This window comes from Blennius ocellaris (assembly GCF_963422515.1).
Source record: "Blennius ocellaris genome assembly, chromosome: 12".
Classification (NCBI taxonomy): Eukaryota; Metazoa; Chordata; class Actinopteri; order Blenniiformes; family Blenniidae; genus Blennius; species Blennius ocellaris.
Window position 1 is genome coordinate 16725369 of NC_137661.1, and position 144179 is coordinate 16869547.

Sequence of the window (144179 nt, forward strand, 5' to 3'; positions counted from 1 at the left end):
TATATTTGTTTGAATCTGAATGGAGTAGAGGATTAAAGCGGGGAGCAAACAAAAAAACAACAAACTTGCACATTCCTTTAGTTTATTAGCAATACTGAAGACGGGGTTGAATGAGAGGGGGGGAAATAATCTAATGACTTCTTCAGCTTTGTAGCGGGGCTGAAAAAGCCTTATCTGCTCTATTCAGCGCTGGTCTCTCCTGGGAAGCGAGGATCACTGTGCTGTGGGACTGTCAGGTTCTGCCAATAGCCGTAATGGGCCCTAATTCCACATTAATGCAGTCTAAATGAAGTGTCACAGGAAGATTGATCTGCTGAGGGCGTTGCCTTGATGAAGGTTGTTCTGGTGACTGGGCGCCTCAGTGGACACCTGGTTACTCACTGCAGCGCCCCTGGGGCCTCATCTGAAGCCGCCACAGCAACCTGTCACATACAAATGTGTGTGAGCATGCATTAAAAAAGTATTAATGTGAAACATTTAAAAAAAACAAACCTGTAACTGAGTAAAAATGAGGCAGTCATTTCTTGAGTTCTTGAGTAAATACTCACAGATGGAAGGGATGTGGCTACGCTGTCTCTCGTGTTTTGAAGATCGTCTAATATTGCTCGGCTCCTTTTCACGAAGGTACATTTTTCGTCGTGTTCTGTTGTCTGACAGGTGCATAGGCCGGATAATGCTGCCAGTGGGAGACTTTGCGGGGAGCTTAAACACAACCGGTCCTCCTACTGTACATATCTAAAACCCCATTTTACTCCTTTCCATTAATAATTCTTGTCCATAGAAATGGATTTTTACTCACTGTCAACTTTAAACTGCTACTTTCCCTGTATGCAGAGCATTAGACTAATCATGCCGTAATTCTAGTTTCGCTATGCTTGTCAAAAATATATATTTATCTTGGAAGCCACTTTTCACAGATCAATTTCTCTTTTTTTTTAAAATCCTGAACATATACATAGGTCCAAGTAAAGTCTAATGATGACTGCAGTCCTTACATATTTCAATTGACATATTTTTTCATCTCCAAATTATATTAGTGAAGGATCTAAATATTCTTGTCAATAGCTATTACTATTAACAATACCTTGATGGATAATGCATAAACACCCATAGGTCTTTGAATACACACATTGATCACTGGACCTACATTGCAACTACATAAAATAAGTGCAATAATATTCAACCATCCTTCCTATCCGGTGCTTTGTCACTTTGCTTTGTTTCTACTTCATTACTTCACTTCAATTCAAAAGATGTAAAAACAGTCAATGACATACAAAAATAATAACCTGAATAGCCCAGCAGTATGAGAGGATACATAATTTTCCTCTGAATTAATTTTATTTCATTATATTTGTGTGTATTTGTGCCTGTGTGCGTGTGCGTGTGTGTGTGACAAATTTTGATTATAACTAACCTTTAATGATTTAAAGTGTGTATTTAAATAAGGTCTAAAGGCCCATTTGATGTTGAAATCACATTGCTGCTTTGGCGCTATTTAGTTACGAGGCTTACAGTACTTGACATACTTCACATAAATTGCTCCTTCCACAGTTAATTGAAATGGCATTTCATACTGTATAGTTAAAGTCGGAGAGAAGCACTGCTGTATGTGCGAGGGACAGCAAGGAAATATCTACATACTTTATATGTATACCTTCCACATCGGAGGCGACGGGGTTCTGGATGAGCTTCCCAGGTGACCCAGGGGACTGCAGCAAGTGTGTCAGTGTCAGTTTGATTAACTCTAATACCGGGGCTTTTTGGCACATGTGGTCAGGTTAATGAAACTCAGTGAGAAGGCACTTTTTTCCGGGTTCCCTCCCTGCCAGGAAGCTGTGGGTGATGGGATGAGGTTCAGCAGCTCGCTCAATCTCTCCCTCTGCAGCCCCCCCACTCCACCAACGGGACGGTCTGATACCCTCTTTAAGGCGCTCGAGCAGTTTAGATGTTACTCTTGCTCTGCTCCGTATCCCTCCTGACTCTCCCACGCCCTGCCCAATTTCAGCCATCCAGTTTATTTGAAAGTGAGGAGACACTTTATGGGGATGTGTTTGTTAAAAGGATCTCTTCATCTCTTCAATTGTTTCTACTTTTCCACGTGAATCAAAGAAACCGAAAAAAAACTTTCAACTACAACTGCACACCTCTGAAAGAAGTGAACCCGGGAAACTGTGGCACGAGATTGCCCACCGCTAAAAAGCTTTCCTTAAACACACAAAATTCAGTTAAGGTTTCTTGTGGGATTGCCAAGGTTATCGTGACACTCCAAACCCTCAAAGTATTTCTACTTGCTCTCTTTTTCTTCGCTGACACAGAAGTAGGGCACACCGAAGAATGAGCAACACAATTGGGAGGCATCCTGTCGCTTTAAGAGGGGGACCCATCTAATCTCTCCATATCCACTCAGGCCCTGGATTTATATATTTCCTGCAATCTCGATACTCAAAGCCGTCTTGATTTTGAGGGAGTGTGTGTCTGTTTGTGAGAGAGGAAGTGTAGGACTGGCAAGAGGTACTATTGGGGGGGTTGTGGTTTGTTTGTGCTGTCCTTTAGAAAAAGAGCTTACGGGTTCAGCAGAAGAAACGCGGGGAGCTAATGTGAAGATTTAGGACTTTCTCCGAGGCTTGGCCTCGTCTAAGCTGTGTTTGCTTGAGCCGTTTGTGGGGTCCTGCTCACACTAAACCCAGATTAATATTCCCCCCATATCCAACCAGCCCAGACACCAGCTCCTGGTGCCGCTGCCCCCCCCCCTCCCTTTCCCTGCCTTTTCTGGCCGTGATCGTCTCCCTTCCCTAATCCAAGTCCGCTGCCTCTCATCTTGCTCTTTATCTCGTCTAAGTAAGCACCTTTCTCATGGCTTCTTTCCATGAGGGGGGAAGCAGCGGGAGGAGCGTAAATATGTTTTGCCCCATCCCTCCTCATTGCTCACTGACCTCTGTGAGGCGTTATTATCAGAGTGACTGCTAAGCCCCAAGATTGCTTTTAGCCAGGTTCACCAGGGAAGAGTAAGGCTGGCTTTAATAGCGCCGTATTGGTTTACATGCCACCCAATGAACACGGCAAGCATGGCTACTCTTTGTATTAAGTAACTATATCAATCTCTAACAACACAAATGTAATCAAATAAGTAAAAGACCAACATAAAATCGGTTGAATATTACTATTCTGCCACGTGTTTGGAACTCATGTAAATATCTCATCATAGAAATAGTGGTGCGTGATTTAAAAGATAATATAGATAATGTTTGAGGATAATTTCCAAAGTTCTGGTTGAGAAACTTTTCAGTCTCTTCTCAGACATGACATTTCTAAACTTCACAAACTTAGTGGTATCTAAGGGTTTTTTTTAGATGTCACTTTGAATGTTCCTGTTTTTTTTCTAATTACATCTAAAATCGTCAATTGCTCGATCCACAAACAAACTTTTCATGTTTGCTTTCGAGGCAGAATTTTAACATTTCAGTACAAAATAATTAAGAGGGATTCCTGCTGCACCTCACCATTGTGGGGCCTGTGCAGCCTCTCACATTGCCACCAAAAACCTCTTCTTCCTTTTTTCCCTCATTCTTTTTTCTTTGTCATTGTTGTCTCTCTTTTTCTCCTGGTTCCCTTTCTCCCATCTGGATCAAGATTGTGAAAGAATAACAAATGCGTTTGAGCCGAGAGAAAAGGGGAAGAATTTGGCGTGCTGAACAGGCAAGCTAAACCCATTACCTAAGTGTCCTTTATCTCCCCCTATGCTTTTGTTGTTTAATCAGCTTTGTATCTCTCCAAATCCTGGATTGAGATAACAAACAAATGGATGAGCTCAATGTGCAGAGTAAGAAAGCCGTTTCCCTGGCACCTCCGGTACCATAGACTATCCCCTTGCTGCACAGTGGTCAGCGGAGAAAACGCGACTCGATCACATTTAATTGATTGTCGGAATGAACTAAACTCAAGTCCCCCCCCCCTCCAAAAAAATACCAGCTGCAACTCCTTCCCTCTTTAAGAATAGAAGCAAGGTTGTGCGTGGAGTGAAGCTTGAGCACACAGATTTGAAATCTTCAGCCACAATTTCTCTGCTTCTTCTACATAAGAAAAGAAGGATTCTAGATTAACTCTGGCATTCAAAGCCAGGAAGAGTTGAAGACTCACTGAATACATTAAGGACTTTGCCGCCAGTATGACTGCACAATAGCCACAGTTGTTATCAAACCTACGTGAGTGCTGACGTGATACATGATATCAACCTGTTTCTTCCATACAGTCCTCAACATGGAGACATAAAGGTCAAAGTAAACCTGAAAACTGATACTCCCGTATCTTATGATAACGTTGGTGATGAATGGGTTTTAGATTTATTAATTGGACAGAACAAATGAATGTAATGTACACATTGGAGATTTAAAAAGTCCTTTGACTCAAATCGTCCAGGTTGGGGGGTATGTGTGTGGTGGTGTTTCTGGGAGCAGCGCTGATTCTAAAACTCTCACACCTGCAGGGAGGAAGGATCTGTGATACCGCTCCTTCACGCACTTTGAGCGAAGCAGTCGGTCGTTGAAGGAGCGTCCCAGTGCAGTCATGGTATCTTTCATTGGGTGAGAGACATTATTCATAAGAGAAGACAGCAAAGCCATCATTCTCCTCTCTCCCACCTCATTGAGGATCATCCCAGGACCGAGCTGGCCTTCTGGGTGATCTTGTTCAGTCTCTTTCTCTCCACAGTGGAGATCCTGCTTCCCTGGCAGAAAATGACTCATGCCATCGCAGAATCATAAAAGGAGACCCTGCACTCCAAAAGTCTTCTGAGCAGGAAGCATCTGCTCTGACCCTTCTTGTAAAGTGTGGTGGTGTTACATATCCAGTCTAGTTAATTGTTCAGGTAAACACTCAGGGACCTGTAGGATATTCCGATCTCAATGTCTATTCCCTGGATGTTCACCAGTGTTGGAGGAGTGATTTTTCCACTACCGGCTCTTTGGTGTTGCCGTGCATTGATCCGTAGGTGGCTCTGCGTTAGTTCTCAATGCGTCAAAGAGTCATCAGATAACTTCCGCAGGTAAAAAGTGGGTGTGTTGTGTGCAAAGTCTGCAGTGTAGATGATGAAGAACAAGGCCAGGACTGTTCTCTTTCATTTATTGAATTTTTTAAAATTTTTTTTATTTTACTATTGATTGGATTTAGTCTGTCATTTTTCCCGAAACTGTTTCTTTGGAAACCTGCCACTCAGTGTGAAAGCAGTTAAGTAGCTACAGAGACGTGGTCGCTTACACACTCTTTTAAAAATACTCTGCAGAATTGATCTGAAAATCAGCGAGGCAGTTCTATTTTTTTAGTACTGTGTCATGTTTTCTCGTGGTTCTACAACAGTCTGATCCACAGAGGCCAATTTAAAATACCAGTTTATTTAAAATTGGCAGGAATGAGCTCCTTTGTATTTTTCTGGACGTTAAACTTTCATCACAGGGGCTGGATTGGACCGTCTGGTTTTATTCTGTGGGACTTATGTTTGATACCTCCTGACCTCAGTTTTATATTTCATGTTGAAATTGAGCCAACGCCTCTCAAAAGGGGCACCTTTTATGTTTTGAGACCTTCATATTGACACCTACACTCGTCTTTGAAGGAGACAAGAAAACATCCACTGAAAACAATTGTGTTGAAGACCAGTGAAAGTGATAAGAGTGGAAGCAGGCGAACCCAATGTGCATCTCGCAGTTGAATTCCCCCAGGGTAGAGGAGCTCATCGCCCCTTCTTGTTCCTCCCATCAGCTACACACACCCGGGCTACGCGTAGACTGAAACATACATACACAGAGTCTGGGAATGCTGAGGAAAATAGCCCTCATTTATTATTGCCACACTCCCTCGACTCGTCCCCTCGGTTCAGCGGGTGCACCGCCAAAGCACGTCTTCCACCGCCAATGTCACACAATTACCTCTTAACTGCTCAAACAAATAGAGCGACCATGTCAGGGACTGACATCAAATCAAAACTGTCACAGGTGATTGAGTCTAGTCATCAAGACAGCCCGCCCGCTACCTGTCAGGAGAGAGAGAGAGAGAGAGAGAGAAGGCCGAATGTGATAGCTGCCTTATAATAGACCCTAATAATGTATAAACACCCCCTCTCTCTTTTTTTGCTCGACTCATATTAAAGTTGGGCACAGAGTGCGCAATGCCCTCCTTTTCAGCCGCTCTGCTCTCTCTTGGGACTCAGGATGGAGAGAGAGAAAAAAAGGGTTGTGAATGGAGTAATGATAGGGAAAATGATAGCGGCGAGATTGAAATTTCCATCCTCTCTGAACCATACCGGCTCTGCTCCTGAAAAGACATTGGCTGCTAATGGGGTTAGATCACACGCATGAGAGTTTGAGGGCTGAGTGATGTTAGCTGTTGATACTCTAGACACAGATGCCCCCAAAAAAGACAACATTTTGAAAGGGAACTCTCCTTTGGGGTTTGGGAAAAGAGCGATAGCTCACAGAGCCCAGATTCATCCAAAATGTTTGGGCAAAACTTGCCGGCAGATCCAGACAACCACTGATGTTTTTATGATGCAGAGGACAGAGATAAGCAAATTGTGCATCGAAGAGACTGAAGGCACCAGAGAAATAAAGGTCGTGAGCAAACGGTTGAACAAGAGCAAGCCAAGGGGACATTAGGGACATGATGATGTTGTCAGTGTCTGATGTAAATTGGAGAATGACACAGTCAACAGACATGGCTGGCTGCTCGCTGCTGGAACACGCCGGGGCCGTGACACTGATAAATGGAATATTTCAAAGGACTTAATCAGAGGAAATGGGGTTTGGACTGCAGGTGACACAAGTCCCGCTTCAGCGCTCACAAAAAGAAAACTGATTGCCTGCCTTCAAGCCCCCACCATCTCTCTCTTTCTCTGCATCTGTCTGTCTCCCGGTTGCCTGACTGAGTCTCACTGTTTCTCCTGTCCTCACCCGCCTTCATCACTTCAACAGATAGATAGATAGATAGATAGATAGATAGATAGATAGATAGATAGATAGATAGATAGATAGATAGATAGATAGATAGATAGATAGATAGATAGATAGATAGATAGATAGATAGATAGATAGGAGGAGAATTTCAGTGTCCAGCAGTTCACATAATAATAAGAATAATAATAATAATAATAATAATAATAATAATAATAATAATAATAATAATAATAATAATAATAATAATAATAATAATAATAATAATAATAATAATAATAATTTCAGGTCCTACTCTGTCTTGGCCCATAGCAAATATAGTTGCTCACTGGCACATCTTAATCAGTGGGGAAGAAAAGGCTTTATGGATCTACTGCAAGGAGAAAGTGACAGCAGTGATGGAGATCAAGACTGAGGATACCAGTTGTGTTACTGTGTGACAGGTCAATCTGTCTGAAGACAAGAAAAGTACCAAATTATCTGTATCAGTTGTTGACATTTCTTTTTTATGCTGTTAAGAATCATTTTCAAGTAATGAAACAGTCGCTGTTGTACATGCAGTCTTTCTGTGTTTTTTGCAAACCTTACATGTCACAGCTGAAGAACATGTACATAAGGATGCTGTTTGTAGACTTTAAGTCGGCCTTTAATACGGTCATTCTGCAGAAACTGATAGTGAAACGAGCTTCAAGTTCCTTGGTGTGCACATCTCTGTTGACCTCACCGAGACCGACAACATCTCCCACAAGGTTGGGAATGCAGGCTCACGTCCCTCAACCCCTGCTGGTGAACTTCTAGAGGAGCACCACTGAGAGCTTCCTGACCTACTGCTGCACAGTGTGGTTCACCTGCTGCAAACTGAAACGAAACTGAAAACGAAAACAAACCCACCTCAAGCACAGCTTCTGCAGAGTTTAGGAGATGTAGACATGCAGTTTAAGGTACAGAGGCATTGAACAGCAAAATAATTACTGCAGTGATATTAAACTGACAAAGACCCCCTGAGTCCAGTGCGAGATCCATTCCATAATGTTCCACCCTCTGGGACCATTCTGTTTTGGACAAAAATTGAACACCAATCCATCCCAGTAACATATTAAAGCCTGAGCCACTGATCCCTAAAGCCATGCTAAAGACTGATCATATGGCAAAGTCAACACAAAGCCACATAAATTGTGTAATACTGACATCTACTTTGTGTGTACACTGCTAACACGGCACAATAACATTATGTCCTGACACACTGTGATTTGTTTGTCTCACTGTGCCGCAGGTTACCACAAAGATGCATAGAAATAGTGATGGATTTTGCAGCTTATGACCTAGGGAGAGGTGAAAGCGTGCTGGCTGCAGCAGGAGGAGGGGAGCAAGAGGAGCACAGCAGCAGGTGTGCAGCTGATAGGGAGATTTCATGAGGAGAGCTGACTTCAATATCTTATTTTTCAGCAAATTTAAATGTCTATATAAGGGAACAGCATGTACTGAACACATCACACAAGACGATTGTCCCTTTTAAAACCGACATTCAGCAAACAGACACACGCATGCCGACACTCACACACATAAAGAACAAAGTGAAAACAAACTAGAACCCATCTCCTCTCTTCTGTTTCCAAGTTGTGGCCTGCACCACCAGAAGGTGCCTGCAACAATGAGATCAGTGATTTGGTGCCTCAAGTCCAGTCGTCCCACGACGTCTATGAATCATGGCAAGGGGCCGCTGCCCTGTCACAGTGGCTACAGATCAATGATAATTACCACCTTGACATGAGTACGCTTATTACTGAACAGGATCAGGGACAGGGGCCCGAGCTGAGGTTGCCGTAGGGCCCGATCGATAGTCCTCAAATAATGGCTCTCTGGGGCCTTAGATTGGACTTTGCCACTAAACAAGCCATTACAGCTGCACGCATGACAGCTTAGGTCTAGATATGCGTCCTAACTCTCCTTCTCCTGAAGGCTTTTCTCTCAGAGCCTTTCTATGGCTCCCACATGCCTCAGTACTCAATCTTGTCATGGACTCTTATGGGCAAGTGAGACACATGCCTCTGGCTTTGAGACGTGTTAACCAGAAGTGAGTGATTAGAGGAAGCAAGCTGCAACAGCACAATGTGCTCCTGTGCAACACACTGGAGAAAGTGGGCCTTGCAATGTGACCTGATGATTTCCTACGAGTGTCGAGATCAAACACTGCTGCAGCGGTATGTACACAAGAGCATACCCACACACGCACACAAACAAAACACGTACAGGAGCAAGCACATCACTGCGTATAAGTGGTGCTGATCCGTCTATGGCAGCCCTCATCTTCTTTTCTCTTTGATTTTTACCATTTCCCTCCTCCAGATCCCTTGTTTTTTTCCCCTCTCCTTTTTTAATCCGGTCATACCTGTAATCGGGCTCTGCGACAGGAAACTTCAGAGAATCAATTAGTCCTCCCCTCATCCGGGAGCCAAGACGATTCCTCTCGACTTGAGCCGCAAACTCCTTCTATCAGGAGTCATTCTGCCTGCCTAACACCCAGACTCCTCTCTCCTGAGCCCGGATAGGTTTGACTCTAAGCCTCTAAAACGTTGACAACCCAAAGCGCCTTTCTCTCGGCAAGCACCAACCGCCTGCCTCACCCCGGCCCCTTCTCCTCTTTCTAACTGCCATTGCTACTAAATAAAGAAGGATTTGTTTTTTTCTGCATAGCACAGCTGTGATAATAATACTGCTTTATAGAATTTTGTCCACAAATAAACAGTCTAGTTTTGAACAAATTCCAATTGAATCCACAAGTTTAATAAGAGTTGATATTGGAGAGGAGAAGCTGGTGACTCCAGGCCTTCTTTAGTCCTGTAAGCGTCAGCCACTAAAAGGGGCAGCTCTGTGGACAACGTTGTTTCTCAATGCTAATTGCTTGGCACACAAGAAAACGCAAACCTGGGGACTCTTCTGCCGGCTACGGCAGGCCCTTGAGTGGAGTCTGGAACAAACAGAACATTGAGGGGTCAGATTTAATACCCCCGCCCCCGCCTTTTGTATTCAGATTAAAGACTAAGGAGGATTTGCAGGAGCCTGGAGTCTCTTGTTAAAAGGCTGTGTTCTCCACTTAACCTGCAATTTACCTGTCACTTAAACCCACTGCAGTGATCATCCACACCTTTGGCACTGAAAGGGGCGGTTATTTCTCAGTTTTTTCCACAACTCTGAAAAGAAAGACAGTCTGTTCACTTGAGCCAGTGAAAGTGGTGGAATAAATTCCCTGACAGATGCTGATCAAAGCAGTGGCAGGGTGTTACACACACACACACACACACACACACACACACACACACACACACACACACACACACACACACACACACACACACACACACACACACACACACACACACACACACACACACACACACACACACACATACACACACACACACACACACACACACACACACACACACACACACACACACACACACATACAAACACAAACATGTGCACACACACACAACAAAATAAATCCACACGCTACCTGCCTGCTTCTAGGAAACTAGAAATCTTCACGAGTTCGACTCTTCTGATGAGGTTGGACTCGATGTGTTGCTCTGGAGTGGCATGAAAGCGATGCCTGCAGGATACAGAACTGAAACACACCGTGAAGCCACTTGATTTGTATCACCAACCTTTCTTATATGGTGAAAATTCCTGCCACAGAAACATGACCTTCATTCATCCCCCCTCCCTCCATAACCCCTTTACTGAGGCCAAGCAGTGATTCATCTTTCCCCCCCAAAGTAAGTCAGCGGAGTGAATGAGACGGCCGTCATCGCTTTGCCCCCGTCCTCATCCATTTCATCCCCTCTTGTGGTTTGTCTTGCCCTCCACTGGACGGCCATAACACCATTCTAAATCTTCCCTCTCAAAAGTACTTGCAAGGTCCACGGTGGCAATAAAGTGGCCCATTCGTTTTCACAGCATGGCCAAAAGGAGTAATGGGAGAAATGGTGAGACATTATCAGTCACTCACTGGCTGCCAAAGCTCTTTGAGTCACTCCTGCCCTCTTTTTCCAACAAGCATGTGCAGATGCCCACAAAAACAGCTGCATAGCTCTTGATGGAGCTTTACACAAGTCTTTGATATGTCCCTTAATCTCCACTAAACTATCCCACTGGTTTTAACACCCTTACGCATTACCCTATGTCTTATAACTTAAGAGTTTATCGTTATGCACTAAATTTAGACGTCCTTACTTAAGACTTAAGGCGGCTTGGAAGATGTGTGCATACAGCATGAAAAATTATAAACCTTGGAAAAATAACAATGGGAAAGGGACATTTTCATTGTTTTAGGACTCTGTACCTTTTGCCATGAAGCCATAGCAGATTAACACAGTTTTTGGAAAAGACAATCATCTGGATGGAAGAGATCATTTTCCTTTTTTTAAATTTTTTTTTATTTCAGTTTGAACACTCATATCAAAACAAAGAAAAGAACATTTCTTTGGATAAGTCCAATCTCATAATCCAGGCCCCAAAACAAAAAGTGACTTATCTGTTAAAACTTTCTTCTTTCATTGAAGGGGTTCACTGTGTGCTTCATTTTGTAGAACATTCACAATTTCCTCTCCTTTTCCCTCATCTCTTTTCTCCTCTTCTCAACACAAACCCGTTTTCTCCCTCATGCCCTCGAGAACTGCCTTCTTTATTCCGGAATAACCCACCTGTCCGCCTACACATCAAACCCATCCCCGGTGGGCTTCTGAGTTAAATTCCAAACTTAAAACCCATTACAGAGCTATCAGCCCACTCATAATACTGTCTAATGACCTCATTTCCCTAAGTGTCAGCCCCGTCAGTCACCGGAGGCCCTGTCAGCTCGGCTGCCCGTGTCCAAGGGTCCTGACTGCACTGAGGCGCCACCGTCGCTGCCGCCGCCGCACGCACCTCAGCTCAGCCTGTCCTCATCAAAAACAGGATAGAGCACTCAATCTCTAAAAAATATGTCAGGGCAAAGTGACTGGGGACACAGGGGGTAAGAGACTTTGGAATGAAAGTGCCGGGTATTTCATTTACCATAGCCACTCTATTAGTCAGAGTGGCACAGTCAATCAGGGCCCTATTTTGATTCAAGGGGAGTCAGGGGAGGGAATTGGGACACGGCAAAATGGCTGACGGTCATGGTATGGCTATTCCAGCTCACCCAAAATCTGTTTGAAGAGTTGGTGTGCGTATAAAATGGATTATTACCATATGGATCTGAAGCGTTGTCACCTGTCCTTGTTAGCCGAAGAGCGAGCACTGAGCATGTACGGGAGGGAAAGTGACGTGCTGGGGGGGGGGCACGGTTGAGCTGAAGCTGAAGGGGGTCGTGTGTGTGTGTGTGTGTGTGTGTGTGTGTGTGTGTGTGTGTGTGTGTGTGTGTGTGTGTGTGTGTGTGTGTGTGGTGTCTGCAAAGTGTGTCCTGGTCGAGTCGTGTTCCACACTGTGAAATGATTTGGTAAATATGGAAAGGGGCCCCTAGGCCACACGGGGCTGGCCTCTCTTTAGGAGTGGATAATTGACTCCTTTTCCTCCTTGATAATTCATTGCTTGCATATGCCAGCTAATACATCAGCTGAAAACTGCCCTGGCCCTCATCTCCCTTGACACACAGAGAGAGAGAGAGAGAGAGAGAGAGAGAGAGAGAGAGAGAGAGAGAGAGAGAGAGAGAGAGAGAGAGAGAGAGAGAGAGAGAGAGAGAAATGAGTGACTGTGGAGAGCCCGAGCATAAAAATGGGGATGACAAATGGGAGCACTTCTAGATCTATGAATGAATTATGTCTTCTAAATACCTTGAGAAGAGGCAACTGTCAGCTGGCGTCTATACTAATCTGGGACAAAATATGACCAACTCCGTATTACAAAGGAGGGAGCAGGGCTGCTAGAGAATGAGGCGAGAAATGAACGCGCAATCAGGCCATTAAAAAGTGGTGTCTGATTCAGCTTTGGTGGACATTTGCACATTTATCATGAGATGGAAATATCCTCCCCCTTTTGTCATTTTAATACGGCCCCTTCCATTCAAATAGATTAGGATTATTCCAACAGGACAGCGATATCATTTGTTTTACAATAGCAGAGTCAGCACTCACAACAGTCATTAGGAATTAGATGGAGCCGGCTGCTGTTTAGAAGGACACTTAGCAAACGGAAAAGAGGGATAAAATTAATGGCACCTCACTTCAAGAGGTGGGATATTAAATGCCTGCTCTACCCAACAAGAGAGGTGGGATGGAAAGACAAATGGCTTACGCAAAAATGCAGGAGCAAACCACTTATCAGCCGTGTATAAAAAAGTTCCGCCTGTACCAGACACATCGGGTCATTCACCCGGTGATGATTACATTCACACGGGGGTCAATCACAATGTAACCTTGCTATTGTTCTTTCGTTTGGGTATCTGGGAACGCAGCGTATTACCTGTGGGAAATGCATTTTTCAAGCAGCGGTGAGGAGACATCCTGGCTGCTGTTCAGGGCCTTGGGAGGATCACTGCATCCCTCTGAAACGCAGTGAGCTGCGGGCAGGGGGGGGGTGTTCTGGGTCGGAGGAGGCCCAAGGACGAACCAGCAGTGATGGCAACTTTCGAAACACCATTCGAGGTTGTGATGGCTTCATAGCAGACGTACTGACGTTGTGATAAAATGTTGCTCATCCCATGACATAAAAACAAGAATTGAGATTTAAAGATGACAGTTTTTCCAAGTACATTACATGAATATGTACATTAAAAGTTTGGTCATAAAAACATACATTTAATAACGTATTAATGTTGTAAATACAATGTATACAGTTTTATGAATTTAGAACTAATATAAGGAATGCAACATTTTCTTGTATTATTTTTTTCTATAACATTTTTATGTTATAGTTTATGTTATCTGATTGCAGAATATCTCGTTCTCCTTATTTAACTTAATTACTGATCATTAAATTACAATCAGTCCATTTGCATTTTAATTTATACAGTATCCAAGTCTTTTTGAGTGAGGCACTTTTCAGGGCTTGATGATTTGGTTACAGACCTTTTCACCTGAGGTTTTGCCCACTTAAATTAAGTGCAAGAACCCAACAAAGATAGTTTCTTTCATGATTTCTCCTGCTTATTTAAATCACTTATGTTGTATTGCAAAGCGAGAACAAATACTGACCTGTATTTTTTTTTAACCTGACCATGCGATACAGTTACATTAGACTCCAGACACGCACTCTTATTTTAAATTTTACGTTTAGTTTATTCATCAAGTGCGTTGTAAACATGCATAATCAAATCTTACTCGTAACATAAAGATGATACATATTCAAATAAAACTAAGCACAGTCCCGTCTCTTACCTCCGCTTCAACACAGCCGTCGTCAGATATACAGTGCAAAATACAATACTGCCCTCTAACGTCAAAACGTGTTGTTGCAACAATAATACTATTACTGATAGTAAACTCTTGAACGCACCTGTCAGTGTTTTAACACAGGTTGTGTATTTAGCTTACAAACAGTGATCACAACAGTAGACACAATACAACTTTAACCTCTACAACCAGTATGACACCTTAAATGAGGGGCTGCTATTGAATGAGTCTTAAATTAATAACACAATTCGTTCAGTAAACCTTTTTTTTTTGTGTATCCTACAATTTTATCTCCACAAGGTGGTGTTAATATACTCACTTTTAATGAGGCAGTTCTCCTTAACAGACCCGCTCAACCGAATGGGCCTGATAAGGAGGAGCAACAACGCAGCCGTCAGCTGACTGGTCGTGACGATCATCACTCTTGTTCACATACTCGGCTTTACATACACGTACACCGGCTCGTTCATTAATGTAAAGAATGTCAGGCAAAACACTAAATGTATTTCGTCTACATCAAAACGTTTTTACACATGACCAATGAACATGCTTCATGTGGTCTCACTCTCACATGCACACACGCACAAAGCTTTACACACAGTTTTACAACAACACAGTACAGAATCTTGTGACCCAACAATTTCACAGTCAGGCACACGGCAGTGTGAAAGAAAAAGCTGTCTTTAACTATGAGAACATTCAAATCTGAACATTAATTTCTGTTGAGACAAGCATCAGATGGAAATAATGTGAACATGTCATTATAGGTCATCAGAGATAGTCTTGTGTTGATGCGTGACACCTCCTTTTAATAAAGTTCTACTTAAGTGAAATAATCCAAAATACAAGAAAATGTATGTTTCTGGTGTAACTCGGCCACAGCAACCTGTTTGCAGGCTGGCACCGTACGACGTGACCCCCACCAAGGCACGTTTCAGAGCAACGTGACCGCCACGCTACTTCTGTTGTGATGATTCAGGGTGTCAAGACGTGTCATCCACCGCCTCACAGGACCGACCTGCCGTACTTGTGAGTCACTCGATAACCGCACAACACGCTCGCTGCCAAATCATACGGCTTGATCACACACACACACACACACACACACACACACACACACACACACACACACACACACACACACACACACACACACACACACACACACACACACACACACACACACACACACACACACACACACACACAATAATAATAGGTGGCAGCTGTTGTGTTATCTCTTCCAGGGGTTGAGCTGTGTGAGGGGATCACAGTGTGTGTCTTGCTGTGTTTGTGGACAGCAGATGTATGGTGATGAGTAAACAGCGCTCCCGCCTTTGCTGGCAGCTGTTGGGTCAGATGCCAAGTGATGGGCAACATTGTACGGAAGGAGCTGTTTGCACTGCCGCCGCTGGTGCTTCTCAGATAACAAACGAATTATCTTTGCAACATGTACATTCTTCTTTACAAGTGTAACCAGCATGAAGCTGTCAACGTGTTTGATACCTCTTAGCTTTTGTTCCTGCAGTACAAGGTTTTTTTTTGTTGCTTTTTTGTGTACACAAGCAAAATTATTTTTGTTTCTACATATATAAACACTCAGAAATCACAGTGTTTACTTACAAAACTGACATGCGGCCTTCCATATATGTATTGACATATTTAAAAATGAAAAAAACAACAAAAAAAAACTGTTATTGAATTGTTGTCACTCACTGCAACCGATGACATCAGTTAAAAAGGCAATAACAGTCATTTTGATCTGAGTGAAAATAGTTGCTTTTTAAATTTCCCCAAAAACGACTTCCATGACTCACATGAATCTGGGTGCACAAACTCAACATTCTTATCAGAAATTAACGTGAAGAGTACTAATCACAGTCAATCAGTAAGATATGATTATAGGACAATTTGAATTAACAACACCTAGACATACACTTGATTTTAGGTTACTATCTCCTTTTCTGGTTTTGTTTGAAGAAAACATATATATGCAGAAATTTACCGAGCATCATTGTGTCACTGAATCGTGATCCCAACACAGGTCACAGTCACAATATCACCTACTGCAACTGGTGTGAGACACTGAAAATAAAACAATAACAGCTATGTTAGTGCATATGTTGAAAGCTCATGCTGAAATGTACACACAAATGCAGAAATTTGGCATTATAAACTAAACCTGTTTCTCCAAGTTTAAAGAGACAGACACTAACCACTGTCAATCCTCCCCTAACTCTTCCAGCTCACATCATTTGTGTCACACCAAGTAGTCTTTAAATATTGGAAAAGTCTGTGCTCATCAAATGATTAAATATAAAATAATTGACAAATCTTGATATATAGTCTGCAACCTTGTTGCTTTGCTTGTTTTATCATTTTATTTTATCTGTATTAAACTTATATCATTATAAATAGTGTGTTGAATAGAATAAGTAATAACGTTTTCCCCTTTATTATTGATTTGTGTAATGATTTCATTGAAAGAATTAAAACAAACACAAAAAACCCCCGCATTATCCTTATAAAAGCTGACCACCAGACTGACCCTCTTCCTGCGACTCCTGCCAACACTGAATTATCTTATCAGCTCTTTTCCTTCTGTTTGTGACAAGCTCATGTGTTTATGTGAACAGAGGAATAAACAAGATATTATTCTGAAAGGTTTTTGCACAAATGTTGGTAGAAAGTCTGATCAAAGTCGATGCTACATTGTGAGCATGCTCTGGTCAGAGGTCAGACTGGGTTTATCTTCAGGGATGCTCATTTCAGATATCTCTGATACGTACAGTCCATTCTGGCAGGGCAAGGTGGCGGAGGCGGAGGCGGCGGAGGCGGAGGCGGCGGAGGCGGAGGCGGCGGCGGCGGCGGAGGCGGCGTCCCCTTGGCTGGAGTTAGACTTCTGAGAAGTGCTCGGGGAGTTCGTGGGGCTGAGCTGAACGGCCGTCGTTTCCTGAAGCGTATGTTCACTCGTCTCCATCTCGAAAGCCGCCGTCCCCATCCGCATCAGCCCCCACTTCTCGCCTCCTTTGGCCTTGTTCGCCATGTTGGCTGGGTGTCTCCTGCTGACCACGCAACATGCCATGAAGAAAGACAATGCGACCAACAGGAGGAGAGGTCCGATGACGATGGGAGGGTTACCCGTGGGGATCAAGGTGCCGAAGGCGAAAGCTCCCACCAGGGTGATGTTGATGCCGGCGAGCATGATGCAGAGCCCGCAGGCGCAGCACAGGGCGGGAGAGGGAAGGCTTTGGTGCCGGAGGGCACGCTGCTCGGGGGTCTTTTTGGGAGCACATGCTCGGGAGGTTTTCTCAGGTAGCACCATGTCTGATCAGACTAATGATTGATCACTTCAGGGAGAGAGATGGTAATGCAGAACCAAAAGAAGAGACAGAAAAAGTGAGATCTTTTAGAAAATGAGCAGGATTTCTTAAGATTCTGGTTGTTGTTTTTTTCTTCAGAGAATTGTCTGTCAATGGTTTTGGAATAATGATGAACTTACTAACATAGGTGTTAAAACAAATATTAATTTTTCATGACTCGAAGATGAAATTGAGATGATTATTACAGTTCTGCAGCTACATACTGTCGTCTTTTGAAATGTTCTTTATTTGTTTTCTTACACCTGGCTCACAGTAACTGTATTTCTGATTTGTTGTCTGCTTTTCTAACAGATTCATATCTATCTACCTATCTATCTATCTATCTATCTATCTATCTATCTATCTATCTATCTATCTATCTATCTATCTATCTATCTATCTATCTATCTATCTATCTATCTATCTATCTATCTATCTATCTATCTATCTATCTATCTATCTATCTATCTATCTATCTATCTATCTATCTATCTACCTGAACTGAACACTTCACAAGTTTCGTACTCAAACTGGTTTTGAACAGTACGCTACAGATTTCAATTTAGTAGATTACTACTACTACAAAACGTCAGTGATTGTCCTCCCCACTGAACACGCAAGAAAAGAAAACCAAGAGGAAAAAAACAAAACAAAACAAAACTTTGAACATTTTTGTCATAAATCTTTGGTCTCACTTACCTGAATCAGAGCCATAACTTCATTGTTTCACGGCGGGTGTCTTCCCTCCGTTCATCGCAGCGCAACATGAGCAGCAGACCGGAGCGGTCCTTCCTGCGGGTGGACGGAGTGAGCCTCTGCTGCGCTGCCACCTCATGACCACTGGGGGCGCACACACAGCATCCAATCATACCACATCTATGAGATGATTGAGTTTTACTTGTGTGTCCTGAATAAATCAAGTATGATTACAGTGTTGTTATCATTTAAACAAGGTTTGAACAGCTTGTAGTTTCGTTGAGCATTATTTTATTTGTTTATATTTTGCCTGTCACTTACCAGTTTCCACATACTGTGTATCGACAAGATTTCTCTTCTGATTTCCCAAATCCAGGATTTGGTGTACAGTATCTTGGATTTTAAATCCTAGATACACCAACAAGGACACAGCATATGTCAGAGGGTTTTTCACACCCGCCTACTCTCCCTCTCCTATCTACAGCCTTCGCGCTACACAAAAGCAAAGTTTCTGAATGAAAACCCCTCAATTCAAACACATTTCCTCGAATGTAATAGACATATTATGAAAAGCAAATAGCTATCTAATGGACGATATTAGCAAAAAACAAAGAATGATAATTTATTTGAAATTATATAACAGATTATGTAGAGATAATGTCATTTGTTTAAATTATTTTGCCCATGAAAATATGTTATGGACGTGAGAGCTGAGAGCTTTATGCATAAGACCCCGTAAAAGCTTCAGCAAATTTTCAGCGAGACATCATAGTTGCTACCATAATTGGAGCTCTTTTGAAACCATTACAAGGTAATGGAAAGGGTGTGGGCTGGGGAGGGGGTCGCAAGCAGTTGTTCCCTAATGTGTGAGCATTCACTGTCAACCAGCCTATGTAGACTCTCAGCCTAACAGGAATGGGGTGTCCATGGCAACAATGTGAAATAAGGGGTCATTTCAGAAGGAAGTGCATGAAGTCAAGTAAAAGTAGGGGCTATAAAATTAAGAATTTGACATTATGAATCTTATTTAAAAACACCAGAATAACCGACTGAATCTGATAAATGTATCTTAAAGCACAACATTCTGTAAGTTATATCCCAAAACTTGACAAAGAGAAAAGAAAAAACAAAGGAGATTTAAAAACATTTTTATTTTACTTTGTGTAGAGAAAAAAACATTTTCTTTAGCTGTTTTGACGAGTGTTCAGCTGGTAGAAGACATAACTTAACTTCATCTGCAAAGCTCAAGGTGAAGTTTGTTTGATACGAGTACTTTCCCAAGGATACGACTAATCAAACACCAATGTGAGTCACTTGTTCACACAAAACACAGAAGGCAGGAAGGACATTGTGCTGGTCCTTCAGGCTTTGGAGTCACCTGACTCGGGTTCAGGTCCTTTCGGGAATTGGGTATTTCTCTTTGTGTGTCTGAGGACGAGTTTGGATTTGGCCTCACATGGTTGGTTAAAGGCGGTGGCCTCTGCTGTGATCTCTGGTCGTTAAGGATGTTTCTTGTTCAAGGAAGGAGGCAGAATTTTATATGGAAGATCTGAAAACATATATCTCACATCTTTAAAGAGTCTGCTCTCTTTCTCAAAATGCTTGATTTCAACAACACATGTAAGAGTAAAAAAATAAATGAAAAATAAATGTCAATTGTCCTTCTGTGTCATGCTGGCCCATCTATCACGTCCATTCAAATACAACAAGGCCACTTATCTTTCACTTACATTACAATAGTGAGGTCGACTTGTGTCATTATGGCAGGGAAATCCCATTTCAATAGTGATCATGTACATTTTAACACGCCGGATTTAAAAATGTGTCTTACACAGGGCTGCACTAGATGTGTGTGTGGTTTTAAATGTCTCCCTCCTTCAATACACATTTGAATTAATGTGTCAACATGGAGCTCATGGAGAACCTGATAACATGCTGATCATTACACAATGTAGGATCTGGTAAAAACCATACAGGACTGTAGCTTTACAGCTGATGTGCAGATGTATTTGCTCCTTGAACTCATTTATTTGATATCTATTCTGAAATGCTGTAAATCTGCAGTCCCTGAAGCTGGTAACTCTCCACCCATCTATTAATTTTCTTTCCTTTCATGTGGTTGCGATGGCAGTACAGCAAGCAGAGAAGCCCAAACATCTCTGTCCCCCAAAACTTCCTCCAGCTCTTCTTGGGGGGGGGGGGGGGGGGGACCCCAAACCACTCCCAGAAGAAGCCAGAGACACAATCTCTTCAGCGAGTCCTCCCGTGCCTGGTAGACCTCCAAAGGGAGGCGACCAAGAACCACCACAACTGGCTCCTCCCAGTGTGGAGAAGCATCTCTCCCAGATGGCTGAGCTCCTCACTCCATTACGAAGAGTGACGCCTCCACCCTGTGGAGAAAATTCAGTTTGGCCACTTGTATCCGTGATGTCATTCTTACAGTATGACCCAAAGTTCATGATCATAGGAGAGGGTGGAGATGTAGACTGACCATCTCAGCTCCCTCTGCACCACAACAGTTTGTCACAGACAGCGACTACATTACTGCAGACGCCTGTCCCAATCTGTCTCTTCTCATCACTAATGAATAACACCCAGAGATACTTGAACTCCTCCACCTGGAGAAGGGGGAGGAGTCCCCCACCGGTTGTGTATTCACTTTGACGATCTATTGTACTTTGAAAGCGTTTTTTAAAATTTAGTTTTAGCATTTTGAAAAGCAATTACCTTTTTACATCTTATTTTGATTTTGGAAAGCATTTGCCGCCTTCAATACCTTTACATGTTTGATGTTACATTCAGAGTTTGTGTGTAGTTTGAGCATCACAGCTTTCTGTAGTATATGTGTTGGTTATACCAACATATGTTCCGTTAGTAGGGATGTTCTAAATGCCGGATTTTCATTTGCACCTGTTTCAAAGTAATTCCAGCTTATCTGGTGGAATGTGACGATAGATATGATTCAGTGGCATAACCTGGATTTCTATGCCTGAGAACATGTTTAAACTAATGACAAAACATTATATAAATTCTCCCAGTCACCAAGATACACTACAGATCATGTATATTAAAATATTTCAAGAGATCAGGAAAATGTACATTAGAAAGAGAGCAGAAAGTAAATGAGTACACATTTCTTGAAGTATCAAAAATCAACACAAAAACATCAAAAATGGCATCACAGCATCATATTGTCAGTAAATGAAAACTTCTGTGAAGGTACAACACCACCATTTGAAAGTGTGTGTCAGTTAGTTTGTTCAACAAAACACTCATGCAAATGTCCTTGAAATGTGTCAATGACAAACAAATGTTTTGTCTTGAATGTTTCAATGTCAATGTCTTTTCACGGGGCTCAGATAATGTCTTAATGTAAACTCTTTTGTCCATGTGGGTTTATTCAATTGCATATCTTCTCTGTCATCGCTTTCTGCAGGGAAAAGAAGAGAGACATGATATTTAGCACGAGGCGGCAACATGACATGCTGGTGCATTATCAATATTCGGAACAGTATTTACTCAAATGAAAATAAAGCTATTGCTCCTCCACAAATAACAAAAAGAACTGCACTGTGTAGCACAGATGTAAAAACAAGAAATTCTGTTAATAGGGTTGACTTTCGCAGTGGTGCGTTCACAAAATCGTCCCCGTTTCACTTTGCGAGGCAAATGAAACATGCTTTGTGATGATGATGATGACTGAGGTCTTTTATTAATGCTTGGAGCAACGTTTTCCATCTGCTCCTACTTGATGGAGGTCCTTTTGTTGGAAAATTGCGACAACTATACAAATTCTCTCATTAGGCTTGCTGCTTCAATAGAAATTATTTTTATCAATGCACGCTTATTTTATATTGGGAAACTGAAGGGGAGAGTGTGATGTTAAATCCATTCCTAGTGTTATATGAACATTATATTATCTTAAAGAAAGCAAAAGTCACGTAATGTTCTCTCAATGTACGGTGTGACAAAAACATCTATTCAGCTTGCTTTGTATGTGCACGAACATGAAAAAAAAAAAAAAAACTCTCAGTAGAAGTAGAAGTCCATTGAAGATGCACGCAGCAAGCCAACAGATTATTTGCTACACTGACAGTTGTGAGAGTGACGCCGACAGCCGTCCCATGAGCAAGACTCCTTCCCATTCCTTGTTTATTCACGCGTGCTCAATTCACAACCATATATCTGAGGTGGCGTTGACGTCTCACCAGGGGCTCCAGCTCGGAGTGATCAATGAGGCTGAACTCTGAGATGAAGTAGTAGTAGTGCTTGTAGCAGGTATTGATGTGGGCCTCTGCCCCCATACTGCAGACGCTGTCAAAGTGATGGATGTAAACATGGACAAACACCCTGAAGAGGCGGCTCAGGATCTTCTTGCACACCTGCTGGAAGTTCTTGGGGAAAGGTACGCCTGAATTGAAAGGGGGGGAAAAAAACAACAAAAAACTAAACTGGATTGGACCCAAGATAAAGCACAGATATTCTCTAGATTTGAGAACCAATATTTCACTGATGCAGCAATTCTATACAAATAATGGAGTTTCTCTTGGAAACTGCAGTCAGAGAATGTAAGTCCAAATTTAACTTCCTTTTGGAGTCGTTTTGATAAATTTGAACATAAAATGAAGACACTTCTAATTTTAACTTAAACGAATAGCACATATAATTATAAGTTATTTTGCAACTAACTTTGATTTCTTACTATCTTAAATAGTTTTAAAGACCCTTTGAATGAGAGCCTGGTACACAAAAGTAATTTACACTTGAGCAAACTTTTTGAGTTCTCACCTCATATGACCTGCAGATCTCACAAATACAAAAGTGAAAGTGAAAATCTCTCCAAAAAAAACCCCATTGAAAACATTCAGAATTGTTTTTGGAGTGGTATAAACAAGGTCTGGTATGAGTGTCATGGCATCAGTAATGAGCTCATTTCGTCTAAATGGTTGAACAATGATGCTGTGATAAAACCACACCACTGGCACCTATTGAGTTTCCTCTAAATGTCAGCCTGATTGTCTAATTAACCTCTGACTGAACTTAATCCTCACATTGGAGAGCCTCATGGAGCCTCCGAAGCAGCACAACACTACTCAGGCAACCCTCGCTCGTGTGATAGGTTACACGCTCAGTAACAGCCAGACAGATTCATTTGTAGACTCCTCACACACACACCTACTCTGGTGGGAAAGATGTCCTCGTTATTGATGAGCGACTCTATCCAGTCCATCATCAGGTTCATGTATTTGAGGGCAGGCAGCTTGGTGGGCCTCTTGTAGTCGTCGCCGTCCTGCCACCTGTACTCGTACCTCAGTCCTCCAGACATGATGGGACACGTGCGCTCCGTGCAGTACTCGCTCACTGTTCCATAGATCAGGTTGATCCTGTTAAAGAAATCCACCACATGGACCGCAATCCAGTCGTTGAGGTTCTCTCCCTCGGGCAACTGAACCACTTTCCTGAGGTCCAAGCCAGACTTGAGTGAGGCCTGAGCCTTTTTGTAGAGTTCAAAACGCTGCGTGCCAGGCTCGAAGCGCTTCCTCGGTCTGAAAGTTTTGTCTTTGCTGAACACTTGTCCAAGACACAACGCCATTGACTCAGCCGTTTCCCCCGTGATAAGGGGAGACTACGCACTCCAGAATGATAATTAGACTTGAGAGCGGTAAAGTGGGAACCTTCCTTTGAGAGCGATCAAGGCTGTTTTTAGCTCCGAAAAATCAGGTCAGGGAGGGTCAGGGATCAGTCATGAAAAGACTGCCGTGAGCTCTTGTTTTCAGTTTGTTTGATGCCTCTGTGAATGAGAAGAAACAGGAGTTTTCTGGTTATTTTTCCTGGTTAATCCCCTTTAATATTGGGTTACTTTGGCCCAAATTATAAAGGATATCTTTACAACACCACAAACGCTATTGTCAGATTGTTTACAAAAGGGCTTTGACAAAACTTAATTAGTAATAAAAAACCACAAAGCCAGATGTTGAAAAACTGTGTCATTACGGTGACTCAAATAAATGTAGCTTTTTACTGTGCACTATCGTTGTGTAATACAATTCAAAGTGATTTCTGTAACTCTTATGAATGACTCATGATGCCCTCAAACAAATGACAAATGCGTCCTCATGGCCTTCACAGCACTGTGTCCAAACAACTGGATCACGAGATTTTTTAGTAGCAACCATCAATAAAAATAGCAGCAGCTTCATGCAGCTGGCGTGAACATCAGGCCACGACAGAAAATGAACGGCATGCTGTGGCGCATTGAGGTTAAACCGTCCTAAAGAGCACTGCAGGAGAAAATGTCCTCTGTGAAAATGTGTTTGTGACCAGAGACTTGCAGCGGCATCATGTGACATAAAAACATTTAATCAGATGTGACAGCTTATGGAAAACTGATTGCCAGCTACTTTACCATATATTGTATACAAAATACAATTAATATGGTGATTTATGATGATAATTCTTCACTATGAGCATGACCTCATGTCATGTGAGGTTGCTAATGTTGTAATAATTTAAAAAAAACAAAAAAAACATAACTGAATATGAACGATAGGATTAGAAGTCCACAACTATTGAAGTATAGGTTTGTTGCATATTCCCAGACTTCAAAAGAATTCAATTCATTTCAGTGTTTTGTTGTTTTGGTTGCAGAAAGGATGATTGCATATGTTGCCTCCTCACATTTAATGGTCCAGTCACATTCAAGTGACAGTGGTTGCAACATGATACTATATCCGCATTTGTGTCTCCCGTTCCGTTTTGAACTGCAGCTCTCATCATTTCCCGTCGCTGCTTCTTTGACTCTCATGCGACTTGCATTTGCAGAAGTGTCTGTGTCTATGTGATCATCGTCACTCAAATATAAGACAAAAACACAGGTATGATTATTCTGTGAACTTCTACTGGTGCTCTCACTCTTCCAGAAGTCAGCCTACGGATTTTACCCATGTCCTTTTTTTTTTTTTTACTTGATGGAGTTCTACTTAGTGTTAATTTAATTGGAAAAATATAGGAGTGCTTTTATTCCTTCCTTCAGCTTCAGCAGTGCGCCTGATCAGTGAGAAACTGAATACGTGGTCACGAGACAGCTATTGTACATGTGCGTGTCCATAACAAAAGGGCTTCAGAGGGAAGCTCACTGTTATAGTTTTGTATTTGTTCTTCGGCTCATTGACGCACTGAAACTTGGAAATCATTTGGCCCAAAAGACACGATTTAATGATTTTTTTTTTTTTTAGAAAACAATGTGACAGCAAGTGGAATCCTGTGACTTTGACTGACTCCCTTGTGCCTCCCTGCATGCCTGAACAGAGCCAGATTGAAGCATGTCTGGTCAAGTACCGACACTGACAGACCCACAAAGTATAGTTTACACATTTGACAACAACAAAAAAGTCCAAGCAGTGAGTGAGACAAAAAAAAAAACGAGCTCATAAAAAGATAAGGGGGTTGGGGATAAACAAGCTGGGGACAGTACCCAGAAACAAAGGAGGAGTCTTCAAGAGATCATTCACAGAAAGAGATTACAGAATGGAAAAAAGCTTTCTGCACTGTACCCTTCTGAAATCCTGCAGCGGTGCGTCTGGAATGTGGTGGGGAGTTGTGGGACGTTTTAGGGAAGAACCGGTGACGACCAGCCGCCTCAACTTTAGACCCTGTGGAGGTCGACTCCAGATCCAGCTGCTCTGCCGAGAACGAAACTTAACTGAGAGAAGAGACTTCACGAAGCTGCAGTGAAAAGAGAAAAAAAAAAGTTATTTGGCTTCTCTTCCTGTGGATGATGTCACATCCTGACTTTGTCTGTGCTCGACACTGTGCGTGTGTGTGTGTGTGTGTGTGTGTGTGTGTGTGTGTGTGTGTGTGTGTGTGTGTGTGTGTGTGTGTGTGTGTGTGTGTGTGTGTGTGTGTGTGTGTGTGTGTGTGTGTGGGCGGTCTATGAATTGTAAGAGAAGAAGGGTTGTGTGGAAAAAGAAAAAGACCTTACTCAAGCTTGACTATACCCTCCCTCTTTTCCATTTTTCTCCTTCTTTCCAGACTCTGTAGCCCAGCCCTCTGGTGAAGGTCTTCATAAAAACAACCTCTTTTCTTGAGTCTCATATACAGTATATATATATATGAGAGAGAGAGAGAGAGAGAGAGAGAGAGAGAGAGAGAGAGAGAGAGAGAGAGAGAGAGAGAGAGAGAGAGAGAGAGAGAGAGAGAGAGAGAGAGAGAGAGAGGAATGATCCCACAAATATTTCGGGATGTGTGGCAGGCAGCCCACAAAGCACTTTTTTTTTTTTTCTGTGAAGACACAAAACATATCATTTAAATTCTTGGCCTTTTAAATATATTGTTACTGAGTTTAAAACATACCATTTAAAAGAAATATGGCTTCTTGTCTGGATGTCCACTCACAACATTTTCAGTCAAATCATGAAGAAATGCCTGTTTGAAACTATTGGATACCTTGTGGCCTCTTATCAGGAGAGCCCTGAATGGTTCCTTTGTTTTGATGTGAACGGGCCCACTGAGGTGACCCAGCTTCCTCTGTACTGGACAATAACAGCCAACCTGCCACAAGAACGCGTCCAGACCTTTTTGTAAAATGAATCCGATCAAGTAACAGAGTGGATAAAAACAGTGAATTCCTCAAGTGTCAAGTTGCCGTGGTTTGGTATCTGCTGAAGAATCACTCAAGCCGACCTTGGTAATGGAATTCTTAAAATAAACCATGACTGATATATATTAGCTATTTGACTTCTTCTAAAGGAAAAGCTAAACAGAAAGTGCATGACAAATATCGAATTTGCAGTAACACCATACATCCACTAGAAGTCACCCTGACTATTGGAAACCTGTATGACACGCTGTAGTCGGGGTGATGTTGAATTCAAAACAGAGATCAAATTTTTGATTGTGGCTTCAGTGAGTTTTGTTTCATTCATTCAAATACAGACAAGAGAGTGTCAGAAGAGTTTATAAGATTGTACTTCATTTTGACTTTATATGCCAGCAGCACATCTAAGAACATGTGTGTCACAGGCAATAAAAGATGGAGAGGTAAACTGTCTTAATAAACAATAGGCTGATGCGACCTATTAGGTTAACAGGTCAGTAATATGACTTGATATAAAGAGAGCATTCTTGAGACGGACAGTCTCGCCAAAGTAAATATGCACACAGACTATATGTTTTCAAAATAAAAACATATAAATACTTACAAATAAATTTAAAGTGACTGAGGAAAGATAGAAAACTGTACTGTGGTCAGAAATTAAATAACAGTGTGTCCTATAGACCAAAGAATAAATAAAGCATAGACAGCATCTGGTTAACTCTCTGATGCAGGAATTATGAAAGCCATGATCAAGATTCTTATTTTTCTGAGGTGTTTCTTTTCTTGTCAGGGCATTAAAAAAAAGCTTTTTCCCCCTCCCAAATAATTATTTGTTCACTTAGTAAGAGAAGCATTTACTCCAGTGGACTATGTGCACAAGAGCTTTCAACATATAACATTGTGAACTTACTGTAAAAATGTATAGCTGTTTTACAGTTTCATTGTAAATATAAAAAAAAACACTTGTTTCTGTTTATGTGTTTGAAAACATTTCAACTATTTTTTTTAGATATTTCAACACTGGATATTTGTTTAGATCTACAACGTTGAGGCCTGAAAAAGAAACCAATGTCATCCATTCCTGTGAGTCCCACACATAAATGGCTCAAACCACCTCCAACAAGAGACACATTGTGAGTTTCCACAATTCTTTAAGGATGCAGGACTGGCATTTCCACTTTTCCAGTTTTCATTGAGAAATACTGACATTTTAGTATCTGAGTTGCTGAACACTTCTATGTTCATGACACCTATGCTGCTTGAAAGTGTGAAAAACACATACAATGTATATTTTGAATGAATATCTTACAGAAGAATACCAGTCATACAAACTAAAACGGTCACAAGAAGCATTGAAGAGATGACACGACTTCTGTTAAATTATATACTGGTTGATGCATAATGTCTACTTTAGTGGACATCTCGTTAATTGCAATTTTCTAAATAGATTTTTTTGTTACTTTTACCTCTGGGGGTTCTTCAAGGTTAGAAGGATTGACATGGAATGCCAGCAGTGTTCGGCAGGGGTGCTGTTGTTTCTCGGCAAACTTGGATTCAGAGTAAATATGCTTGCAGTTACACCAACTGTCCACTGAAATCACCACAATGGAATAGGGCAGCAGAGAGCACTCTAGAGGCTGAGCTGCAGTTCCACCATAGAAAGTATTGCATTTAAGAGAAAATTACTTTTTAGGAGCTGTCTGATATTCACCAGAGTCAGAAATGGAATTGTGCAGCCAAGTTTCTGCCAGAAACTTATACATCTGAAAAGCCAACGTCAATGAGTCAAGATCTTCACCAATAATTAATGTTTGGGACATGAGAAAACAACAACAACAAAAACTCCAGAAAAGAAAAAAAAACCTGGATTGTTTAGCAGAATCAAAGAAGAATAGAACATTCATCTCCCAAAACTTCAGCAACTGGCCTTTTCACTTCACAAAAATTAACTGTCGCTAAAATGTTCAAATATCTTCCTCACAAGAGGTTATAAACAATGTAAATATTAGACAATTGCTTGAATGTAAATACTGTAATCAACTTTTAACTAGCCAGATGTTTACAGTTGAAACAAGCTTGTTAGTTTCATTGACTGTCTGAGTTAAACATAATAGTTATTATTGTTGTTTGGTCAAAATTACATCTCGTTGTAGGTACATTTGATCTAAAAGAAATTGTACTGCTGATTTATATGTTATGTAAATAGAACATTTGAAGAAATGATGCAAGTTTCCCAAAATTTGTGATTTAGAATTTTCAAGTAATTCATGATGGGGCTGATGTGTAATGTGTCGTTCTTGATAAGACAGTTTTTCAGCACATCAAGGTTAATTTTAAAGACTTCACGTTTTAACGATTCAGTCATTATCAAACTTTGTTCAACTCCATCAATAACATCATAGGTAATGGATTTGTTAACCCACAAGGTAAATGAATAATTGAAAAATCAATTTCTATGTGACGATTAACGTTACAAATGCAGGGGCATTCCAAAGCTTTCGATGGCGGCATGCACAGTAAACAATGGGTGAATCACTGAGGAACACATGCAAGACAGATATTTTTCTTCTGCTGCCCTTTGCCCCAGTTTTTCTTTGAATTGGATTGTCATCACGCAGAAATGTGACACGGTCGGAAGTTGAAGCAGTTAGGCTTTTATTTTCATGTTGTCAATCAGGATGCCATCCATCACCAAAACAAGATCAGATTACCCAGAGGCAGGCCCTTTTTTCTCCTCAGACCCCTCTAATTCCACTCAAGTGACCTGTCTTCACTCTTAACAACACAAAAAGTGTCAAAAGTAGAACTTCTATATTTAATAACAACTTTTTAAAAGTGTTTATGATGAATGTAGTTTGATTTAAGATGTGATATTATTATTATTATTATTATTATTATTATTATTATTATTAACAATAATAATAGTAGTAGTAGTAGTGGTAGTAGTAGGGGTAGTGTGCCTTGTTTCATTTGAGCTGCTATCTTCATATTTTAAATAAGCTCAGAAAGATAACTCTCAATCTTTGAAGCCGATATTCCAAGAAGCCATTAAATCCTGAATCCTAAAAAAAAAATGCCACCAAAGCAACTGAACCATCAACACAGTTTCTTCATGGTATCTTTAACTGAATAAAAAGGAAGACTTTGGTACATTTTCTACACTGATGCACGAGAAGGCTTCTTCTTATATCAGTTTGAGTAAATGTGAAACAATAAAACACAGAACAAATGTATGCATATTGAAAAGGAGTTATGTATGACAAAATAATCTTTTTTGACATTCAGACCAATGTTTGTTTTGAGCAATTTCTTAGTTGTTTTTTTTTCTTTCTTTCTTTCTGTTATGTGAGAGAAGAGATAGCTACTGCACATAAGTCACACGGCGGCTTTAGAGTAAGTGCTCCCTGGTTAAAAAGTTCACCATAATGCCTCAGGTACAAAGAGAGCCTTGTAATTAAAGCAACACATAGAAGTGAAGTTCTTCACAAGTAGATAATTTATGACCCCCGAACAAAGCAGGTGTGAGAAACATAGGGCTACAGGCTCATTGCAGATTTCCAATTGTCTTAAGAGTTTCGCCTTTAACGCTAAAATATCTGTCCGGTGCGGAGCCTCACAGGCAGACTTTTTTCTTTTCTTCAGATTCAAAGTGTACTACCTCAACTGTCAAACACATACCAAACCTTTGGTGTCTGAATGTAAAACATGCTGATGTTTGACAGACGTGTACAAACAGAGCCTTGCCTTTTCAAAACATCTTCTATTGAACATAAACCCTCCTGTGTAAATTGTTATACGTTTTTGGTGGTGAACCAGTCAGGTTGATATGTAAACGTTGAAGCAAAATAAGGAGTTTATGTTGGTTGATCAAATGTGAGTTTCCCTACTATACCATTAAGTATACGCATCATATTTGTTTTAGTGTCACAATTTCTGTTAAATATCATCTTTTCTAACAAAACACATCTGTTGCCACCTTATTTACATCTTCGGGTCCTGCTATAATATGTGATAGTGTCCAACAAAAAGTAATCTATTGAGAGAGATTTAATCAACTGAACATTAGAATAGAAGCTCTATGGTTTGTTTTTTTTGTTTACCGTGTGATCCTGCTTACTGCCGTAAACAATTTTCAGGGTTAGAAGTGTGACTTTGAAAATATAATTACTTCAATGTCAAACATATCAATAAAGACAATAGAGTAAAGGAGATTTGTCACTTCAGGTCATTTATTTCAAGCAACATTAGACTTAGACAGACACTGAAAACCCAAAGCATTCTTAAGATTAATTCCATAATCCTGTGAAGTAACACTCATTTTAATAAGAATACCGCCGAATTCAGAACTATATTATAAAAAAAACAACTAAAGAAGCAAACTTGAGTTTCTTTAGAAGACAAACACGTACATAAAAGATTTGATAGATTAAAACGTGTGTTGCTTTTTTCTTTATGTGGAGCCTTTATCTTCCTTCTGATATGAAACTCGGTCAGCGAAATACTCATATTCATGGCAGAAAAGAAACAAACAGGACACAGTCGCTTGATTTCGTCCATATTAGGTGCCTGAGTCCCGGTAGTGTTGGAGATGGCTCCACCTTCACGCGCTGCATCATCGGGCTGGGTCTGGAGGAAGATTTAAGAACAGAGGAAGAGGAAGCGGCGCCGACTTCACGCGAACGTCGGTCCTCGCTCTGCGCGCCAGGTTTTCACCGACTTCGCGACGTCCACACCGGCCAAAGTGAGTATGTTGTGTCACCGCGTCTATCCCTTTCTCTCTCCCCCCCAACAAGTCAGACATTTGGACGCCGATGCGATCAACCTTCCGGTGACTTTTCAGGTGTGGTTGTCTGAGGGTGAGGGTGGGGGCGGCTCCGGGAGCGCGTGCCAATTTTACGTAACGTTATGTTGAAGTTGTAAATGTTAAAGTGTTCATTAATCATTTATTCTCCCTGACGCTCTTGTATTTTACACTGCAGCATTTTTTTTTAATTTCTATTTTAAAGGCGATTTAACTAAAGTTATACGTTACTCAACTCATATCCGGTGTTGTAACGACTACGAAACGTGTGTTTTTCCATTTTCTTTAAAAAAAAAAAAATTTTTAATTTCCTGCCAGTTCTGTTTGTTTATTGGGCTGAGTGATCAGGTGCGTCTGTGCTGCAGATCGCTTGCTGGTGTCACTCTGAAAGGCGGATGGAAATGTTGCAGAATGTGGAAAACGCACTCGGTTTGTAAAAGAGCGGATCCCAGAAGGCGTGAGAGCAAAAACCTGATGATCAGCAGAGGAGCGGGCCTGTCAAACTTTATAACGGTCTGTAAAACTGTTAGTGTGGACTGTGAGTCAGAGAAGAGTCCCGGAAGCAGGGAGACAAAATGTCCTCCTGAGGGCAGCGGCTGAATTACATGTGGATGTATAATTGTTGAAATACATCAGCACAAAGGACTCTTCTAAAATGGCTCACTCCTCTTATATTATTTTTTTTTAACTCTGCATTTAGTTGTACTATCCACAGCACAAACTTGATTTAATTCCCCTTTATATCAATTTTCAAACACTTTTCTCAGTGATATGAGTATATACAAAGAACCTTGGGGCAATCTGTCTTGTAAACGTGTTTTTTTTGTACAAAGCAGAACTTTTCTCTGATCAACTTGGTGGTTTTTGATTTTTAGAATGACGGACTTTGTTTACATGTCGTGTGGGCTTATACACAAAGATGGCAGCATACTTGAAATAATGCTGAAGTATTCTAACATATTACTTGAATACAGCAATGAGTATTTGTATTAAAATACTTGCTTTGTATTGATCGGATAATTATTTTTTTGCACTAGTTCAGTTTTTCCTTCGTCGTACTGCTCTTATTGTATTACTTTTCCTGTGTCCGGTATGATGCTGCTACCAACCAACCTTATGCACACAGCTCTCAATATTGATCTATTCAAGAGTAAATATCAAGACAAGTTTAAAAAAAAAATAAAAATAAACAATGGGAAGATATCAAAACAAATATTGGAGTTGATGTAGAGAAAAAAAAGATGAACATAGGCATGAACGTACCATTGGCCCAAAATCCCAACTTCAGAATTGACCCATACAAAACGACTTTGATTTGTACACTGAAGATGCATGTGAACTTTTCAGCTTTTCCCCCACATTGTGTTCCTCTTCACAAAATGATTTGGACGGGTTTAACGGTTTTATTTTACAATGTAGAAACACTTTGTGCAATCGCAGAGTTGCCACAATGTCAGTTTTGGCAAGGTCATAGATTTGTCTGTTCCAAAAAAACATTACATTACAAACGTTACATTTTTCCATATGGAATGGACAACAAATGCCATCTAATCTGTATTTAATTCAAACACAATGTGCATAACTCCATACAAAGCAAACGATTGGAATACTTCATGTCCATTTTGACCACAGTCATTAATTATTGATGGTGTCAGTTTAAGAAAAAGAAAAAAAAAAGCAGAAGTAATGCCTTTATTTGTTAATGATTACCCAAACCATGCTGTTCCTCTTTGAAGGTGCACTATATGGAGTGGGACTTTCACTATTTTCATTAAGTCTATTTCGAGAACAAGCCATCTTCTATACCAGCAGTTGCCAAACTTTTCCTATCGGACAATTTTTAAAGAAATACTACCATTTTCCCGCCTTCCCACCTGGCCTCATTTTTGCACTCCAACTTTGTCACTGCACTACTTTTGAATAAAGGTTTGACACACTAACTGCAAATTTAATAGTGAAACAAGCCCAACCAAGTAAAAAAATGAATTCAAATCACAACAGTGACATTATTGAAAGTGTATCATGTCTTTAGTTTTACATTGTAACTTTTCAAGTTTCAACATTTAATGAATCCAAGATATGTTTAGAACACTTGCGAACAGGAGCCTTTTAAAGCAGTCAGTTATGGTCAGAGCCAATCTCCTCGCACGGATAGAAAGAGGGATTTCATGAAGTTGAGTGTAGTGATCATGTTGGGCGTGGCATTCTCGAGCTGCACCCCCACCAGGGGGCTGGCCTCCCACTTTGGAAACCACTGTCCTTCACTCTCCGGAAGACCACTTTCTGTCCTGCTTTAACCGGGTCAGGGCCGGTGGCACACTGAAGCTGATCCCAGCTGGATACATGTTGGCAGCTCAGCAGTGCAACATGTGCCTGCATGCAGGCTTGTTTTTGAACTGTAACCGACAAAAGCAATGTTGCACTTGGAAAGAACGTTCAGACAAATGGGCCTCGACTTCACCCAACTTGGAGACGAAACGTCATCTTGGAAAAAGCTGCGTTGACAAACATCAGCTGAAAATATTGCATGGATGACTTGCTTAAGCTCTTTGCATCATCATGTCGGACTCCCCGACTGTCGCTATATAAAACATTGGTTTTATTTGATCACGTCCTTCTGTTATAGTTTTACTTCAATATGTATTCTCATTGTCGTGTCCAGAATTCTACTGACTTGTGAGACACCTTGATAACCATAGGAAATTATTGTCTCCATCATTATAATGAGCAGTTTAGGTCTTAAAGTACAAGACATGAAATATTGTAGTTGTTGTTGTGCACATTGTGTTTCTTTGTCTCATGATTTGGGTTGATATCATAACGTATGACTCATGAATAAGTGGGGATATTTAAATTCTAATGATAGATTCAGAGTTTATGGAACATTTCCACCTATTCATCTTTTATTTGTTGAATAAACATGATTCTTTTGTAGAAGTTGATTTTTCCCTCAATGGTTTTTAATCTTGGGATGAGAATCAGAGAAATAAAAGGTGGATTGTGGCCTTTCTGACGTGCATCATGTAATAACACTGCCTTGTGTAATAACTTATGTATTGCAACAGTTATTACAAAATGTGGGTGTTCCACTTTTCTTTTTTTTTCAAAGAAGAAAATGTAATAATTTTGAGACGAGACATGGTTCTATGTTTAACAATGAGAAACAATCATTCAGATTTGGTTGTACTAGAATTATGAACGAGTTGAACGTTTATGTCAGACACGTGGGCACAAATTAGATTATTCACACAATTATATAAAAACACACAAAGCAAAATATATAACAAGCCAAAAATAAGTACTTAAATAAATAATACGTAACCAACACAGTCGGACGAAGCCTCAACTTATTTATTGATTTTCTACCTCAACAATCAATCATTTTATATAAACTTACGTCATTTTAACCTGCATTTTGTAAAAAACAAACAAACGCTGCAATACGTAACAAGTCATCGCAAAATGTGAGAATTCCGAGAATTCTATTACAAAATGTGGTGTTATTACATGAGATGAAAATGTACCGCATTACATAATGCACTACAATTACAGTACTTTATTTTTTAGTGAATAACGTTTCTAACCTGGAACTGAAGCTGGAGGCAGCCTTGATCAGGACCTCTTACTTTGAAGGTTTGAACAAAAAAAGGACTTTATTATTGAAAAATGTGTGGGGGGGGGCTTTTATTTTGAAAGCCAGCTAAACCCTAATGCAGCTCGTGGCCTTAAATGCACCACCCAACCGTAACCCTACTTGTTCTGGTTTCCAGATATAAGGATGTAGTATAGTGGGGGTGGAGTTTAGATAAAGCAGCACAAGGCACTTGCCTGGGATTGGTCCTGCAACCCTCACCCGAGGGCGGGGTCGAAAGTGGGCGGGACTTAACTAATATCAGTTCAATTGAACAAACTTTGTCACGACACCGAAATGACATTCTGTCAGTTTTATTGGATGTTATCTTTGGATTAAACGTATAAAAACATGGTAGATTATGTCAGTTCTGGTTAAGTTACAACAATTACAACCTGGACCAAGTTTAAATCTACAAAGAACAAGTTGAGTTCTTTTAAAAAGGCATTTCCATCAACCTATAACACTCATTGACATTGATTAGATAGAATAGTGGTGTTATGAAGCCAGTATTCTATTTGGCACAGATGATTTCAGGATACGCTATTTGAGAGAAGTATGTTCTCCAGCTGAAAATACAAGATGGCCACCAGTTTTCAAGATGGCCGCCTTGTTAAATGCAAAAACAGGTTGTTGAAGTTGAATGAATGGAAATGTATTAACGGTCCAAACATCAATATAAATGTACGAGTGGAAGAACTCCATAGTCAATAACGTTCCAAGATGGTGGTGTGATGGAAAATTATTATATTATATTATATGATATGGAATCCCGCTAAAGTGTTTGTATTTTTGTCTGTGACCCCAGCTTCATAATTGTTTTGTGCGTCTCCGTCTTGGTGTCCAGTAAACTGACCGCAGATTGAACCAGAGCAGATCGATCAGATTGACCTGTGACGTCTGTGTCTGTTGACGCTTCAATAAATATTCCTGACAGAAGAATTCTGTTTCACAAGTTTATTGTAAGACTAGTGGCAGGAAGAAATACACAACGGTTAAGGTTCTTCATCTCTGGAACTTTCTGGGTCTCCTCGACTGTTGACTTCTTCTTCTCTCCTTCCCCCTTGTTTTTGAGGAACCGCCTCCACAAGCCTCTTTTCTTGTTTTTCTTGGCCTTGATTTCCTCCTCCAAGACCTTCTTGGCCTCCTCAAGCCCGGTTTTCTCACACTGGAGGGACTCCTTCTCACTCTGGAGGGACTCCTTCTCACACTGGAGGGACTCCTTCTCACACTGGAGGGACTCCTCATGCTGGAGGGATTCCTTCTCTTCATAAAAGGTCTGCTTCTCACGCTGGAGTGACTCCTTCTCACGCTGGAGTGACTCCTTCTCACGCTGGAGTGACTCCTTCTCACGCTGGAGTGACTCCTTCTCATGCTGGAGGGACTCCTTCTCTTCATAAAGGGTCTGCTTCTCACTCTGGAGGGTCTCTTTCTCACGCTGGAGGGTCTCTTTCTCATGCTGGAGGGACTCCTTCTCATGCTGGCGGGACTCCTTCTCACGCTTGCGGGACTCCTTGTCTGCATAAATGGTCTGCTTCTCACTCTGGAGGGACTCCTTCTCATGCTGGAGGGATTCATTCTCTTCATAAAGGATCTGCTTCTCACTCTGGAGGGACTCCTTCTCACACTGGAGGGACTCCTTCTCATGCTGGAGGGACTCCTTCTCTTCATAAAGGGTCTGCTTCTCACGCTGGAGGGTCGCCTTCTCACGCTGGAGGGACTCCTTCTCACGCTGGCGGGACTCCTTCTCACGCTGGAGGGACTCCTTGTCTGCATAAATGGTCTGCTTCTCACTCTGGAGGTACTCCTTCTGTGCATAAAGGGTATCCTGCTCACACTGGAGGCTCCTTTTCTCAGAAAGGAGGGTCTCCATCTCAGCATGGAGGTTCTTCTTCTCAGAAAGGAGGGACTCCTTCTCACCGTGGAGGTTCTTGTTCTCAGAAAGGAGGGACTCCTTCTCACCGTGGAGGTTCTTGTTCTCAGAAAGGAGGGACTCCTTCTCAGCATGAAGGTCCTTGTTCTTAGAATAGAGTTTCTCGTACATAGAAATGAGGGTCTCCTTCTCACACTGTAGGGTCTCCGTCTCTGCATATAGGGACTCCTTCTCACACTGGAGGGACTCCTTCTCATGCTGGAGGGACTCCTTCTCTTCATAAAGGGTCTGCTTCTCACTCTGGAGGGTCTCTTTCTCACGCTGGAGGGTCTCTTTCTCATGCTGGAGGGACTCCTTCTCATGCTGGCGGGACTCCTTCTCACGCTTGCGGGACTCCTTGTCTGCATAAATGGTCTGCTTCTCACTCTGGAGGGACTCCTTCTCATGCTGGAGGGATTCATTCTCTTCATAAAGGATCTGCTTCTCACTCTGGAGGGACTCCTTCTCACACTGGAGGGACTCCTTCTCATGCTGGAGGGACTCCTTGTCTTCATAAAGGGTCTGCTTCTCACACTGGAGGGTCGCCTTCTCACGCTGGAGGGACTCCTTCTCACGCTGGCGGGACTCCTTCTCACGCTGGAGGGACTCCTTGTCTGCATAAATGGTCTGCTTCTCACTCTGGAGGTACTCCTTCTGTGCATAAAGGGTATCCTGCTCACACTGGAGGCTCCTTTTCTCAGAAAGGAGGGTCTCCATCTCAGCATGGAGGTTCTTCTTCTCAGAAAGGAGGGACTCCTTCTCACCGTGGAGGTTCTTGTTCTCAGAAAGGAGGGACTCCTTCTCACCGTGGAGGTTCTTGTTCTCAGAAAGGAGGGACTCCTTCTCAGCATGAAGGTCCTTGTTCTTAGAATAGAGTTTCTCGTACATAGAAATGAGGGTCTCCTTCTCACACTGGAGGGACTCCTTCTCATGCTGGAGGGACTCCTTCTCTTCATAAAGGGTCTGCTTCTCACTCTGGAGGGTCTCCTTCTCATGCTGGAGGGACTCCTTCTCTTCATAAAGGGTCTGCTTCTCACACTGGAGGGTCGCCTTCTCACGCTGGAGGGACTCCTTCTCACGCTGGCGGGACTCCTTCTCACGCTTGCGGGACTCCTTGTCTGCATAAATGGTCTGCTTCTCACTCTGGAGGTACTCCTTCTCATATTGGAGGGACTCCTTCTCACGCTGGAGGGACTCCTTCTCATGCTCTAGGGAGTCCTTCTCTTCATAAAAAGTCTGCTTCTCACTCTGGAGGGACTCCTTTTCACACTGGAGGGTCTCTTTCTCATGCTGGAGGGACTCCTGCTCTTCATAAAGGGTCTGCTTCTCACACTGGAGGGACTCCTTCTCTTCATAAAGGGTCTGCTTCTCACACTGGAGGGACTCCTTCTGTGCATAAAGGGTATCCTGCTCACACTGGAGGCTCCTTTTCTCAGAAAGGAGGGTCTCCATCTCAGCATGGAGGTTCTTGTTCTCAGAAAGGAGGGACTCCTTCTCACCGTGGAGGTTCTTGTTCTCAGAAAGGAGGGACTCCTTCTCAGCATGACGGTTCTTGTTCTCAGAAAGGAGGGACTCCTTCTCAGCATGAAGGTCCTTGTTCTCAGAATAGAGTTTCTCGTACATAGAAATGAGGGTCTCCTTCTCACACTGTAGGGTCTCCGTCTCTGCATAAAGGGACTCCTTCTCACACTGGAGGGACTCCTTCTCATGCTGGAGGGACTCCTTCTCTTCATAAAGGGTCTGCTTCTCACACTGGAGGGCCGCCTTCTCACGCTGGAGGGACTCCTTCTCACGCTTGCGGGACTCCTTGTCTGCATAAATGGTCTGCTTCTCACTCTGGAGGTACTCCTTCTCATGTTGGAGGGACTCCTTCTCACGCTGGAGGGACTCCTTCTCACGCTGGCGGGACTCCTTCTCACGCTTGCGGGACTCCTTGTCTGCATAAATGGTCTGCTTCTCACTCTGGAGGTACTCCTTCTCATATTGGAGGGACTCCTTCTCACGCTGGAGGGACTCCTTCTCTTCATAAAGGGTCTGCTTCTCACACTGGAGGGACTCCTTCTGTGCATAAAGGGTATCCTGCTCACACTGGAGGCTCCTTTTCTCAGAAAGGAGGGTCTCCATCTCAGCATGGAGGTTCTTGTTCTCAGAAAGGAGGGACTCCTTCTCACCGTGGAGGTTCTTGTTCTCAGAAAGGAGGGACTCCTTCTCAGCATGACGGTTTTTGTTCTCAGAAAGGAGGGACTCCTTCTCAGCATGAAGGTTCTTGTTTTTAGAATAGAGTTTCTCGAACATAGAAATGAGGGTCTCCTTCTCACACTGTAGGGTCTCCGTCTCTGCATAAAGGGACTCCTTCTCACACTGGAGGGACTCCTTCTCACTCTGGAGGGTATCCTTATCACACTGGAGGGACTCCTTCTGTGCATAAAGGGTATCCTGCTCACACTGGAGGCTCGTTTTCTCAGAAAGGAGGGTCTCCATCTCAGCATGGAGGTTCTTGTTCTCAGAAAGGATGGACTCCTTCTCACCATGGAGGTTCTTGTTCTCAGAATAGAGTTTCTTGAACTTAGACACGAGGGTCTCCTTGTCACCTTGGAGATCCTTGTTCTGAGAAAGGAGGGTCTCCTTCTCACCATGGAGGTTCTTGTTCTCAGAAAGGAGGGACTCTTTCTCAGACTTGAGGTCCTTGTTCTTTGAATAGAGCTTCTTGAACTTAGACTTGAGGGTCGCCTTCTCACACTGGAGGGACTCCTTCTCACTCTGGAGGGTATCCTTCTCACACTGGAGGGACTCCTTCTGTGCATAAAGGGTATCCTGCTCACACTGGAGGCTCCTTTTCTCAGAAAGGAGGGTCTCCATCTCAGCATGGAGGTTCTTGTTCTCAGAAAGGAGGGTCTCCTTCTCACCATTGAGGTTCTTGTTCTCAGAAAGGAGGGTCTCCTTCTCACCATTGAGGTTCTTGTTCTCAGAAAGGAGGGTCTCCTTGTCACCATGGAGGTTCTTATTCTTAGAAAGGAGGGTCTCCTTCTCAGACTTGAGGTCCTTGTTCTCAGAATAGAGTTTCTTGAACTTGGACATGAGGGTCTCCTTGTCACCATGGAGGTCCTTGTTCTGAGAAAGGAGGGTCTCCTTCTCACCATGGAGGTCCTTGTTCTCAGAAAGGAGGGACTCCTTCTCAGCATGAAGGTCCTTGTTCTTCGAACACAGTTTCTTGAACTTAGAAATGAGGGTCTTCTTGTCACACTGGAGGATCTTCTCATCCATCAGCCTCTTTTTCCACTCCACTTCCTGCTGGAGCTTCTTCTGCAGAGCTCTGAGCTCTTCTTCTTGGAGGTCCGGACTTTTTGTACAACACTGTTTTTTGGAGGTTTTCTCATTTTCCCTCTCAGACTCTTGAGGTCCCTGGCCGTCTGAGGTTGCCCTGGTCTTCCGTCTCTCCTCCTCCAACTGTCGCTCCATCCTCTGGAGATCCTCCTCATGACTTCTGCCTTTGAGTTGTTGCATCTCCTTCTCATTCCTCTGGTCCTCCTCCAGTTTGGAAATCTTCCTCTCTGGCTTCCGCTGAACTGGGAGTGCCTCTCTGAGCTCATCGATAAAATGGCGCCTCTCCATGTCCTTTGGAGGATGGCGAGGCTGAGTACCCTGGTGAACGCCCTGGCGAGATCCTCCTTTGTGTTCAGGGTGGTGCTTTTGAGACATTTCAAAAAAAAGACAAAAAATGAAAAATGTGGTCGCTACTAAGTAATAACTGAGAACTGCTACTGTGTCACCAGGAGCTGCGTCAGAGCAATTTAACAGTTGAGATGTTCGTGTTGAAAAGCAACATAAAAAGAAGCCAATCCGACGTGTTCCGCTGATACAAAGCTGCACTTTAGTGCAACGATCTCTCTGAGTGTGTGACAGTGTGTGTCTCTGTTTATAGCTCTTCACATCAAAGGCACAAATTTCTGCTATTATCCATTGACCTTTGATCTTCATCAACCTTAGCCATTGGATGAAAGCCAAGCCAAGTGACATCATAGCCCAACCAAGCCACGCCCATTAATCACATGCTCGAATTTAGCCACGCCCACCAAATTGAAGCCACACCCCCAATACAGAACAGAGAAAGGTCACTCTCTTTCTTATTGACCTTGTTTTGCTCCGCCCACTTTCAATTCACTGTTCTTCCTTATTTCGTCTTAGTATTTCTGGTTACTGACTAATTACACAGCGCAGCTTCAATACTGCGGAAGGTTTGAATCTCATATGAAATCCTTTCAAACTTGTTCTTCTTCATCGCAACCATGAGCTTTACACAGCGAGAAGGGTGGACGACTCTGCTCTCACTCATCAACGGTGCTGAGGCGTCGCACAATTATTACAATCCTGGGAAAGCGCCGTTTAAAAAAAAAAAAAAAAGTATTATTCCGTTTCTTCTTCCGCCGCTTTTACGGACCCCTACTAGTCCCGCACCGTTTGGCGTACATACACAATGATATATCGAAACGTGCGCAATTATTGGGATCGGTGCGGATCTATTCAGATTTTGGATATCGCAAATGGTTTCCGAACAAAACGTAAAGAACTGTGAAAATTTCTCTCATAGACTTGAATGGGATTCCAGAAAAAAATTCACACAAAATCACACTTTTTCCACGCCACATCACGTCGTTTCAGCTAAAGACTCCAACGATTTTTCTAAAGTTTCACCAATTTTAAACTGTGAGCCTTCAAATGTCATCAAGTTTTTCCTCCTTTTTCTAGTTTTGTATGGGTGTGTATTGGAGAGCTTAGAGTGAGGAGATTTTGGTTAGAGTGAGAGAAACTGCCGTTTTACAAAAAAAAAAACGTTTTTATCTCGTCGCCACGGCCACATTTCTTCGTCTTTCTCAACATATTATACATCAAAATGTAGCTACAGGCCTTGTGCTTCTCACGAGGGGACACTTTTGTCTCAGAGAGACACGGTTCTTCCTCCAGGGGACTTAATTGACAGGGAGCGCAGGGTTTTCTGTAACCCGCTCCTATGTATTTTGGGGAGACGTTTTCTCCCCAAATCCCAAAAGTTCAGCCATTTCTTTCAAGTCCTTACGGGGAGACGGAACCTCGTGAGGACACGAAAACCACACCGTACGTCCTTCAACTTCTCCCGACGCCGCCGGTGAAGGAATTTTTCACCCAAGTGTCACGGTTCTTCAACTATAAGCAGTTGTTCGGGACCTGCGTTTGTGCTTTTTTGCTCATGTGGGTGACTCAGCAAACTCCATTTCACACAAGCTGCACCTAATCAGGCTGACATCACAGACTGAAGCAGCCAATCTACCTGGCAACACACACGGCTCCTCTGATTGGCTGGACCAGTAACATGATGGTTGACCACACAGTGCTCACACACATACAGTATCTTAGGCAGCATACTTTTCAATGCATTTTAATGCTGATGCTAATGCCTTAGCATCAACACTTGTTAGCATGCCAAGTAGCATGCTAAAAAGGTTGTTCAATTGAGCTGAAATTTGGAGGGTGGCCTCATGGGGGCGCTGCGATCACGGCGGACTAGCTAATTAGCCGCCGCGCTAAGCTAGTTGGCTTAGCATGTCAGAATGTGACGTAACTCCAGATTCCAGGTCAGCCACACCTGGGAGGTAACCTCTGCGCTTTTCAGGCAATTCGCAGGTGTTGGCATCGCATGCTAACAAGTTTGTTCAATTGAGCTGAAATTTGGAGGGTGGCCTCGTGGTGGCACTGCGATCGAGAATCACTAGCTAATGACATGGTTTCCATGTACTTTCGACCCCACCGCGGCCTCGCTCGGCAGCAGGGGGTGGCAGGTGGCAGGCACAATAAAATTTCCGCGGGAATTTTCTAGTTGCTATTAATGTTGGATGAATGTCGGGTCAGGAAGTAGTTGAAAATAAGATGGTTTCAAGGAGCCTATGCAGATCTTTGTAAGGAAATGCAGGTGAGTGACACTGAAATGGTAAACTAGAACCACAGTGAGTATTTCGACCTATACCGTGAGCGATGACTGGAGTGTTGCCTCAAAGTGAGTGCTTAGTCATGTGACTCTGTGCATTCCTCCATTGAGCTAGGATTCCATCTGGGGTAGTCTCAGGCCACCGCAGAGAGGCAGGATCAATACCTTTTTAGTCTGGGACCACCCCAGGCAAGCCCTGAAATAACTAAATTTTTTGATAAGGCCACCAGAGCTGGTCCGGGACTAATAAGTCCTATCTGCTCTGTTTGCGCTGTGATTTACTCTCAATTCCGAGAAGAGATTTCCTCGACATGTTCAAACCAAGTTTTCACTCACTCAGAGCAAGCAAACCACAGATCATTTTCTTGTTAATGTATTTTTAAGAGAAGCACATCTTATCACTTGATTGTTTTCACCAGGAGTGATGATGAAGAATATGCTTGGATGCACTTGGAACAGCTTCTTCTATATGATGATTAAGCATTTTCATCAGGTCCTTGTTTTTGTTTTCCACATTCGCAGTTGGTGATCTATAATCGTTGGTTGACAGTGTAAACATGAGCTGTTATTAACGATTGTGAAGTGAACCAAAACGCCTCAAGGTCATACTGTCCAGGTGAATCCTTGACCGTGATGTAAACAGAACGCTGTGACGGTTAGCACTTTATCTCCACATTGTGTTATCGCTCCATCGGCTTCTCCCGTCCACACTTTTTGAAGGGCTCAAATGTAAGGTGAGAGCAGAGCAGGCAACCACGGAGTATAAGTTTCACCCCATACAAAAGGACATTGGCTCTTTTTCAAGCCAGATTTATGAGAGAAGGGATCTCCTGCAGGCTGAGCTGGGTGTGTTTATGTTTCAGTCGTATGTGACACAATTAACCACCGGCTTCTCCCGATGATCACTTGGCGGCGTCGCAAGATGGAGGAAAATGTTGCTCACTCATTTTTCCCTTGCTAAACTTTCCCCGTCCTTCTATTTAAGGGGTCCTTGTCGAGACACTGTTTCTGCTTTCGCGATTCAGTTCACTGATGCACAAAGCGATAACTGACATTTTATGGCCCTGACATTTGCCGTCCCCCATTTGCTCTGGATGTGCTGAGGAGTATTGTGACGATGACCGCCACTGATAAACGGGGTAACTGCTGCTCATTTAGGTTTGACTGCAGTTGATTGTGTGCCCCCCCCCCCTTCTGACTTTGCAAGAATAAAATACAAGTTTGATTCCAGACTAGCTCTGGAATCAAATGTAGGATCATTGCGCACAGGTTATTGACCACTTTTGAGAGCAAAAAATAGCTGGATATTATTTAACGTAGGTATCAAGTAACAAAATATTTTGTACATCATATATTATCATAGTGATGTGCAGAATACATATCGCAGAAGGCTGGCTGAACCATGCTACTCTGCCTGTTCATTCTGAACATTTTAAATATGACAGAAAAGTGAGATTAATTTATATATAGATTATTCCTGATCGTTAGAATATGCTAGGAGGTTGACTGCGTTTCTGCAATAACCAGGTTGAAAGCGTCTCCATCGGTGGGTGGAGAAGTTGCCCTACTTGACGTTCAACATTTTATTGGTAGAATGAATGTCACTGAAGGTGATTTGTTGACAGTTTTCTGTTTCAAAGTAGTGTCAAGTTGTCCACTGGCATCAACCAATGACATTCTGTGGTGTTGAAAGCAAATATTTTCTGTGTTTTCTTTTGCTCCAGGCGTGGCTATTCAAAGTGAGCAACATAAACTAACGTGGAAGTGTCTTTGTGTCACAAGATGGATCTTGGGGCAAATGAAGGCATTGAATGTCAATGGGCAACCTGTGCACCCTTATTAATAATAATAGACATGCAGACACTGTAGTTATAAGCTGTTCACAATGTGTCGAGGTAGATGAACTAGATTGACCTTTCACCACCTTTTAAAAGGAAGCCCAATAAATTGTTTGGTGCTAAGGTGACAACAATTGAATCATTTTGATCGCTTTTATATTGGCTCGTTCGCATCTTCTCAGATTTCCCCAAAAATATTTGGCAGCAATTCCACTTTCCACCTAGTAATTGTTTTGAACGGCAATCTTTTTTTTTTTTTTTTTTTTTAATGTGGCAGAAAGCATGACTGTATAAAAACAATCTTCAAATTACTCAACATGATAAACTGACTGACCTCATTGTCCATCTCAGTCATAGAAAGGGCCTTATCAGAGAATCTGGGTTTGCATTTCGCAACAGTTTCAAGCGTAAAAAAGTAAGCGAGGTGGACGTTGTTGTCACAGTAGTGTTTAGTTCGACTTGTCAGACATTTAGAGTGTCATTCCAGTCATGTTTATGTCTTGCATGATCAACCCGTCGGCCTGGTCACTGTGACACCAGCTGAACCATCAAGTCTGGAGCTGCGCAGGTGTGAGATTCTGATGGTGCACAATAAATCACTGAGGAGGAGCTGGGATTGTTTGAGCACCAAGTGACCGCTAAGAAAGTCGCTAGTGTTGATAAAACAACTGTAACAACATTCTGGCCCATATTGATCTGCTCATCATGCTATTTTGGCAATAGTCATCAGCTTAAATTGAGTTGCTTTTGCTCATTTGACTTGTGATTATGCAACTTTGTTTTGTTTAATTTAGTTGTTCTGCTACAATGTTAAGGAGAGATTTATTTTTTATTTTTTTTTATTCATTATTCATTTGAATGACTCTTCAGTTATGTTTTCTGAGCCGTCGGGAGTCTAGCTAGCTTGTGTTGTATATCAACACAATGGAAAGGGTAATGATGGCCAAACATACCTTTTAACACAGCGGCATTGACTACATCAATTTTGTTTTTGTCATTTCTCATTATGTGACCGTAGGATGACGATTATTGCCATTGAAATGTCCTAAGTTATGTTAGCTGCACCTGCTGAGCCGCAGCTTTTTTTGCCTTCAGTCTGCGTGAAAGTTTTCTCATTTGTAACGACGCGCCACAGTATTGTTGTCTGTGGAAAGTTCCAGAAATCTGAGTCGTGGGGGGGGGGTGGTCGTCATCTGCACAGGAGGGACGGGTGTGAAGAGAATGACACTAATGTTGGTCGGTCAGCCTTGTCTGAGTAGTTGAAAGTCAGAGGTTGGGGTGACGACCCCCCCCCCCCCCATCTGCCACACACACAATGATGGGAAGGTGATGTAAACACAGTTCAGAAGCAGGTTCAGCAGCATCCCTATGCTGAAAGAGAAGTTACTATAACTCCTGTGTTATGTTTCTGAAGTTTTTTGGGGTTTTTTTAAATTAATGAATTGTCCCATTGGTATTGTGCTGTTTGATATTTATTTTTATAAAGCCAAACATCTGCCACACTAACCAAATTGCAGTCGCTGCTCCAATTCACCAAAAGATGACTTTTTAAAATTAAGATTTGAATAAAAGGAGCAGATGTTAAGTTAATCCTCAAGTATTTGCTCTGGAATGTTGATGTTTGGTTATAGATATTTCACAGCAGTCGTTTATGCTAAGGATTTTATCTGTTTAACTGACTCGAACAAGACACACCTTGTACACACACAGTAACATACTCTTCATGTTACTGGACTCTGGTTTGTTGGCCTAATAAATTGTTAAATTGCCAGGATGCTTCGTTTCTGCATGCGTCAATCATCCTGTCCCACAAACAAACAAAAGTCAACGGCAAAGAGAAACTGGGCATATTGGCAGAAAAGTTCATTTCCGAAAATGTAGCCACATAGAATATTGCTCTATGATAAAAGTGTGATGAAAAGAGGATACGGCTTATGCACATGCGCTCTTCATATTTTGTTTGTGTTTTTAAATGACACAGCAGCCAAGTGATTTATGCGACCGAGTTGTAACTAGTGTAGAATGAAACCTTTATTTTATGGCTCATCTTATCTTGAGCGTATCTGCTGTTATCTTGAAACACTAATTTTCCATGTCAGACATCTCTGGGCTTACGAGGCCCAAGCCTACGGTGACGACTGCACCTCCAAGTTACTTTAAGAGCATACTACTGTGAGTTTTTCTTTGTTAAGCTTGGCATCTTGCAGGCTTGACTGGAATGTGTCTAGTTGCTTTAGCCGCTCAAGGCTTCATAATTCATAAAGCAATTAAGCAAATGTAATGTTAGAACCTGACATGCTGTCAGCATCGACAGTATATTGCGGCCATTATGTTTCTTTATTTTATAACCTTACAGCACAGGAAGATGACGAAATATGTCGAATAGTCACGTTGAACTCTTGGTTACTCGAAACACTCAATCACACCCCATTAGTGTGGACTTTGCAAAGCGTGTCCTGATATTTGTTCAGTGACAAGGACTTGGCAGTGAAGTCCGCCTCATAACGTCTGTGTGCGACATGCTGGGAGAAATTCTGGGAGACTTGTGCTGACTGCTGTAATAATGGCTGTGCAGAGGTTTTTGCATAAACGCTTTACACTCATTTATACTTTTTACTGGCAATGTCTTCGCTTTGAGCAATTGTCATGAAATAATCATTCACTATCGCGCTGTATCAGTGATAATGGTTTAATGGATGTGGACAATGGACAATTCAGACTTTAGCAAAGCCAGGATAAGGTCAGTTTTGAGGATTATCACTTCTTAAGCCCGGCACACACTTCAGGATTTTTAAAATCTTCACAAAATACCGATCGCACAAGATCTTCCTCTTCTGATCTGATGATGCTCAGTGTGACTACGGAGCTCACCACACAATAACCGATTGTTCCGCAGAGTATCAGGCTCTGCCCCATATACTTCTGTAAATCTATATAGGTCTATGTCGGGGGTCGGCAACTCGCGGTTCCGGAGCTGAATTTCGTTCCTCTGCTGCGGCTCCTGGTGCCTCGGTCCCACTGCAGCACATCCCGGAGCGGGACGGTACAGTGAGGCAAAGCGCATCAAGACCCTACTGTGTTGCGCGGTCCCACTACAGAGAGTGCGGTAAAATGTAGGCGGGATTGTGAACGACGCGGGCATGTAATGTCATTACACAACAATAGTGGTGCAGCGAATGTGGAAGCTGCGGCCACGGCTCACGGCAGCTGCTTCCGCAGCTTCCGCAGTCGTCCAAAGCCATGAACTTCCTTTTATCTGTGACACAGCGGAAAACTTTCTCAATCCGAGTCAGGGTTGTCGGTGCGGCTCCCAGTGTGTTGTGTTCAGTGGCAAACGAGTGCAAATGGCTCTTTGAGTGTTGTCGACCCCTTGTCTCTGTTCTTCACACTCAATATTCCAAATCTCGCGTAGTCAAACGTGACTTCAGTTCCATGAGATCGGGTCTAAAATCGGCACGATTATCCTGTAATGTGTCCCGGCCTTTACACATCGCTTGCAACTGTGGGTTGAGTTGAATACCTTTGTAAACCACCATGATAAGCATTCTATTCCACATCCTTCTGCCTTCAGTGTTTGCATTGGTTTTTCAGCAGGGCGAAACAAGATGACGGTCATATCTGAAATGTCTCTGTCAGCAGCTGTACTTGTGGATGCTGTATTTTCTGGTGCGGTTTGTTTTGGTATTTGTGGAGGAGGGGCTGATCGCACTGGAGTGCCGCCATTATTCACACACTCCCCTGGGGGAAGGGGGACAGAGCAACAGGAAAAACCAGCTGTGTCCGATAGTGTTGTAGCAATACTGTTCAGATTACGGGCTTTCACATAATTGGCTTTGAGTTGAGCTCTTATCTTTCACAGACGGCATCATAGATGGCGCTGAGGTTCTACTGAACTTTCCAGCTTCCTCTGTTTAATTTGCACGAGCCGGTTCCATTTTTGTTAATTTTGTATTGATCTTCCAAAATGAAGGCTGGATTGAAGATCAATTAGAGACAAATGATTAATGGTTAACATCAACTTGCTTTCACGATTCACTATGTGCAGTTTTGAGCCGATCATAGCTGTTGGTTACACTCGTAAATTTAATTCATAGCATTGAAGCTACGACCTCCATGCAGAGGCAGATTTGCAAATGTATAGAGTGCCATCTGATTAGGGTTTGTTTTTTGTTGTTGTTTTTGTTTTGTTTTTGTTCCACCTCTGACAGTGTCTGGGTGTGGCAACCTGATCAGGAAAAGTGATTCCCTTTGAGTGAAACCTCTTCACAACCAGCCTCAGAATATTTTTTTAGAGCATTATCTTATGAGTCAGATCTCCTTTGCAGCAATCAGTTGTTTGACTTCCGCAAGCTTCACTTGTCAAACTAAGAATAAAGTGTTGTAGCCACTTGTGCTGGAGTGTACGACAAGGCAAGTCGATGTACACTTTCATGGGAAAATGATTTTGGTAAGTTATGTTGATGCAGGAATTATTACCAAAAATTGGCTGTCGAGCCTGAAACACACATGCAGAAACTCGCAGATTGACCTCACAGATGCATTTTAATCTTTGCATTGATTATCCCACAAAACCCCCCCCCCAAAAAAAGGAATGAGAGCTGGCTTTGCATTGTGGGTGTTGGCTGGGGGTGAGGGCCAGCAAAGGCATAACAATGGCCCCCTTCATGATAACAGAGTGGCCTGCTCCCTGTGAATAATATCATCATCCCACCCCCGGGTTCAGACTTGCAGGGTGACTGCAGAGTCTTATATCTATGTGTGTTTCGATGAGTGAAAGGTGTGACGTTAGAAAATGGGAGGGCGGGAGAAACTGTTGCTTGTTGGAGTGTGGGAGGCGGCGACGAGGCCACTTTCAAGGTCCTGTTAGTTTAAATAGTTGAGATTTCTGTCTGAATGTTACGCTCTGTCTGACGCTCGCGTATAAACGGCGCGCTCTCTCTCTCTCTCTCCCTCTTGCTCTCTGGCGCAGGCTCTTTCCTTCCCTTTGCTTCTGTAAGCTTGTTATTCATCCGCTGTGTGAGTCAGGGAGGGTGGGGATTTGGAAGACTGCTGTACCAGTCACACACAAGTCAGTTTACTCTCTCATTCCCTAACTCCATCTCTCCCTCCCTCTCTCTCTCTCTCCCCCTCTCTCTCTCTCTCTCTCTCTCTTGCTGCTTCTCTCTTCTTTTTCTTGTTACCCACTTGCTCTTGTAGTCCACGAAGAAGTTTTACCTTGCTGTGAAAGAGAAACCCACTTCAGCTTTTGATGATTTAAGCGGAAAGTTCTTCATCTTGATAAGGTAAGTTGTCCTGAGTTGCTTCGATGGCGAACTAACCTGAGTGGAGTCTGTCCACGTGTTGGAACAGTTCGGGGTCATTTTAAACGTCTCCCCTCAGGAAAGTTTCCATACTCTTGGTGCTTGGAGATTTTGGGCTGTTTTGTTGTAAGACATGGTTTTAAAATGCACTTTCTTTAACAAATAGGGGACATGGCTGCTCCACTGTGTGTGTCTGTGTGTGAGTGTGTGTGTTTTATTTTTTAAACCTTTTTCGCCTATGGTTTGTTCATCATTAACTCCTAACTTGTTGGTGTGAGCTCCATTTTTTCCATCTCTATGATTCATTGACGTGACTCTTGGAAGGACATGTTCCCCCTCCTTTTTTACTGGTTCTCTGATTAGTACACATAAACCAGCCACCGAGTTATCAAGGTCACAAAGTACAACACAAACCCCCCCCCCCCAAAAAAAAAAAAAAACGTACGCTACATATTTTGAGAGATTTAAAAATAAAATAAATAAAAATATGTTAAGACTTTGAAAAAAAATAAATCACTTTGTTCAATTTAACTGAATCTTGCAGTGAAGCTCTGAATTAGAATTTTCATGCAAGAGAACAGACTTTCTCAGATTTACTAGTCGCATGTTTCAGCTCGGTTGCAGCGCTCTGTTTCGAGGAACTGGAACCCCTTCTCACAATCATGAGGAAGTTGCTGTCCTCCTGAGGAATTACTGCCGCTGCTGCTGATGAAGCAGACCTATGACGGCGTGCACCAGCATTAGGTTGTTGTATACCACTGGCCTGGAATCTCAGATATCTCATCGGGGTTTAATTGGCGAGCGATTAGAAACGGTTGGGTGATGTCATTTTGCTGGGAGTTCATTTACAACTCGATGCAATAAACGGTACAATGGTGTCAGAGCCGTGAGCTGCAGTGAACGCTCCTCCACTGTGGTTTCACTGAGCTGGGACTGAAGGGCCTTTTTCTCTGCACTTCCTTTTCTTCATGTGGGTCTGAGGATGCACAAATATTCCTTCTTTTTTTTTTTTTTTTCAGTTAATGTTGTCTTGATCACAAGACCTTCCTCCTGACTTGCACAGTCGGCATTGGATGAAAAAAAAAAAGAAAAAAGACTGAAGGATCACATGAGATATGGTCATACACTTAAAAATACATACAAAAAGCTATTTTGTTTCTGCATATCTAAATTTCATACACCAACTTCTTTGTAATTGATCATTCAAAAAGTAAGATATCAGCTTCTGTTGTGTGCACAACAGGAGTCGTTTGGTTGCAGCAAGCCTATATCATGTGCTCAAAACGACACAAAAGTTTTTTTTGAGAGTGTGATACAAAACTGGCTTAACTGGTTTTAGAATGGCTTTGAATTGCCACAAATTTTTTTATTAAGATTTAAGCTGGATGTGGCCTTAACCGCTCCTATTACAATTGATGTTTCCTTCTCATGCCTTTTATCGAGATGTCACCGCTCTCACTTGACCAGATCATGAGTTCATCAAAGTAACTGTTCAGTATTTTTCCTCAGAACAAGACTCTTCTCAACAGACATGATGGCACTCTTGTTGAAATGTGAAGTGCCTGACCAAATACGTCATCGTCGAATCAAAAACAACCACAGCTTTTTGTGTAAGAGTTTTCTGAAATGCCATGTATCTGATCTGTTGAACAATGCCACAATTGCATTTCTGAGCGTCCCCTCTGAGGCCTGGAAGTAAGCAGCACTTCGGTTGTGCCGGAAGGGAGCTTGTTAAGTGTTCAGCTGTTACAAATTGGTCTGGAAAGCTGGACCCGCATCACCTCATGATATGCGTGCGTTAGACACTGCCTCCTGGTTAACTACTGAAAAGTCTGAGGAAAGAAAACTGCAGGCGGCGTCTACTGAAGGAAGAGGAATGTCCTGATAGTGAGATATAATCAGTTTGCACTGGAGGCCTGCTGCCTTTCGGAATCTAGTTAAATACAATGAACACATGTTGGCCTCTCTTTCTTTGGAGATCACGACGTAAATTGTCAGATTGTTTGCAAATCCCAACAGAGATTGGCAAAAGTCCTTTTGGTGACAATCCACCATCGAATGCTGCTTAAAGACGTGATTGTCTTTAATTATACCATGCAAGTAAAATAAGTGTTTACTCAGTGAGTCGGTTTGGGATTAATATACCATATCTGATGTCTGTTTTCATAACTTGTTGAAATTGGATAATCAGACACTTTGTACTGGATTGATTTTTCCTCTGAGCAGCACCTGCGTGAACTCTCCTCTGTGACCTTCATTCCACAAGCAGAAGTCGTAAGCTCTTAATTATATAGGCTAAAGGAGTGTTGTGCTTCAGGCCCCCAGGCAGTAAAAAACCCGCAGCATTAAAGCTTGTACATCAAACAATGGCTCCTGCTGGGTCCAGTGTGGTGGGAACAGGCCGCGCCCTGTGTGTCCTTTACTCCATGAATACACTTTGCCGTTTACACTTGATATGAGCCTTTGTTAATGGAAAATACACAGGTTTGTGAAACTATAGCAACATTCTTGTGCGCAGGATGTTTTTTGAGACGTTTTGTAACGCGTTTACCTTATTTGTAGCTAAACTGATGCATTCAGTTTTACAATAACGTTCGTTGCACAATAAGAGACAGAAATGCCTCTGTTTCATTCACTTCAAATCGTCGTGTTTCTGCAGGATTATTGTTAAATTAAGTGACCAGAAAAATTGCTTTTATGTCTTCTTTCTGGGTTTATTCCTGGAGAGCAGTTTAAGTATTGTCTTGGCGTCTGACGTGGCTCCTGCACATAAACAGAGTGACTGTTATGAGGGATGCCCTCCCAGTTCCCTGTAGCACCTCCTCTCTCATATCAGGCCATGTCTGATGAGCGGTTCAAGCTGGGGCAAGGCATCCTGGGAGTGCTTGTTTGGTAAAGGAAGAGTTGTGCTCTCCTCATAATTGCATTTTCAGTCCTGCTGAGTAAGGAAATGTCACAACATGCTTCTCCGCAAAGCCATTTATTGGATGTTGGATAAGTGACCTGAAAGTTGCGTTCGTCAAGTTCAAAGACATGTGATATGTATTTTGTTGTTGTTGTTTGTTCTCACCAATTGCCCCCCCCCCCCCCCCCCCCCCCCCCCCACACTGAATAATTAGCTGTCTGTATCGCCAAGAAAAATATAAAGTTTGTTCTCTAGAAGTAAACCTCGACGTGAGATGGGTTTACTTCAAGCTCTCAACACTATTTAAGGAAAAAAAACAAAAAACAATTTGTAACAACTGGTCAAATCCTGTTTTCGGCGGTTTAGGTACTCTCATGTGGAAGTGTCATTTCTATGCAGTAAAAGCGATGCAACTAACATCGAGTGTGTGTTGGGGGTTTTCTTCTTCGCAGAGCATCGGGTCAAAACAATACACAATAGCCAGTATGCTTCAAGAGATTCGAGAGATTGGCTCACATGCCATGGATATCTATGACTACCTCCTCGCGGGAATTGGTAAGTAATTTGCACCGAGCAAATTTTAAAGGTTCTGTTTAAAAACAACAAATTAATTGATTAATTTTTTTTTTTTTAAACATTTCCTTAATATCATTCTAGATCCACGGCTGAAAGTTTATCCACTGATGCAAAGTCCTGTTCCCATGTCGTTAATATTGCTGTGCTACCTGTTCTTCGTGCTGTACCTTGGACCTCGAATCATGGCCAACCGCAAGCCCTTCCAGCTCAAAGAAGCCATGATTGTCTACAACTTCCTGCTAGTTGCACTGTCAATATTCATTGTGTATGAAGTAAGAATCTGTGCATCATAACCATTTTCAAAACGACGAGAATAATTTAAAGGGGCGGTGACGAGCTCAATCTTTCAATGACTTTCAGTTCCTCATGTCGGGATGGTTAACGACGTACACATGGAGATGTGATCCGGTTGATACCTCCGACAGCCCTGAGGCACTGAGAGTATGTACTTCCTTCTCTGAGAGAAGTACTCAATTAATATTTCATGATCCTGGACACCGTTTATGGATTGGCTAGGCGTTAACACAAGCATGTTCTCATTGCTAGATGGTGCAAGTCGCTTGGCTCTTCTGGTTTTCTAAGATCATTGAGCTGATGGACACAGTAAGTAAAATTCACGTTGCTCACTTCTCTGATGCGTTCATGGTCCACTTTGATCAACCTTGCTTAGTTTCCACTACTTAATACCCCCCCCCCCCCACTTTTTTTTTTTCTTTCAGATCTTCTTTGTGCTGAGGAAGAAAGAGGGCCAGATTACCTTCCTTCACATCTTCCACCACTCCTTCATGCCCTGGACGTGGTGGTGGGGTGTTTGCTACGCCCCTGGCGAGTACACATTAACAAAATACTGATGTGGAAATGATTAATGAGTTGAAAGTTCGGCTGATTACTTTATCTTGCATACTGGGTTTTGTACACATTGAGCCTGTACAATCAGCCAGTGTCCTTCATTTCTTTTATCCTTTGGTGTCATTAGAGAGCCTTTAAAAAAAAAAAAAAAGGTTGTGTAGGCTGCATGCGACGTGCTGAATTCTGTTTGGTCATGCGTAAATGATTAACTGCAAGTGTTTTATTAACCTGTCACCTTTAAACCATATAATTTATCGCAAGTTCTTTTTTTTTCCCCTGGGGAGTAGGTCTAAGAAGTTTTCCATTCTTTCTACAGGTGGAATGGGCTCTTTCCATGCTATGGTGAACTCTACAGTCCACATCATCATGTACTTCTACTACGGCCTTGCTGCTGCCGGACCTCGTTTCCAGAAGTTTTTGTGGTGGAAGAAATACATGACGGCAATTCAGTTGGTAGGTATACCCCAGGCTGTTTGCATATTCCAGATCCTTTATATTCGTGGTGCACTTGGCTGACTTGTGGCGTCTTTCCAACAGGTTCAGTTCGTCCTGGTTTCTCTCCACGTCACCCAGTATTACTTCATGGACAGCTGTGACTACCAGTTCCCCTTGGTCATCCACCTGGTTTGGGTGTACGGGACCTTCTTTTTCGTGCTCTTCTCCAACTTCTGGATCCAGGCGTACGTGAAGGGCAAGCGGTTACCAAAGCAAGACGTCAGGCGTCATCAGAACGGCACAACTGCGCACGCCAACGGCAAACGCCACGAAATTGGCGAGGACGTCCACCACGGAGCTGGCAACGGCGTCCACCACGGAGCGACCAATGTCTCCACTCACCACGAGAACGGCAGCGCTCACACGAGCAAAATGAAAAAAGCCTAGGACCCCGGGAAGGAAATGCCCAAGAAGTATGACCCCCCCCGTGAACCTGTTAAAACTACTACGGATTCCAAAGATAATTTTGGCTGTTTCTTTTCCCGTTTTAAGTTTCACGTGTACAACATGGAAGAACAATGTGGTCAATGATTTCCACAGCTGGGGTCGCTTATTTGGTTGGTTTGTTTCTTTACACTGGGGAACCATCTATTGAGCACAATATATGAAGAGAAGATGTTTTGACCGAAACATTATCTTCACTGATGTTGCAAACCACCCCCTTATTTCAGTATCACCTTGGTGGCCTTTCACGGCACTTTCCCTCGCCACCCACTTGTCACCACATTGTCCTCCCAGCACCCCACTGTGGACAGATGACTGTACAGTATCAAACTTGAATACACATTTTGTAAATAGTTTTACAGCAAACAAAATGACGACTAATTGCGTTGGTCTGCTTTAGACTTTCTAAATTTTGTTACTTTGTGTATTTAAAATTAAAATGGCAATAAATTCAAATTGTAATTGTTTTAAGCTTTGTCAGTATTTTCTGTTTCTCGCCGAGTTAGCCATGACTGAATGCGTTACTTGCGTCGTCCGTCGCGTTCGGACTCGCATATTTCGCTGCTTTGCAACAAAGAAGAAAAGCAATTGCATTGTTTGCTTCTGCCCCTCGTCTTGACTATTCCAACTATGCGCAGCAAGTGGGAGGTACAACAAGCGATCCATTCTGCTTTGTTTGAAAGATTCCTGGCACGAGCCACAGAGGGAGCATCCTGCACACCGTCTGTGCACACGCCCAACAATCGGTTGCTTCATCAGCCGCAAATTGTCATATTTGTAATAGTTTTCAACAAATTAAAACATCCAGCCTACGTTAACAGTTGTACACGTATTGCTTTTTTCTTTAATCTGGTACAAAAAAATGCATTTTAATCATTGAATAAGCTGCCATTTAAAGCAGTTTAAACCATTGAGTGTTGTGAATAACAAGTTTAAAAGAACTCTGGAATGATTCAGACGAGGGGGAAGTAGCATAAACAAAAACATTTTTTTTTAAGTATTCACTCCTTTACTGTGGGATTGATTTGTGCAATCTGTTTGCGAAAAGTAAACATTTTCCAACTCCGAAATGTCCCTCAGTCTGGTTTTCTGTTGAATTCACCTTCAGAGTGCAAGTCACAACAGGAGGGATTCTATGATCCCTTCAAACACTGCATCAGCATTTTTGGTTGTGTAATAGTCGTCAACCACCTCGGTGTTCAAGTACAAACTAGTGGTGTTGAAACGGTTGTGTAAAAGAGGCTGTACTGACAGTTGAGCAGTAAAAACACACACAGTTCTCATTGCAAGTTTAATTTCAGGCTAGAACTACACATCATGAGCAGTCGATTAAAATACATCCAGTATGAAAACATTCCTTAGGCATTCATTCCGTGTGCGTCAAATTGCTAAAGATCTACTACATACAGTGCTTTGAGTCATTCTCTTTTTCTCATTGCTTTAAGGTTGTAGGGCTGAATCCAGCTCCCACTTTAAAGGTATACTCCATTATGGGGGGGGGGGGGGGGATAAATAAAAAATGACCTGAATATTGTGACATGAATTTCAAGCTATGGAGTTTCTACACCTAAGAGTGAACGCTGCACGCTCTTCTGATAGTCCTTTAGTTTTCATGCGTATCCAGATTGTCTGCGGCTGAATAGTCGGATCACTTCTCTCTAGTGAATGCAGACCTCAGGTGTGATTCAGTTCGCCCCAGGTTTGCTTGCATTCGCCTGAACGGGTGGCCGCACCGACGAGAAGTGCTGGAGGAGGAGCCGTGATGAGGGTTACAGGGATGGCATAATGGAACATATGTATCCTAAGTGATATTTTCAAGGATGTAAAAGATGAGCTCCAGCACAATGGGCTCGTCGCCTCTTTTGCGCCCCCTGCTGTGGATGACTGGGATCAGCACACTATCCAGTGCATTGAGGTATTGAGCAGGGAGGTGCTGCCCATTGCTCCCAGCCACAAATCCCACCTGAAATTGCAAAACAAATCAGAAATTAAGTTCAGCAGATTCCTAAAGAGACGATAGACTTGGCTAACGTGGTATGTGAGTCACACATCAAACTTTATTGCTCGATAAAAGTCAAGCCGCTAAATCTACATAAATAATTCCCAAATAGTATTTTTATATATATTTTTTTCCATGTTATTAAATGTTGCATCTCTTACATGCATTGGATTTTGGTTGAAAGTCCTGATTTTTTTTGGAAGTGTATGCAAGACAATGTTCCACAGCAATGGCGGACACTCCATGTTTTGTAGGGGTCAACAAATAATACATCGGTGATGGGACACTTTTTTTTTTAGAGTTAGGCTGAGTATGTATCAGACATCAAACAGTTTTCTGACCTCTTGAGTGTCGAAAGTGACGCGCAGCCCCAGTTTGGCCATCCCATCCTCCTTCAGCAGTTTAAGATGTGGACACAGTGCCAAGCAAAAGGCCCGGGCCATTCGCTCTGTGAGCCGATCGTGCTCAGCGGAGTCAGTCGCTCCTCCTTTGGGTTGATCCCCCCTCTGAAGGAAGAACACCTGCATACAATGTTAACGTGAATGCAATGAGAAGGCGGCTGTTTGTGTAAATCAATATTAATATGCAGGAGTGGAAGTAACAAATTGCAAACACTATTATCATTATTATTACTATGTATTATAATTGAGTATAATTTTTCTGTTACTTGTATTTTTATGACAATTTTTTTTAATGAAAGTCAAATGAAGTGCCTTTCACACCTATTAAGTCGTTTTTAAAACTAAACATTGCTACAGCTTTAATCAACATTCAAATCTTTTTTTCTTTATCCAATAAGATTATTCTGCTTTTTATCATTTTTTTCCCATTATTGTGTCGTCATTATATGTACCATAGATATTTCAGGTGAATGCAATAAAATATCTACTCTTTACAATGCAATTAAGTCGAGCTAAACAGAAACAAATACCTTGTCTTTTCCCTAGATTATTTCTAATAACAATATTTTACTTTTAGTTGAGTACATTGCAGGAAATGAAACAGGTCTTAAGGTTGAGTACATGCGTTCAGTACTATTCAACTTCTGATTATATGTACCTCCGTCCAACGGATGATCTTCCCATTTTCTTTGTATTCAGACTTCTGAAACATCTTTGTACTGCTAATAGATTCCATGGATTTTCCATCGATTGGGCTTATGACGCTGGAGAACACAAGCAATGTTTAGATGAATTTATATATGTTAGTGCAAAACATAGGTCAGAGAAGGAGGTTTAGATAAACCAAAGCCTGCATTCTTTCTAATGAGGACAATAATTATTTATCGTTTTAATGTTATTTTCAGGTCACTCATCTCTAACGTTGTCTGAATTCCTTTTTCGGATTTTGAAATAGCTTTTCTGTCGGCCTGAGTACAAAGGCCTCGTGAACCTGAGACAGGTGCACACACACACCCCTTATTCACAGTGCATTTCTCCTCCATCCACTGCACACAAACAAGCTCCTGGCTCTCTGATTGGTCAAGTCGTCCACAGGTGACGGTGTAGTCTTTCATCTCCCGTAGCGACCGGCGGAGCTCCGCCATGGTTTCCACGGTGATCTGCACCATTAACCCATCTGTGGAGAGGGGACAGCAATACAGGAGAAACACACAAACGGACAACAATGGGGAGGGGAGGGGAGGGGGGGGGGGGGGACACTCACTCACACACTCACATGCATGAACGTGAACACACTGCTCGACAAACAGTCTGTTAAAATGTACACAGACACACACGTACAAAGATCAACAGGATCTAAATAAAGCAGGTTTGAAATGGGAGTGCTCTACTTGCAAAGTATGAACAGTAGAATTTTTCCTGATACCAGGAGGGTCAAAGCAAAGACCAACTTCGCTTCCGTTGAGAGTAGAAATCCTACCTTCTACAATGCTGGACTTAGCCAAGTATCCTGCAGACGCTTTCAGTGCACTACTGAATATGAAAAAACATGATCCAGTAACTGTATCAAAGAAAGAAAAAGAAGAAAACATGTTGGTATGGTGAAGCAGTTTCAACAGTACAGAAATCAATGCACAGTGCCACCATGTGTTGTATAACTGAAAGTGTACCTCGCTTTGCTTTTTACTACATTTGACTATTTTGGTCATTTGCATTCTTGCTTCCTGTAAATTGACCTCAAATGTTGTGTTGACTTCTTTTCAATGTGTAATGTTGAGTGTTGTGCTTAATCCAAATAAGCTTGTTAATTTACACTTATTCATTTTCTAACTTGACATGATTGGAGTCAATTGTGTCATGACGAACAAACCTGTAACCTCCTTTATAAAATTTTACAGGTCTTTCCCGGGACTACCATGATTATGATCTATTATCTGTCAGATGTGCGGACAATCATTTTGAAATCTAATCCCATACCTATATTGCACCTCTTGATTGTTTAAGTAGGGCCTGTGGTTGATATATCATGCCTGTGAGGTTATCATCACTAGTGGCTGGTAAAATCTGGATTTGCTTCTTCTTCTTTTCATTATTTATAGCAATTATGTCAAACACTGGAACAGCATGAGTACATGCAGGTCTCTGCTGATTTGTAGGACTGATAGCTTTCCTTGACACATTGTTGTCTTGTTTCAAAAACCAAAGCTGAAGCTTTTCAACTATACAAGGTGCTCATTTTCCATCAAGTGCATCTTCGTGCTCAATATTTTTGTCCCGAGGCGTTTCAGCATGTTGACTAGCGATCAAACTGCCAAAGCCGGAAGGACATCCTGCTTAGATACCTGACCCAAAACCACCTGGATTTTATACCAAATTTGGCTGCAATTATGCAGAAAAAAAACTTTTTTTTTTTGTTTGATTTGACTCAGAATCTATTTCTAAAGTATACAAAATCAAAACGTAATTTAAAAATGAACCAATATAATCTTGAAAGTAGTAAATACTGTCAGTGCGTTCATGAATGTTGTGATATCATCACTTCAAATACGAACTGTGTTATCCGGCAGTCTCTTGCAGTATCCAGTGTCGTTACCTTTGCGTGGTTGATTGTGAATGCTGATGGCTTGGGTCTGATACTGGCCATCGTCTGCTTGCACACATATGAGGTGAGAGTCCGCAGTCTCATTGAAACACGCTCCGACAGCCAGCACATGCTCATTGGACTTAGTCAGAGCCTTCATTAGCTAAAGTGGGCAGAAAAAAGAGGGATGACACTTGGAAAAATACCTATACCTGAGCAGCAACCCTGTGGAGATTATCTTCACCTCATTATACCCAGTGGACGGTATCTTTATTAAGGTCTTCTGAGCCTCTAGATCCACAGTGAGTCCCGGCACCGCTGGAAGACTGTAACGGTAATTCCTAAAGTCCTGAAGCAAAAAAAGAAAAAATAAGATGGTGGAATAATCGAAGAATCTACTACAGGGAGGTTGTTTAAAAGTTAATGCATCCAACTTTTTTTTTTTTAGTGCTGATATGCAACAAGAAAGTGGTTACAAAATACCATACTCACCACTAACAGTCTCATTATAGTGTGACCTATTTCCCCAAACAAGGGCTTTCTAAAGCGTACACTGTACAGAGGACACGGATAAACTGGAGAAACAGAAGAAACGTGGGAAACTAAAGAATGAAGCAGAGCCTTTCGATCTACAAGATTTGCTAGGAATGCCTGGCTTACATCTGTATTCCGCCCCGAGTCGCAGCATGAGACGCAGGGGAAAAGCTTTAGCCCAAGCCACCTCTGCTCTGTGCACCAGCAGGCCGAAGAGGTAAGGCTGATTGGGCAGAGGTAGACCTTGGAGGGATTGGAGGGTGGCACGGACGTACAGGAAGCCCGCATGCTCCTCACTGCCTAAGAAACTACTGCCAAACAAGGACAGTGAGAGGTGTTTCACAACCTTCCCTGTAGAAACACAGACGCAACGCTTAAGATCAGAAAAATAAATAAATAAACAGTAGCCTGAGAGTAAGCGAAGAAAGAGAATAAATAAAACACAAGTTGATGTGTGTGTGTGTGTGTGTGTGTGTGTGTGTGTGTGTGTGTGTGTGTGTGTGTGTGTGTGTGTGTGTGTGTGTGTGTGTGTGTGTGTGTGTGTGTGTGTGTGTGTGTGTGTGTGTGACCCTGACCTGTGAGACTGTCTCTGTACAGCTGGATGAAGTGACGGAAAATGTCCTTGGGGAAACTCTTTTCTTCGGGGAGGCACTGCAGCAGTACTACCACCTCCACCTGGCCCACGGCATGCATTCCCTTTGTCGTCACGCACCAGCACTTCCTGTTGACATCTAGAACACAGCATAAATACAACCTCAGGGTAAGTGTAGGGATAATCTTTGAAAGAGAAAAAATTATTGTTAAACAAGGATAAGCACTTGAGGGGAAATATGACAAGTAATAAGTATGAACATAACGCAAATGGTGTTTTCACCCCAGTTTACAGAGGGATCAACCACTTTATGTGTCATCGTAATAGATAAAAGAAGATACACACAGTTGACCATTTTCACCATTGCCAGTAGGTTAGCATTGAGCACAAACACCAAAGGTTTGGGCCTGCCACTCTCCAACTCTTGAATAAGTAGTATCTCAGAGGGCTGCTCCTCCACAGTGTAGTCTGACAGAAAAGAAAAGAAACGTATAGTTGCAAGGTGTTAGATTACATCATGTCCTGCAAATTGAATTTTGAGTCCTTGTTTCCTTTGAGATTTCTTAATCTGAGGTTACTAACTTACGGAAGCAAACTTTTACAGAAATGTGGTGAAGCATGAGTCATGAAGCACAATTCACATTAGTTTCAGTGATACTAACGTTTTTCTATCTATAACTGGCAATTTTTTTTTCTTTTTACAGATTTCAAAATCCAGGCTCTGTAATTTCACTCTGGCTTGTTCTGCCCTATTTTGTGAAAAAAAACAAAAAAAAAATCCTATCTTCGTCAGGAAAACCCCTCCTTTGTGATTGATGCTCTCCATCTTTCACACTCGATTCAAATGAGTCTTACCTCCTTTGACTCCTGTGGAAGTCAGGATGGGGGGCAGACCATCCAAGGGAATGAGGTTAGAAGAGTTGCTCACTAAAGATGTGGTTCCCCAACCGTAAGGTCCGCAGGCCTCCTGAAGGTGGACGGAGGCAGAGAAGTGAGACCGCATATGTGACAGACCTATTCTCTGCAGTCTATCTGCTGTAGTTCAACCTACACTCGTCGTCCCATGTGGCCTCAAGCTTCTCCTGATCTGCGGGGATCCAATGGGACTTTTACCAGGTCCGGCCAGCCCACGCCTCGTCAGCGGTGAGAGCGTGGGTCCCCTAACTGGAGTAGTTGGAGCGGATTCTGATTGCTTACTGGGGATAATTTCATCTGCAAACCACACCCTCCGCTTTCCTCTTGGAGGCGTCCCTGCAGAACAAAGGTGAGAATTACACAGGCGTGTTTTTATTTTTATTCCCCCCCTGCTCCCACAAAAATGTATGATGTTTGACAACGACAAAAATAATTGCTCACGTTTTATGAGGGTTGAATGACAGGAAACACAAACCCGTCCCTCCTTTCCATCCAGATGTGTAAGTCTGATCTTCAGATTGGAGCAAAGTGCACAAAAAACCTGACAACACACACCACATGCACGTGCAGACACCACAGATGAGCATGAGCACGCACACATTTCGCACATCAACTATCAGTTCACTACTGGAATCTCAATCCAGTGACGACGCTGCAAATGTTCATTGCTTCTCTCACCTTGCCACAAGCACGGCAGTGGTGCCTCCTCTTGGTGAATGTAAACTTGACCCCACATTTCATGCAGACCTGCGCCTCAGCATCAGGGATCCACTGTGGAGCGATTTCTCCAAGGACGGTGCCCCGATCCTTGGAGAGAATACCGACAGGGTTGGCCTGGGACTCGTTGTCAGGAACCACGGGAGTGACGACGCTCTCCCCCACTGCTCCTTCTCCACACGTGGTGGACACATCTTCGTTAGATCGGGTCACCTGAAGCTGGCCCTGGTGCTCTCTGGGCCCTTTGCTGCACGTCTCCTCGCAGCCGCAGGAATGTTCTTGCTGCTCGCTTTCCTCCAACTCCTTCTCCTCAACCACGGAGTCCTCCTTCGACGGGAGATCCTGGGGCTTCTTGTCTTCCGCCGCCTCCTCCTCCTCCTCGGGCCATGCCGCCTCTGCGGGGCTCAGCACCAGGGGGCTGGGGGACTCCTTCTCGCCCCATGTGGAGATGGCAGTCACAGTACAGCTGCCTTCCTCCAACTCGGAGTGAGAGGCTGTTTTGGCAGGGTGCTTTGATGGTTTCTGCTCGAACGGTCCAAAAGGGCCTCTGAGTGTTGCATCTGAAGCAGCTTTCGAAGGCGATTCTGGTTGGATTTGACCACAGCCCAGACCCGACACGTCCCCATCTTTGAGCACGAGGAGGCAGGGCCTGTTCAGCCAGTGCTGCTTGGTGTCCTGATCAGATGGTTTGTCTCCTTCATCTGTTAAGGAGCGTGAGGATAACATCGACATTGAAACAGACTTAATGCTTTAACCTCTCTTCAACATCACTACACACATTTACACACAAAAAAATGTGATGCATTAGTGGATCATTAATAATGAGCCATTAGGTGGAAAAGCTGTGTTCACATGTGCTAAGTGGCCATTAAAGACAATGTGCTAATCTATCTCCACATCGTTAATATTCTAATAGGTTTCAATCATTGCTAAAGGAAACACCAGCCATTTGTGCTTGAGCTTAGCACAGAACACACCACCGCTACAAACTGTGCTTCCTTTTCACAAAATATTGATGAACAGCCAAGGGGAGCAAAAGATTGATGACCACATGACTACTGGCTCCACAGAGAACAGTTCAACAGTCGTTCTGTGTTTAATTGGGCCTGTGTATAGAGTGCATATGTGCCTTGAGGATACACAGAAGCTGCTGGTGTTCTGATCTCAACCTTGGATAATAATTTGCATTGACTTGTTTATATGTATTTCATAATAATTATGTCGACAAAAAAAAAAGTTGTACAGTTGCGTTGTGAAAGTAACCCCTGGTGTATGTCGTACAATGTGCTCGAATATAGCTTTTTGTTTTCTTTGACATTTAAAGCAAAGTTACAGAACGAAGAAACAAAAGCAAAATAGATATTTTGCGTGCGTGTGCGCGCGTGTTTGTGTCCGGCCATTATTCTCGCCTGTCATCGCTTCTTCTTAGTGCTGCCAGCTCCAAGATTGACAGCAAGTGCAAAAACAGTTGCATGCACAGTTCGTGTTCGTGTTTCATTGAGACACAGTGATTCGTGTATTGGTGATCCACGTACATGGTGGGAAATATACATGAATCACATACACTGTATGGTTCAGTGCACTTCAAAAAAGGAGAAAAAAAAGAGAAATATATATATAAATATATTATATGAGTGAAAACAACGGCGCTATTTCCACCCCGGGGTAAACTGCAGTGCAGCTCATCTGGAAGAAGAAAAAATTAAAAAAACAAACCCCAAAAAAGCCAAATGCGGGTAGTTGCCAGCGCTGCGGGTAAAAGAGTGAAGATTCCTCCAAAGAGCTTGCGGCTCTGCACCGACGCTGCTCACCGCGCGCCCGTTTCCCGGGACAGTGACGCAGTCAACACACGTGCAAATGTTTAATTCGCTCGCAGGTCTCGAGGCCGGCGGCAATGCGACACTCAGCCCGCATCCCGTTACATCAGACCAGCAGCAGCCGGGGCACCTCTCGCCGGGGTGATGCTCATTCGGGTTTCGGAGGCGTCTCGGGACAGCGCACAGCCCGTGCGCCTCCGGTTCTTCACACGGGAATGTGCGCCACACTTTCACACGAGCGCGCGCGCGCACAGACGGACACACATACATGCATACATACATAGATAGATACACACACACACACGTTTCAGGTGATGCCGTCGATGCGCGCGGCCAAACTCTGTCTCAGCGTTTTTCTGTGACCAACAGACAGCATCATCTTCAACACACCGGCGATGAATGGGAGAGAGAGACAGAGACAAGCATCCCCACCCGGCTGAGAATAAACCGATGTCTTACCCTCCGTTATTGCTCCCAAAAGGCTTTCGTTCTCATCATCCCGCGCAGAAAAGAACTTCAGCATTTTATCCCGTTACATCTGACAGCCGAGGAAGGCGGAATCACGGCAGCGGTGCCTTTTCCTCACAAGCGGAGGATGCGATGATTTCGCCTTTCTCCCCTTCTCCTGTGCGATCTCCCTCCTCCCCTGTGTCTCTCTGCAGCGCTTTGAAGAAACTCAGGAGGTGTGCAGAAATGTCCCTCCCCAGTTTTGCCGTCCGTCCACAGCCCGCAGGACGGCTCACAAGCCAAGACATCAACAGCTATGACGCCAGAGATTAAAATTCTGCTTTATGAATAACCAGTAGGGGAAAGCTCATGCTGTGGCCACGCTGTATCTGTAAAGCTGCTGCTGGAATAAGACAGAACTCCCTTTACTTTACTTGGGATTGGGGAAACTGTCAATGACCACAGCACCATGTGCAAAATGTTAATTGCCTTTATTTTGTTGTCATAAACAAACGAATGTCTTAAGACTTGCTCACATGACCATGACCGTGGTCCTGATAACTGACAATGCAGTGACTTTATTTTGCTTTTTACCAGAAGGGAGGTCATAAGCCAGTCCAACTTGAATCACTGTAAAATAGAAAAGTCTCTGGCATGTTTGTTGGATAGCGTTTGATATGTCTGAGAAATCTGATCGAAGACAGGGAGAGGTTTCTGGCTCCATTGCAGTTCAGTCCGAATGCACATGAAACGCATGTGTGTCAGTTTGCTTCATTCTTTGACGCTTCATCAAAGTTCTCCACCAGATCTACAAGACAACACAAAGCCGTGTTATTACAACAGGTAAAACACCACCTAATACTGTTACATTAGAAAAGTATATGTCTGCTCAATGACATTAATTTTAAACACTATATACAGTACATATACAAGGTAGTAAAGCAACTGTTGAGGTTCTAAAGTAAAGGTCTATTACCTGGAACGTCATCGTCCTCTTCCTCGATATCCTCTGTCTTTGGAACCTTGCTGTCCAGAACTGACAAGGAAAACACAACGCAATGTTTTCAATAGATTAATTGAAACCAAACATGTAATGGTTGCCCCCCCCCCCCCCCAACACAAAGGGAAAATGAAAGCACAAAACCAGACCGGTGTTGTTCCGAGACAATAAGCGTTGTAGTTTCAGGCAGTGATAGCAGATTTTATACTGACTTGAAATCATTGAGGGTCGATGAATCTAGATTATTATATTTGAACAGACAAATGCCAGCACATTGTCAAAACAGCAAAGGGAAGATTTTAGAGTTTGCATCGTCTCCTCCAGGCTCGCGCCTGGTTTATTTAATGAAATCGTGTCATGCTATTTTAACTTATATGAATGGACAAAGGAACAGTACATGTTGTACCTGGTAAACATAGTAGTGCTCAACTTATATTAAAATTTGTTTCTATTAAAAAAAGGAGGAACAAAAAAAAGAGATGATATTTACTGCATGGTAGATAACAACAGATACTAATAAAAATGAGAATGTTTGTTGGCCCGTCAACAAATAGAAGCAGAACACTTCATTACTGGGGTTTTTAACTGATGATGCCATAACAGATGGTCTGTGTTATATTCCACAGTAAAGTCTCTTTATAAATGCCAATAAATTAGCAGATTTGCTTTCTGCCACCATCATTTTCTTTTTCCATCCTCACTGACAAATCATTTCCCCTCGACCAGATAGTTTTCACTTTGGGGGAAAGAAAATATACAAGAGCTTATAAAACAGTTTATAATAAATCGGGAAAAAAAGTGGTTTTCAAAATAAAATGTATGTATTGTTGTGGTCGTATCAAGCGATGAAGAGAGATCATAACTCAGGGAGGGACGATGCAGCCTTATACCTCTATATATACATAAAATTCTGTGTGCAAAGTGATTTTAGCAACTCACAAAAGGAGACTCGTACAAAGTACAGAATATGTAGTCTGATCATTTTGTGATTGAAAATGAGTATTTAGTTTGTAGTTTATCAATTTGTGTCCAAGAGCACAGCACAGACTGCTCAGAATTTTAAAAAAAATTCTATAACAATTAAATACTAAACCTCCAACCTTCCACCTTTACACGAGTGGAGACGGGTCAGTCACCCACCTTGCCGGGGGAACTGCTCGGCCAGTTTGCGCAGGCTGGAGAGGCCGTCGGCTCCCAACTGACTGAAGATGCCAGGGAGCATCTCTGTGAGCTGCTTCGTCTCAGCGTGGCCCGTGATGGCGAAAGTGTTGGCGGACAGAGAGGCCTGAACTTTGGGGTTGTTGAAGTGAATTACAGTCCCATCATCTTTGATCATGTTCACCTGCAGAGAAAAGAAAAGAAAAAAATTAATCTGTTTTTAAAGATACTGGTTCAGAGGCCACAATGATTCATTAAAAATATAACAAAACCTGAAGGCAATCAAACCACACAGCAATGCATTGCTTTAACATGAAGATAAATCAACAGCTTGTCCATCTACCTCCTCAATTCCAGCAATATTATTGACGGCTAACTTCTTTAGAGAACTCTGGAGTTTTTTGTCGTCAGCTGTTGCAGTTCTGTGCACCACCTTCTTCTTTCTGCGTGCTGAGCCCTGAAATCAGACCGAGACTTGTTTAAAACCAGCCGAGTTTTATTATGACAGTACACATCAGTGGATCTACCCACCCCCCCACCCCCCACCACAATATAGTGATTTTTTTTTTTTTTATAATTAACTTCAGCAGTGAATCCTCCATATATTTAAAATGTGCTGCAAACACTTAAATATAGTTTTTAATCTTTTTGTTTCTTTTCTAATTCAAAGTCATTAAAAAAAAATCTCTCAAAATGTGAGAATATTTGATCAAAAAACGTTTTTATTTTTTAACCAAATGCCACAATCTTGACGTTTCATAAATGTTTGAAATGCTTCAGTTTATATGTAATGAGTGAAAATGTAAATTATGTTAAAAAAAATTTATTTAGATGCACCTATAATAATATAAGAAAAAAAATCAACTCCATTGAACATGACGATAAACGTATTTACCAATCACCTCAGGTGTAATGGTAAGCACTTTGTACTTTGAATCCTGCAAGCTCAGTTCCGATCTCTGGAAAGTTTACAGGTTCAAATCCCACAACAGGCAGGTTACCACTGTGACCCCTGAGCTAGGCCCAGCAGCCCCCGGGGCGCTGCACTGCGGCAGCTCACCGCACCTGGTATGTATAATAAAGGTTAACTATGAACAAGATGGGTTGAATGCAGAGAAGGAATTTGCTCAAGGGAATTGATAAACAATGCTTTATTTCTATCTTTCTGTTGAGGTTTGGAGTCTTTGTGACACGTTGGACTACCTACAACTTCAAATTCCAACTGCTTTCCACTTTACCACTGCACAATGACTTCATATGGGTTCGGTTGGATTATTTTCTTGCGAAAACCACAAATGGTGTATTAAAAATGGACATGTTAAGTCAATTCTGGTTCAGTAATATCAATGTACTAATTAAAATAGCAGCAAGAAGGAGGTTGCAGCAAGATATTTGATTCAAATTTGTTTTGGGACGCCTCCTACACAAACGGGAAAATGCATAATCATGCTCAAGTGGTAAAACGCTCTCCATTAGTAAAGTATCTGCATCATTCTGACTCCATGCCATTCACACAGCTTGTTCGTGGCACAAAAAACAAGTGAACAGGGTCGGAAGTCTGGGTCACTTCAGCCACTGCTCTGTGTTGGTGAAGCAGTCAAATCTTGTCTGACTTCATGTAAAATCACAATGTGGCGTTTGCCTCAGTGTCTTCTCATGTTTGACGCGCGTCCTCACCAGACGCACTTTGCGAAGCTGGCATCTTGCGCCAGTTGAGTCATATCCACCATCGACAAATATATCATGACAAACCTCGACATTCAACACTTGAATGCAAAGTAAAACAGGTACAAGATGGCAGCAAAATAATCCCCTCACCAAGTGAAAGTTTTCAATTGTAATGTTAAAATAAATGATTGATGTAACAACTGCTTCCTCTACTGAAGCAAATGTTGCATTGATGTGTTTTGCATAATATTTGGCAAACTGGCCATTCGGGCTCATGAGAGTCAAACTTGAGAACTTGTTTGCACAAGACATTCCAGAGCTCCACACCTGTCTGGCTCACACTGAGGCCAAGTGGCTTTCTCATGATAATCTCAATAAAAATGACTGAACATGGCGATGTCCTGAGAACATATGGAGGAGCTTTTTTTCTCTCCATAATCACAGACGAGACAGCGGATGTCACCTTCAAGAAACAGGCGTCTGTGTATGTTTCCATGTTGTGATGAAAGCATACGTTTTTTATTTGAGAATCGTTCAACAGGAAATTTTACATTACAGTTTAGGGGGGGAAACAAGAGTCTACTGTACATTATGTTTGCGTATATATATATATATATATATATATATATATATTTCTCTCTTTATATATATATATATATATATATATATATATATATATATAAAACAACAACAATAAAAAAATAAAAAAAACAAGATATGGCAAGTATAGACTTACCTTCCCTCCTATCCGCACTTGGGCTTGAAGTTTGGCCAATTTTTCTTGATTCATGTTTTCACCTACGAGAGAAAACATGCTGATGACGTCCCAAAAACAGAGCATGTCGATCATAAATAAACCCACATGCAACTGTCATGCATCAGTGACAACATCATCCCCGTCACTCCACTTGGGCAGCTGTTGTTAGACACAATTAAAAGCAAAGTATCGACATGAACGTCGGACGCAGTCGATGCAACAATGCATCAGACGAGCTCCAACTTGTGGAAGTCCAGCCTCTTGTCTGCAGGTATAAAAACAACACAAGGCCCCGAAAACAAACACACACACCGAGTCTCCGCCGAGCTCAGGCCGGCAGCTCGACCGTGACCGCACAGCCGGAGCACGCGGGCCGCAGACTGTGCGCACGGAGCCGCAACGACAGAGCCGCAGGACCCCCCCTCACTAACCTGCGGAGATTTCCCTCAAACATGCGGCGCCCCCAGAAGAAGCGGCTGAGCAGGAAGCGATGACGTCAAGCATCAGATGCGCCGCATTTCTTCTTCGTTTGACAGAGAGGACGTGAGGCTTGTGCTGCCACCCAGAGGGCGTCTCCGGAACTACACAAACAAACGTCCCTGCGCCGAGCGGCTGGATTTCTCTCCGGTCTGGAGACGCTGGGATCGAATTTGGCCGGGGTTGTTTGAAATGTTTAAAAAAAATAGTGAATTTTTAAAAGTTAAAAATGAGCATGCTTTCCTCGAAGAGATTAACAAAAAAAAATGTATTGGTTAGTCAATGCTTGGCGACCTAATGAATAAACTTTAATGGGCTTGGATTTCAGCATATTATGTCCTCAATATATGTGCTGAGTGGAGACTTCCTGTTAGCACAAATCATCTTGACAACCACAAATATATTTTTTGTAATGTTCTTTTTTTATTTCCCATTTTGATTTCAATTAAACCCACTTATTCATAACAAACACGCCAAAATGATTTTAAGAGGAAAGGAGGATTGCATGGCACAGAAGCATTGATGCAAACAAACTTAACAGTCACATCCAAAGCAACCTTCTAAGAACGTTGTGGTCCACCGAGGACCAGCTTTGTGAGCATATGCTTTATTTTGATTGCATGGAAATTCAGATTCATACCTACTCCATATTGATGACTACGGTCACAATGTGGTCACACTGCATGTATTTACAACAGAAAACGAAGATGTCTGCAATACCAATTACACAGATCCTTTCCAGATTACCTCTGGACATGTTGAAGCTTTGCTGACTCACATTATTCTGCATGCACTGCTGCAGATATCTAGTTACCCTGATGCCACATTAACAATATAGAATACATAGAAAGGTCATATCCTATTCCAAATAAACACAATTATACATGTGTATGTACTACAAATGAGGACTTAATTCAGTACATTAGCATCCACAGCACTTTACAAAGTCACATGTGTGTCACATGTAATCACATGCAGCGCAGGCTTGTTCTGCTGATGCTGTAATGGCATAAGAATCAAATACATTCACTGAGTATCAAATCACAGATTAGAGCTGCCGTGTGGAAACTTCATCAGTGCAACAGAGACATTTTGAATTAAAAAAAAAAAGCAGAATGAAAAAGTCAGACAGTAATCTATGACTGTAATAACTTTGAGTGCTGTGACAACTTTTGACTTATTTTGTTTACAGCTGCTAATGTGTGAAGCAGAGCTGAGGGTTTAGAAGAGTTAACCCCACATTTTACAATATATCAAAACACTGGCTGCTCATGATGAGCATTTAGCAAAGGTGGCATGCAGGTAAACACACTTTTCGGCTTGTGTAATTTTCCTGTTGATTTCTCTTCCATAGTAGCTTTTAGAGACCATTTTGTCCCATATCAAACTTACTGAACCGGCATTTAGGTGATGTATTTAATAGCAGTGTCTGGCAGAGGCAATCTGGCGAGGTAGTGGCATTCAGATGTACCAGCACCGGAGTGGCTGGTATCCACTGAGCTGTGGAGCATACTTCTCTGCCAGCGGTGAAGATTATGAGACTTTGAGCCCCAGCAGCAGTAAAACAAGGCGAAGATTTTCCTCAGCACAGCCTTCCTCAGCAGGATGTAGACCCAGGGATCGAGGATCTGGTTCCATGTGGCCATACGAATCACTGTCAGCAGACTGGAGGATGCAGACTCCTCTTTGGCTTTGGTGCTCAAGATGATGATTTGGATCTGTTGTTGTGGGTACACAATGGTGCAAAGACAAAAAGACAAAAAAATTGTAAAAGTGGTTGGATTTACAATTTTCGTTAATCGTTCAATGCATATCTTTATGAGACATAAAACAATAAATAATGAAGAAATGGTTCAAGTCATAGAGATAAGTTACCAAACAATCTATTTTAATCTTATTCTATCAGTCTATTAAATGGCCGAGCTGCAAAATGTCACATTTTGATTTTTTGATTCATGTTTATTGCAAATACAGGTGCATCTGCACAACATAGCACCATGGAAAACAGTTCAAATGTACGTATGTTTCTGATTCTTTGACTCGACACGGACTTATGTTCATTCACTGACTCAAAATCTGTTTGTGTGTACTATTGTACAAAACATTGCACAATCAAAGCGATAAACAGTCTGTGGAACTACTGAGGTGTTATAAAAACTGGTTTGCTTCAGATCATCCGCATTAAGGGATATAGCCTCACTCATCTTCCTCCTGCCCACCAATTCTCCAAAGATTCAAGTGAGTTGGCCAACCAGTGAAGACGATGGTCAACAAACTAGCTATGAGGAGTTTTGGCACATTGGACAGTTATGAAACCCTGTCGGAAATGCAGCATTTCTATACAGCTTGTGAGCACATACTGTAAAAAGCACAAAGTGCTCCGTAATCTCCTGGTAGACACTGTGTTGATTGTGGACTTGATAAATACAACAGAAGGTGGCACTATATCTAAAATTGTCAAAATGTGGAAATGTCACACTGGACTTAGAGAAGCTTGGATTTGGATGCCTGTCCACACTTTCTTCACAAGCTATAAGGCACTGACTCCTTATTCTAAATATGACTATTTTTGAAGCAAATCTGGACACAGAAAGGTATATACATCAAAAAATCCTTTTATCTTCAATCATATTCCTTTTTTTTTTTTTTTTTTAATATCACACATGATGAAAACCTGGCAGGACTTATGACAAAATTGCATTTTGCAATCAACAAATGATATACCGTGCAGGATGAAAGCAATATTTTTAAGTATTATTTACCAAAACACACTGTAAACTGAAGCAATGTCTTGTGGCAGCACAGGTGTGTTAGACTACACTTCTTACGCTTGGTAATTCTTTATATGGAAAACTCACGGTGCCCTAAGATGAAGCCACAGTGTGTAAGAGTTTACCAGTAATGGGCCCCAGCAGATGCAGGACACCAGCATGATGGCCAGGAGCTGGCAGATCATCTCCAGGTGGTAGGCGGTACCCCGGCAGTGATGCTTACGGCGCAGTCTGGCTTGCAGCAGAGCAAAGCTAGTAAGAGTGTTGCAAACAATAGAGAGCAGCAGTGCCAATAAGCCCAGCAGAGAGAAGATCAACGGCAGGAGCACATCGAGCCAGTCTTTGGGATGATCCATGTGGAAGAAGCACCAGCTCCTGGAGCGTTGGATCTTATAGGGTCTCCACAGTAGGACAGGGAGCACGGCCACCAGGCCAGCAAGCAACCAGGTGAGCCCCAGCAGCCTTTTCATGTGGTGGGAAGCCAACACTGTGGTGTGGAAAATGGGCCTGGTCACTCCGATGCAGCGCTCCACTGCCATGACACCTCCAAGGAACAAAGGGCTGAGGCCAAAAAACACCATGCATACACCGAAGGTGGTGCACACGATGCGGTGAGGATCGAAAGACTCCCATTTCTTTTGAAAGCTGTAGACAAATAGCACCAGGGAGCCAGTGATGAGGTGACCAAGCAGGTCTGTGATGACCAGGCTGCTGGCAAACAGCAGGAAGGAAGCTTTAGACTTGATCCGGATCCGGTTGTAGGATCTCACCAGGATGAAAAGAGCAAGACTGTTGGAGAAAATGCCCACGGTCATCGAGACGACAGACGCAGTGACAGACTGACTGCAGGTGGTGTTCGATGGTCGACCACCTGACCTGCAGCTCGTCTCTGAGCTCCCATTGGTTGACATGGCTGGCAACAAATCTGCAGGAGAGCATAGACAGATGATGTACGATTCATTGGAAACAAATGCTAAATTGAAATAATTTATTTTAATGCAATGTTGTTTTGTTTAATAAATTGCAAGGACATCAATCGGATGTATATATATGTATATGTAATTGTTGCTCTCTTGCTTAAAACTAAACAATAACTACGTGTCCAAACATAAATTCCACCCAAGCCTCCCCTCCGTAGACTATAGTGCAGGCTTTAGTCTTACCTAGAAAAGAAACGTAGGTCTAGCTTGTGTTCCCAAAAAGAAAATAAGTAGACAAAGTCAAAATGGCACTACAACGTGCTTCAAAAGAGCATCCATAGAACAAAGAAGAGAAAACTAAACGAATAATCAAACAAACGCAGCAACAATCCCTTTTTCTGTCACAGGCTTTGACTCAAACCTTGAATAATTTCTCCTGCTGCAATCAATGAATTTAAATATTTGAACTAATACTGAGAAAAATTGACAACTGTGTCAGTAAAAATCCAATCAAACAAGTCAAAACTAAGGGTAAGAAACTGTAACACCGAAGTGCAATGAAGGCTGTGATATTAATGACTCAATGAATTCAACACTATGAGAAACCGCTTCTATTCACTGTAGTGAGTGTGGATTCGATGCTCACCTCAGCTTCGGTCTTTTCTCCGGTAACTCGCCATAAGTCACCAGCCGCCAAACTCGCCGCCTATTGTCACAACCAATAAAAGAAAGTGACGTCCAGACAGCCCGGCGGTAAATGCCGTTGGACGTCTCCTCAATGCTTGGTCCGAGCCATCAGCACGCGCCAGTGCTTGGTGAGAGCGCACGGACGCGAGATGCGCGCTGCTCAGCCAGAAGAGAGGACGTGCGACTACGCAAACACACACACACACACACACACACACACACACACACACACACACACACACACACACACACACACACACACACACACACACACACACACACACACACACACCCTCTCTCTCTCTCTCTCTCTCAACAGTCCAGCGTGTGTCCTGTGTGCGTGTGCGTGTGCGTGTGCGTCTCACGCGCCAAGATTAGTGATTGCCAATGAAATGTCCGAAGCGATGCACATCATTTAGTAATACTTCTACAATCCAAGCACAATACTTATTAGTTAATACTCTATCAGAAGTAATGTGCAGACTCTCGCTCTCTCTCTCTCTCTCTCTCTCTCTCTCTCTCTCTCTCTCTCTCTCTCTCTCTCTCTCTCTCTCTCTCTCTCTCTCTCTCTCTCTTAATGCAACATGAAACCTCACATGTTCCATGTTTGTATGTTGTTTTGATCAGACTCAAATTGAGATTTTGCAACAGGAACAAGCTGGTTGGCAGATAATTTAATTTGTGACAATTAATTATAGAAATAAACACACGGAGAGTAAAACTTGGTTGAGTTATTATACATGTTTTCACAACTGTAAGTATATCAGTTAAAGCAATGAGACCTATATGATGGCCCAGCACGTATCAAAAAATAAAATCTGCTCTGCAGAACAAGAACGAGTAAGTTGTAATTGTCTTTTTTTTTTACATAGTGGTTTATTATTTGTTTTTCCCCCTTCAAAAGTCTCAGTGGACTATACATGATAAGGTTATTCATTCATTTGTTTGGATGATCCATTTGGGAGTCTGAAGAAGTCGCTGTCACTCATATACTCAATATTCATTTCACACAGATGTTGTTGTTGCCAGACTGGCAGCTGTAATGGGGTTTTTGAAACAAACATCATTTATTGGAGAGAGCTGACATTTGCATGCTCGTGCAGGAAAAATGTATGAAAAAAAACAAACGTGAAAAACAAACTTTGTTTCAACCAGACATCCTTAAGTACTGTTTTGTCTAAAGTTATTGGAAAGGAATTAACAATTCATTATCCAAACTAGGGGGGCTATAATTTGTGTGTCAACAAGTATTACTTTTTGCAAAAATGTCAATTTTGAAATAGACACTCACCATTTGTCATTGTTTTGACATCAAAGGGATTTTTTTTTAAAGAGAAATAAAATGATTAACTTGACTGTACTATGCATGTGAATTGCATGTATTTTTATTGTTATTTTAATCAAGTCACGTTCTTCAAACTGTCACAAGACAGTAATCATTTCTAGGATAGACCCTTGTGAGAAAACAGTCTCAAATAATTGAGACACTCTGGGGTTATAGACTCGATACTATAAAGTGAGTGTTTTGGTTCCAAATACCTTTTAAAATATGTTACTTTACAGTCAAGCTCTATACTGAGTAATAATCAACAGTAATCAGTAAATATTTACCTTTTGTGAATGATAGCTTTGTCTTCCAACAATGATTTATGTTAAATGCTTGACTAACACAACTTCCAAATGTCATTTGCTTCACTGTTGATTTGATTTTTATATAAAAGTGTTAAACACAGAATGAAAAGAGACAGCAGCTCTGACACAGTTTTCACCTAAAACAAAAGCTACAATTAATACCCTAATCTCTCAGTCTATAATTGTAACTGGGTTACTAATTGCATAATAGTATTATGCAATTAGTAACAATAAATATCAATGAAATAAATTGTTAGCAAGTCTTAAACATGACATTTTTGGATGGGATACAGGAATAAATAAAATAAATAAATAATTAAAAAATAAATAAATAATTAAAAAATAAATAAACAAACAAACAAATAAATAAATAAATAAATAAATAAATAAACAAATAAATAAATAAATAAACATCATTCCACAATTTTGACATATTTTTATTATATCACAATCAAGAAACTAATTTGAACATATTCTATGATCAATCTATTCAATGAGATTTATGTAAATGTGATTTTTTTTTCACAAAGAAACTGTCTTCTGGTGTCAAAGTAGCCTTTTCCCCTCTCCTGTCATCTTGTGTAAATGCAAGTTTAATTCCCTTCCAGCCATGTATAACAGTTATTGGAGTGCTACTGTTCTTTAAGTCAGTCATTCAATATTTGTTGACACAGTTTGATGTTATACTATGCTTTAAGAAATCCTGACTTATTTCCACCCCTCCTTCCAAAGGTTCATTTCGTCTCCAGTTCATTTCGTCTCCAGTTCCCTGTAGGACAGACGTTCTGTCAAATGTTCTCTTCAGTCTGCTGCATTTTGTCACCAATTACAGTTTGATAGAAAGACAAGAGACAGAAAAACTAGTCATACTGAGTCAGCATGTGGAATTTGGAAGAAAAACCACCTACCAACCTGCATTTGTATAGATTATATGTTAAAATACAGCCAAATAGAATAGTGATTGCTTTAGATACAATATTTTTTTCTTCAAAAATATGATCACAAACCTACTTACATGCAACCAGACACATTAAATTGACTTACATTTGAACAGAATTATGACCTTATTTAGAATAATGAGAAATAATTAATTTGTTGATTGGGTTTATCAACAAACTATAAAATCTAAAATAAATAAATAAGAAAAATGGAAATAAGCGATAAGAAATAGGAAAAAAAATATTCACTAACAAACTCTGGCTGATGATATAAAACTTAAAAGCTCTCAGAACAAGATGTTTAGCTTGTTTGTTATCCCTAAAGATGTGTGTGATTGACACACACATCTAGCTGTCATCTATTTGTTAACCTGGAAAACACTTCTAGACAAGTCCCATGGAAAAAGTATCAATGTGTGAATTGCAATCCCTCAGAAACATGATGACATAAAACATTTGCATTAATAGAAACAGACATTCACGAGTACAACAATATGAGGTTTTCAAAGTGTGGGGTGGGTTCCTCTTGGGGGTCAGAGAGCTTCAGGGGATCCAGACATTCGACTTTTCACTTTTGGGAGCACTTAAGGTAAGTGTTCATTTGTTTTACTTTGAAAAAAAAAAAAAAAAAAAGGTCAAATGAACTGAAGTACAATAAATTCAAACAATAAACAAAGACTGGTGTTAAAAACATGAACGAGTCTGACTTTCAACATAAAGTGGCTCCTTGGTATAAGACAAAGCATGTATGTTGTGCTCATAATATATAAGATTATATAAGGTTTTTAGTACATTTGAAAATACTTGAGTAATTTCTTGACAGCAATGCTTTAACTTGTAAGTATAATTTTAGTGGCAGCAACAGTAATTTAGCCTGATTTTTATTACTTTTGTCATGTCGAGCCTTTTCATACTTGGTGTAACACAAAGCATGTACGTTGAGTTCATATTATATCGCAAATATATTTTGTATATGGAAAACTAATTTAACATGAAAAAAGATACAAAGCACAAGGTAATGATCTGTGCTGGAGATGATCTGGTAACTCCATGTTAAAACACAGCAGCTATAGAGAAGGAGAAGAGGATGAAAGAAAAAGGTTGTTTTTTTTCCATTTCTATTCACAATTTTTTTTTTTTTTCATTTCACAATTTCCTTACTGTTGTCTGTTCTCATTGTGAATACAGATTGCCACTTCATTTTGAGGTGGTGATGAAAGCCTTATTCATTGCGATCTGATGAGGCCTAATTGTCACCAATTATCCTCCAGGGTGACTCTTCATGCTGTCATTTCAGATGACATTGCACCTTCAAGTGTGGTGTCATACTCAGCATCGACAAGCAGCGGAAGCAGTGGAGAGTCCGGACACAATACGAGGTGAGCACAGGCATGGGAGCACAATCACATTCTTTTGTTCGCTCCATCAAATGGGGCTGCTCTAATAGGCTGACTGCCTTGGTGGAGTTCAGATGGGGTAAGGAAGATGGAGTATTTTGAGCGAAATGGGAAAAAAAACCCATAATGCAGGCTTTTCGCCCGCAGCACTGTTGCTTGGTTCCGTCTAATCACAAACACCCCACCCCACCCCCCAGTCAAGATTCACAGGTAACAAACGTACTGTCTCTGCCCACTCATCCTCCATCTCTCATCATCTGTTCTCCCTGACTGTCACCCGTATCTGCCAGCCTGACCAAAAACACTCCCCCGATTTGAAAATTGTTAATTAAATTGTTCAATTGGCTAAGTTGCAAAATGTACCAAAGCTGGCAACTGATAAAAAAAAAAACCCCAAAAACCCCAAAAAGGTAAGGTAACAACCAATAAGTGCCACTGGAATCAAGTGATGGTTTGTGAAGCTTTACGTCTCAGTCAAGAGGGAAATTGGAGGAAGCAAATTTGTTACCGAATGTGATTCACACTCCTGACCTTTACAAAGACCAAAGGTTTGGATGGAGATGGCAGACGGTCATTAGCGATCAGTCAGCTCGTGATTGGGCGAGAAGAAGATTTATAGAAAGTACATCTGATTTCTGTTTTGGATATGCTGGAAAAAAAAGTTTAGAACAAAAGGATCACAAACAAAAAGGACTATTTATTCTTTAACCTCAGGAAGTCAGAAAATTAAGATTTGATCCAGTACTTGTAATATTTGTTGAGCTGTTTCCACAGGTAGGCAATTACAAATAACAAATACTGACATTAATTCAATTCAACTTTCCCATTATTGCAAATAACTATTACCGGTAGTGTAAAGTAGTTGCATTGTATGTTTTTTTTTCTCATATATAAGTCTGATTGAGACCATGCAATCTTTGGTATTTCAAATATCTTAAACCACTCATTTTTAAATGTATTCTTTTAATCGATAACTATTGCATATCTTGAATTACGGAAGCGTATTGCATTCACTTGAACAAAAAAACTGACTGTTTTTCTGAATTGAATTGAATCTCATAATTCTGAGGGTTTTTTTCAGAAAAACATAAATTCAGAAAGACACAATGAGAAAATGATGTCATTAATTCAGAACAAACAAAGTCAATTTTTATTTTGTTCATGTGAATGCAATATTGAATATAGAGGGAAACTATTCAGCCTCTCAGTAACGTTTAATTTTTCGGGGGGTTAGAAGTCACTACAAAGACAATATAAAGTTTTTGCTCAAAAATACTTTATTCCCCAGTTCTTCCATGTTAAACTGCCAAGTGATCGCAAACCACTGAGGAGAATAACTCTTTTCCTGTGAGGTTCTTCAACACTGAGCCTTCAGTCACATTCACAGAGAACATATTGACCCTGTGACAAAAACAAACACGCTGATCCAGCTCAACTTATAAGTTGCAATAAGTGGGGAGAAGCATGGGGAACAGTCTCCTGCCTCAGACTCCAGAGAGTTGAAGGAACATATTGTCACTTTCTTTGACGTACCAACGAGGGGAAAAGACATCCTGACAGTGCTGCGGTTATTGTGGACCTGAACGAGACGTGAAGAAAAAGCAGCTCTTTACTACAGAAGAGTAAAGCCTTTTATTTTTTCACTCCAATGGAAAAAAAAAAATTACTAGGTTTGAGGTGAAACTACGACAATGACTTATTCTTTTGCATTTCTCAGCTTTGCAAGACAGTAATGGACTGATGTCCACAATTCATCTGATAAATGCAAACATCTTTTTTTGATTCCGTACCATAAAATGCACCTATCTGTGTTAAAGTGTGCTTTTCTGTTGTCAAAGATTTATTCACAATATTACTGTATATTTTAAAGTTCCAGTACTGCAGCATTTCCCTTTACGTATACATCCAACTGTGAATGTGCAATATATAAAATAGTACACAATGGGTAATGCATTAGCTTTTTGATCTTTCAGGTGTGCCAATTGTTGAAAAATACTGACAAATTTAGATATTTAATTCCTGAGAGATATATTATCCTTGCTGTAGCTAATTTTTTATTAACTCAAGCAGGTTCCTCAAAACTCCACCTAATAAACAGTACGAGGCAGACTTTGTTTGCACACCAACTTTTCACATAGAAATATTTGCATTGTGAGACTTTTCAAATCCAATTGTGACCAAATGTTTGCAACGCAATATATTAGAAACACACAACAGCACCACAACCACAAGGAACAGACAGAGCTACATATTTTTGAACGTAGTGGCAGGGAGGTGATGAAACCCTTGATGGGAATCAGGTGTGCTGCCTCAGCTCTGCCCATAAAGGAGGAGCCGCCCAGAGACACGTAGAAGAGCCTGAGAGAGGCAGTAGACTCGGAGAGTGTGGCTTGTGTTTGTTTTCACTTTAATTTAATTTAAAAAATGATGGTTTTGGAAAGCCCTGACTCCCTGTTTGTGTAGGTGAACCCAGCGGTGCCACATGGGGTTTTTTCTAATGCACGATATGGCTTGAATTGACTTTCCAACAATGTCTTACAAACTCTATTACATACTGCAGGTCAGGCTTAGTAAAAATTGGATGCAAGGAGCCAAAGACATGTTCTTACCAGCAGGCACAGCAACAAGTGTGAAAAAACACTTACAGTCCCTACAGTACAAATTCTAGATATTCTCCCGTATCACCATGTATTCGGTTTCATTCTGACTTTAGAAATGTATCTCATGCAATCTTCTCTTTATCTCTTTTCTAATGATTCACATGTCTCGTCCAAACTTGGTGTCAAATAATATTTGCCCAAAACATAATGGGGTATGGGCAGAACTTGTTCATTTTGCCCCACATGTAGTTGCTGCTTGACCCACATCTTCAAAAGATTTGAACTCAACAACCACATAAAAAAACAAAATCTGAATCTATTATTTATTAAAAATGTAACATACATTTTCCACATTTAAATCTGGTAAGCATAACCAGAAAAAAAAAGAATGGATACCAAACCTGAGCAAAGCAAAACAAGCAGGATGCATACAAATAAGTCTACAATAAATAAAGAGATGAGAAGATAGAGAAACATCCATGTTTAATTTGGTATTCTGTCTTTTGTTTTTTCAATCAGTACTGCAGCAATCAGAAAATCTTTCGTAAATATTACATATGAATAAACTGCTGCACAGCCATTTAATGTTTCACTTTTTCATTTTTCACACCAGGGATGCTATTGAAGACAGACTTGTCTGTTATTTAAAAGCTCTTGGCAGTAGAAGAGAACATGCTGACAACAAGTGAGACCACCAGATGTCAGTGCAAACTCAGTGAAGCTCCCTGCTTTTACGATGCGGGTTACAATGTTCTGTAATGTTCACTACTTGTCCAGCACTGAAAGTGCAAAGACACGGTTGTAATGCAAGGGATTATTAGGGTCAGAGCACTGACAAAACACTGCACTGACTTCCAGTGAGTCAAAGGACATATTTTAAACTTTTACTGCTGGTCTACAAAGTGCTGAATAGTCTCAAACCATATTACATTCAAGATTAATTAAAATGAAGCAGAAGCAGTTTCTACGCTTCTCAATTGTCGGACAAATTTAAATGATTTTAATACAATGCTAATTTTAGTCACTTTAATTTCTCACGATTCTAAATGCATTCTTATGAGCTTCATTCTGATTCTTTACTATTTATTATACTGTTTTTGATTGTGTTTTGGCTTCATATGTGCTTTTATTTTCTTAATAGCTTTTTATATTTCTATGATTTGAATGTAATGTTGTGTGTTACTTTGCCTATGTGAGGCACCTTGAATTCCCTTGTTTATGAACAGTGCCATACAAATATACTTACCTTGCCTTGCCGAGGTTCAATCTGGTAAAAACAAAAAGAAAACAACAAAACAACTGCACCAAAGTAAAACAAAACAAGTAAGACCTTAATCACAGGGCAGTTTATTCTGGATTGTCATTTAGATGATTTCCATGAAAGTCATTATATTTAGTAATCATTAATGCAGCTCACAGATGTCAAACAAAGAACAATTATGACACGTACACAATCTTATGTCTGTCACATAATTTTCAGATGTGGTCTTTTTTCCAATATAGCACTTGATTATAAGCCATTTTTCACACATTTGCAAAAAAAAAAATAACAATAAAATGTTTGCCCCAGACCCTATTCTGAATCACTACATGGCTATTTAGTTTGGTCTTTCATGTTTTTTTTAAATGCGCATTAATCATAAATGTCTTTCATCTAGGCTAATCTCTAGGAATTTACAAATTATTGGCATTGACAATCTTAAATGACCCCATCCTTATGGCTGCTTTCGTATGACAACATGTTAGCCATTTATCTTAACTATCTATTTGTCTTTTAGGCGCCAAACAATAATCGCAAAAACAGTACTGTGCAAAAGTTTGAAGAAGGTCTGAAAAAAAAAAGCTGCAAAATGGCTTTAAGAACATAATCATAGTAATTATTTTGGAGTTAATAAAGGCAAACAAAATAGGACTCAACTATATGATTGGGACAATGTTCTGTCCATTAAAAAGACATAAATTCTTCCAAAGTACACCTGTTTTGGGAGAAACAATGTAGGTTGCTTTAAACATCTTGGTGAATTAACAACAGTTGCATGAAGGTTGATTCTGCCTCGTCAAATAACCTCAGATAACCTCCATTATGTCACGGTGACACACAGGGCTCTGTGACGGTCACACCTCCACCTACAGGTCTCCTCGGTTTGTTTTTTTTAATGCTAAAGATATTTAGCAGTGAACATACTGTAGAATGAGGGTAATTTTTCTCTGCAGCATCATGTATTTTAGAGGTGATTAAACAGTTCCCATATGCATTATGAATAAGCCATTCACACATTAATGTTGCCTTTCAAGTATGACTATAATTACTTTGGGCAAAATCTATCATGTATGTTGTACAATGTAAGCATGGAGACAGTCTAATGTAATAATCCTTAAAGTCTCAATACTAAAAAGACGATTGCTTCGAGGAGTAAACCAGAAACTAAGCAGAAAGACGGTAATTATTGAAACAAGTGTTCTCTTTTTGTTCCATCTGTGCCAGCACAAGTTGTTCTACGCTTTGTAAAGAATGCTTAAACCTCCACGGCTTTGATTCCAGTGTAAAATTCATCCCATTAGAGTCGCACTTCCAAAACATTGTTGAGGCTTTGTGCTGCTCTTACACCATGGTCCCATTCTGCCAAGCAGCTTAGATGGTCGGCTCACAGCCCCAAGCTGCCCGTCGCCACCGAATGCTGTTTCGCGTGTTCACACTGGCCAGAGAGGGAACTGGCACACCTGACACTGTCCACACATATATTCTACACTTCTAGGATTTCACCATCGATTGACTTTCAGGATGCACCAAGGGTATATGATCTGTTGATGCCGATGGCAGTGGGCTTCCAATCGGGCTGGTAAAAGTGAACGTTGTGAGTTCTGGCCCAATTTGCAAACACCCTCTTCTCCGTGATGAAGCGGTGGTGGCTTCCTCGTCGGTTTCTCTCGTGGGAGAGGTACATGGAGCACTCGTCAGGTCCCGAGGGCTCGTAGTAATGATATGGCACAGTGCGGTGGGAGGAAGATCTACATAGGAGGAGCATGAAAGGGCATGAAAGTCAGAGTGTAGATGTCAGAAGGGAAGCAGAGAGGGAGCAGGGATGATGATGCAGGGGTACGGGGGGGGGGAGTGAGGTGCGGTAGGACATAAAGAGACGGGGGAACAAAGAAAAAAGCTGAAAGATCAGAAGAATCTGTGTTCAAAGTTGTGTTCATTATGCGCCTTTTCATTCCTCTAATAGTCGCAGTTCCACCAAGCTCACAGATAAAGCCTGGTGTGACAAATAAGAGTCACTTCAATCTGCCATCAATATTTCAAAATGTCCTTTGTGTTCTTCAATCTTAATGTGAGAACAATATTAAAACAAAACATCTACTGATCCTGGCTTTTACATTGCCACATATCTTCAACCTACCCGAATGGCATGTACGCAATGCTTTATTGTTACCACAAGTTGAAGATGCCATTGTATGCATCAGGAAATATTAAATTACAATGTAGAAATACAACAGAGGACAAGTGATGTTGTTGCGTGCCCTATTTTGTCCACTCCATCTCAATTGAATGTGCTAAATTGAACCAAATAAACTATCAGTGTTAAATATGCAAATGTGACTTTTAATATAAGGAAGAAACAGAATGTGAAAGTACCTGCAGAAATCCGGGGGCACCATGCCATACACGTTGGTCCTGTCACACAGCTCCAGGGCTACTGCCATGGTGAACCAGCCGGTACTCAACCAGGAGTTGGAACCTTTCCTGGAATACAAGAGTGCATCACCATTTGTAGCAAATCCTGACTCACGGAGCACAAATACACTGAGAGATGCTCCATGAGCATTGCTGAAAGATCATGTTAAAGGTGTAAATATTCATTTTTAGATGTTACCGTATCGGTCAGATCCAGTTACAAGAACACTGAGACAATAAATGCAAGAACTGCAGAAAGAAGTTAGAATGCAACATGAAACCTCATATTTTTTTTAGATAGATTTAACAGCCCAGAAAAGTAGAACAATTTCTGTCTCTCGCTATGGTTACACGACAGCTAAAATTATTGAACACTTATTCAACAACATCCTTTTATCAAGTGGTGGATACATTGTCCACATGCAAATAACATATTAATGTGTGTCACGAGAATCAAAGAAATATCTTATCGGTTTGGCTCGTCTACTTCAGTCTACCACAGAGTATAGTTAACCTGTACCACTAGTTCAAAGGATCAAATACTATCTTTCCGAATAATTTTAACTGGCATATGTTTAAAAATCAATAGAAAAATAATATGACCTTGATTAAAGGCAACTGAGTCATAATAAAATACACTTGCTTTAATTGAACACTTGTTTGCTCTGGATGACAGTGTTAAGTGCCTTGAAGCTGTTGTTGCTTAAATGAAACTATATTGTTTCATTTAAAATACAATATTTCTTGTTAGTTTTTCCTGCTGATTAGTGACTTTTAAGTGTCTGTGTGTGTGAATATAAGTGTGTGTGTGATTGTCGGTCTCTCTGTGTGTATGTTCTGTAATGTACTGATGATCTGTCCAGGGTGTCTCCTGCCTTCACCCATAGTCAGTAGTCAGCACAATGGACCATAGGCATTTCCAGAAATGGATAAACGGATAGATCCTACAGTCAATAAAATAATATCCTACATAAGAATTGGGATGGGGGCTTAAAGCAGAACAGTTAAAAAAAAGTAGGGTTTTTTTGTGAGGAGAGCATATCCTCCACCACTTTTTAATATCCTCATTTAAAACAATGTAAGCCAATGTTATGTTGAGAAAGATACATTTTTCTCTGTGACCATGACCTCCACCCACTTCCAATCATTACATCTCCAAAATGCAAAAGCTCACATATGATGATTTATCAAGGTACTTCTATTGTATACAGGAGGTTTTTCGCGATTTGCAACAGCAAACTTGGGGAATGTATCAAGTCTCATACAGTCCTTCCAGAAAAAGGGAAAAGCTAATACAACCATGACTGTTCGGAACAGGAATTTAAACACCCAAGGCTTTTCACAAAGTTGTCCAATCTGAGTAATGAATTTGTGCCTTGCAGCAAATTTCACCAGAAAGTGATTAAACCAGTTGACTAACGAGCTCATCGAGCATGTTAGTGACTTTCTTGTTTTTAATTTCTGTTGATGTTTCATTGATAGCTTTCAAAGATAATCCCGGTTTAGTGAATGTTTACCTATCAATCCCCGTTTCATTTTTGAATAATTCATCCAACTTCAGCATCTTGAGTCTTGTAATTGTGTAGACTTTGAATTTGGGAAGGAGCTGCTTCAACAGCCTGAGGTTGTTGTAAACATGGCCTTTTCCATCTCGTCTCATGGCGATGCTTGGTCCCCAGAAGATGAACACTGTTTCCTGGCTGGCGTTGATTAGCTCCTGACGGCTACGCAGCACTCTCTGCAGACTGGAGTGAGCTACGACCCGCACGCTGGTTCGCCGCCCGACATCGAGCTGATACTTCACACTCGGAGCGTCGTTCATTCGGAGAATACACTCAGAGTGGTCGATTTCTTCACCCCTCTTGCTCCCAATCAGCTGGCCCGAACTGGTCACAAGGGCACATGTTCCACAGTGCATTTTCAGCGGCTGTGAAAAAGAAAAAAGAAGGATGAAATAAATTATTCCAATTTGTCTGAGACTCTAGTATGCTTCAGCTATGGGGATCAGATGAAACCTCTTGCCTCCAGACAGCAGTTAGAGACTGACAAACCATCTCAAAGTAACACAGTTACATGAAGGAAAAAGTGTCACATTATTATCAAACACAAGATAATTGTGACTGTCTTTAAAACCATTTAAAGCCAATCATTTCGGTAGTTATTAACAGTGTGGTCTGGCACATAGTGGTGAAGCAAACAACTGTAACTGCAACATGAAGCCATCAAGGTCTTTCTTTTTCCTGTGCCTTTTTTACAGCTTCATCTTAATTTAGTCTGCCAAGTCGGCAGAAAACGCTCCATGTTGGACATGAAACATCTCTGGTATTGCAGCTGAAAGTGTGGTTTTGATTTTATTCATTTAAATTTCTTATTTGCTATATACAAACAGGTTAATTGTTTTTGTCAAAAACACAGACAAATGAATGTTCATATACTGACCTAATTACAATATAATTATGTGGTAGGCAACCAAATAGGTCCTGACTAAAACGTGTCCAATTATATAATTTCACTGCTCCTCATAACAGTTGACAACTGAGCAGTGGTTATTTTCCACAATACTATCATGTTGCTTCTACTTTTATTCCAAAACAGCTAAGGAATAGGTTATTTTGATAACATGATAAAAAAAAAAAAAAAGAATTATATGAATTGACCAGGAAATGTCTGAATTACAAAAGGCAGTGCACTTCGAGGAAATAGATGTGTGATGAAAATAATTTTATTAGTCATCGTATTGATTTGAATTGTAAGGGCCACGCGTGTCTTCGATGTTGTGTCCTGCCAGATGTTCAAAGCGGAAAAAGTCGAATGGACTGAATGATTTGACAGCATAAACCCAGAGACCCTTCACATGAATTATTCCCAACCTTAAGAGGGAGCTACATTTGTATTCTGAACTGTGCTCTGAGCTTCACACCCCATCAGGTTCTGAGGTGGATGTGTGTGTGTGCGTGCGTGCGCGTGTGTGCGTGCGTGCGTGCGTGCTTGCTTGCGTGAGTGTCTGTGTGTGTGCGTGTGTGTGTGTGTGTACATCCAGGTAATCTTAAGAGCACCACAGGCTATTGTGGCTCCCACAGTTATATTTATTATATACTCCCACGATGTCTGTGACCCCACATTGAATGATTGCCTCATGTGCACTGGCGCATTTGTCTCTGTTGAGGTGAATGTGAATGTGGTAACTGGGGACGTCCTTAAGTCACTGTGTGTGGTCGAACATTGCTTCAGCTATGTACTGCAGTCATGTTCCTGTAGAAGGAATTTGTACCCGTCTTGAACTGTGTCTCAATCCATGGCCTGTAGGTTGCTGAGAAATAGAAACATATAGCTCCACATGCTTCTGCAAATTGAGAAACAATGAGTCCCCTTATAATAAGTCCTGTTCGGCTGTGCAATAGCTTTGAGAAGACTCCCACTCCTCAATAACAGGTAGGTTGGAACTAATGACACTTCCAAGCACAGATATGCCCTTGAGTGTGTCGTCCCCTCAGCACTACCCAACCATTTACTCTCAAGCAACTTTCAGTCATTTCCAAAGTCCTGGAATGTGTTAAACTGGTAAAGGCAATTGAAGGTTGCAGGGCTTGTATCATAGGTTTAAGTGCCAGTGAGATGATAAAAGTGTCCCTGACAGTTATAGTGAAGCCCCAGCTCAAGCACCCTGAGCATCTGACAGCTTGGTGTTGCTGGGAAATAGGTACTTATAGAGCCTGTATCACAGTGAGAGGGCCTTTCAAAATCAGATGAAGGATTTCACAAGCTTGACAGCCGCAGTTACAACCCTAAGCTACCGAATGAACAAACATAATGGATTTCCCTAACAATCGGCCACCAACACTTGCTGATTCACACACAATCCTCAGCTAACTCTTCATCTCACAGACAGTGGATTGTCTACTACAATCAATAATGCATAGACTTGTAAGCAATACACCCTGGATGCGAGGCTATTGCGTGAAGTCCGATAAGGAAGTCGAATGGGATGCAAAGAGCAGCTAAGCCAAAGGCAGAAGAGGAAAACATTTGTAAATGTGGTTCTGATTCCTGTCCTTGTCAATTTCCGCCCACTCGTTGACTCCAGACTCATCAGTATGATCCCGATTATACACTTTCCACTGAGATGTAAGATCATAATTGCTTTCAGAGCAAAGCCCCATCAGTCAGCCTCTAAAGCTGCACAAAAGCATCTATTGTGCGCCCAACCTCGTGCTTAAAAACCCACCCAGTTAGAAAAAAAAAAGAAAAACAGCACATACTTAAAAGAGAAAGTTTTCACATGGTTGTGCTATTTGGAGGTCACAAGGGAGCCATGAAAGACAAAATAATAGGGCTCATATTTTCCTCAGTGACTATATTTTAAACGATTCATATAAAAAGAATGAGTATCTTATAACAGAAAGCCCACTGTACGATACTTAAATAGAGTTGTTATGATCCCTCTACCCACTACCCTGAAAAGGATCGAAGCAGTATAGAAGTGTATGGATGACACCTCTAAAATGACATTGAATTAGATTCATTGCGTCACAAAAAACCTGTCATTATGTTCACAATTTATAGTTTCATTTTTTAGAAGAAATACTAAAAAAAAAACAAAATCAACATCACATAAAGCACAATGCGGTTAAATATGGAAAACATGACACATAATTAAATAATTGAGGATGACTTTTACATAAGGTCATGTCCATAATTTCATGAGAAGTTAGTCTGTTACCAAGGGAATGATTCCACCCATGGACACTAAAACATATTTGTTCAAGCTTTCTCCACGAATTCCCCCAGTTTATAAATAGCTCTAACATGTTTGATTCGCTAGTCTTTATCAAATACAAAAATCACAAGAGTCAAGTCAGAAACTATGTACTTGACATTAAAAAAAAAAAAAAAAAAAAAAAAAGTTAAATAATTCAGATTTTGTGAGGACTATTTCAGTGATACAAAATGATTTAGATGTTGATGGTTATTTGAGTGTCTTTGTGAAATGTTGACAATCAGGCTAATGGCCCATCCTAGACAATTGGCATCTCTTCTGTGGTGTGAGGTGTTTAGTGATTGGTTTTGCTTTCTCTCATCAGAGACTAATTAATTCAAATGAAACCCCTTTGACAGTTCCAAGAGACTCGTCATTAAATTCCTGCCAATGACACATATACTATTCACAAATTTAAACTGGCTCTGCTCTCAATTTCAAGACAGAAAATCAAGGCGCCTGTTTGCTCCTGATCCAGTCAGAGAGTCTGTCTGGAGGCTGAGCGAAAAGCTTCATAACACCAACATGTTGGCGATGTGGTGCTGATGGCTTCCATTTGCCTTTTTGCCCTTCACCTCATACAGACAGGATAATGTGGATCAATAAAGAAGAAAAATGGTTTTTAATGTGCATTAGTAGTTTAAAAAAAGACTACAAAATAGCTGATGAGCACTTTGAGCACGACAGCAGATAACACTGCGTGTTTTGCCATAAGTGCTTCCTGACTTAAAGTAGGATTAAGATTTCCCACATCCATCGGATTCATCCATTAAGTAATCTCAGAAAAAGCCATTCATTATTTATTTGCTCATGTCATCTGTGAGGATGAGCTGTATCTGTGTAGTATATAACACTCTTAAGATGAATGGAGAAGAGGAGTCAGCGTAGGTAGAATCTTTTTTTTTTTTTTTTTTTTGTACTTTATAATGACACCTTTTTCTTCAAGGCTGGCTGCATTAAAGGCTGTCAAAACACTGTAAGGTATCACCCATAATAAGTAGGTACATCATAAAGTTGCAGAGGCACACAGTCCACGTTCATGCTTTCACACAGGCTTTGTGATTACAGCCTATAAAGGCCAGTGTAGATCGATTCTTCTGACAGTTCTTCAAAGGTCAACAGCTCTTTAAATTGAGTCGGCCAAACATCAGCGAAGGAGACACGTGTGTGTCCGTGTGTGTGTGTGTGTGTGTGTGTGTGTGTGTGTGTGTGTGTGTGTGTGTGTGTGTGTGTGTGTCTGCATTTGTCAGAAACTGTCGATCTATAATTATTAAAACTTATCAAAAGAATGAAATACATACGAGATGCAAAATATCCCACAAGAAGCTGCAAGCACTGCAGAGAACCGGCAGACAGGAAAACATCACACGCCGAGACACCAACTCCCCAAAGTACAGCACATAAATCTTTAACCCTAACTTCAAGGTCTGACTTTTCAATATTATGGATTCGTGGATTTCAGTGCGGCTGTAACAGCGATCAAATCAAAAGAGGAAAAATGCCAATCTTATACCATTTAACCTCAGCCACACGAGCAGCAAGTTCTTGGTGATTGAATGTGTGCTGGGTGTTTTTCCACCGACTGGTTGAAAAATAAACGAGCAGACACGTCACAGACCACCACCCACCTCAGTGAAACCACTGTGTGCGCAAACACGATGTGCATGTAAGTTAATATAGACCATAAAAAAAGGTCCAGCAGGCACAATAAATACGAGCTCTCCTCACATTATCAAGCATCTCTGACTCTGATGACTGCATACAATTTAAACAGCATGCCTGGGCATTTGCATTGAGATGTCTCTATGAGTGTGTGTGTGTGTGTGTGTGTGTGTGTGTGTGTGTGTGTGTGTGTGCACTTGTGTCAAAGCCGAGCTTCCCTACAGCAGCAGCAGACCTCACATGACCCTGCAGGGGAACTGCACAGACGAATCCACCCACTCCAAAGATCCTACTGCAGGTCTGCCCTAGTTAGTCAATCCCAGGCTCTGACGAGGGTTAAGCAGCAGCAGCAGCAGCAGTGCTGAAGCCTCTCATGGGAGAGGGGGGCAGATTGACACGGAGAAGTATAAAAATGCTGCAGTGTGAATGCATCATGGATCAGGGGACGGTGGGTAATAAAGAGCCAGCAACATTTAAAAAAAAAAAGACTGCAAACGCTACCTCACATTGCGCTTTATTGGGCCTATATAATTCTGTAGATAATTTTTTTTTAATGAGCTTTAAATGACCTGATCACAATTACAGAACTATGGAAGAATCCCTGAGAGTATCATTTCAAAGCTCTTTCTAAACTAACTCTCATCTCATTGATTATAAATTACTGAAAGGTGACCCAACACTTGTCTTCCTTTCCACTCAAGAAACACATCATACTTTCTTCTCTGCTTTATATTCTATCTATCTATCCATCTATCTATCTATCTATCTATCTATCTATCTATCTATCTATCTATCTATCTATCTATCTATCTATCTATCTATCTATCTATCTATCTATCTATCTATCTATCTATCTATCTATCTATCTATCTATCTATCTATCTATCTATCTATCTATCTGAATCAGTGACAGACATCTGCATTACTGTATAGCCAAGGCACTGGTGGAACGTTCACAACCAAAGAATAACAGTGGACTACATCTTAAGAAGCCACTCAAGTAGACATGCATGCTGTTTTAAGTGCTTTGCTCATGAATATTTCACAGTAAGCATATTAATTATAAATTAAGAAACTGAAAACTATAGAATGTGTTTCAACTCGCCCTCCCGGAGCACAATTTTTATGTAAATGCTCCACAGATTTTTATGACACAATAACACGCTATAATAAATAAAGCTTTATTAATTTCTATTTGTTGTTGTTCTTATGCTTTTTATAATTGCCACAACATTTCAGTAAATATCTTAAAGCAAGTAACTTTAAAAACATTGGTGTGGTTTCGAAAATATCTAAAGCTAGATATATGCTCAAATATGAAGACAGGAAAAGATATAATATGCAGCACAGATTCGCAGAAAGTTCTTTTTAAAACTATGTAGCCATTTTCAGGTCATACCTGTGCTTTACATATACATACTAGTCTCTTCGTTTCTCCTCGCAGAACACAGAGTAGGTACACTTAAAAAAAAAAAAAATCACTGCAACCAATGTTCCCTTTATGGTCCAGCTTCTCTGTGTCTGATACACACATTCAAGCAATGAAACGTGTCCAAGTGCTGTGAGGAAAATGAGATCATCCACATTTCCTTTGACTGGGGAGGTGAGATCGCTATTAAAGGACAGCCACCCATGCAAGTTGTATCCATTCAGACATGTATGAAAAAGATTGAAGTCTTTCATGATCTTTTAAAGTATCCCCTTCCACCATTTGGTATCACCCAAACAGGGCTGTCATGTCAATGTTCTTTGGCTACCCTCTGTCTCCTATAAAATTACATCAAGTCACCACCCACTGCTTTTCAAAGGCCAGCATGAATGTGTTATTTCTGGACAAATGCACCGAGATCCACTCTTTGTGAAGATTAACCTGATCTCTCATCACAAACACAGCCAAGCTGAACATGCTGTTTAGTGAATAGTCTCCCCTTGTACCCATGTGAACGCTAAACCCTTTATTTCTTAAATCAGCAGAAATTGAGGCGACTGCATTCTGCACATGGCGTATGTTTACCTTAAGATCCACAACACCCGTGTACCCATCCAGATTTGTTGCTGGGAGTGTCTGTGGTATGTCTGGTCCTTTTGTCGCTGGAACAGGAGCATCCGAATGGTGCGAGGACACTGAGGATGAGGACGATGATGATAATGCGAACAATGACTTGTCGCCAGTGCTGCTGTTGTACACCACCATAAAGCCGGTAACCATGGTAACGACGATGATGCCACCAACCCCTTGGCACTGGAGAGAGACACATCAGCCCGGGGAAAGACAAAGACAAAACAACATCAAGTGAGAGCAGCACATAAAAAAGTCAATTGTTGGGAGTACGAGCTGTATGTGAGAGCTTTATCGTTGGGCAATATAAACAGATAAATAAATACAAATTTAAATGCTGCTAAATGAAATGTCAAAACAAACAGAAAAATATATATATATACATTTATTTATGGATGGATATGTGTGTGTGTGTGTATACATATACATACATATCTAATATATATATCAGATTGTTAACTCACTTCAGAGCAGCACAAGCACTACAGGTCCACACAAAGAAACATTACTGTCACATTTCCAGCGGCTCTCGGTCTTAATTACCACTCTCATCTTCATCTCCACTCAACCTGGTTTCAGGCGCGCAGCAGCTTTTCTTCCTACCGGCACCGAGCGACGGGACTCTTCAGCATGCAACACTTCAGCGGCGGCATCACTGGCATCAGCGCTCCACTGTAGAAAACGAAGCTCCACTACTCTCTTCTCATGCTCTCCTCCTCTACGTGGACGCCCTCGTTCAACCCCGCACTCCTCATGGTCCTAAAATACTTGTTTTCAAGCTCACTATAGTTTCAGAGTTCACTGGAGGTTCAGAGGAGTTTAACATTATCAGTTGCTGCGATTGTGCACATTACTTTGTGATTGCAGATCTTCAAAAAGTAACCAAGATACTTTACTCATATAGGCTGATTATTAATAAGGATTCAATTGAAAAGTAGGCCTTGTCCTTATTTGCTACATTTATTATGTCTGCCCTAATATTGGTGGAAGCAGCGAGATAAACTATATAAATGCAAACAGCATGCAGGAGCCATTTACACATGTTGCTGGCGGGACACATGGTGGCAGTATTTGGGCAAAGGTTGCATATATTAAGGTGGAGAGGTCACAGGAGGAGCTACCCCAGCACAGGTAAGGGGGTAGCAAAAGGTTCTCACCATCCCAGTAGACAGAACAGGAACAAACCAGCAGATAAATAGGAAAAGGATACAACTTTCTCTAGGAAAACCCAGTATGTTCAATATTTGCTTTCAAACAAATAAATATCAACTGGAAAATTGTCATTAAACAATAATATAACCCAAACAGAGAGACGTAATCTTCCTGAATCTTGAGGCCGTCCAGGTGTGGGGTGGTGTGAGGGTCTAGCTGGCTCCCCCGCTGAGCTCTGCTCTTTGCCTGATATCTTATATTGGGGCCTGGGGCCCCGTGTCCCTTCTGTTGTTCCTCTATATGACTCACGGTGAAAATTGTGACTTTTCATCAAAAGGTGTGGCCCCCTGAACTTGAAGGTCTGTTAGACACACATGTCCTGCAGTGAGCTGCAGACCTCCATTGGTGCCCTGCTGAGAAATCTGACACAGGGTCATTTACATAATTGCAGCTTTACTTCTAAATTGGTGTTGAACAAGCTGGAGAGGTCGCTCCACTATACTCAATAGTCAGCTCCTCTGGCAGGCAGCGTGCCACACCAGTCCTGTCATCATAACTCTTGCTGATGTGTCATGCAGAGATGTGTAGCTTCTATGCATCAACTTCATTCTCTCACTCCTTTTCTTGGGATTTCCATGGCTTAAAGACTCACAACTCCCACATTAACTGGTCCACCAGCAGCATCAAGTCCTGGAGCACACCCTGCAGTAAAAATTGTTTCCTTCCAAGTACGTAATCAGCTGGATTCCTCCGAGAGGATCTGGATCTTCCTGACGTTCCCCAAGTGGCCCGGGTATACTGGGATTTGAAAAATTTGTTTTGTAAAGCTCAATGATTTGGAAGCTCATGTTACATCTCTTCCTCTTCATTGCACTTATGACTGTGCTGTTGAGTTATTCCCTGATTAGACACCTACTCATTTTCTCCGTTTTCGAATTGTGACAAAGGGCCAAGGTTTTCACTATGTTAGACCTACATGATGTTTACCATTTGGTCAGGACAAGTGAGGGGGACGAGTGGAAAACCGCCTTCAACACTGGGTGATGCCTTTTGGCTAACCAATGCACGAGGAGTTTTCCAGTCCTTGAACGACGTCCTCTGAGACATGCACAAGGTTTTTGTGTTTGTTTGCCTGGACACCTGGGCTTCTTATCTTTTCTCCTGACTTTGCCACCAACTCCCTCCATGTCAGGTGAGCAGACTCCGGAGCCTTAAGCTTTATGTAAAAGGACAAGTAATGTGAGTTTCACATCTCTCGGTCACCTTCCTGGGCTACGTGGTTGTCAAAGTTCAGGTGGAGATGGACTCTGAGACGGTTAGTGCATTAAGAGATTGGCCCACACCCTCGTCCTGGTTAGAACTGCAATGTTTTTTTGGAGTTTGCTCATTTTTTCACGGAAGTTTATCTGTAGCTGTTCCTGTTCATGCTCTCACTCCCACACAAGTCCACTTTGGATGGACCCCTCAGGCTGACACTGTCTTCTACCGACTCAAACAACTTCTGTCACTCCTATTCTGGTGGTGCTGAACTCCGGTTGGCAGTTCATCATTGAGGTGGATGACTTTAATGTGGAGACTGGTGCCATCCTCTCCCAGTATAGTGCCAAAGAAAAGCACATTTATTCCTGTGCTTAACATTAATAATTGAAAACATTGAGTGCCTAAGTGTGTTAAAACATTCACAATAGTCATCCTAACCCTAAGCCTTCCTGGCTTGTTATTGCAAATATAAAACAACAATAACACAACTGACAATTCAGCGCTTCATGTTATAGAGAAGTCGCCATGCAAGTATATTGGCTTTTGGTATATCCTACAATTTCAGATAATGAAATACTAAAATATGTCTTCTGGAATAACTATGACCATTTTATTAAAGAACAAAAAATTACACTGTGTGTGTGTGTATTGATGCATCCAGCATAGGAACAGATGCTAACAATCCACTATTGAATGACTCAATGGACTTTGAATTGGTTAACATGTTGTGTAAAAAAAACTTTTAAGACACTTTTCAGGTTGAACAGCGGTTACTATTTTGATCCAGTTTGTAAAATTCACAGTTTCTTGACAACTTATCTTATTTTCTATACGACTTGCATGTGGTAGCGCCATATGGGTAAGTAACTGGCAGCATAATTGTGATCACCAAATTATCTTTATCACATATGAGCAGATCCCAATAAAGCACCACGACATTCTGAATTCAGAGGATTAGTTGCTATACCAGTGTTTTTTGATTAGCGGTGTCCCCAAGGCCGTCAATGTATCTCAGAACACAGCTGTGGGGAACAAACACTGAGAGGGAAGAAGCAAAGGTCTGTGGAACATAAACTTTTTTAATTAACTCAAACTTCCTATCCAGTGAGGCACCAACACACAAAATAATCTGCTGTGTTTGCTCCTATTTGCTGTGCCAGAATCAATTTATTCTCATGTTTTATTTTCCCCAAATGCAAGAGTACCTGCTTCTGGGTGTTATTCTAGTAGCTGAACATAGTCAAAAGAAACAAGGATATGTCCCTTCCCATCTAAGAGAGTTGTTTATTGAAAGTGATGCTATTAAAGAACAAGCTGTTGAGCCTAAAATTCAGTTTATGGAATAAAGGATTTAGGTAATGAAATCGCAGTACGGCCTCAAGTCTTCAGGATTTTTCAGCAGAACAGATTTGATTTGATTTTTTATTTCATCTATTCAAAAAGTCAAAGTGATGTACATAATCAGCCACAACATCATGACTCCCTGTCTAATATCGGGCATAACAAATACACATCAATTGTCAAGACAAAATATTCACTCGCTGCTTAATATATACAATAACACGAGCAGGTGCTATAGAAAACCGATAAATGAAGTGAGTGACTTCACGAGTCACGGTGTGAGGACTGATTGGGCTTATCTTCATATTTCTGTTTGGAAGCATGTGACACAAAGCCAATATGGAAAACATAATCAATGTCAGTGTAATGACGATATTAATCATTAGTGCATGCATATAGAAAGCAATATCATTTTTTTTGTTTTCTTCTTTTTCGATAGATATGTAGATTTTTAGATTAGAACTGAGGCCGAACATCAGAAGATCTTAATTTTAGGAGGACTTCAGGAATTTTAAGAGAGTTTTCAAAGGAATGCTCGGTTACATATACAACAAAGAGTGAAATGTATCCTTCGCATGTCACCGAGCCTCATGGAGCAGTGGGCGGATACTTTGCAGTGCCCAGAGTGTAGCGCAGGGGTCAAGGGTCTTGCTCAGGGACCCTCAATCTACGACCAACCTGCAAGCCTCCAATCACAAGCTTACTTCTCTAAACTCCAGGTCATCAGTGCAGCAAATTATATTTTTGCTCTATATCAGATCATATCAGCTCTCCATGCTGTATTCTGAGGCCGAGCAGATAAAAAGATTTAAATTCTCATAGCAAAATGTCTTTCCATAGAGACAAATCATTGAATCTCCAGCCAGCTTTGCAACCGATCACAGATGTCATTTCCTGTTACGCATTGTGCTCGTATTCTCAGATTTGTCGTGTTCATCCATTGACTGAAAAAACAGCTGACAGTCCGCTTCTGTGTTCTTTTTCTCTTTGGTCATTTGTCCAGTGATCCATCTATTATGGAACCATTCTCGTGTCAGCAGTGCCTATAACTGCTGCAGCTGTCATGACAACATAACCATCTTCCGCTGCTTCCCATTTGTAAATATGACAATAAAAACAACAACAACAACAACAACAACTGTTACTGCTAAAGGATTTTTGAAGAAGTGAAAGGAATGACCCTTTATTTCATGAAGTGTGAAAAAAGGTTGCAAACCAAAATGTCCCTAAATGTCCCAGCATCTGTTAGGTTGCTTGATTACATAATAGGCCGGCTGTTATTCTCTATCAGTCAGTGAAAAAGATCGACGCAAATGATAACTCTAAAAAAAAAATCCCTTTTTGAGAGACGCACAACTGGCTGACAGACGGAAATCTGTTGATGTTCTTCAACCTCAATAGGATTTTATAGTCATTAAGCATTAATGTGTGAAGTGTTTTGGGGGGATAGTAAATAAGAAGAAAAACACTATTGGACAATTTATTTGTTTGACTTGATTTTATGATTACTTAATGCTCAACTGAAGACAGCACACAGAAAACATTCAACTCAGTACAAATGCCCACAACAACAGGCCCCATGTTTTTGGGAGAGCTATAAAAATCTATGGTCCATCTGGCTGTGGAATCAATCTATTTATAGCGTCAGACTCTCACGTCATCAGACATCAGTAAACAAAAGACCCAAGATATTACAAATTCCATGGAAAACAATGAGGATGAAATACACTCACTGTTGTTTTGCTGACTTTCGCATTGATACCCACAATGTGGCTCTTTGTTTTAGGTTGTTCAAATCTATGAAAGCTTGAAAACTCTTTTCCTCGACGGGTGTCACCAAAAGTGAAATTGTGGTAAATTTATGACACTTAATAACGTGATTGTGATTCTCCCAGAGCGCCCCCTAGCACCAGTATATAATCTGTCTCAGTGAAGTCGATCCCTTCTTAATGACCAGCCTATGGCAACCTGAGCTCTGGCATTAATAAAGTATTTCTATTCTATTCTATTCAGTCACAGAGTTCTACAACAGATATCACTTTCTCAACGCCAGTGGTTAAAACAAATGACCTGCCACACATTCCTACTCCAATATCGACATATCATATCATTTATCACTAACAATGATGATGTTGCCAACCTTTACTTACATTTTAGGCGACATTCAGGACAGATTGATCGGGTTGCTGTGATTATGATAATGGGTGATGATTTTATTTTTTAAATGTTATGATTTGCATGCTTTTAAGTCAGTGTAATTCACTGCTAAATGACTGCTCAACAGCTGACAAGACTATAGCTATGAACTATTGTTTGTAATTGTACTTGATTGTCTCATTTTTTGCTTTTAATTTGTAATTTTTGCTGGGGTTTTTTTTTGTTTGTTTCCTTGTTCCTTGCATTTGCTCTTGCCAGCCTCACATGCTTATTGATGTAAGCACTTAGCCTTGCTGCTGAATTGTGTTCTACAAATAAACACTTTGCATAGATGCACTAGTTTATATGACCTTAAATGTTTCACATTCCACAAATTTTTTTTTAAAAAAATGCTGTGATTGTTTCTCAGTATGTTATTTGTTTCATATTTAAACTTTTTGTTGTTTGGTATTTGTTGTGGAAATCAAAGTAAGTTCATTGTACAGTGAAACATGTTTCCTTTCTGTGCATATGACAAGGAATACTTTGACTTGAAGTCCTAGATTAAAGTCTGTGCATTTTCTTAACTTGAAAATACTGAGATCAACTCAGAGCTGACTGGATTCAGCTGAAATGATGAAACAAAAGTATGTCTCTTTTGTTTTGGTCTCTACCATTTCAAATTTCCAGAGACTTGTGAAATTTAGGTCATGCCACTGTTGTTAATTTGCTGCTGGTGTTGAGTCACTGTATCACCAGCTCTTCCTTTGCCCGGCTTTCAGAGTTGAAGCATTTCTTTTTGGTTGAGAGTTGCAGTGGGGTCATGGTTTATGTTTGATAATCATTTTAGGAATGTCTTTTGTATATTTCGTTTGTGTAATCCAGTGCTAAAACGTACACTTGGTCACTTTAAATGGCTCTTGGCTTGACTGTTTCTTTGTGTTTGGTTTTAGTGGTAATCCTGCTTTTAATTTGGGCTATAGCCTATCACTGTGTGAAAACTGAGAGCTTTACTATTGCTATTACCAGTTCTTCCAGCTACTTTGCAGAGTGACTCAATGCACCAATCAGCAGTGTAAACTTGTATTATAATACAAAAAAGGCTGGGGCAAATGCAGTCACTTTTTGTGACTTCGGGATTAGACAAGCGGCACACTGCAAAATAGTATTATTTTTTAATTTGATTTTTTTTACCATTATTATGCCTGTTGTGTCATTTGGCTGATTATTTCACGTTGTACTGATTTACACTCAACAGAAACATTCCATATTGTTGTTGTGCAATAATCAGGCAAAGATGAGCCTGGTGGAGGAAACAGTGCCCGTCTAGCCTGGATGCCCCATCTGCTGAATATTGCTATTTCTCTCGTACAGTAAAATATGAGTGTAGCATAGGTGGTTCCTCTCATCCACCCATCCATCTATCCATCCCTCCAATGTTATTGTTGGGACATTTGTCAGGAATAAATATATTTGCTGGTGATTGATAATTAGGGGGTTTTGTGGTTAAAATGGAATTCTGCAGTAACCTTCTTTAACCAGCACATTTATTATGGTCTTGCTTTGTACTTTCTCTGTGTTGCATCAAATTACAAATTACTTAGATACAAGATTACGCTCGAAAGCTTTGGGTTTGGTAAACTTTCTATCGTTTTCATACTGTAGTATTTTCTCTTTTATCATACGCCTTTTCATTTTAATTTCTTTTTAACTCCACCACGCACCCCATCCCTAAATAAAGCCCCTTGAACGTAAAACCTGCCAGCCTGTGAGCTGATCCGAGTCCTGCAGTGCCTCAGAAACTCCAGCAGGTGTCAGTGTTTCTCCACTGCAGGAACTCTTTTGTGGACCGAGATGCCATTGCCCTAAAAATACAAGCTGCAACATTGGCTGTATAATCAATCGACACACACAAAACAACAACAAAAAACAGAAGTCGCTCCCCGGCTCCAGCTGCCAGCACGGGCACGGTGCAGTCAGAGGTTCGTGTCCCGCCGATTGTTGGACGTCCAAGTGTCAGAATGCTGTGCGCGTGTTTCAATAACAAAGAGGACGGGACAGCGAGCGGCGGAAGCGGCCCCTTTAAGGCCGTTCTGGCATAATTAATGACGTCGCGCTGTAAACACGACCGACGTTCAGCTGCGTGGCCGAAAGCATCCGCAGAACCCACAGCCCAGAAGACCTCTCCACTCTCTCCAGCCGTCCTGTGTGTTTCTTTTCGGGACCGGGGGGGCGGTGGGTGACTGTCGAGGCAGGCGGGCGGACAGGCATTGAAATAAACGGCTTCACCTCGACTCTCATATGCGGTCTCTAAAACCAAGACGACGGTGCTGCATCTGTCCTACAAAGTGCCATGGCTAGAAAAACGGACATCCCCTCCTCTTACTATGGTGAGTCGGGTCTTTTTCTTTTTTTTCTTTTCTTTTTTTTTTTTTGGTCTTTGTTGTGAACACCAGGGTTGTTTTCCCTCTGCGTTGTCAAATGCCATGACAGCAGAATTACAAACACAACAATTGACCCTCATCGATGTGATTCGTAACGACGTGCGCCAGCCTACATTGAGAGTCGCTTTAACTATCGCGGGGCTCCGTAATGACTGACACCAAATACGCAGTAACGTACTATAATAATAATAAGAATAAGAATAATAATACCGTTCACAAAACGGGGAGGGGGGGGGTTGTTCAAATTGACGAGTTTTCCTCGGAGTTCCACTGCAAATAAAGCCCCTAGGATGTATTTAGCGTCATATAACTTCAGCGACGTGATTACAAAATTACAAAAAATCCGCCGTGTTGTTTACCTGAAGAAAAACAAAAGTGCCTCGGCGACAGGAGATGGTTGACAGTCTGTTTCGCTTCTGCCTCCTCGTACCGTCGCTCGTCTTTGTTGTGAACGTCGTTATGTTTTCCTCTCCAAACTGCATTGACAGCATTTATATCGGCATGGCTTTGTTCCAGATGCACTGGGAGCTGGCATTGTTTTGGCCGAGCTGCTGTTTATCTTGTGGCATCGGAACGTCGGCGAATCGTGCGAATATCCACGACTTTCTCAGAATTACAAACGTCTTGATGTAACAAGTACAAAACGTGTCATCTCGTTTTTAACCCCAGATTTGTGATGATGACCACGTTTAACTGTGTGTGTGTGTGTTTTTATTTTTCATTTTCAAGTTAAGATGTTTGTTTTTAGATTTGACTTGCATTCAATCAATTACCTGATATATGGTTATTTCTGCAAAAAAAAATGCCTCATATCTATTTTCTTGGCATTTTTCTTTTTTTCTTCTAATTTCTTGTTTGCTGTCTTTTAGTACTACCTCCGAAATGATTTATCCCCTTTGATATACCCCCAAAACTTTGAAATATGTGCATTAGCAGCACAAAGTGTGATCCTCTCCCTGCACAGATGAGATTTGAATAAAAGGTTAAAAGCGATGTCTTCTGTCCAGCATGTTTGATAACAAAGGCTTTATTGTCTCCAAATTGCATTTTGACTGGATTGGTGTCAGTATGGATCATTTTAATCCTTATGCTGAATACTTTCGTCCATTAGCTTGCCTTGGTGATCATGTTGTTTATCGAGGCAATATAATCCTTTATCAACACCAGATGCCACACAGGCAGCCATATTTTTCTTCTGAAACAAAGAAAGACGTACACTGGTGCCAGACGAGTGTGAGCCAGTAAGACGTAAAGCTATATTTATATTACATTTGATCAAAGATGGCTAATGGAATATTTTGCGCTTCTGATAGCTAATGAATATTTTGCACTTCTTTCTTGATTGCAATCATTTTTAGCACTTTTAATACACCATCAGCGCCTCCATCCATCCATCGCTTCATCTAACTTGGGGTTCCTTGACGGGGGTGAGAGCCAGTCCAAGCTCACAATGTGTGAAGCCGGGGTACATCCTGGATTGGTTGTTAGTCTGTAAAATGTATGTTTATGGGCAATTTTAAAGTTGCAAGTTTACTTTCAGATGTATGTTTTTTGGGACTGTGGTCCGAAACCACAATACTCGTGGAAAATCCATGCATGCATAGAAGGAACATGCAAACTCCACACAGAAATAAACTGGAATCAAACCAGATATTCTCAGTGGGTGGCTACAGTGGTGACCACTATACTACCACCGTGACAAGCAACCAGGCTGGGAGAAGACTACCGTTCTTCCTTCTTCTTCAAACTTCGTCTGTATGTGTGCGTTTTCCAGGCAAAGGTCATAGTGCCTGAAGCCAAACAAAGCTGAAAGCCATGGTTCAAACTTTACAAGCCATCTGGCTGAACTCTTTGATATCAGTCAGTATGAAGTCACCAGTTCACCCAGCAGGCGTGTCTTTAGCGTTTGAGCAGGATATCCGAAATGTCTTCCCCAGTGATATCGCACCATGCCCAGGGAGAAATCCATTCCTAGTTGGTCTAATCCAAGGTCACATGGTGGTGTAGTGTGGTGTAACACGCTTGCCTCATGTTGGGAATATTCATGGCTTGATCTGGCCATGACGGCCATTTTGTGTGGAGTTTGAATGTTCTCCAGGTACCCAGGTTGTCTTACATTCTAATAACACGCCTATTAGGTAATTTGGAGTCTTATCAATAGCCATGGCTGTGTATATGTGCGTGTGGCTGTCTTGTGTTTGCGTGTCAGCCATGCGATGGTCTGGCAACTCGTTCAGGATAAACCCTTTTCGCGTCTTGAACTGGGATGAGCTGTCGAGTCTTGCAACTTTGAGCTGGATAAGACGGTATTAAACAATGATCGTTGAAAAGTCTTTTCCAAACGGCTTAATAACTTATTATATTGTCATTGCGATTCGACATTATCCGGTAGATGATTATATTTTCCATTTTTGATCAAACTCCTATGATCATGTCGCTATCAAAGGAGTGTGATATTTTGATGTAGCAGCTGTTCTAACCGGGCCTCTGACAGCCTCAGATGAGGGAAAGTCACTGTTTCATCCAGTGTTTTTTTTTTTGTTTTTTTTTCTTCCCTCCCACTTCTCACATCCTGACCTAGTAAATCCCTGAGACCTCATGACTCCAGCACTCTGTCAATCAACACAGCAGCCTGTCAGCTGGAGTTGATTCTCTCTGCTCTCCACAGACATGCAGTCCACCATTGGGAGCATCGGTCCCTCTCCCCCGCAACTTGAAGCTGGTGCCTGCCGTTGTGCTGTAAACATTCAAAAATAGTTCAAGTGTGAAGGTGGTTTTTAAAATAAATGGATCTCATACTATACTAGAGAAAATTATTTAGTTACATGTATGCAATGTATGTGTTGCATCATCATTTCCTGCATTAACTGTCCTCGAGTGTCATAGAGATTTTATAGAGGGTTTAATTAATACCGGAAAAAATAACTTTGCCCTAACAGCATCCAACATCTGAGCCCTGGATGGAGTTACGGTGCTTCCCAGTGTTTAGAATAACTGCTTCATGTTTGTTTTGTTTTTTTTGCATCCATGGCACTTTTGCCCCACTTTAGACCAGGTTATGTGTCTTACAACTGAACTGAGTTTGGCTGGAAACAATATTTCACACAATGTATTTCCACCAATGTAGAATCAAATTAAATGACATATAAGGTTTATTTTTGTCTCGTTCTTTGCTTGGCGTAGCTTTGCTCTGCCTTTTTTCCGTAGCCAAAAAGTAGCCAATGTCTAACATTACCAATCCAGCAGAAGTAGAAAAAGCAAAGGCATCTTTTTTTTATTTTTTATGGACAATTGCCAAAAGAAATATTTTGTGGGGGAGCTGCTAAAGTTCTCGCTTTCCTCCTCAACAAGAAGCCCACCTACTTTCTTGAAACATTTCTTGTGAAATGTCTGAAATTGCAAACGGGAATAGAGGTAAATGATGGACAATAACGAGGTGGAAACAAAGATAATATTGTCGTTTCTTTTAATGAACATGAAATCTACATTTCTGGGTAAAATAATGATTCGATCCCACGTGAGAAGCCATGAAAGAGAGCCTCTTTGCCGTTCCCCTCACAACAGTCCTCCACGTTAACGCCAGCCATATTCCAGTGTACTCTTGAGGCTAGTGTATTATATAAGGCCTCTATGTGCCAAGTGTTCAGTGGGCTCATACTGTACTGCCGGAGTGTTCAGTCAGTCAGAAAAGTAGAAAAGTAGCTCATAATCATTCTGTGACAGGTTTGTAAGTAACCATGTAGATATGAGTTCCAGTGTGGAGTTGGGCACACTGTTAATTAAGAAATGTCTCACATGGGCAGTTTCCATAAACGCTCGGTTGTCATACTGAGTCAATGCAGAAAGCTGAGAGCAACGGTTGTGATTCAAAGCATTCGTAGGCTCTTCTTGAGAAATTCTTGTAAGAAAACCCTGTGGCAGGAAAGTGCTATTATAGGCTTTTTAAGTGTCACTGTCCCTGCAAATATCAGTTTTAAATAGAGGCTGTTGCTCATGCTGCATCACTAATACACATTCTACGAGTTTTCATGGCCTTTTTTCCCCCCCATTATTTCTAACATGGTTATGCCCTTTGCCACCAATTTCATGTTTCTTTTCATGAACAAAAGCCACATTAGTTCCTGAATGCTTAAAGTTTAGATGTGTCATTCACATCAATGATAGAATTCATAAATCTTTTTACAGATTCACCTCTGCAGAGATTGCAGAGCGGTTTTATGTCTATGAGGTGCTCAGTAAGAGTTGAAATGACTTGACTTGGTTTTATCACTAGCACCCACCTGCCAAATGATCCAGCTTGCTGTGTTGAAAGGAATGTGTTGTTATCCCCAATAGCTGCAGGTTATGATCTTGCTTAGTACTTAGCTGTCTGTATTTCTTTGTTTGGGGTCTTTGTGTTGATGCAAGGTATGTTAAAAGGATTTCCTGTCTTATGAAGACAACTTGCATCATTAATATCCAATATTGAAACACTGACCATCCATTACTGTTTCGAAAAGTATATTTTTTTACATAAAAAGCGGAAGATGATTTGGTTTGATCAAGTGGCATGAAGTCAATAAAGAAAATTATCACCAGAACTATTACAGGTCTCCTTTAACAGCTATCCATCCATTCAATCCTTGTTCTATACTATTTCATCTAACCTAACGTTGCTGGAGCGAATCCCACCTGACATTACCTGACATTGGCCAAAAGGCGGGACACAGCCCGGACAAGTCACCGCTCGTCAGACGGCAAACATGGACGTACGCACACAGCATGGCCATTTAGATCCAAATTGACCGAATACCTACTATGCATGTGTTTGGACTGTGGAAGAAATTGGGAGTACGCAGAGAAGCCGTGCCGTCTTCAGGAGGCCAGACCTGGACTGAGCCCTGCAGCCTGTGTGGTTGAGAGCTCACTGACCTCCTCCGTCACCTTACTGGTGAGGGAGCCGCTTGGCTGTGGACAGGATGAATCTGCAGAGGGTAGTGAGAACAGCACAAAAAAAAAAAAAAACACTCCCGCTGCAGCCTGCCATCCATAGAGGACATCTCAAGCAGTCGGGACAGGAGCAGTGTGGCCCGCATCACCGCTGACTTCACACACCAAGTGAACAGACTATTTAGCCTCTTCCTCTCGGGAAAATGACTCCGCAGCATCAGAGCCGAAACAACAAGGTTCCAGTGCAGCTTCTTTACAGAAGAATAAACTGGACTATTTATTATATGTTGTATAAATTGCTCCACTATTTAACTGAGATTTGTTCATTTTATTAACTTTACACATATGTTGCTTACCCTGATGTATTTCTTTTACATGGGAATGACGATTAAAAAAAAACATTGAATCTTGAAACCCCACACACGCACTAAAACTGAAATGCTTGTGGGAGATAATACAAGCTCAAGAAAGTTGGATTCTCAGTGCTGTGATACTGCATATTTGAGTTCAGATGAATACTTTGCTCCATGAAGCCGGCAAATGTTTGAAGTGTAAAAAGTAAATAAAGCAAATTTTTTTTTTTGTGAAGATGCACATGAAAATAATCTTGATCTTAATTAGTCATTTAGTCTTTACAGAGCCTTAAAATCAAATTTTCCTAAGACATGCAAATAAGCCTGCCTACAGGGTGAGATTATCTGCTGTAACCTGCTTCTGTGGAAATTAGCATGTACATGTGGCACTAATGGAGTAGTCGGTCTTCCATCCGAGTTTTTCTTAAGATACCAACACCAATATAAAATGCTAACGAGAACCTTTAAAGATAAAAAAATGTGAAATTAAAAACAAGCCTGTGATCTGCTTGCTTTGATAACCAATGGTATTTAAAGGTGTGCAGTATGCATTGGTATATAGGTACGTAGTGCGTGCGTTTTCATTTATCCTTGATTCATTGCGTATTTAGATATCAAAGCCTATCCTCTTATGGCTAAGTCTTTATAAATCCTGGCAGAAGCCAGTTGAGCCTGTCACTGATCTACAGTAGCAGTAGCAAGTCTCATTTCACAGAAACACAGGGCTGCCACTGACATGCCTGGAGGCTCCCACAGAAGTAACCAAGGTCACAAAGCCCTAGCCACAATACTGCTGCTTCTCTGCTTGAAGCAGCCGGCCTGGCTGTCAACATTTGACACTCCATTGCTAACTCCTCTTCTGGGAGTTCATTCCCAGCCTGGATCCCACAATTCGCTGTGTGTTGAAGGGATGTCAGCGGGCATTATATCCGTGCTGCTTTCTGTGAAGCCACACTGTAAAAATGGTTCCTGCACTAACGGGAGTTTACTCAGTGGCCTGCTAAGTCTGATATGCCAAGTACACAGTCCTCAACCATCTGCTAATAGTTTGGGCAGACCCCAGGAGACTCTTCGCAGGAAACCCAAACCAGAGATCGGCATGTTGTTGCCTTGTCTCAATAAGGAGACGAGCACTTTAAGGGTTGTACTGTTCTCCAGAGGAAGAATACAAGCAAGGCGTAAAGGATGCTTTGAGATACAGAAGGGCAACAGAAGAAACACAGAGGAACGAGAGTGTTGGCGTTCCATTGGAGGGCGGTTGTGTGCGTTTTTTTTTTTCCCCTCCGGGTTTTAATGTGGAAGGAAAAAGTGCCGTCAAGAATGTTAACTGCCGTGATATTTCCGCATATTTAATTTTCAATTCGAGAGAATTATGAGAGACTGTCATAAAGGTGATGATGTTCTCAATTCATCTGAGTTTGAATAGGGCTCTGTTTCATGTGTGCACGGTGGGGTTCGTAGGACCAAAGAGTTGTTTCTCTCAGGGGGAAACTTGCCAGTAAATACATCCTACATGACCCCTTGTGTCCCCGATGTGTGCAACTTTTTCTGATTGAACTGTGAAACTTTGACAGTGAACTTCTACCCTAAAGACTTTTTTTCTTGCCAGTCTCTTATCCTATCAAAGCTGCACTATGCCTTTTATCTTTGTGGCAGAGATCCAACCAAGCAACTTTCTTACGAGTGTGCTATTCGAACTACACCGATGCTGCAGAAGAAAGTGGGATACTTCTAATTTTTAAATACAGACGAGAGGAAAAACACAAAGCCCCAAAGCCATACTCCTGATGCTGCTTTCCTCTATGGATTGGCAGAAGCCAGTGCTTTCATCAAAAATGAATGAGTATACTGTACACAGCAGTCAGACTCACTGGCTCTGCATATCCTGCTGAGCAACATCATTATGCTGAATTTTTAAAATTTCTGTTTTCTTTCTTCTTTTTTTTCTATTTTTATTTGCAGTTCCAAGTAAGGCTGACATAGCTTGGCCAGCGGTGCACTCTCGCAACACTCCGCTCTCTCCAGGTCTTGGAAGTGTTTATAAATACCCAGTGCGAAAACAACAAAAAAAAAGTTTCCTTTCCAAACGGCCCGTCTGACCCGTCCCGTGTAGAGCACCTGCAGTGTTCGAGCTGTTTGCCTGACCACGGTATGAAAGAGGCCTGTGTTGGACAGTGAAGCCAGGGGACAGTGGCGCCTGTGTTTGCCTGCGTTGACGCGTCTATGTACTGGATGGGCTTATGGAGACGATTTGAGAAACTCTGTAAAGCAGTGCTGTGGAAGAGTGAAAGTGGGGTAAAGTAGAAGAATTGACACTTCAGAGGGTGTATTGTGCTCTGCTCTCGGCTATTCATCCGTCTTCCACGCCGCTTTATCGCGAGTAAGGGCCCACAGGGTTGCTGCAGCCTCGTCCAGCTGACGATTAGGGCAGTGCAGGCCACGAGCCTGTTCGCTCACCTTCGCTCACCTTCGCTCTGTAGAGTCACCACTTAACCTCAAAGCACATTTTCCGAGCACAACATAACCCTAACATGCAAACTCCAGACAAAAAGGCTGCTGAACCCGTCATTTTCTTCTCGACATGACGGCGACCCACTTCCGCTGCCCACACTAACTTAAGAATGAATGAAATGGATTCCGGAACTGTTGATAAGCTTCGGGTTCCACATCAAGTTGAGTTTCTTTTGTTACTTTTGAAACATCGAGAGGGGTTTCCTTGAGTACAAGAACACATCCTGGATGTTTTTCAACGCGTAGTAAAAATGTCCTCGTCACAACTTTTCTGCGTAAAATGCTGACGTCTGATTTTTTTTTTTTTTTTTGAAAAGGAGCATTTTTCAAATGTTTCAGTTTCAACAGCTGTGTGTATTGTTCTCAGTTAAGAAAACGATTTGAATTATTTAAATTTCAGTTTTTTCAGTGCCTTATACACATAATTACTGAGCAGAATGACGACAGTAAACCACAGGGAACAGTTGTACATTTGTGCTTCTTAAATTGTCAACACAAGACGAAGCAATGTTTTTCTTCTAACGATTTTTCTATTTGGATGAATTGTTCAATCTTTTCTGCCACTTTGGTGTTGATTTTTTTCCGTGACTAGAAATGGGTACTTTAAGTTGTTGTTTGTGAAGTCATAATGGACTGCTCTTTAATATTTGATTAGTGTTTTGTTTGGTTTTTTTTTCTCCAATATTTTTAAGTTGGTCACGCACATTTATCATGCGAGTCTCTCACTCCTGCATATTGATCCTTAGAGCTGGTTGCCATGCGAGATTAGCCACGAATGCAGAGAGCTCAAGTAGTGAAGATCCCTGCCAAATGCTTTTGTCTGCTTTTGATGTGTCTGTTTTATCTGTATCCCACTAAGTTTATAGCCTCTAAGCTTTTGATTACCACTATGATTGCTGTGTTATGTGTAAATCCTTCAGTCACGGTGGAACGAGGCGCCATTATCTAACGGCGTGTCAATAGAGCAGCCGAGCAGTTAGTGGAGCTCACAGTGACTCGAGCTGTCCCAGTGTAGCATGCCCGCCAGGCTTTTTCCGAACGTTTTTGACTACAGACCCTCATTCAGCCTGCCTACAGCCAGCAGCGCACATCCAGTCCACCAGTCCCATCTCCTGCACTGGCAGACTGCAGTGCAGTCGAAGCAGCCGTCGTCTAATGCAGTGTCGGCTGGTGGCCCGGGCATCGCTGTTTTCCTTTCTTTCACCGCACTCTCTTAACTTCTCACTGAAATCTGTTTCAAGGATCAGATGATGAGGCTGCAGCCAAGGGAAGGTAGTTGGGTTGATGTAGTTAGAGAGAGCAGCGGTTGAGTTGATTCAGCTGAACATTAAAGTGAAGAGCTAATCCCACTTTGTCACACGACATTGATAGTTTTGTATAATTGGTTTTGACTGTGATTACACCTTTGATATCTTCTTTTTGGGTAATTGGCCATCTGTCGGTGTGCTTATAGTACATGTTTCGCAGTGTTTAAACTGTAGAGTGATCACACCACCGATATGACAAAAACAAAATGGTCTTCGGTGCACCACAATCTGTCGTTTCATCACGGGCGTTCCTTGATCTCAGTGTGATTCATCTCCCAATTACCATCTGGACTAGTCTGTTTTTACTGCGGTACAGTGTAGAGATCAGTGTGGTTTTGAGGATTTCCTTGCAGCACAGTAAAATAATTTCAAATGGCACTAAAACCGATGCATATATATTGATCGCAAGACAGCCCAGTTTTGATAGCCTCATGTTTTGCTCACTCACGGCAGTCGTACACTCTAATTAGCTCTGATATATTTTAATGGGATACAGAGTGGTGGTTATAGAGATGTTGCAACAAAGGGTGGGCTTTAAAAGGTGTTGGTGGTGACTGAAGGCACAGCAGAGAAAATCAGATTACGTCTGCCAGGACATTGTACACGGCTGTTTGCTAAGGTACATATGTAATAGATGTAGCATTACACATAAAATATATATTATTGTTCATGGCTGTTGTGATCTGAAGGCTATGTAAAGCATTACTCTTCTATTATATGCTTTACATTTGATATATTGAGTAATTTCCTATAATTACACTCGTGAGTTTGTACTAAAGCTGCTTTTATATATGTAATTCCTCTCCATTACAATTAAAACCAGTTCAGTTGAAATAATTCTCATAAAAATACATTCTGTAAAAAGGCATCCCACTAACCTCCAGGTCTGTCCCGTTTTTGTAGCCCTATGTTGCAGCTTTCACAATTTACTGATAGAGAATATATTTGAACTATATTTATCTTGTGCTGGTTGACTTCAGTCTCTCGTTATATATTTTTTGTGCTTTAAAGTTTTAATTTTAAATGGCGAGTTGGTCGCATGAGTCCTTTCGCTGCAGTGTTAGAAATGATAAAGAAATACAGTGACTCCATCAAGCCTTCACACATTGTGTGTGTATGTGTGTTCCACTGCTGTGTTGTGAACATTGCATATGTGCAAATTTAAACACAAAGTAGTATTCTTGCACTTTTTAGGAAACGCTGCAGTGAGCACCTGGCCTTGTGACATTGTGTCCTTGGCCGAGGAATTTATACACTTAACATCCCCCATTTTTAGACCTAATACACTATTCAGGTGAATGAGTGCAGTGACAGCCAGATGGCTCTAAACTACAGTTTCTTGACACCAAGGGCAAAGGAAAAGGAGACTTTTAACTTTTCACGTCCATTAACAGAAAGGTCAAAAATGCCACTGCAGAAAAGACGCTGAAATGATCATAATCACACACCTACGCTCCTTCTAAGGAATGCCCTCATGATTCAGCACAAAACCGCACGCAACTATGACACTAGAGTTTTTGCTCGTTCACGCCAATGACACTGTTGACCCAAAGATCTGGCTTTACTGAAATTCACCTCGGCTTTTAATACATTGGCTTTGAGCAGAAACATCAAACGTAGAAACGGCTTAAATCACACCACTTTTGGTTTTTGACCGTGGCCGGAGTATTTCCACTTAATTCTCCTGGAGGATGTGTGGTTGTACGTTCATTACATGTTCCACGGTGCACGCCCATGAGTTCGACTGCACACTGAATGTGTGACGACACAAGGACATAAGTAAATACACAAAGTCATCAATACATGGAGATTAACAAAACCTATGGAGGACTTCTCTACCTTGTCACAGCAACCCAAGCTACAAACAGACTGCTGTTTCGCAATTGCTTGGTATATTCTAATGTTTTTTTTTCAACTGACTTGCTGCAAAATGCAACGCAACGCAACGCATATTTAGACTATACCTCATGACCAGAAAGAACCAGGTTCTAGTTGAGGTGAGAGCTAATGTACGTGGCAGATCTCTCGTTTTCGTCATCTGAAGAACTGAAGGAGAAATAGTTGCTGAGCTGGTAGCAACTCTTGGCTGGTCAACGGCAAAGCACTTACATCCAAGGCAAGGGCAGAATTAATGACACATAAAGATAAATCAAAACATGTGTTAGGCCCTTAAAAAAATTACAAATAAAACATGTACCCTTGAGTCTGAATCTTAGTGAGAGTAGGTTCTTTTTTTAACTCCTGAGATTAGAAACAAACCAAAATAAATGTTACCAAACTTACTTGTTTTGAGATAAGATTAGACCTTATAATGTAACTGAACAGCATCAGCTGAATCGGATACAAGCAGCATTTACTGCCAGGACCAATTTGTTGATTTTGATCCTCTCACTTATGGTTGATAGAAATAAAAAGTGCGTTTTGAGCTTAAAAACTAAATTGGACAGCTAATCATGCCCATTCCCACCATATTTGCTGTTGCACTTTCCGGTGCACTCGTTTCTCACACTTTTAGAAACAAGGCGAACGTGTACATCTCTCGCAGGATCAATTTGATAAGTGGGTAGATGGGAGAAAAGTGCCCACGTCTGCCACAGCTACTTGGAGACGTTACCCTCCATGTCCTCCATGTGTGATGATTACTCGGTCCACAGAATCACGTCATACTGAGTTTCACCGGGACCAGAGAGTACCGGGGACCAAGGAAGGCAAGAGATGATGAATGAGAATGCATAGTTGTCACACCTGTAAGTGCATACAGTCTTGGTAAGCACCTTGGATGACTGATGGTGGTTGCAAGCATTGTTCTGTATTTTCTCTGCTGGGTCAAATGGAAAGTCCTTGTGTTGACCCAGATAAACTATTTGGATTAAGAGTTGCTAAAATGATTTTTTTTTTTTTTTGTCGCGTTTCCGACATTGTTCTGGCATGCTCTGCAGTGGAGCAGTGTGGCTCTTTCATTTCCTCTCAGTGCTGCTTACATACTTTCCGTGTATGTGGTGTAAGTGTTTCTCACTAACACTTTGTTTTCTACTGTGTGTTATACCCATAAAGTATTAAAAAAAAAAAAAACTACGTTTGTTTCCGTCATGATTGTTGACTATACTGTAAGTTTGTACTTAATGCAATTTATTGGTCAAATTCATTGAGCGTTTTCATGCTTTTTGTCAACTGACTCATCAATACTGTTCTTGTCTTACAGGTGAACCACGCAAATTTGACCCAAACTTCAGAGGGCCTGTCCAAAACAGGTAAACAACATCACCACATTTTGCGTTTCAAACACATTTAATAGAGACTTTGAGAATCTTCTTCTTGTCAACATGGTTTATAATAAGATAACGGTGATCATTCATCAACATGGTTTCAAGCATGGATGCAAAGAAAACATAAAAAAACCTGCCTTTATAGTTCAGGTGAACTTGACCCTGCAACATTTGCCCCCAGATATTGATTTTACCCATTGGATAATCTTTTTGGAACACACTCCTGTCCCAGCGCTGACACATTGACTATTTGTCATGCTACTTTAATAAAGATCGAGGCCAGCTCTCTCCGCTCCCGTCGTGCAGATCAATGGCCATAAGTCAAGCTGGTGGCCAGAGTTAACCCTATGACACATTAACGAGCTGCAAAATACACCCAAATCAGTCGTGCGCTTCATTAGATATCATGCGAACTGATGCCTCGGTACCAAATTGAAGGCATAATTTCTTATTAAGAATTTGACAGTGCTTGTTTTGGTACCTTAGTTGTTATTTGTCTCCCTTGTTTATTTGCTCTATATTAACTCTTGGATTTAGAAACCAGTTTTGGGTTTTTTTTTTGCTTTAGATGCATACAATTATTTTGATGTTGTCTTCTCAGCAGTAAAACTGGAACTTGACTACCTCCTTAATTTTCTCTGCAATTATTGCATAGTTTTATGTTTATTCTAGGAACAATGCATCATAAATACCTATAAGATATCACAGTGCTCCTAAAGAGTGCTTTTATTTTATGGAGAAGCAAACTCAGCTCAACACAGAGATGTTGTTATTCTTAAAGTTTACTAACATCATGTTTAAATTACAAACAGCTGAATGTGTTGTATCAATACTCCACACAAACGTTATGGTTAGAATTCCTTCTAATAACTTCAAACAAAAGATTCTTCTACGCCGGTCCATCCAACTTGCAGTAACCATGCAGTAAGTATTAGAGTATACAACATGAATTAATAGTGTACAATTAAATACATTTGTGTTAATACACATTTTGAAAGCTGGTAGCAAAAAGATTGGTTTTAATACTGTGTCCACCCTTCACTGAGATTATTGCATAGAGACAGTGAGTCTATTCCCTTTCTGTTCAAGTTAGAGCAAGTTATCATTTTGCATCACTTGAATTTGAAGTGTTCTTTGAAAACTAATGTCAAAAAACGTTCAATTTTTTAAACCCCAGGAAAATGATTCAAAGCTGTATTTTTGAAAGAGTGCGCTTGAATGGGCATCATGTGCAGTTGTGGCACAAGATGCTGTTATGAATTCAAGAACTACTTCTGAACATCACATCCCTTTAATGAGATCAAATTAATTTTATATTTTAGGACTCGTTGATTTCTTCAGAACAATGAAGACCAGATTTTTACAATAAAGCGAAAACCCCAGACGCTGTCACTGTCGGCTTTTCTTGATGATTTAGTCTTTTTCCAAGGTAATGGAGGCTCGTATCTCTTTTATGTTCAGCATCGGTTCGGCAGGCTGCTGTGAAGGCATGTTTCAGTCCTCCTGTGTCTCTTTATCCCACCCTCTTCTGCCCATTTCACTGCTACAGCTGGGTGAAGGCACCAAGGATACTTTGATGTTTCTGTGGCCCACAGGCTTTTCTTAATGAGAACTGGGAGAGAACCAACGCTGTGGTCGTCTTGTTTTCATGCAAGCTCAATGCTTAAACGAAGTAACTCTATCTCATTATTGAGCTTTCCTCTCCAGGCCAGACACAAGTGGACATGATGTAATGTAATATAATCCTGCTTGACTAGTAATGCAAACAGAAATACATAGAATTACCCCCCCCCCCCAAAAAAAAAAAAACTATACACTAATACATATAACTTTACCTTCAGATTGTGGCTGAGTATAATTTGTAGCATTCTTCCATTAGCCTGTGTAACAATTGACCTAAATGAGCCTTGTATTTTGGGAGGGATAACTGCTCTCTCAAACAATTGTCCCCCATGCCTTTCATGACCGTGCAAAATCTATCTTTTGTGTGCAGAGTTGGCCCTCGTTGCTGTGACAAAGCATGGGCAGTCTGGCAGAATCACACTAAAATGGCACCCGTGCTATTCTGTCGCACTTCTGCCATCTGTGTCACCTTGGCTCCCGCAGAATAGCATCCCTGCAAAATATAACACTGATACAAAACTTTCTCATTGTACCGCAAAAGCTTTTAATGCCTTTTTTTTTTTTTTTTTACCCTGTGAAAGTACACAGACTACCAACACAGTACTCAGGCAGGGTAGTGTTCATTTTTTTAGTATGCACAAGTGGTATCTGAGGACATCTGACGTTTTGAAGCGAAGCCCGGTTGAAGTGACACTACATGTTTCTTAGAATATCAGAGCTGGGCGGAGTTGTTTTCAGTCTGCTTATCCTGTCAGCTCGCCTTCAGTACTGACCTTTCAATGCTTCAAAGGTGACTTTGTTTTCGCCCAATAATGCTGTGTTTGCATTTCTGTTGTTTTTTTTTTTTTTTTTTTTTTAAACATCCCTCCAGTCTGAATGGAAAGCACAAGTGATCGACTGTAAAAGTTGCATTAAAGTGGAGGAGAGGCAAGATTCCCAGCGCTCGTATCTCCGCATCCGATCATCTGGGATGTGTGGCTGAGTGATAGCTGACATGTTTACCAGTGGAAAGTAGGAGAGGCTTTCAAAGGCAAGGCATGCAACAGTCGCCATAGCAACCCAGACGGCTCTTTTGGAATTAAATGAACTAATATTCCCTTGTCTTCCTTTGTTAATAACATGCACAATCTCTGGCCGTTGGCAGGTTGTCTTGGTACACCTCATATCCACTGTCAGTGTCAAACTCTTGTTGTTTTCACGAGGTAAAGTGCTGCCCACTTTATCTGCCCTTGTTTCCTCCGTTGTCTCACAAAAATAATTGCCGTGCTTCCACAAAATCGGTTCGCACCGTGACGTGTGGCACAAGTTTTTAAGTCCAGTTCAAACACTACTTTTCTGCCCGTTCAGTTAAGCATGAAACAATTATTTTCTTCATTAATTATTCATCCCAAAATATTTTCTTATCTGTCCCGTGCATAAAGGTTACCCAGCGTGGCCTATTTCATTTTACCAACGGTCTACCATGCACAAAAATCTATTCACGCCAAGTACCAATGAACAATTTATTTTTTCAATGATTGGCAAATTCATTTATCGGTCAACTACTTACGTTCTACTTTTGGACGTTCAGTTTTATTATGTAGAGGTGATTTGGCTATTTGTGCATGTGTCAGTCATCACAGGCTCACCGGCCAGTGTTATTTTTTGGTTGTTTTTTTATTTTATTATTTACAGCTTTATTGTAATTGAGATGATAAGGACGATAACGTAATGACATAATTCAGAAATATTAGCAGCATTGCTTAGACAGGCGAGATGTCCAGTTCTCTCTTGTTTCCAACTCCCAACGAAACAATCCAGCAGAGCAGCTTGGTGACACAGATTGCAGGCTTTACTGCAGTTGCTTATGCACCGCCAATAAAAATTATCTCCTAATTGCAGCTGCACTTGCAAACAGACCTGACTAATTTGCAACGCAGGCTGAAATTACGGCCAGCCCTTAATCGGGGACGCAAAACTGAGCATGCAGTCGAAATTGATGTGTTTGTTTCCCGATAAAAATGCATTCGTTAAGACTTGTTTACATTTGAATGTAAACGTTGTCCTATCTTTTTAAGCCATTATTTCTCCCCACACAATTATTCTACGCTGGATAGGATGTGTGCACAGCACTCCTTTACTTTTTACTATCTGCTATTTAATTGTTCATTGGCGTTCGGGGGCCGATAAGCAGCCGTGTCTGTATTCGACCATATGCGGCATACAAAAACAAGGTCAATCTATTGTTCAAAGAACCTGTATCGAGTAAGCGCTGTCATATTTCTGAGCTTGAGCCTCCTTTTGACCTTGGCTTTGAGAGCCGGTCGAGCTGATGGCCGAAACTTGAATCCACTCGCATCCGCTAGCTGGGGAGGCTACACACGTCAGTTGTATAGTTCGAGTGTGCAGTGGACTGAATGTGGCTTGGGTCTGGTACTTATCTAGTCTGAATTGGTTTTGAAAAAAGGGTGAGACAGACGGCCTCTGTCGGGGCGGAAAGGAAGGGAAGAAAGCTTGTTAGTGAATAAAAGAGTGAGGGAGACAGTGGATAAAGACTCTGGGAGAAACACTCTGCAATGCTGCTTCAAACCACCAGAGTGAGGCTCCCGTGGAGGCTGGGAATCTTCAAATAGCTGTTTCTTTGTGCCTGTGGGACGGATAACTCTGGCATTGGGGGTGGGGGTGGGGTCTGCACTTAAAGTTTATTCAGGGAGCCAGTAAATGTCTCCTGCTGGGTCTCAAGAAACATGGTTTAAACGATGATGCATCATGTCTGGACGATATCTGGACAGAGAACTGAAAAATATCAACTGCATAGTATAAAAACTAGGTTTAAAAAGAAGTCAATAGTTACTCCGATTTCAGCTGAAACTTGATTTCTCTGAACAAAATAGTGTTAAATGTTCACTAGATAAGGTAAGTATGCAGGGTTTTTTTTGTTTTTTTTTAAACACATTAAATACATTTACCTACACTTCAATTGGCGTGTTACAAACTCGTCTTACATTCTGTTGAATCTGCTTTGTCTCCATTCCAGGAGCTGCACTGATGTGGTTTGCTGTGTCATCTTCGTCATTGTCATCCTCGGCTACATTGCTCTGGGTACTGTGGGTGAGTTTGACACATTGCTGGTGATTGCATCAAACTTATATAACGGCACAAACTTGGTGTTGTGCAGTCGCAATAAGGTTTGTAGTGTGGAAGAGAGAATTACTCGAACTTCGCTCTTCCAGTTTGTATAAAACTTATAGCTGATGGCAAGAATTGGATAGTCGGTGCAGAATGGGTGCTCGAATAGTGAGTTATCGTCGAACAGTAATTTGTTAACTACATAAATAACAGGACACGCGAACACTTTCAGTGAAAGTAAGGCATTTTTGTTGTTGTTTATAATGCTGTGGTGTGCTCTTCGACAAAGTGTGTGATTGTTACCAGTGTGGGAGACTTTCGAAACACACATCCTCCAGAGAATCGCCTGTTCTTTTTATAAATGGGACTTTGGTCACAAGTCGGAACCGTATTACGCAATCTGTTGAGTTACATTTTTGACTCGGGTCAAACCACCGATTGAACGTTCTTTTGTCCTCCTTCACACCGATGTAAGACGTGCATCACAATGTAGTTGGAAATGGAGTCCAAATTCTGTCAACTGTTGGGACATGGGACGTCAGAGAACATGTTTTTTGTTTTGTTTTGTTTTGTTCCTCAGCTTTATTATCTTTGTTTACATACGCCTACATTATGCAGTTTGGAGTTTTGCACGATGTTCATTAATTTACACTGTGAAAGTCGATGATGTTTATGTTGGGCAAATGAATGCAACTTGATAAAGAATTGCTTGGTAAAATGGAACAGAATCTGAATAGATTATGCAGAATTTCTTATTTCTTTTGTTTCTGTGTGTTAGAATCTCTTTTTAATTGGGCTCCACAAAAACAATTTTCTTGCGTTGCCTTGTTGATTGAGTTTTCGGTGTTGGAAAAACACATAAAATGGGTTTTATGCATACATGCGATTTAGATTTGTGGAGGCCACCCGTGAAGCTGTACTTTATGATTGAATAGCTGGTCATAGTTTGATCTCTGTGAGCCTCAGTAACTAAAGTGACTGCACGGCATTTGTCATTTAGGGCCACAGAAACTTGAAGTGAAATTACACATTCTAATTTAATCCCATTGAAATGAAAAGCCGTTTTTGTTTCCAGCCTGGATCCATGGTGACCCTCGTAAGGTCGTCTATCCAACCGACAGCCACGGTCACTTCTGTGGCCAGCAGAACACCCCCAATGCGTGAGTGGAAGAAATTTGCTTCCTAATTTATTGCACAGTGGAATAATTATGTTGTCCAATTTGTCTGTCAGCTTTCTATTGTTATCTCTACTCACACAATAGACTCTGACTACAATTCAGAACAGATATGATTTATGATTAATTCTGGCAAGGTTTATTACTTGTGTGTGCATGAGCGTGTGTGTGTGTGCGTGTGTGTGTGTGTTGCTGATAAATCTTTGTATTGTGACGGGACTTCAGAATCTTTCTAATCTGACTTTCTTCTCTTTGTCTTCATCTATTGCGTCTGCAGAAACAAAGCCATATTATTCTACTTCAACATGTTGAAATGTGCCAATCCTGCAGTTTTAATTAACCTCCAGTGCCCTACAACCCAGGTAAGAGACTAAGTGGAGGTTCTTCGAGCTCTGCGTGGCACGATGCGTTTGAAAGTCTCTGCCACCATTTCGCCACGGATGATTATGCAAGATTGATGGGTCTTTCTCATTAAGAGGATGTGTTGCCTTCTCCAGCTCTGTGTCTCCAAGTGCCCTGACAGATTTGCTACTCTCCTGGATGCAAGGAATACCAAAAACTGGGAATATTACAAACAGTTCTGCAAGCCTGGCTTCAGGATTGGCAGTAAGGTGAGAGATGCTAGTTAATTGCCCTTTTAATTGGTCTTTTTTTTTTTTTTTTTTTTTTTTTTTAAACTGGAGGACAGTTAAACAGGATACTGAATCGCTTTTATAATGACAACAAGTCATGTTGTTGATACCGATCTCCAATTTCGGAGGTGTCCTTTAGAACTGCGCTTGCTTCAGAAACATCACTTGATGTAACGTGTTTTTGCGAGAGAAAATGATTTCATCAGTTCCATCGCGGTGAAGAGCTCATTTAAATGGCTTTTGAGAAACGGGCGGAAGTGAATGAGCATCCACTCGAGCACATCACAGCCTTGTTCTGTGAACTGGCAGCAGTTCAGTGCTAATGACGTGCACACGGCGGTGTGTAAGACTCAAACTGAAGTGTTGTGTGGGAGCACCTTGTGGTTTAATGATACAGTTGGAACCGAATCCGTTTCGGCTTCCTACATAATTTCAAGTATGACACTGTAACATCAAACGACAATTACTTATCATTGATGACTTTTGGGTTTTTTCCAGATTGACAGTTCTTGATATGAACTGAACTATCTTCGTTGTAAAAATTCGGTTTTGTCAAGGAAAGAAAGTGTTATTGTTGTTTTGCTTAAAATAGAGGTGAACCGCATTTTATTTTTAAACGCTCACCAACGCTTGTCGGAATATTTCACTAAGCCTTGTATTGCAATACAAAAGTATGTCAAACATAGTCAAGATTGTTCATAGTCATTTATATATCTAAACTGACTGTATGTGAGATACAACAGTTTTCAAGGTGCAGATTTAAATGTTTTAATCTTTAAGAAAATAATGTTTTCACATTGAAATATAGAAACTACAAAGAGAGAGAAAAGCACCCCAGAGAATCACAACACACAAAGACGCAGCACTGCCTCCACAGTCGTTCTCTTGATCAACAAATTTGAAGTAATGTTGACTAGTCTGCCAAAATTGTTCTATTACCCACACGAATTCTAATTTGTTAGTGTGTATTGCAGGCGTGTGAAGACATTCGGAGCAGCACAAATAGTTAAAGGTACAGTTATGCAGTTAAATTGAAAACCCAAAGTGCCATGGTATATCTGTTCTGTTAGGAAGTTTAGTCAGTTCACAGCCTAAACTTCACACTGCATTAAAAGTGCCCTGATTATAGTGAGTCGTTATGTCCAGTGGCAAATAAGGTTGAAGAAAGATAGAAAAACACAACACATGACAGAACAAATGCCACTTAAAATCAATAGCAAAAGCAACTAATTGTGGGTGTGTGATAACAACTGCGTCAGTGATGCATCACATGGGTTTGAATCTGTATCTCCTTTTTTTTTTTTTTTTTTCAGTCAATTGGCGAAGTCATACGTGATGAAGACTGCCCGTCAATGATCGTGCCGAGCAGGCCCTGTAAGTGAACGATTCACTGTAAACACAGTGAACCGCAATCGCATATATTCTGTTTGCCGAGCCGCTGAATGCAAACGGGAATGCTCACAAAATGTGTTCTTAGTCCTTCAGCGGTGCTTCCCTGATTTCATTAGAAGAGATGGCATTTTAACTGTAGCCAATCAGACCATCTTCAAAGACGGGGAAAATAACAAGAGGAGTGTGAACGATCTCAAAGATGCTGCCAAGTAAGCCGATCTTACCTGCACCCTCAATGTTCTTGTCCCAGTTAAGTCAGTAACGTGTCAGACGCCAGCAACTCGCATACCAGATTCAGGAGTGAAATCTTTCTGTTTGTTAATGTTTTCCCTAGAAGTAAAATCGTTCAGTTCGCAAGGGTTTGTCTTCAGTGTTGAAAAACTGTTATAATGTCAATAGGGATGTCACGTCGACACCAAGAGATCTCTGGACAAATATCACCGGGTAGGACAAAGTGGGCATGCCACTAATGTTAGTGACGCCCACGAATGTGTCCAGCCACATTCAGCATTATGTGCATGATGGGTTTTTTTTTTTTTTTGCATGGAATTATTACAGCTTTAAAGCTGCCTTGAAGTGTAGTAGTGACAGCTACTCTGTATATGCTATCAGCATGTTAGTGGGCTAAAGTAGCAGCTAAGCAGCTAAATGATGTATTTAAACTTGATAGTTGTTGTTTTTCATGCATACCTGGTTCTTGTTTTGTTGTGATCAGGTGGAGTTTTTTTTCACATTGGAAATTTAATGTACCTTAATATTTTCCTTTTGATAGCCAAGTAACTGCCACACAGCAAAGACTGGAAAGGTTTCAAAAATCTATATATTTTTTTTACCCTTTCCCTTATTACCATCAGCTTAATTGTAGACTAACCCTCCCACCTGTGCTGTTCATCAAGGAGAACACATTCCTGAAATTCTTCAGCTGCCGCAGTGGATGGGAATTAGGACAGAATAATCACACAGTTTGTGTCATATCTGCTTCAAAACAAGTCATCCACCACTTTGTGAGTGCCTTGGAAAGCCGGGTAAATACAAATGTAGAGTAGTGTAGTGCCCCCTGGTGGTGATCACAGTTCCTCCGTAGACGTCGATGCTGGGAATAATCCAAACTCCTGCGTATTGTATGTATAGTGTACATAGGGGAGGCTGATTTAGACCTCCTTAGGTGCTGTTAGAGCTGTATATGCCTTAGCAATGTTACATACATACACATATGCATATTCACATGACTATTTGAGCAGTTTTGCAGGGTTTATTTTTCAGTCCAATGGTGCTATAGATATTGTCACTCCACATCTAAGCTTTTTTTAATAAATCTTAAATAACAACTATCCTCTGTTGTGCAGTTCGGCGATAGTATTTGGTGTATCCAGCACAAGTCCATGACTTTATCAGTGACACTGCCACTGAATAAGGTTTGCGTTCCAACGCATTCATGGTAATGTGCTTCGCCTCTGCTGTAGGTGCTTCTCTGTAACTCATCCAGTAACACACTGCTGTACCATTCACTGCCATAATGTAGGAAATACTGACCAAAAGCCTTTCAGTAACACGCATTCTGTTGCTACGTTTTTGTTATACTTGCCCTTGTTGTAGCACATGAAGCTAACATTGTCAAAAACATTTTGAGACTTTGTTTTTGTCGCACAGTGCCAAAGATAAATTGGGTGTCGAAATGTTTTTGAATCAGTAAAATACACTAAGAGAGGCTTATTTACATTTCCTCCTTCTAACTTGGTGGTGTCATCACAGGAGTATTGCAAGCCTGCTGAATGCGAAAGAAGTTGGCATGAAGATCTTTGAGGATTATGCAAATTCCTGGATCTGGATCCTCATGTAAGAATAGCAGTTTCTAATAAATGATTGATATTTGTGGATACTGAAATCTGAATGGCATATGGGTGAACTAATTCATGAAAGTGATGGAAATGTTTAAATAATAACTGTTTAACTCTATACAGGAACTTGTTTGTTTGCTTTTTTTGTTACCGTCTGCTCGCAGTTTGCCCAAACGCATAACAAAAGCAGAGTTAGTCGAGTTTGTTCGGTGAACTTGTATTTCCCCTGGGGTTCTATGCGTTTGTGTTGTTGCAGTGGTCTGGTGATAACCATGGTGATCAGTCTGCTCTTCATACTGCTGCTGCGCTACACCGCCGGCGTGCTGCTCTGGCTCGTCATCTTCGGTGTGGTGACTGCAGTGGGCTACGGTCAGTGTGTTTACATGCTCTGTGTTGCTGCTCGGATAATGCGACTGTATGGAATGTCATACTTGACCCGGCACTGTGACTCTTTCTCTGCCTCTCAGGAATCTGGCATTGTTACTGGGAGTACAGTCATCTGAGCGGGAAGCCAGGTTCCAATGTCACCTTCTCTGAAATTGGCTTCCACGCAGACTTCAGCATTTATCTCCAGCGTAGCCAGACCTGGCTCATCTTCAGTACGTTCTCTTGCGCGACGATCTTGCGACACTTTCTTTATTGTCATACGGGCTGCTGTCTATTACATAGCAATCGTCAGCACACATTTATGATCAGTGTGTTAAGACCCTGAGCTCATGTATTATTACCAATGCATGCATGATTTGATGTTGAGTGCTGATCACTATACTGGAGCCATAAAGTTCTGTTTACTCCAGAGAACCTTGCTCAACCATCATTTGTGAGAAAAAGAACTATTTGGTTTTGATTTTGATAAACATATTTAAAAAAAATTTTTAATGTAAAATGTTTAAATGATATACTAAAGCTTACTCGATTGATACCTTGATATTTGTTTTGTAGTGATCTCTCTTGCTGTGGTTGAGGCCATCATTGTGATTATACTGATATTTCTGAGGTCGAGGCTGCGCATCGCCATTGCATTGCTGAAAGAGGGAAGCAGGCAAGTATGAATGGAGGAACAATTTCTCAAACTTGGCCCTTGACTCTTTTTGTGTGTGTGTGTGTGTGTGTGTGTGTGTGTGTGTGTGTGTGTGTGTGTGTGTGTGTGTGTGTGTGTGTGTGTGTGTGTGTGTGTGTGTGTGTGTGTGTGTGTGTGTGTGTGTGTGTGTGTGTGTGTGTGTGTGTGTGTGTGTGTGTGTGTGTGTGTGTGTGTGTGTGTTTTAAATGTTTGATCTTGTTTCCAGGGCTATCAGCTACATCATGTCCACTCTCTTCTACCCTGTCATCACATTTTTCCTTCTGGCTATTTGCATTGCTTACTGGGCCGTCACAGCAGTGTATCCTTCTACTTACTAAAACTACAGTTTCACCCAGAAGAACAAGAAGAGAGATTTTCCTTGAGATAGTTCATTGGAATATTTACTACTATTGGTATAGTTTTTGTATTTTATGTTTATATAGCTAGTAACTGTTTGATTAAAGCGTTACAGACTAAAACTAAATGATTGTCACCTGGAGTAAAGTTCTATTTATTTTGCCCTTAACTTATTTGCCCTCAGCTTCTTAGCATCATCTGGCAATGCAGTCTACAAGGTCACACCTGCTGATAATAAATGCATGTATGCAAACATCACATGTAATCCACAGGTGAGCCCTATACTCTGCCACATATTGTAATTGTTTTATAAATCAGGTCTTTGCTCTTTGCTTCCCCCTATGGTTTATGGAAAATACTATATTTTCATGAATGTAATCTCACTGATGTTTGTTCCCTTTGTCACAATCCTTCATCAGAGTCAACTGAAATGAAATAGAGTGTAATGTTATTGGATTTTTGTCCCAAAGTAAGAGTAATAATAGTAATAAGTATAGTAATAATATAGTAATAATCCTCTTAAAGGTAATAGATTTGATGCTTTCAAGTAAACAGCAGCGCATTAGTAGCTGGCAGCTCTAAACTTGTATTTGACAGATGTAATCTATCAGGTAGCTTGACATCCTGAACATATGTGACTTAATGAGAAAGCATTGAGGGGCCTTTAACCGACGTTCCAGAATCACAAACCCACTGTTCAGCTACGCATCATTTTTGCTTCATTTCAGACCTTCGGTCAGACCAACGTTACCAAAGTGTGTCCTGGCTCACAGTGCATGTTCGCCTTCTATGGTGGGGAAAGTGTGTACCACCGCTACATCTTAGTCCTCCACCTGTGCAACCTGTTCGTGTTCCTCTGGCTGGTCAACTTCACCATCGCCCTCGGCCAGTGCACTCTAGCAGGGGCCTTCGCCTCCTATTACTGGGCCCTAAAGAAACCCAACGACATCCCCGTCTGCCCGCTGTACTCCTCATTTAGCAGAGCCATACGGTGGGTCGCCGATAAGAGTTTTATTTTCTAGCATACCACATTTGATTGTTGAATGGGTTTTCATTAGTTTGGTTATGATTCCAGGAATGAAAATGAGTGCTTCAAACAGTCTCGACATGCTTTTTTTTTTTTTTTACATGGGCCATCAGACTTTCTTACACATGCATGCAGTCTCACATTTGCTTGATCAGTCACATTCCTTGAAAACACCGTAATAATCTTTTACACACTCTGACCCACACCAACAACGATGCCATTCAGAAGAACTTTGGGTTTTAGAGTCATTCTAAAAAAATTTAAAAAAAGATGTAGCACACATGGGCAGGGCAGTACGGGGGGATCAAAAAACTCAGGATTGGAAGTCGACCCTCTCTACAAACGGAGCCACAGCTACCCCAAATGACCATCTGTACTGTTACTTTCCTTGTGTCACAGTTACCACACAGGTTCTCTGGCCTTCGGTTCTCTAATCCTTGCCGTGGTTCAGATGGTTCGAATTGTTCTTGAGTATCTGGATCACAAACTGAAAGGTGAGCCACTTCTCCGGGCTTTTTACTGCTCCTTCATTTCATAAACTACCTCAACCGACGCAGTGGTTGCCTCGCGGTGTTTTCACAGGTTCTCAGAATGGGTGCGCTCGATTCTTGCTTTGCTGCCTCAAATGCTGCTTCTGGTGCCTGGAACATTTCATCAAGTTTTTAAACAGAAATGCATATATTATGGTGAGTCTTTTTCTAAGTGGACCGTTGATTCCTTATTGTGATGGTGTGTGTCTGTAGCCGAGCCCTTAATCCACTCACCGCGGATTCATGTGTTAACTAAACATTGCCTGCTTTCATCTCACCAACAGATAGCAATATATGGCAAGAACTTCTGCACCTCTTCCAAGGACGCTTTCTTCCTCTTGATGAGGAATGTTGTTCGGTAAGATTCTCGTGAGTGTCTGGATGTGATGCACGTGCCTCATTGGTGTCCAGAACTGCTGGATGTACACCGAATCATTTAAAAGCTCTTAAGTATTTGATTTTAATCACAACCTATAGGTTTTGTGTCTTAGAAAGTTAATCCAAAATATCAGAAGAAGATTATTTCAATAAATAAATCAGTTCCATTTTCCAAAATGAGCCTGCTCACCATGTTTAACCTTAAAAGTCGTCGCTCTCATTTCAGTCCCTTTTTTCATTTGTGTCACAGGATTTATCTGCGTCCTCCCATCTCTCTCCTTTCTATCCTTCACTGTGACCGTTCCTCCTTTCTTTCAGGGTGGCTGTCCTGGACAAGGTCACAGACTTTCTGCTGTTTTTGGGGAAGCTGCTTATTTCAGGAAGTGTTGGTAAGTGTTATGCCGCACCTCATGGTTTGGAGTGACAAACATTGACTTTCCCACACGATTGCATAACGGGCCGAATGAGTTCTTTCTCTGGAGGTAAAGATGCTTCTGTACTTCCTCTACAACGATCACGTCTCCTTCATCACGTACATATTCAGTTGGTCTCATTAAAACTTTACAGCTTAATTGTTGTGCGACTTACTTTTATAGGGACGATGAAATTTAAATTACTGATTTAAATAACTAATTATTTCTCGTCCAGCCATAATTGTGTGCATATGTGCGTGTGGATGAATGAGTTGGTTATTTTCTCATGGAATGTCTTACTCTCATCGTCTGATATATCTGGTTTTATTTGGAATCTATGCACGCGTGGATTTATGAAATTTAAAGATCAGTGCTTTCTGTCATTGTAAATTCTGTATAAATCGTATCAGCCTGTTTGTGTAAAGAACTGTTTGTGTAAAATAGGTTTGTTTTTTCCTCTATTTTCCCATTTATTGCTTATCTTTTTCTATTGTTTTTCAGGCGTTCTTGCTTTTTTCTTCTTCTCACATAAAATACCAATTTTTCAAGAGGAGGTGCCGTCACTAAATTACTACTGGGTCCCTATTCTGGTGAGCAATTAAAATGACTTATCTTCAGACACAAGTAATTATAACAGCAGTGACACGGTGTGATTTGAACAAAATATAGTTGTTTGGGAACACGAAGAAACATTTGTATTCTGACACCGACCTCTCAAACTGCACTGAATGAGATTCCATGAAGAATCTGTGCCGTTTAGTTTTATTCAAAACCTTTTTTGTGCCATTGTTTAACTGTCTTTCCTTTTTCTTACTGGTAGTATACTGCGTTGCTGACTTCTTTTTACAAATGATGTCTGTTGTGTTCACATTTGAATGGTGTTAGACTTTTGCTGTTGCTCAAAGGAACTAAAAGACAAGACAGGTGTAATAATCTAAATCTTTCTGGCTGTCTCTGGTTGGTTCTTGTAGACCGTGATATTCGGATCTTACATGATCGCACATGGCTTTTTCAACGTCTACGCCATGTGTGTGGACACATTGTTCCTGTGCTTCTGTAAGTTCGCTGGTGTTTTATTTCTTTCTTTCATCCTTTCACATGCTGAATGGACACCAACTGTCAATTAGCATGTCAACTGTTCACTATAACTGCCTCTGTCCACACTGACTGTCGATGCTTCCCTGCTCACTCACTGCCGCCTGCCGTCATTAAGTCCTGCATGTCCTTGTTTATTCGTTTCCACTAAGTCTTTTGTTCTTCTCTCTCTCTCTCTCGCTCTCTCTCTCCCGGCTGTCACTTTCCGCACTGTCTGCTCTTCCTGCTCCTCTTCTCCTGCACTGGAAACCGGTCCCAGGCGAAGACCTGGAGAGGAACGACGGTTCTTCCACCAGGCCCTACTACATGTCTCTGGGCCTCCACAAGATCCTTTGCAAAGGAGAGGAGGGTGCAAGTTCTTCTGCAGCCTCCTGAGTGACATGTGGCCCTTTTTTCTTTTTTTTTTTTACAAAACTGCTGACTCTCTGACACGTTTCTTGATATCGACCGTGTCCGTGAGGATCGGGGACGCTTGGGAGCAGGTTCTGTAGGGCTAAACATGAAACCTGGATGCATCCGAGCCTGGTCGTAGATGACCGGGACACGAAAGAACATGCTGTTATGGTCCTTGCAGACGAGGCATGGGGGACTAGATGAAGACTTCTGTTCACTTCCTATCTTGAGCCAACTCAGATACTTGCCTTTTTCTTTTCTTTTTCTTTTTTTTTTTCCTGCTATGTGTTTGTTCATGTTTCTTTTTTTCTTCTCTGTGTTCTCCGCTGACCTCTGCCTTACTGAGAGGGGAATGTGTCAACTCGCAGGACGGACGCACAGATAAAAATGAAATGAGCATTTCTACCCAAACACGAGGACCTTAAAATGTACAGGTGCCAATAAACGACTTTGGCATACGGCATCACCGTGGAAAACGGTGATGGACTTATGGGACACCCTCTTGTCGCACTTTGGTCTTCTCGTGTAAAATCATGTTTTGTATGCACTTTCACATACGGGGAAAAACAACCATGTGACTATTATTTTTCTTGTGTGTAGCATGATTATTTTGCTGGCTGTCAATGTTTACCATTGATTTTAAAGGTTGCTTTAATCCACCGTATTTATACTAACACACAACACACAGGTCCAAAAATAGCGTGTATTCTGCACTTGGCATAAAAAAATAAACAAACAGGTGTCTCTTATTTCACATCAGTTACATACAGTCCTTTCAAAAAGTCTCATTATGCTCATAGATGTACTGTAAACCCGACCTGAGACTTCAAAACACATTATAAGGTTTTTTGCTTCAAATCTGAACATAATCTGACAGTTTTCAGGAAACGACTGAATGCAGCCACTAGTTTATGTGCCTAGTTGTGACAAAAAACAAAAAAATCAACAAAAAAAATATAAGATTCTCTTATTCTGTGGTTTTAGACCTAACTCCAGGAACTTTTACGATACAGTTTATAAAAGGATGTCAAAGCCATTTTTGGTAATTTTTTATTGAATGGTTCAGATGTTGTGCAGTTTTAATACTAAGTATAACACACGCATCTGTCTGGAGGTTATTCTGTGTTTTTTATGTGTAGGGGAATTTTTTTTTTAATCGAACAAATCCAATGAAAAATGTGAATCTTTGTTTTTGAATAAATATAAATGGTCAAACTGTCGTCGATTTGTTTTCAGTCTTGAAAATTCCTGATCTGAGTTGTTTCATACTAAATGATGGTCTTGGTTGTTAACGCGATGCTCCTGCTGCCTCCTAGTGTGGGATCTGGAGGCGAACGACGGCTCTCCGGGCAAGCCCTTCTTCATGAACAGAACCTTGAGGAGAATCCTCAACAAGAAGAACGTCAAGAAGTAGAGGAGAAAGACTGCAGGTCCTCACCAAAGCATGGTACAAGCCCAGGTGGCTTTAAACACTTTGCCAAATGTGTCTTTAGCTGTACACAGGCGTAGTCGTGCACTACAACAGACAAAGCTATACTAAAGGGACTTTTAATAGCTTGGCTCACTCACATACAGCTTTTGTGGTCTCAGTAGCTTTTTGGTAAGCAGAAAGAAACATTGTGTGCATGTCCAATAATCTCTTGTATAGGATTTTGTAAAAATGTTCATTGTAAATTTTATTTTATTTTTTTCTAAATGTTCAGTCATGACTGGATTATGTTTTACTTAACGGGTTACCCTGAGGTTTTGTTCCAATGTCTTGTATTTGCCAAATTTCCCCACTTGGTGGTGGCATTTAGTACCGTGTTTGGCCACTTTGTGGAGGCAGACCTGAGCTGATGTGCATTTTCCATGAAATGGTCAAACATCAGCTGATTTGCATGTCGTCACAGTTGTTTGAGTCTGAGTAGCTCACATTGAGAATTTCACTCGCCCACTAATAGCTGAGCTGTCTGATAAGGATATAACGGCACAGCAGTGTGTGTATATATATCTATATATATCTATATTTTTTTTTTCATAAGTGCGTTTCCATGGAACCATTGAGTGTTTGAGTACCGCAGTCATGTTTACATTTAAAATGTTTTTCTTATCTTTTTTTCAAATAAGTTTTTAAAAGTTATTTATGTATTTCAAGTACAAATGGAGGGTAGATATGTATGTTCAGCAGTAAAACAAAAGAAGAACCTCTGTGTGCCATGTTGTTTTTAGCTCTTTAACGTTCTGTTGGCTTGCGCCTGGACCTCAGTTTCATGGAAAACCGTGTCATGCGTTGTGTGTGTGAACTTTGGACCTTCACCTTAAAAGCACGCGGAACCTTTAGGAAAATCCATTTTGAAGACGTGAGGGAGCGTCTTCACACAGTCCTGTTTGTTTTAAATCTGTCTTATTTGTCAGACATCAACAACAGCCATTTAGCTTTAATTGAGATGATTCTGATATTGTAATGTTTGTACTTGATTAGAATGTCTCGATACTCCTGTTGCCATATCTGTCTTTTTGTCATCTGTGTGTTTTGAAATACGTCACTCAAGTCAAGATTATACAGCAGGAGTTACAAACAGGGACAATGAAGATGTTGCACTCAAACAAACTGAGGTCACAATGATCTTTGTAATTACATATTTCGCCTCTTAGTCCTTTGATTCAGAAATTAGTCAACAGATTTTTTTACTCAAACTCCCCATTGATTGTATTTGAATTTGAGATGGAAAGATACATTCTGATTAAATATGATAAATCTTTCTTAATAATCCAGTGTGGCCACGTTGTAAATGTGGTTTCATGGCTGCTTCTTGATGGCAGCATCAGAGTACATCCCTCCAACTGGTTCCTTTACAGAGAACTTTCACTTCCAAAATAAAGATGTTCTATTACATGTTATTTCATGAACTTCTCATCTTTTCTGTTTCAAAACATTAACAGACTGAGTAAGCTGATCTCAAATATCCACTACCATGTATGTAGGAGATGCAAATTTAGTCTTTTCATCTTATATTTAACTTGTCACTTATCTTTTTTTCCCCTCAATTTTCTTCAGTCTAAAACAACAAAATGAGGAAGAAAAAAAAAGCGAGCTTGATGTTGCATTATTTTTTTAAGCCTGGTGCACGATAATAAAATAACTAAATGCACAGCATGGTTACTGACGGACAATGCATTCTTCACTAAAGGTGATGCTTGCCTTCATATCTTTAAGATGTGACTCATGTTCGAGACTCTTTGTTCCGTGTTTGTCAGACCTGAGCGCGAGCCCTCATGGTGCCTTGGAGTGACAGCACCGCCAGACTCGCACACCTTCTGCCCCCGTTTGAGCTTAACGTGCCGGGACATGACCACGATAATCATTCAGGAAAAGCAAAACAGTTCTGTTTGTGTATTAAAAGAGAGAGAGGAAGAAAAAAAAAAAGGTGGGTAGAGAGCTCAGCAGAGTATGTTGCGCATGTAATTATAATTTCTTTAAATATATAGATCAATACTTGATCTACCTTAAGTTGAACTTTAGAGCTTCATGTGAATTCGTCACAGGTTTTAAGTTTTTTTCCACCAGGCTGAACACCCGAGATCAGATAAGGGAGGGAAACTCTGTGTTTTTATACGCCTTCCCCTCCCTCCCACGTCTGGAAATTGGATTCTTTTGGTCAACCACAGTCAGCAAGTAGGCACAAGTGAGACTTCGAGTCAAGAAGATGCAGTGCTTCAGCCTGTCAACAGAAGGATGGGCAATATTCCAAACCGTTTTATTGTGACTCATTTGTGCAAAAAAAGTTGACGGTATAAATTCCTGCTATACTGTATAATTATTTGCAGTGAAACTGCTGCATTTGGTTTTATTTTGAAACCCGTAAGTGTGCCCATCATTCACACATAAAATTATGTTTTGTAAAATTCTTGTTCTGTCAATTTTTGCTTTGCAAGCTTTCTTTAAAATGCTGATTATACATACCAAAGTGGCAACCCACTTGTTTTCAATCATTTAACACCATTTCTGAAATTAGACATTTATTCTCAAATCGGACTTCACGTACAATAAATTAAACTGCAACACTGATAAACAAAACATGTTCAAGTTCATCTTCATATGGGTTTGACATTTTGAGCATGGTGGCTTTTCACTGAAGAGTCGCATGATCACCAACTTTGTCACGAACTACACAAAGAATATAAGTCTATAAAGTCATGGGTCACAATCCCACAAGGTACACAGAAACCTGTCCACGTTCACATTGCACAGTACAGTTAGGACTGCAATAAAAGGGTATCCATTGATTCCTCAACAAATAATAAACATGTAACGGTAAGTGTGTGTGTGCGTGTGCGTGTGCGTGTGCGTGTGCGTGTGCGTGTGTGTGTGTGTGTGTGTGTGTGTCTGTGTGCGCGTGTGTGACCAGCTCAGGCATGAGACACAGGCAGGGAGGTCATGGCGTGGGCTGGCAGCAGCGGCTGAAACATGGATGGAGGAGAGTGAACTGCGGACACACAGAAATCACAAAGGTGTTACAATTCATTCACTTGTTAACCCAAACTAGAATTACTGATCTTACTTTACATTTTTTTCTCCAATGATGACAGTAAAGTATATAAATATCTCTTCAAGAGACAGTTTAATCAAGGATTCCTTTTTTGTTTTTTTTATGTGAAAGATGCTTATTAAAGTATTTTTTTATATCGACAAAGTCCGTGTTCAACTAATGCATCAGAATTATCGGTTCTCATCGGTTCTAATCTCAGATCAAACTAATCTTTTGCTGCAAAGAGACAAAACCCTATGTTGATCTTACACTAACACTTAATATTATTGAAATAAGATTTTAATAACTTAAGAGTGAGTAAATGTAACGGTAAGACAGCTTCTAATAATGTGTGTGTGTCTGTATTTTCCTGAGCTGAAGGTTAATTTGCAGAAAGTGAACTTAATGCTAATGGAGGATCTCTCTTGATTCCATTTTTCAGTTTCAATGTTTGAGAGAAATTCCAGTTTCGGTAGATGTCAACTGTTTGTTCCTCACAGTTTCACTTCATTTCAATAATTGTGTTTTGCATTTCAAGGATCTGTATGTCTTAATGAAATACAAAACGGTCACAGTTTTAGCCACCAAATTAAATCTGTGGTAAAGAATTGACTAAGACATTTCAGTGAATATCACGCGGCTGTCACTTAAATTGCCACAGTGACCATATCAAGGAAATATTTTAAGAAAACATAAAAAATAACAAGTCTATTGATCAGTTATTTTTTTTAAAGTCTTGTTCTCACTGTCTATGAAGGAGTGCAGTGCAGATAGCATTGACCCCTCCGGGCCACCGTAGGCTGTGTACTGCAGTTCCTCGGGGGTCGGGGTGGGCTGCGACATTCGACCAGACTGCAGCGAGGGCATGGGGGTGCTGGAGGTGTGGTTGGGGCTCACGTGCTTCTTGTGGCGTGCTCGACAGTTCTGGAACCAGACCTGAGTTAACAGGACAAACACTCTTTGTGGGGCTGTGTGTGAAATGGCATGCAAAGATCGAGGAAACCGTCATCACAAAAACAAGACAGGAATTTGCCATCATGTGACCTCTAAATAAGTAATTTCACCTTCATTTTGTTTTTTTCATTGACCTGCAGTCACAAGTCACACTGTTGACTTAGTGGGTGAAATCAGTAAAGGAAATTTGTCAAGAAATTTGGGGGATACAAGAAAATTCTAAGGGTTTTTTTTGTGCCGTCTAAGAATCAATCACCTACGTTTGCTATAGGCTGAAGGAGCATTTCAGTACAATAATAAACCTGTGATATGTGAGTGACACTCCTGAAGATGGGTTTTATTAAGGTCAGACATGAATGACACAGCTTTGTACACGTCGCTTCATTTTACTTTGAATTATCCCCAAAGGCTCATTACCTATGAAAGTCATTGATTTGTGCAGAAACAACATGTGATTTGTTGTTTACAAGCACTCAATACGTTTGCATAAATTGCTTTCTTTCAGGGGGACAGTCTGCCAAATCGCGTTCCAACAAAGCTCTTCTCCTGATGATGTTCCGAACAAGGAAATGCACTTTTGCCAATAACAACTTTAAGTCATCGGAATACACTGTAAATGTCTTTGTTCACCGACCAATTACTAACCTGTATGACTCTCCGACTGAGGCCCGTCTGCTCCGCCAGCTTCTGCAGCGTCTGGGCGTCTGGGTTGTTGTCCTGAGCAAACTGAGCCTGCATCACCTGCACACACACAGGCAGAGCACCATCAGCTAAATGACATGTTCAGTGTGTGGTCCTGAGGGAGGAAATGCAACACTGATGTGATACGAAATGATTTGATAAGCCTCTTTCAAATTGTGCTGGAGAGTATCGACTACCGGTACTTACATTCAATCAGCTTCATACATATTATCTTGTAGATTCTCACTGAAGGTATCAAAACTATGAAGAGACACATATGGAATAATGCAGGAAACAAAAATGTGAAATAACTCAAACCATGTCAGATGTTAGATTCTTCAAACGGGCCACCGATTGATTTGAGTCACTGCTCCGCACACTCTTGGTGTTCTCTGGATGAGCTTCATGAGGTCGTCACCGAAAAATGCTTTTCCAACGGTCTTGAAGGAGTTCAAGAGACACTCAGCTCTTTTGCCTTCACTCTGCAGTCCATCTCGTCCCAAACATCTGGATGGTGTTCAGGGCCAGGGGACTGTGGAGGCCAAGTCCTCTGGAGCAGGACTCCATCACGCTCCTTCTTGGTCGAATAGCCCTCACACAGCCTGGGAATGGTTTGTGTTTGGATTCATTCATAGTATGCTTACAGCAAAGCCCCACCAGTCATGGTCCGACACAACAAAGACACGGCTGGTAGAACCAAAGAGCTCAAATTTGGACTCATCCAAAAGTCCATTCCTCGTGTTTCTTGGCACAAACAAAGTCCCTAATGCCAGTTGCTTTTCCTTAGTAGTAGTTTCCTTGCAGATATTTGACCATAAAGGCCTGATTCACACCGTCTCCTCTGAACAGTTGATGTAGAGACGCGTCTGGCTCGTAGAACTCTGCGTGGCATTGTTCTGGGCTCTAAGGTGAGGTTCTACGATTTCTCAGGCTGGTGACTTGGATGAACTTATCCTCAGCAGAAAAGGTGATTCTTGGCCTTCCTTTCCCGGAGCGGTCTTCATGCCAGCCAGTTTCATCGAAGGGCTTGATGGTTTTTGCAACTGCGTTTGGGGACAATTTTCCGGACTGACGTCAAACGACTAATGATGGAATGTGGTTTCTCTGATTGGTTGTCAGCTTTGTACCAACCTGAGTTCCGTACAACACAACGTATGCTCCCAACCCGATTAAGAAGGCAAGAAATTCCACAAACAACCCCTGATTGCTGTGAAGTGGAAACCGTTTCAGGTGACGACCTCATTGAGAGAAGGCCAAGGGTTTGCAGCTCTGTCAACAAAGTAGTGGATGGCTACATTGAGGAATCTCAAGTATAAAACATGTTTGAGGTATTTCAGACTTTTTTGTTTACCGCATAATTTCATATTTGTTCATTCAGAGTGTTGATGCCTTCAGTGAGAATTTCCAGTGTGAATAAAATCCTGTGGGATTAAAGTGTAATTAAACACTGCTTTTTAATCATAGAAAAAAAAAAACACCTGCTGTTCTTGAATTGTCCACAAGGAGTAGTGTTGTTATTAGAAGATGTGCAGAAGTTTAAAAAAAAAAACTGAATCCCAGAACTAAACAGTGCAGGAGTCAAAGCTAGCTACATTGTTGCCAATGTTTTTATTTCATAAAGCTTTTGGGGGTAACTTTTGACATTCATTTTTATGTATTTTCCATTGTATTTTAAATATTCCATTATATTGTTCTATTACATATCAGATTTTTTTATATAATTACCTTTTATACATTTGTACTCTGATTTGAATAACGTAATTATTATAATAATATAGTAATATAATATTAATTTATTATTACTACTACTACTACTACTACTACTACTACTACTACTACTACTACTACTAATAATAATAATAATAATAATAATAATAATAATAATAATAATAATAATAATGTTAGCATTGTTATTATTCAATACAGTAAGAGGATTTAAGTTTGGTTTTAAAATGGAAAAAAAACTGCTTAATTCTACTTATGTTGAGTAAAAAGCATTCATTGTTGTAAATTGTATTGTCAGGATTTTTTTTTTTATCACATATCTAAACATGTAAAATAGCATCACATTAACACATCTAAAATGAGAGGTAAAATTGATCTAGACAGTATTTATAGGTTATTGTGTCATACTTTAACTGGTCCAGCCTGATTGTTATCATACTGAGGTAAATATGGTTCGGTAAACCGGTTGTTTAGACCAGTTACTTCCCAAAAACAAGACGTCCATTGCAGTTTCTGTGTTCTTTTTTTAGCAAGAAACATAATCAATGTATTTGACTTTAATTGTATTATTATTATTATTATTATTATTATTATTATTATTATTATTATTATTACGTCAGTTGATATCATACATTTGAGAATATCTGGGATAAAAACGAAAATGTGCATATTTTATTCAGAATTGCATTTTTTTTTTTTTAATTGATATATCTGGTGAATGAGGCTGACCTGCAGCTGCTCAGCAGTGAAGCTGGTTCTGGCTCTTTTGGAGGGTTTGGGCTGGTTGATCTCCTGCTCGGTCGGCACTGCCCCCTCCATGTTGACACTGTTTCCTGCACAGATAGACTTTGTCGTATCAACAACATATTAACATAACAAAAAGAAAAAAAACAAATATATACACATCCTTGCGTTCAATTGATTTTTTTTTTTTCTTTTCTCGCAGGCTCACCTTTCTCCACGGCCCTCTTGAGGTTGTCCAGCATGCAGTCGTAGTGGATCCTGCACAGCACTTTGCCCTCCACCAGAGCGAACTCCTCCCCGGTGGACAGCTGCCTCTTGCAGGAGAAGCAGGCGAAGCAGGCCAGGTGGTACACGTTCCCCTTCGCCCGGCGCACCCAGTCCGTGGAGTGGATGTTCCGGCCGCAGCACGCGCACCACGTGCCGTATCTTCTGCGGGTGAAGGAGGGGAGACGCGAGGTTAAACAGAGGGGCGCGTGATGGCGCTCAAAAGAAAGGACTTTAAATGTGTTTCGTCGAGGCCCACGGTGCTTTTTTGGGGAAAACTGTGTTATTAATTTATGTTTCCCTTTGACGACGTGTTTCGTCTTTGTATGAGACGTGCAACCATCTGATATTCAATTTTAAAACCTTTTCAATCGATCCCTATAGTGTGCAATATTTTTTTTCTCTATGAAACCAGTCACTTAAATTTTCACAGTCACACAATATTTTCTAAAGAGTGATGTGTTGGCAATATATTTATTAGTAACCAAAATATTATTCATTAAAGCCATTTTAAATAATTAATATCTTAAAATGCACACGTGAAATAACAAAAGCAATTTGACCTGCAACTTTTACTAAGATTAAAGTATTTATTTCGTTTCAGTAACTTCGTATTTCGTTTTATTATTTACTAAAAAAATAAAATAAAAAAAAATCAGAGTCGCATACCGAAAGTAATCCAGTTTACAGAAAACCTCCTTTTCTTTGATGTAGCAGCTTGTGTGGCTGCCAAGTGACGTTTGGCACACGCAGCAGGACAGACAGCGCACATGCCAGCACAAGTCGTTAACCTAAAGCAAAGACAATGAATTAGTCGAAAGTCAATCATTTGGAAGGAAGGTCCTCTGAAAGTATACGCGCAAAGCACCAAAACCGTGGGAGGAGTTGCTCAACGTAGGAGGGGGAGAAAAAAAAATCGATCTCCGAAGATCAATTAAAAACAAACAAACAAACAAACAAACAAAAAAAATAAGAAAGAAAAAAAACCCTGCGACCATCACCTTTAATAAATACTTGTCCACTATTTCGTCGTCGCAGCTCGCACATACAGTTCGTCCAAGCAGAGGCGCAGATGCCATCGCCTGTAGCGACGACGCTTCTTCATCCAAAACTTCCACCGGCGCGCCCTGAAGAGATCAGAGACCTCCGGTGAGAAAATTGCGCACAGGAACTCGTCCAACCCCAAAATTGCGGCGCAACACGGGCTCGGCGGCGCACCTGAAGTCACCGGCCATAGAACCTCAGACGAAATCCCTGCTGGTCAGACGCAAGTTGTTTTATCTTGAATGTTTAAACTTTTATTTATTATTATTATTTTTCATTCGAATGATTGACGAAAAAGTTATTGGCATAGTCGAAATACTTATAGGACTTCTTTTTTTTTTTTTTTTTTTAGCTCATTAAATATTAAAAAAAAACACAAAAAGCCTGAAAAATATTATGGATTGCATGTTACTTTTAGTGGTGACTCCATGAGAGGATGGACAAAGTTTGTAATCTATTTTATCCACAGTATCACATTTCGAAAGAAGGGAGAGAAAAAAAATCCATCCGTTCGAAAAGGCACTAAAAAGCAATAAAATGAAACTCGAGCGACATTTCCAATCAGAGCCTACCATGATGTCTCTCCTGTCCGCGGTGCATTTGCCTAGCAGCTCTTCGTCTCCTTTGCAGTCTTCGCACATGACGGGAAGCGACGCGGCGGGAAGAGGGACGCCGGTGTGTGTCGCGTCACGCTGCAGCAGCTGCCTTAAATGCCCCCCGCTCCTTCCCATAAATATCATGCCTTTCACTTTTCACCATGACAACGCCCGCGATTACCAAAATGACATTTAAAAGAGAAGGATAGTCATTACTTACAAAAACAGACAGCCCTTGAACTAATACTTATCCTATGTGCATTATGTTCTCGAGCCCGGAGAAATTTGTCATTCGGCAATTGGTCGCTTTATGCGCGCGTGCTGGGGTTAAACCCACCAACACGCCAATTTCACACGTCAATCAGAGAAACCAGCGCGAGGTCTCGAGCGAAAAGGGGGGGGGGGTGGGGGGGGGGGGGGATTGATTTATTTAATAACAGCAATTAAAAGGCTAAGTTCGACACAAACGTCTACCCGGGCAACCAAAAGGTGAAGAGGTCTCATTAACTACTTGAGTTTTAATTGCAGAATTCAGGGAGAGGTAATTTTCTTTGACATTTCTTCAAATTGTGAAAATACTGAGCTGTCAGCGTGTGGAAGGCCGGCTTTAATGACAGACTGAAACTCCTTGTGATTTAATTGGTGAAGCAATTTCGACTAATATTTAATCCCCCGACTCTGACTGGTACCTGAGCCTGCTGCCGCTGCCGCCGCCGCCGCCGCCGCTGCATGGGGTTGGGGGTTCGGTTCCTGCACTCACCTCGTCTCCGGACAGCAGAGATCCGCTCTCAGTCTCGTTCACGATGCAGCATTCCACTTTGATTTCGCTTTTCCAGCGCATGTCTGTGTCCAGGACGGAACAGTTAGTGAAGTGAAAGCTCCGATAAATCCCTCCGTTTCCTCCAGGATTCCTGTGTTCGTCAGTCAGTCTGTCACTCAGCCTGCAGATCTGCTTCCAGAGGGCGGACCGCAACTTTTATTTTAGTGCTTCTTGGCCGCGCCTCCCCTTATAAATTGGTTTGCCGTCGCCTTTCTTATAGGAACTACATGATTTGTTCTTCCACTACTCATTTTTTTAGGCCCAGCTGGGTCACTTTTTACTCTTTTGTGTAACACAAATGCATCAGTCATGTTCCAGGATTATAAAAGACATTTTATTGTAGTACCGTGGCCAGGTGTTCCTGTATAATAAGCAATTTTCTATCCATACATCAAGTACCTTTAAAAGGTTATTTGTCCCCCTATAATAAAGTTGTATTACATGACAGTGCTTTTGTAATCATGTAGTGAATGTGAGCTGTGAAATGTTGTATTATGTTGCAATATCTGAATATTTGTTCCACAAGTATATCCGACTTTAATAGCAGGACATCTATAAACAGTATAAACAGCATCAGCATCAGTTTATTCGATGTAAACAACAATTTGCGCACAATAAATCTCAGAGGAACTTCAATAATCTGACTTTTACTAAAATGTATCCTATTGTGTCATATGGTATCATCTCTCTCTCTCTCTCTCTCTCTCTCTCTCTCTCTCTCTCTCTCTCTCTCTCTCTCTCTCCATCCATCCACCCAATTACTAAAATTAAAAATTGTTTTTGTGATATTGGCTCTCTGTAAACCAAGTATCTTTATCCCTCATTTTTGTGTTACAGGCAGCTGAAGTTGCTTGAGGTTTTAAACCTTCACAACTACACTAGAGAACAATTAGAGTTAACCTGCAGAGCACTGAGGGCTTTTATAATCACTGTGGGTTTAGTGGTCCAGTACTCAAATTAAATCCTAATAAGAATTCATTGTGTTGTTGCTTTATTATAATTATAGATACCAAACTGCTGTATTAAAAAAAAAAAAATCACACTAAGGTTATTCTCATATTTAGTTTTTCATTGTCTTTGCAAAATAAAATATAAACTCTTTCTCTAATGTTTGTTGCAAAACATAGTGTGGAAATATGAGTATGTAAACATTGCTGTATATCAACACATCGATACAACATATCAATACAATTTTGTGAATTTATGTGAATTTTTGATAACTGAGAGGACTGTAAACTGAACAAACACTAGTGTTTAGAGTGAAAATATGCAAATCTGTGCTCATATCTCTGAGATGAAATGCTTCTTTACATGTGCAGCCGTGACATCAGTCCTGTTGCTCCTCCAGTCATCATCATCCTCGGCAGGCATCAGATGTTAAACGCTCTATTAGCTGTGAAATAGATAAGAGATAACAAGTAGAAGGTGTTTTCTTTTAGTATGCTTTCCAAAAAAAATAAAAAAATGCAAATAATCAAATTTACATAACTGTAGTACTCCAGTAAATGTTTCACACCTGTATTTTTTTTTGCGGCTGAATATACAAACACGCCAGAGAAACATGGCGAGTAAGGACACTAAATGCTCTCTTTCAGATACTTAACAGGGATTAGATGAGCAGGGGTAATGTTGACAAACTCATGTGGTTGCTCATCAAAAATATGGGTTTTGAACAGATTTTTTTTCTTTTTTTTTTTTTTCTGTCACTGACTCACCCAGCCAGCCCTTTTTTTACTCACGCAATGCCACCCATCCTCACCTACGAACATATACTGGTGTCTATTCTGTCTACAAGGGGGGTATTCATTGAAGTTATGCATTTCCTATCACTGGATTTCAATATTAACCTTCCAAATTACGTTTATACTGCGACCCTAATTATAAAATTAGCTCATCTTAACACCTACATTTTGCTTTCTTCACATTTTTGTTGGACCCAGTGAGTCAGCCACACAAGGCTCCAAATTATATGACCTCACACACACACACACACACACACACACACACACACACACACACACACACACACACACACACACACACACACACACACACACGCACACGCACACGCACACACACACACACACACACACACACACACACACACACACACACTGGGTTAAAAAAATAAAAGACGTTATTTTCAGTCCTCCACTGTTGTGAGAGGATAACAGTCAGACCTGCACCAGCATGCGCCTGCATCCATATCTCGCCATCGCAGAGGGATAAAGGAGTTAGCGTGCCTCCATCGAGATGTGTTCTGTTCCACCCCATGAAGATGAATGTGCCTTATCTGATAATTCAACTCAAACGTTGCATACTGCACACCAGATGTTTTGCTTTAGCCGCCTGTGGGACAACCGCACAGAAAAAAAACTACATGCATCTTTGTGACACAGGTTAAAAAAATAAAATAAAAAAATGATAGTAGCTTTAGTTTTGCTGTCCACACTGAGTTCACATGACGAGTTCAAAGGAGTGAGGAGGGAAATAATTGAGATGTGATCTATTGAGGATTCCATGATGTAAAAAAAAAAAAAAAAGTGCAGATGTTGGAGAAGATGCAAATCTGCACGTGTAACAGTTGCATCTTTTGATTTCCAGCATTACACGGCTGATTTCTCAAACGTTTTGCGCGACGTGAACCAGACAAAAACAATCCCTCATCTGTCAACACAGCAGTGAACTTTATTCTGCTGCTTCTCTTACCTGGACAGTCTGAAGCTGCTGTGACATATAGAGTATCATCAAACAAACAAACAAAAAATGTCCAGCTTCATATATTGAGAATAGGAAAGCAAGACACTGGCCTCATCTCTGATACTGTTGAAATCCTGGTGAGAATTTTTGTCACCCATGCAACCAAGGAATTGTATTTTCAGTTGAGCTGCACTGGTAATATGATGAGATGAAATACGACAGTCAGTTTGATAAGTATTCATTTAAATGACTGGACCTGACATTTGCAAGTTTATTCAATTGAGGCAGACATTCCCTTTGAATTAAATGATTGGTCTGTGCCTCCTGAGCTAACAAACCCTTTTTAAGAAGTAACAGTGTTCACCTCAGTGATATATTTGGAGGTTTACATCTATTTATGGGATTTGTACCGATGATTTTCACTTTAAATAAAAGTCAACAGCTATAATAAAACAATTTTTAAAAAGCTGTATTAGTTGTTGTTTTTTGTTGTTGGTGTTCTCTTTACATTTTGCTAAGAATTGTGAGTCCGAAATAGTAAAAATATCAACTTCATAGGAGTTGCAGTGTGGGGAAATTAT

General features: G+C 41.2%; 9 protein-coding genes across 19 annotated transcripts; 2 read left to right on the forward strand and 7 right to left on the reverse strand.

The window, feature by feature from the left end:
- Positions 1–17024: 17024 nt before the first annotated feature.
- Positions 17025–17642, reverse strand: tmem275a (transmembrane protein 275a; the record flags this gene model as incomplete). The annotated part of the gene is made up of 1 exon (XM_080505738.1): positions 17025–17642. One exon carries the CDS (start codon positions 17640–17642, stop codon positions 17025–17027), a length of 618 nt encoding a protein of 205 aa, XP_080361864.1.
- Positions 17643–19578: 1936 nt separating this feature from the next.
- Positions 19579–26105, reverse strand: mob3c (MOB kinase activator 3C). Of its 2 annotated transcripts, none has more exons than XM_080506266.1 (4): positions 25929–26105; positions 23551–24166; positions 22584–22786; positions 19579–20765 (listed from the first exon to the last, which is right to left on the reverse strand). In XM_080506266.1, the coding sequence occupies exons 2-4, from the start codon at positions 23966–23968 to the stop codon at positions 20487–20489; spliced, it is 900 nt and encodes a 299-aa protein (XP_080362392.1). In that variant the 5' UTR covers positions 23969–24166; positions 25929–26105; the 3' UTR covers positions 19579–20486. The 2 variants fall into 2 exon arrangements, with proteins under 2 accessions (XP_080362392.1, XP_080362393.1); XM_080506267.1 differs by having other exon boundaries at positions 20635–21805.
- A 5497-nt stretch (positions 26106–31602) lies between these two features.
- On the forward strand, positions 31603–56499 carry elovl1b (ELOVL fatty acid elongase 1b). 3 transcript variants are annotated; one of them, XM_080506656.1, is made up of 8 exons: positions 31603–31712; positions 53770–53872; positions 53975–54165; positions 54254–54334; positions 54440–54496; positions 54613–54718; positions 55059–55195; positions 55280–56499. In XM_080506656.1, exons 2-8 carry the CDS (start codon positions 53803–53805, stop codon positions 55622–55624), a joined length of 987 nt encoding a protein of 328 aa, XP_080362782.1. In that variant the 5' UTR covers positions 31603–31712; positions 53770–53802; the 3' UTR covers positions 55625–56499. The 3 variants fall into 3 exon arrangements, with proteins under 3 accessions (XP_080362782.1, XP_080362781.1, XP_080362783.1); XM_080506655.1 differs by lacking the exon at positions 31603–31712 and adding an exon at positions 50142–50394; XM_080506657.1 differs by lacking the exon at positions 31603–31712 and adding an exon at positions 51481–52022.
- A 742-nt stretch (positions 56500–57241) lies between these two features.
- Positions 57242–64146, reverse strand: zfyve9b (zinc finger, FYVE domain containing 9b; the record flags this gene model as incomplete). The annotated part of the gene is made up of 14 exons (XM_080506268.1): positions 57242–57644; positions 58022–58201; positions 58740–58845; positions 59096–59258; positions 59562–59642; positions 60675–60825; positions 60907–61011; positions 61155–61237; positions 61323–61547; positions 61772–61927; positions 62134–62256; positions 62644–62755; positions 62840–63039; positions 63438–64146. The coding sequence occupies 14 exons, from the start codon at positions 64144–64146 to the stop codon at positions 57483–57485; spliced, it is 2556 nt and encodes an 851-aa protein (XP_080362394.1). The 3' UTR covers positions 57242–57482.
- Positions 64147–66159: 2013 nt separating this feature from the next.
- Positions 66160–70794, reverse strand: btf3l4 (basic transcription factor 3-like 4). Of its 2 annotated transcripts, none has more exons than XM_080505631.1 (6): positions 70699–70794; positions 70247–70308; positions 68186–68299; positions 67825–68026; positions 66661–66720; positions 66160–66492 (listed from the first exon to the last, which is right to left on the reverse strand). In XM_080505631.1, the coding sequence occupies exons 1-6, from the start codon at positions 70769–70771 to the stop codon at positions 66446–66448; spliced, it is 558 nt and encodes a 185-aa protein (XP_080361757.1). In that variant the 5' UTR covers positions 70772–70794; the 3' UTR covers positions 66160–66445. The 2 variants fall into 2 exon arrangements, with proteins under 2 accessions (XP_080361757.1, XP_080361758.1); XM_080505632.1 differs by lacking the exon at positions 70699–70794 and adding an exon at positions 70580–70698.
- Positions 70795–72147: 1353 nt separating this feature from the next.
- Positions 72148–74426, reverse strand: ptgfr (prostaglandin F receptor (FP); the record flags this gene model as incomplete). The annotated part of the gene is made up of 2 exons (XM_080506269.1): positions 72148–72462; positions 73641–74426. The coding sequence occupies 2 exons, from the start codon at positions 74424–74426 to the stop codon at positions 72148–72150; spliced, it is 1101 nt and encodes a 366-aa protein (XP_080362395.1).
- A 10040-nt stretch (positions 74427–84466) lies between these two features.
- On the reverse strand, positions 84467–94397 carry st6galnac5b (ST6 (alpha-N-acetyl-neuraminyl-2,3-beta-galactosyl-1,3)-N-acetylgalactosaminide alpha-2,6-sialyltransferase 5b; the record flags this gene model as incomplete). Its single annotated transcript, XM_080506270.1, has 5 exons — positions 84467–84698; positions 85324–85431; positions 86880–87289; positions 93795–94022; positions 94383–94397. 5 exons carry the CDS (start codon positions 94395–94397, stop codon positions 84467–84469), a joined length of 993 nt encoding a protein of 330 aa, XP_080362396.1.
- Positions 94398–101902: 7505 nt separating this feature from the next.
- slc44a5b (solute carrier family 44 member 5b) lies at positions 101903–138465 on the forward strand (the record flags this gene model as incomplete). Of its 7 annotated transcripts, XM_080506204.1 has the most annotated exons (24): positions 101903–102118; positions 114475–114523; positions 119178–119251; positions 120345–120429; positions 120722–120806; positions 120942–121055; positions 122390–122450; positions 122554–122677; positions 122868–122912; positions 124221–124304; positions 124563–124675; positions 124774–124905; positions 125249–125348; positions 125593–125685; positions 125908–125995; positions 126452–126714; positions 127150–127244; positions 127333–127436; positions 127565–127638; positions 127977–128047; positions 128573–128661; positions 129043–129127; positions 130876–131006; positions 138377–138465. In XM_080506204.1, exons 1-23 carry the CDS (start codon positions 102082–102084, stop codon positions 130971–130973), a joined length of 2163 nt encoding a protein of 720 aa, XP_080362330.1. In that variant the 5' UTR covers positions 101903–102081. The 7 variants fall into 7 exon arrangements, 6 of the variants coding, with proteins under 6 accessions (XP_080362330.1, XP_080362331.1, XP_080362329.1 ...); XR_013936851.1 differs by lacking the exon at positions 129043–129127; XM_080506205.1 differs by lacking the exon at positions 138377–138465 and having other exon boundaries at positions 120329–120429; positions 130876–133391.
- LOC308137487 (LIM/homeobox protein Lhx8) lies at positions 133952–140919 on the reverse strand (the record flags this gene model as incomplete). The annotated part of the gene is made up of 8 exons (XM_080506223.1): positions 133952–134028; positions 134817–135006; positions 135670–135765; positions 138160–138263; positions 138383–138603; positions 139108–139229; positions 139440–139565; positions 140839–140919. The coding sequence occupies 8 exons, from the start codon at positions 140917–140919 to the stop codon at positions 133952–133954; spliced, it is 1017 nt and encodes a 338-aa protein (XP_080362349.1).
- Positions 140920–144179: the final 3260 nt, after the last annotated feature.

Coding starts and splice junctions, on each gene's coding strand:
- mob3c (XM_080506266.1), bottom strand. CDS start 23,968: ATGGCGTTGTGTCTTGGACAAGTGTTCAGCAAAGACAAAACTTTCAGA. Junction 22,787..23,550: donor CATCTTTCCCACCAGAGTAG/GTGTGTGTGTGA, acceptor CTTTCAATTCAG/GCGTACCTTTCCCCAAGAAC. Junction 20,766..22,583: donor ACTCCGAGCTGGAGCCCCTG/GTGAGACGTCAA, acceptor TTTTCTCCACAG/GGTGGAGGCGTCACTCTTCG.
- elovl1b (XM_080506656.1), top strand. CDS start 53,803: ATGCTTCAAGAGATTCGAGAGATTGGCTCACATGCCATGGATATCTAT. Junction 54,166..54,253: donor CAATATTCATTGTGTATGAA/GTAAGAATCTGT, acceptor AATGACTTTCAG/TTCCTCATGTCGGGATGGTT. Junction 54,497..54,612: donor TCATTGAGCTGATGGACACA/GTAAGTAAAATT, acceptor TTTTTCTTTCAG/ATCTTCTTTGTGCTGAGGAA.
- btf3l4 (XM_080505631.1), bottom strand. CDS start 70,771: ATGCTTGACGTCATCGCTTCCTGCTCAGCCGCTTCTTCTGGGGGCGCC. Junction 70,309..70,698: donor TTTGAGGGAAATCTCCGCAG/GTTAGTGAGGGG, acceptor TTTCTCTCGTAG/GTGAAAACATGAATCAAGAA. Junction 66,721..67,824: donor CGAGCAGTTCCCCCGGCAAG/GTGGGTGACTGA, acceptor TTTCCTTGTCAG/TTCTGGACAGCAAGGTTCCA.